This window comes from Delphinapterus leucas, chromosome 9 (assembly GCF_059928025.1).
Source record: "Delphinapterus leucas isolate spDelLeu-1000000601 "Yukka" chromosome 9, BTC_Dleu_Yukka2, whole genome shotgun sequence".
NCBI lineage: Eukaryota > Metazoa > Chordata > Mammalia > Artiodactyla > Monodontidae > Delphinapterus > Delphinapterus leucas.
This window is the reverse complement of record NC_143137.1, coordinates 16,069,408-16,213,586: the sequence shown is the minus strand read 5'-3', so window position 1 is coordinate 16,213,586 and position 144,179 is coordinate 16,069,408. Positions and strand designations below refer to the sequence as shown.

The 144,179-nt window shown below is 39.1% G+C and overlaps 1 protein-coding gene across 2 annotated transcripts; it reads right to left on the bottom strand.

Moving 5' to 3' along the window:
- Window positions 1-48,134: 48,134 nt before the first annotated feature.
- PTN (pleiotrophin) lies at window positions 48,135-141,795 on the bottom strand. Of its 2 annotated transcripts, none has more exons than XM_089917352.1 (5): window positions 140,895-141,795; window positions 69,635-69,750; window positions 68,574-68,747; window positions 66,003-66,164; window positions 48,135-49,316 (listed from the first exon to the last, which is right to left on the bottom strand). In XM_089917352.1, the coding sequence occupies exons 2-5, from the start codon at window positions 69,747-69,749 to the stop codon at window positions 49,264-49,266; spliced, it is 504 nt and encodes a 167-aa protein (XP_089773478.1). In that variant the 5' UTR covers window position 69,750; window positions 140,895-141,795; the 3' UTR covers window positions 48,135-49,263. The 2 variants fall into 2 exon arrangements, with proteins under 2 accessions (XP_089773478.1, XP_089773477.1); XM_089917351.1 differs by having other exon boundaries at window positions 48,136-49,319; window positions 140,895-141,790.
- Between the last annotated feature and the right edge of the window lie 2,384 nt (window positions 141,796-144,179).

Genomic DNA, 144,179 nt, shown 5'->3' with positions numbered 1-144,179 from the left:
TATAAAGCACAGTGAGGCATTGCTGAGCATGGTGAAAATCAGCCCTGGCTGATGGAAGGAGCCGAGAGCGGACTCAGAACAGGCTCAGCAGATCTCCACTTGGTTCAGAACACCCTCCATCATCCCTGTCCCACTGGCCTTTTTGCTGGTCCTTATACACAACAAGCTCAATGGATTTTGAATATGTTGTTACCCCTGCCTGAAATGCGTTCTCACCAAATTGTTCACCATGAGTACACACATGGGCAAGAGGGTAGGTGGGCGAAAGCATGTTCTGGCTGTGTTGGCAAGTTCTTGTGCCCTTTTTGAACCATAATAGTGAACCATAATAACCATAAGCTTAACAAATGCTTAACGAATAAATATGAGAGCAGTAGATGGAAAAATCATTTATTCCTTTCTTAGAAGAGAAGGCCAGTCGTAGAGCCCTTGTTGACACAGCATATTGACAAAGGAGGCAGAGGAACAAAGAGAAACCTGCAGCTATGACATGTTCACAGGTTAATCCTAAGTAGGACTAATCTTCGTAGGCTTATACTGTGGTAAAACACAGGACGATAAATGAGAGTCAGGAAGCTCTGAGTTTGGTGATCTTGCTCAATAGATGGTAAATCAAAGCTAAATTATTGCACAGAATATCTGTTATATGAGTGGCTTCACCACAAGCCAGAAAGAATTCTTGTTAGCCTGGAGTAGGGCACCTATCTCTAAGATGGTCACGTCTCCCTGTTTTCTACCACTAAACTTCTATATCAATCCCTCATAAAGAACAATCTCCATTTAGAGGTGAGTAAAAATAAAAAATGGATTAACTTGTGCCCATCAGACTCAGGTTAAAAGGAAAGACTGAAATATGACCTCCCTCCCCAACAAAAACGAAGTGTATTACTAGGCATCAGAAAAGTACTGACCAAAAGTTTTTCACAAATTAAAATAATTTGCTTAAGATATGAAATTAAAGAAAAAAATTAAGAACTAAAGAAATCGTCACTGGAAAACAATAGCTCAAGTAAAACAGGCCAGCTCTCAAATCAGAGATGAAAAAAAGGAGATAAAAATGTAGCTTTCAAAACTCCAGGAAAAAAAAATCTCCATCAATAAGGGTATACAGAAATATATTTTAGAATTTTAGAAAATTGGGGAAGGGGTATAGGAAACACAAAAAGAAGTCCAGAAGATATATAGCTATAGATATGGAAAAAATAAATAATACTGGAATAAAATTAAATTACTTTTGAATATAATAAATTATTTTTGAATAAATTCAAAACTGTCTCATCTTACAGGGGGAAAATGTATAACCTTTAGATTTATCTTCGTTTCTGGAGAAAATCATTTACATCTAATTAGTTTCCTACAAATTAACATCCAACTTTAAAGAGTTGTAAGATGTCTGCTGCTAATCAACGGTGAATCAAAGAAAGGCTTATGTCTCTCCAGTCAGTAGATTCTTAGGCAGGTTTACCCACACAGCATGACAATGAAGGTCACGCTGTCATCCTTCTGCCTTGCATCTATTTGGGATAATCTTTCTTAGCAACTCTTCCTTGTGATAAAAAGTAGTCGCCAAATAGTATTTAATTTACATAAATGGTATTAGAATATGAATCTGTGAATTCATTTATTTTTCTCTTTCAATATTATCTCTTTTTTGTATTAGAGAGAGAGAGTGAGTGAGATTTTGTTGTTTTCTTTACTAATGCGTGGTATTCCATTAGTGTGCTTTCACAAGGTGCAGAGCTATATTCAGGGAACAGGAAAGAGTTTGATGTGACTGGAAAATAAGGTCCACAGAGAGAAATCTAGAAGATAAGGCTGGTAAGGTCAACTAAGGGCAATTTGTAAAGATCACATGTGTTATGTAATGGCATTTTATTGGTGTTGTAGCTGATGGTAATGATGTAATACTAAGTTACTGTCCTTAGAAATTCAACCATTTATTCATTAGTTATCCCATTCACCAAATACTTTTAAAGGGTGATATATGAAAAAACAACAGCAATGTAATAGGCACAAAACAAAATGTGTCATGTAAGGAGACAGGTTTTATTTTCCATTCATCAAAGTGAAAAATATTACAAATGTGATTCATTCCTTAGGTATATACTTCCTTCACCTTTTTACCTATAAATGCCCCTTCTCAATCTTAGGACCTACTATAGATGCTACATCTTTTGAGTTCTCTCTGATTATCCCAAGCTGGGTTAGGCATACAACTACAGTCTTTGGTAGATACTTCCATTACCGGAGTATTGTATTATTACCATGCGTTATTATCACTAGTCTATTTATTTTGTTCCCCATTGAATTTTGTATTGCATCTATTATATTGACTATTTTTGGTAGACACATACCCTATATAAATGTTGGGTCAACTGAAAAATCAGTGAACAAATAGATGAATTCTCTAGGACAGTAACAACTGTTACTAGTGTAACGACACTAGTGTAACAACAACAACAAGAAAAAAAAGCCATTATCATTTTTATACCCTTTTGATTATACAAAGGACAGGAAGCCCTGGAAACTAATCTTAAGGAAAATAAATGACATGAAGATATTTATTGGAATGCTATGTTGTAATAGCAAAAATTTGAAAAACAAATCAATACCAAATATTGGCAGATAACCATGTGAATAATGGTATATCAACTGGTTGATACATTATTCATTAAAATTATACTACAAACAGTTGCTACAATACATAACAGTATGGAAAATACTTAAAACATAATTATAAATTCAAAAGCCCAAAAAGTTTATATTCTCAAGAATTTTAATTACATAAATATCTACAAATGTAACAGTCAAATCAGGTGCTGATAAGATGAAAGATATTTAACTCTATTTTTCTATTTACGTTATATAATACTTTGAATATATATGCTTAAGAATTTCATTGAAATAATCCACAATTATCTGAAGAATAGAAGGTGCTAAAGAAAAATTTGAAGTGCAAATTATTGGAAATAAATCATGTTTTAACTGGACATTGTCTATTGGCATCATTAATAGAAATAAAAATGATTATTAATCATATTTCAAGTAAAGTGCAATTTATATTATCTTAGAATTATAGCAAACTAAGATATTTAGGCTACTGGTTAATTAAACATCAGGTTTATCACTTCTATTCATCTTACCCCAAATTTGGAACTGAGGAAGCTAAGCTTCCCCCTTCTCTCAAATTAAGGGATTTTCAAAAGATGAACATATGAGAAATCAAGTATATTGCTGCTTTATTCTGTGCTGTTACCTCCTTGGAAATATTCTGATACCTTTTCTTATCAGGATAAGAAATTTTTTTCCATATTCAAATTCTAAGTCATGTTTGTGATTCCTTCTGTGTGAAAAATAAAGCCAATAAATGCTTAATTAAAATATTTACACATCAGAAAAACACCTCTGGAGTTTTGTTTATTTGTGACATCATACCATTTATCTCTCTATCTTTTGTCCTTGTGTTGAGCAGGCAGAACTCAGAGTCCAGGGAGAGTCTGCAGGACAGAGTAGCAGAGAAAAGAGAGGTGCAAGGAGAGAGATCTCTGAAGACCTACAGAGAGCCTCCCTTGAGTATTCAACTGAATACTGATCAGCACATCATGCCAGGGAACTAACTGAGACCAGAGAAAGAATCACTCATCACCACTTCAAAGGATAAGAGGTAAGACTATTTATTGCTCATACAGGGCAGGGAACAGTGCTTGTTTCCCTGGAGATTCTGATGATTGTATAGAATATACAGAGGCTCTTTTCTCATTAATGAGGATTTAATTAGACTGAGCAGTGCTCTGGTCTCACCTAACAAATCTTAAAAGCTGCAATCAATAGGATCAAACTATCTTCAAGTAATTTAACTGCATTCCAGAACAAAACTAAATGCTATCTATAGAAACACAAAAATAACAAGCATCCAATAAGGTAAAATTCACAGTGTTTTAATTCAATCAAAAATTACTAGGCATGCAAACAAACAAGGAAATAAGACCCATAACAAGTATATAAATCAGTTAATTAAAACCTGCCCAGAACTGAAACAGATGTTAGAATTAGCAGACAAGTACATTATAACAGTTATTATCACTACAACAAACTAGAGTTAACAGACTACTAGAGATGAAAATGCAGTGTGTTCAAAAAACTTAAGGAGAGGCATAGAAGGTGGCAACAAGACCCAAATCAAACTACTAGAAATGAAAACTACAATATATGAGGTGAAAATACACTGGGTAAAATCAAAAGAAGGTTAGACCTTGTAAAACAAAATATTAATGAACTTGAAGGCATAGCAATAGAAGCTATCCAAGGAAAACAAAAACATAAAAGAGAATGAGGGAGGGGCTTCCCTGGTGGCGCAGTGGTTGAGAGTCTGCCTGCTGGTGCAGGGGATACGGGTTCATGCCCCAGTCCGGGAAGATCCCACATGCCGCGGAGCGGCTGGGCCTGTGAGCCATGGCCACTGAGCCTGCATGTCCGGAGCCTGTGCTCCGCAACGGGAGAGGCCACAAAAGTGAAAGGCCCGCGTACCGCAAAAGAAAAAAAAATTAATTAAAAAAAAATATATATATATATAAAATAAATGAGAGAGGTGACATCACTGAAGGAAGATTCTATAGATATTAAAATGATGATAATGAAATACTATTTCTTTAAAACTTAAAGACAATAAATTCAACCAATTAGATGAATGGACAAATTCTTTGAAAGACACAATATATCAATACTCACTCATAAATAAATAATATGAATATATGATGTCTATTAAGGAACTTAAATTTGTAGTTAAAAACATTCTCACAAGGAAAGTCCAGTCCTAGATGGCTTCACTAGGGAGTCAACCAATCATTTCAGGAGTAAATAATGCTCATTCTATACAAAGTCTTCCAGAAAATTGAAATGGACAGAATGTCCCCTGTCTTAGTCTGCTCAGGCTGCCATAACAAAGTACCATGGACTGAATGGCTTAAACTACAGAAATTTGTCTCTCACAGTTCTGGAGGCTGGAAAGTCCAAGATCAAGGTGCTAGCAAGGTAGGTTTCAGTCTGAGTCCTCTTCTCTTGGCTTGTAGGTGGTCACCATCTCATTGTGTGCTCACATAACCTCTTCTTTGTGCATACTTGAGGAAAGGGAAGGGAAGAGAGAGGGAGGGAGAGAGAGGGGGAGAGAGAGAGAGAGAGAGGGAGGGAGAGAGAGGAAGAGAGAGGGAGAGAGAGAGAGAGAAGGCTCAACATCTCTGGAGTCTCTTCTTATAATGGCACTAATCTTATCATGAGGGCCCCACTCTAATGACCTCATCTAGCCTGAATTACCTCCTAAAATACCCACCTTCAAATACAATCACATTGAAGATTAGGCTTCAACATACAAATTTGGGAGGGACACATTCAGTCCATATTACCTCCCAACTCATTCTACAAAACCAATATTACCTTGGTACCAAAACTAGACAAAGATATTTTTAAGTAAAGATAAATACCCCTCATGAATATAAATGCAAAAATATAGTAAATTTTAATAGTAAAAACGTAGTAAAAGAATTGAATCTAACAATGTATAAAAAAAGACAATGCATCATGATCAAGTGGAGTTTACCACAGGAGTGCAAGATTGGTTTATCATTGAAAGGATCAATCAATGTGACACAACATACTAACAAACCAAAAAAAGAAGAAAATATCTGACAATTGCAGTCCAATACAGAAATGTATTTGACTAAATTCAACTTCCATTTCTGATTAAAAAAAAAAAAAACTCTTAGTAAACCAGGATTAGAAGGAAACTTCTGCAACCTGATAAAAGGCATCTATGAAAAACTGACAACAAATTTTTATGTATTATGATTTTGGTTCTGACTACAGGTCAGTGTTCCATTACTAAAATTCATCCAACTGTTCACTTAAAATGGGTAGCTTCTATTTTATATAAATGATATGTCAGTGAGGCTGGGGAGAAGTCAAGGAATAAAATCGCTCACGCAGAATATTCCTTTACGTTGAATGTTTCTAATTATTATCTGGTCAACACATATATTTCCATTGAAAGGGAATTCACAACCACAAGCAAAACACAAAAACCTATTTCACTTTAAAACAATACAAATCATGCTATTCCTTTCATCAAAACAAATAGGTGTCCCTGCAGCTTCTTCCTAAGAATTTTCATCCTATTTTCTTCAGTGACATTGTCCTGTCAACAGTTCATCATATTTTGTTGTGTTAAGACCTTTCACAATGTTATAAATTTTTGTGCATCAACAGTATCATAATAACCCATTTACACACATACTACAAACATTTGCTCCTAATTATTTTATTTCTTCCATTAGATGAACAAATGCCCCATGTTACTTCAAAATGCCTATGTCCTGGAGAGTTTTATACACTTTATTTACACTGCCTCAACAAAATGATTAGCAAAGAATGGCCATCATCAAAAAATCTACAAACAATAAATGCTGGAGAGGGTGTGGAGAAAAGGGAACTCTCTTGCACTGTTGGTGGGAATGTAAATTGATACAGCCACTATGGAGAACAGTATGGAGGTTCATTAAAAAACTAAAAATAGAACTACCATATGACCTAGCAATCCCACTACTGGGCATATACCCTGAGAAAACCATAATTCAAAATAAGTCGTGTACTACAATGTTCATTGCAGCAATATTTACAAAAGCCAGAACACGGAGGCAAACTAAGTGTCCATCATCAGATAAATGGATAAAGAAGATGTGGCACATATATACAATGGAATATCACTCAGCCATAAATAGAAACGAAATTGAGTTATTTACAGTGAGGTGGATGGACCTATAGAGTCTGTCATACAGAGTGAAGTAAGTCAGAAAGAAGAAAACAAATACTGTATGCTAACACATAAATATGGAATCTAAAAAAAATGGTTCTGAGGAACCTAGGGGCAGGACAGGAATAAAGACGCAGACATAGAGAATGGACTTGAGGACACGGGGAGGGGGAAGGGTAAGCTGAGATGAAGTGAGAGAGTGGCATGGACATATATACACTACCAGATGTAAAATAGATAGCTAGTGGCAAGCAGCCGCATAGCACAGGGAGATCAGCTTGGTGCTTTGTGACCACCGAGAGGGATGGGGTAGGGAGGGTGGGAGGGAGATTCAAGAGGGAGGGGATATGGGGATGTATGTATTCATATAGCTGATTCACTTTGTTGTACAGCAGCAACTAACACAACAATGTAAAGCAATTATACTCCAATAAAGATGTTAAATAAATTATATATATATATAAAAAAATGTCTTAGCACTATTACATGATAGTGTTCCCAGGCAGAACCTGAAGTCTTGTTGGAACTAAAACTGGCAGAAGCTATTGCTATCTTTATCCAGTTACAGGTGAGACAACAGAGAGATGTCAATGCAAGGAGTTAACAGAAGGACTAGCTGGTCTTGTTGATGCAACACAGATGAAAAGAGTCATTTTGTTATAAAGCAGAAACTAACACACCATTGTAAAGCAATTATACTCCAATAAAGATGTTAAAAAAAAAAAAGAAAGAAAAGAGTCAAGGGTAGTCACAGGGTACAAAAGTAAATAATCAATACATAAAAACAAGGAAATTAGGGCAAGTGATATAAAGACCAGGGAAAGCACTAACCTGAGAATGGAGGAATGTTAATAAGACCAAACAAAGAATCAGAAAGTGGTGTCTACAAAAGTAGAAGAATTGAGGACTAAGAAGTCAACAAGTCACTGGAATCTTCAGAATCATATACAAAAATAAAGAGGATACAGGGAAACAGGGATTAAGCTTGAGAAAGTGTGCCTGGATAGACACGTTATTTGCAGATAATTCCTCCTAATTTTCGAACTGTAATCCATGCCTCAACTCAGATAGGTCCTGCTGACCTAGGAAGCCTTTGGATCAGAAAACAAGTGACAGGTTTATAGAATGAGAGGAGGAGAGTCAGGACAAACAACGTAATGAAAATAATCCTTCTAGCTGAATTCTCAAGCCACTCATGTCCAAACCAGGTATCTTTCCTACTTTCAATTTTTGCTTCTGTCCTGTGTTGTAACTTTTCTTGGTACCACCGTGTAAAACCCTGTTATTGGTTCTCACCTGCTCATCCCCTGATTCAGTTCCGTGGATGGTAGACTAAAGTTGTACCTGTTTTAAGGATGTGGCTAGAATCTGGCTGAATCTCGCCTTCTTCCTCAGCCCAGTCCCGACCTCATAGTGGCAGCAGACATTGTACATTGACAAGATGTATCGTTTGGAAGACCTTTCTTAGACTTACAGAGTGCTTGGTAGAGGTATGTCCTGGTTGTTAATATTAATGTAAATACAGGCATTAATACTGTACCAGAATCCAAATGAACACATTTTAGGCAACAGGGCTAAGAGCCCTGATCAAACTGGGCATAGAAGAGGCCAGAATTAAATGATGCCTCTAACCATGATTCACTTGAATAAGGTGCAACTGCGTAAAATAGAAGAATATAACTTAGGACAGAAAGAGAAATTCTGATTTGGGAACTTGTATAGAGTTCAAAAAAGCTGAGAAAACTCAGAGAATCACTGAGTTCTTTATTCCCCCACCCCCCACCTTACTCTATGATGTAACCAAAACTTACCTTAAAATGCCATCATTCATTGTTCTTATTAATATGTCTTCTATTTTGTTATTTTTATGAATCTGTTCACACTTAAACCTATTACAGGACCACTGGTTATTAGTGGTAATTTAAAGGGACATTTCCTCGCAGGTATGTTCTTAATTGAGGTCACTGTCAGCAGCTCAAGTTCAGTGGCCCTGACCACTAGGGAGCATTCTGTTGGTCTTTGCATGGGATTGTGCCTATTAGGTCCGTTTCTTGAGCTGTAGATCACCCACCAACTGCAGCCACTGTATCTAAGTAATGTGCTTCCTCGTTAGATAAAATATATTATTTCTTGGTCTCCCCACACCCAAAACATACTCCGTTTTCATAAAGGCTCTGTAAGACAATGTTTGGAGAATACAGAAGGCATGGATGAGGTATGATACTGAGGCTGTAATAAATATACGAAGTGATTTATGGAGAGTCAGTCACCAGGCACTCTGCCTCCTCTCTGAGGAATTTTTTGTAGTTTTACTCATAAAAATGAAAAATACATGCAGTGGATAGTGAACTGGAAAATGTATTTAAAGGAATAATTTGTTTTATATCAAAGGGCAAAAAAAAAAAACAGCCAGGAGGCCACTATACTGTTCCTGCCTTTTAATTCCAAAATGGAATGAGACTATCAGACAGTAAATCTGTTTTAAAGTGATTTTTTTCTTAAGGGAGAAGCTAGGAGAGACACAGAGAGAGGGATATTTTAACCTTAGGAGAGTAAAGGAAAATACTTGCAGTAATCTAAAATTGTTACTCTATTTTTGTCTAAAATAAATGCATTGCTGGACAATCTCACTGAGTAATGCTCTGTTCTGGAGCCGTATTGCTGTCGTAAAGCCCAAAGCTGCTGCCTTCCTTCCCCTATTCCATTTCTAGAAGTTGTGCTGTTACAATGCCGCAGAGCTCACAGATGGTACCAGGCAGTATGGTGGGGGTTATTCAAGTCTCACTCCTGCCTCGTACACCCCTGAGAGTGACTGTAGAATGGAGGCCATGATTAGAGGGTGGAATCCAGCGACCATTATCCCTGCTTATGTTATTAATTAGGAGCCCTCTGCACATAAGCAAGATGTGCAGAGGAGCCTGTTATTAATATAACAAAGAGATCTTTTCAGTATCTGCAATTCACACACACATTAGTTCTGAGGCATTCCCAGAAACTGGCAGTTCCAGTAAAATCAAGTTGTTTAGAACACATGGTCAGATTTTTCTCATTTCCCCTCCTCTGGGCAAGGCATGCTGAAATGAGTTATTGAGGGAGAATTTAGGAATCGTGATACTATTAATTCATACATGTGTAGCGTTCTTCACAGTTTACAAAACACATACATACACGTTACCGCATTAATCTTCACAACCATATGAGACAGATTACTAACATTATTGCCATTTTTTACAAATAAGAGAAATGAAGTCTCTCAAGCATAAGAAACTTACCAAGACCCCACGGCTTTTAAACAGTGGAGCTGGAGTTACAGTATGTATTTTTTTAATTGCAAGTTCAGGGGGACCATCTATACCAAATTAAAAGTAACCAACTAGCCCCCAAACTGGATAATACCCATCTATTATTAGGCATAGCCCTATCTGATCACAAAGTGATCTTTGCTGAACACTAGACGTCCATTCTAGGCATAGAAGCAAGGGACATTCTGAGCATTTGATGTCTTTTAGAGCAGCGCCCCTCAGATCGTGGTTCCCATACTGCTGCTTGTCTGCTGTTTGTAACTGGTGCGCAGTGTGGTAAACACCGAAGCTAAGAGCAAAGCATTTGGAACATTTCATGGCAATTTGGCCGAGTCATTTTATGGCCGTTGAATAATAAAAAAATGGAGGGCTGTATTTTGTATGTCCTTTTAAAAAAGTTTTATTTTCCTATTAATTTATTTTTATTGTATTTCACAAAAGGATCATGCCACAACAGAATGGGAGGAATAGTGATCCCTCTCCCAATTTTGCACAGGAAGTACTGCTGTGTCCTGCCAGATAGCATGCCTGGGTTCCAGTTCATCAGGGCGTCCTAGGGAGGCTCTGTTCTACTCTACTGAAACACTTAACATGGGTTCTCCCTGAGGGCCCCTTTCTCGTTGTTTTCTGAAGATCTGCATTTGCAATAAGCATGTCCTTCAGGGTCTTTAATGCCCACTTCTGAAGAGTGGTTGTGTCAGTTCTGCTGCATAACGAATTACCACAAATTTAGTGACTGAATGCCACCCGTTTATTATCTCCCGGATTCTGTAGATCAGAAGGCTGAGCATGACAGGACCTCACAAGGCTGGCACCACGGTGCTGGCAGGGCTGCAGGCTCATCTGAGGTGCTCTTCCAAGCTTATTCAGGTTGTTGGCAGAACCCAATTTCTTGCAGGACTGAAGGCTCTGTTCCTTGCTGGCTGTCAGCAGCGCTCATTCTAGAGGCTGCTCTCAGGTTTCAGCCACGTGGCCCTCCTCCAAGGCAGCTTGCAACATGTTTACTTGCCTTCTTCCAAAACAGTAGGAGAGGGATTCCAACATTTGACCCTCTTTTTACCTTTTCACCTGATTCAATCAGGCCCATCCAGGATAATCTCCTTTCTGGTTAACTCAAAGTCGACTGATTCGTGACCCAATCACGGGAGTGATATCCTGTCATGGTCCCTGCTCCCAACCATACTAAAGGGGAGAGAATTATACAGGGTATGTACACCAGGGGTGAAAATTTGGGGGACATCTGCCAACCACAATGGTCAACATGTGATTAAAAAAGCACACCAAGAAAATATATTGCTTCGTGAACTTGTCTTAACTACTCTCTTTGAAGAGTTTACCTAAAAATATTAATTAAAACGTGTAACTTTCCATTCATGTTGAATTACACTAATTCCATGCCTGCGTGTGCCCTCCGTTTCACAACAGGAGGAATCATCTGTCCCAAGAGGCATTTTGATCTTCAAATACCAAAATAACAGAGGTCACTAATGCCTTCATGCAGCAAATCCAGACTCCTCAATGTTTTCTACTGTGGCACTGCCAGATTGCTGGAATTATACTCATTATAGCCAGTAGTTATCAGATTATGGGACTATAAGTGGAATAGAGCACGTAATCTTAGGATGAGGTCAGGAAAATCAGGCTCTGAAACTAACAAAACCGACACGCAGTACAACCGTGCGTGACAGCATCTGTAATTCATCCTGCAGTGGGTTTTTTGAGAGAGTTTACTTCTGGGACTAAGGCACCAAAAATCAAAAACACACAAAATAAAAATAACATAAAATAATCTGCAGTCGTGGAAATCACAATAGTTCTATTTGGACACTGATAAAAATTGCTGAAATCATTGAAAACTAGCAATTTTCCTTGTGCCTATAGTACTACCTAAAGATAGTGAAGCTCTAAATTATTACCTTAAAAAATCAATACCTTTGGTAGTTTCATCCCCAGTAGAAAGGAGTATCACCAGAGCGTTAATAAGTATTCTCTTAATACCATTTAATGCCATTCAGTGGCAATAGGCACTAATAGTTTATGATACTTTTGAAAGGAATATTTTATTATTTCATGGACATACTTTTATTTACTGTAACCTTAAGGTCTCAAAACAACCTTCTCATTATGGTTTGTTTTGACAAGTTGATTGTCCTAATTGAAAATGAAAAGTTTTTTTTTCTAATAATTAGAACTCTTTTGTGCAAGTAACAGAAATTACTAGCTAAAATAAGCAAAAAAGTGGGGGCAGTTATTAAGAGGGTGGCAAAAGAGAATTCTTAAAAAGGTATATACACATGGCTCTTACATAGAGGTAGAATAAACACATGTCAAAAATTTTGTTTAAGTCATTAATTAATGAGGGAAACAATAGATGTTACATCTTGTTCAAAAGAGAACTCAAAGAACCACACATTTATAGTCATGTAAGGAGTGCTGAGACAAATACAAATGTGTGGATGTTACTCTTAGAAGAATAAATTGAATTTTTGAGCTGAGCAACAAAACCTGAACTTCTCTGGACTCTACCAAAGTATAACCAATACATGAGACCCATCCAGAAAGAAGCAAGTGAATTATTTAGCATTAACATTAATGTAGACCGTCACATAATCAAATCAGCCATATCAATGGGCTGCAGCTAAGGATAGAATTACAAAACTAAACTCTCTTTCTCAGTCCAGCTTTGCCAGTCCAGTGATCTTCTATAGATTAAGGCTTGGATTTATCTGCTTATTGTTTGGCATGAAAATTAGACTTACAACTTCTTTAAACTTTCTAAGTTATCCTATTGTAGGCACAAACCAATGCATCTTTTTACTCAACCTTCCCTTCCCTAAAGACTGCCTTCCTGGTCCAGATTTGCTAACAGAAGGGGACACTGCAGGAACATCTTGACAACTGAGACATCGTTAGTCTAATTACTTCTATCACACTCCTGCTTCACCTTCGCCCTCCCCCATTTCTTGGAGAAGCATCTGCTAAATGTCAGTAGTTAAGATGTGTCAGACAGAATCCAGAACTGCATAGCTTAGTTTGTTGGGAGGCAGCCAGAGAGGAGAAGAGGAAGAAAAATATTTCTTTTAAATTCTCTTTTTCAGATGCCATCAGATTATTTTACAAAGAGAGAAGAGTCCAACAAAAATGGAAAGAGAGGTTATTTGTGTACCTATATGAATATGTGTGAGCATATTGTGTGTGTGTGTGTGTGTGTGTGTGTGTGTGTGTGTATGAAACAGAGAGAGAGAGATTTTCCAATCAGCCAAGGGTACGGGTATACACATATCCGGGAAAAAGCATGACATCGTTGGCAAGATTTATATGCCTGTTAATGAGTTAATGTTTTAATGGTTTTTTAAATAGGGTGGAGAATGGAACACACATAAAACTCAGCATACCACTTGTCTCCATCCCTGATGGATCAGACATTAAAATTTAGCTACTGAACTAGATGCCAGTTATCTATATGTCTATTTGGGGATGATATCTGTTACTAGCTGGTGATGATCAAAATTACATATACTATCTATTCAATGCAAAACTGGTATAAAAGCCAAAATTTCTCTCATCTACAATGAACGTTTCCCACAGTCTCTTTACGTGTGTAATAGGGCTATCACCAACAGTAAAGCAGGAATTCTTTCCTCAGTTTCTCATAGGAATGGCTACTTCACTGAAGCAATCAACATTTTAGTATCTGTGGAGAAATCATTTAGGGAAGAAAGGTCTGTTTGTTCAAATGCCACCACTTTGTAAATACTGATGTCATCTTCAGTCCCTAGTATGCATGTTCCTAGTATGCATGTTAAGTCCCATAGAATAGTGGTTCTCAACTTGGGGTGTCCAGAGGACAAGCCCATTTTTAAAACCCCACAGCTGATTCTCATCTGTACCAGGCTTCAGGAACCACTTTAGAGACTTTTGCTCCCTTTGAGCTGCCGTACATGTAATATCAGTACTCATGCTGGCAAGTGGAACATATGCACACTACAGGATGGGTACATACTAAGGGGAGAAAATAGTTTTTGAAAAAACAAGTAATAATTAAATACAAATTATTTAATAACTTCATCAGTGGATAAAAACAAAAGTGAGGAAAAGAATAAAAACAAGTAACTGCACATTAATTCCCTGTACCTAAACTTATCATTAATTTTGACCACTACTGACCCCTATTTCTCCTCACCAGACTGAACACACAGCACTCTGTAATCTCAGCGAGGGCATGGACTTTGTCATACTCTGCTGTAATTTTCATGGTTTAGAACAATCTCAAGCATAGAGTATTGACTTAATAAGTATTTGTTGAATGAAAGAATTGTGTTCTCAAAGTCAAATCATCTGGGGAGGCAACTGCTCTGACTTAGACACAATCCTTGGGTTTTTACATCTTGGAGATTTTTTTCCCCCCCACGTAAAAGCTTCACTACTCTAATCAATGATTATATCACAAATACCTTCCAAACCTTGCCTTCCTCACTCCCAGTAATCAGGGCCATATGTGAGCTATTCTATTCCATAATGTCCGTTCCTCTGCCTCTCACATCCAAATCCCTCTGTGCTCCCTAATGCAAGAAACTTTCCATCAAACTTATTTTCTGCTCCAAGATCTGAATTCTGTTTTCCGGGGCCCATAACAAAGATTAAAAAAGTGGTTAAATGTACTTTGTTTCCACTACCCTCCCCCAGGCATTCTTCTTTAAAATATTTTTTTCCCAATAGAAAGAGGTTCCTTTTGGGTATGAAATCCCTCGCTTCCCTCTTCCAGCTGTAGGAGACATTAACAAAATCGAGCTTCCGCTTACTTCTCTGGTTCCTATAATTTACCATTTGGCTCAGGCTTGTGGTTGAAATGGCTCTGAATTATTCAAGGGAACAGTGTGTTTTCCTTTCTCTGAATGGTTTACAACATTTAATAAAACAACTTAGTCACTCACTTAAAGCTATTTATTGGACACCTACTATGCTCCAGGCACTGGGGATATAAGTTGGATAAGGCACAGACAGTCTCTGGATGCTTTCTAGAGAAAGAGGCATACAAGTAAATCAATGTGAAAACTACTCTGGTGGAAATATAGATTTAGTCCATAGCAGCATAGAAGAGGGATCTCAAAATGTGACAAGACTCTAAAGAAAGACTGCTTAGAGGAAGGAGGATTTGAATTGAGGTTTTGAAGACATGAAAGAGCTACATGATAAATATGTGTGTGTTGGAGGATGTAAGAAGCTCAACGTAAATAGAATGACAGTATTAGGTATGAAAGTGTGAAATGTAGGAAGACTTTCTTGGGAAACTATAGTCTGGTACAGCTGGAAAATACATGAAAGTGTGAAAGGGGGTTGGATAAGTAAAAGCAGTAGAATGAGATGAAGAATATATGGCAGTTAAACAGAAATAGATAAACTGATCAGTAGTGAGTCCAGAAATCAGCTTAAATATAATTTAGTATATGACAAAATTACTATTTCAAATCTGGAAAAAAAATTGATTATTCAATAGCGGCTTGGGCAACTGGCTAGTCATTTTGGCAAAAAAATCAAATTATAGTTCTAGCTCACTTCTAGTAGCAAATGAAATTCCAGGTAACTCAAAATGCAAAAATCAAACCATAAAGTCTTTTGATTATTTTACTAGAGACTGCGAATAATCCTTTCTAGGACATGATACCAAAAGTAAGAAAATTGTTGAACATTTTGCTGAGTTTTAAAAGAAGAACAAGAAATTTTGCATGTCATAAAACAGCTTAAGAAGTTTAAGGTACAACTGATAAAATGGAAATATGTATCTGCAACATATTTTAATAGTAATGATATGGGTAGCTACTGTTATTTTATTAAGTGCCGAACCATCTTTCAGCATTTATATACATCGTTTAATATTCGCAACAACTCTGTACTCTTATTTTACAAATAAAGGAATCGTGAAGCAGAGTGATCTTGCTATGAGTCTCAGAGCTAGTAATTCTAGGAACTGGAGTTCACACTAAGCTTGCATTGATTCCAAAGTCTGTGCGCTTAACAACTATAATACTGATTTGTAAGAGGTTAACTACCTATTTATACAAAATTCATACAGATCAATGAGGACCAAAAAAAAAGAATGTACCAAAGAAAAATGGGTAAAATATAAGAACAAAGGAAACTTCTCTCTCCTTCTCTCCCGCCCTGACGTCTTTATCACTCATATGTTGTCATATATATATACAAATTGGCACTAAATAGTAAAAAAAAAAAAAAATCTAAAACTAAAATTGAAAAAGTTGGAAAAAAGGTATTACTTTTTACCCATCAGACTGACAAAGATTAAGAAGACTAACTGTATCTGTTTTGAAGAAAATGTGAAGGGAATATGCTCACTGTTTATTTTTAGTGAAAGTGTAAATATGTATAAACTTCTGGAGAGTATTTTGGAGACACTTATCAAAGTTTTAGTTGTACATATACTTTGACTCAGCAGCCACATCCAGGAATATTTCGTAAATTGATGACTCGATAAGCATGAAAATATACAAGATAATATACAATGAGTTCATCACAGTGTTATTTATACTATTACAAAGACTGGAAACAATTGAATGTCCACTCTTACGAGATTGACTAAATATAGCCTGGCCATATATTCTGTTTTCTTTTAACCAGTGCACTTCTCTATTGCCATTGAAAATGATATTAGCATCTGACATTTAATGTCATATGTAACATAGTAATGAGTATAAAAGGCAATATAAAAAACAGGTTATGAAATACAACTACTTTACTTACTTAAATACGTATTTGTATGCATAATCATCTATCTACCTATATCTAATTATCTATCTACAAATACAATAAATTAACAACTTGTTGTTGCATAAAACTCCTAGAAGAAAACACAGGAAGTACACTCTTTGATACGGATCATAGCAATATCTTTCTAGATATGTCTACTCAGGCAAAGGAAACAAAAGCAAAAATAATCAAATTGGATTACATCAAACTAAAAAGCTTATGCACAGCAAAGGAAGCCATCAATAAAATGAAAAGACAACGTACAGAATGGGAGAAGATGTTTGCGAATGATATAGTTGATAAAGGGTTAATATCAAAAATTCATAAAGAACTCATGAAATTCAACAACAAAAATACAAACTGATATAAAAGCCAGCAGAGGAGTTGAATAGGCATTTTTCCAAAGAAGACGTACAAATGGTCAATGGGCACATGAAAAGATGTTCAGCATCACTAATTATTAGGGAAGTGCAAATCAAAACCAAATTAGACATCACCTCACACCTGTTAAAATGGCTACTATTAAAAAGACAAAAAATAACAAGTACTGGAAAGGACATGGAGAAAAGGGAACCCTCTCACACTTTTGGTGAGAATGTAAATTGGTGCCTCCACTATGGAAAAGAGTATGGAGATTCCTCAGAAATTTAAGAATAGAGCTACCATATGATCCAGCTATCTCATTTCTGGGTGTTTATCCAACGACTACAAAAAACACTATTTCAAAAACACATGCACCCCTTATGTTTATCGCAGCATTATTTACAGTAGCCAAGATATGGAAACCACCTAAGTCTCCATCAAGGAATGAATGTATATATACATATATATCTCAATGGAATAAAACTCAGTCGTAAAAAGATGGAATCTAGCCATTTGCAACAACATGGATAGACCTTGAAGATATTATGCTAAGTGAAATAAGTCAGACAGAAAGAGACACACACTATGATTTCACTCATATGTGGAATATAAAAAACTAATAAATAAACAAGCGAACAAAGCCAAAGCAAATGAACAAACCAAACTAAAACAAACAGTAGATACAGAGAACAGAGTAGTGGCTACTAGAGGCTGAGTGTTGAGAGGGAGGGAAAAATAGGTAAAGGGGACCAACTATACGGTGGTGGATTAAAACTAAATTTTTTGGTAATAAGCACACTGTAGAGCATACAGAAGCAGAAATATAATTTGTACACATGAAATTTATATAATATTACAAATCAAAGTTACCTGAATTAAATAAATAAATAAATAAATAAATCTGATGAACGTTAAAAATTTTTAAAAATCATGCCCAATTAGAGCATAAAAGAAAAATAACTGGTTGTTTGGACTTCAGACACATTTTATTTTTTTTTAATATTTTTATAGTTTGAACTTTTATAATAAACGTATTATAATTTAAAAATGAAGCTGTTTTTGTTTGAGAAGAAAAGGTCATGAACATGTAGATATCTGGTAAATAAAATCATATACAAGAAAATAATATTAACCAAGTTGCTTTGTGCTCATTAGATATTAAGGTAAACTTTGCAGGTTAAAATATATTCAGTATTAATATCAAAAATCTATATTCTATAAAAATATACAAAGGCTTATAAAATTCAATAAATGTTAGTCTTATTACTAAAATTTAATAAAGAGATATACGATAGATAGATAGATAGATAGGTAGATAATGGTTCAAGAGCCAAAGTTACCAAGAATTTCATCAAGAAACAATTTGGTCATTTTATTGGTGTTTTATTTAATCTTTGGCCAGTTCATAGGCCAGTCTTAGGCCAATTACTAAGTACCAACTGCTACTAGATCAACTAAAGTTGCTTTGAAGTATCACTGACTTCTGCCATTTTGCTACAAATAGTTGAGAATGGCGGCAACCTTAATGGAAAGGTATAGTGAAACAACAAAAAGTTGTTTCAGATTTGTCTGAACTGCCATGTCCCTTTGTCCTGAACTTAATGTCAGTGCTTTGAAAATGGTGACAAGAAGGAATTTCTTTAATGGAGAGAAACAAAGATGAGGTTGAATTTCCTTTTAGTGTGGAATGCCTAAATGCTACTTTTTCTGTTTTTCCCTCTCTCTGCATACTAGATTTTTTTTCACTTATTTTATAGAAAGTAGATGATAGCAAGTGTAAACATGGAGTAATATGCAGAAACAAAGCCAAAATCAAGAATCTGGGTTTGCCTCTCTTTTATGACAATTGTTTTTATTTTAATTTGCTTGCCTGTCAAGTTTTACTTGGAAAAAGCATTATTCCTCAGGGAAACTTGTAAAAATCACCAGTTCTTCTGCAGAATCAGAAACATTTTGGTGCTTTTATAAAACAACTGTCTTTAATTCATAAGTGTCAGTTTGAAAATTTGATATTCAATTCTATTAATTAAAATTAAAAGAAACAACACCCTTAGGTACTTTGATGGTAAATAGGATATACTATTCCTGTAAGGAATGTATTCATTTTTAAATTTAAATCAAGAAAAGTCATAGTTTGAAATAGTCTAAAGTTCTCATGTTAATGCATAAGTATATATTAAAATTACCTTAAAAACTAATAGAAATAAATAAATAGAGGCATTCATCTTATAGGAATAAATGTATATTTAGATTATTTGATATCTTTCTAGCAGCCTAGTTGTGATACTAAATGGTATTTTGCAATCTATTTCCCCCCTTTTTTTTTTTTTGCGGTATGCAGGCCTCTCACTGTTGTGACCTCTCCCGTTGCAGAGCACAGGCTCTGGATGCGCAGGCTCAGCGGACATGGCTCACGGGCCCAGCCGCTCCGCGGCATGTGGGATCTTCCTGGACCGGAGCACGAGCCCATGTCCCCTGCATCGGCAGGAGGACTCTCAACCACTGCGCCACCAGGGAAGCCCCTATTTCCCCCTTTGATGCAAGTATGTAATGTTCTGATCTTTCACTTAAACTGAAATCAAAAACCTTAGTGAGGCAGTCATATGCCATTTTTTATAACCATACTCACTCTAAAATTTTATGATTCTATTGCAAAACAATTCTATTGCTACATATGGTCCTTTGCTCAGTGCAAAGGGGAAAGTATGCTTGCACAGTAATGTTTACCCTCTACCCCGGTGAGTGCAAATCTCATAATATGGTAGACATACAAATATTTGTCTATGATGTTTCTGGCTGCAAGATAAATGAGCAGCTATCATGGGTGTGGCATGATTTACTTAACCAGAAGCATCAAAAGCTGAGAAGCAGAAGACTGACATCAGCTTCCGCAATGGAAAAGCATAATCATTAAACCAATATTTGTCAGCTTGTTAATTTTTAATATGTTGTGGTTTCCTTTCCCTTTCTAAAGAAATATTCATTTTTATGCCTAATTGGTAATTATCTTAGTTAATTCAGGATGTTATTACAAAAATAGAATAGACTGGGTGGCTTAAATAACATTCATTTCTGACGGTTCTGAAGGTGGAAAGTCCAAGACTGAGGCACCAATAGATTCTGCTCTTGGTGAGGGCCCTCTTTGCTGTGTGCTCCAATGGTGGAAGGGACAAGACAGCTCTCTGGGGTCTCTCTTATAAGGGCACTAATCCCATTCAGGAGGGCTCCACCCTCTTTACCTAATCACCTCCCAAACGGCCCACTCCAAATACTACCACAATGGAGGTTAGGATGTCAACATGTGAAATCTGGGGAAACACAAACACCCAGCCATTACAATATTAAAAATTTATTATTGGAAAAGGAAAGTTTTAATTGATTCTTAAGATTGCAAAAGTTCCAGGTCCCATAAAACCTGGATCCTTCCCTGTGAACAGTGATTGACTTCATTTCCACTAATATGTCTATGAGATCACAAGAACGTATACAAGTCCACAGCACAATAAAACTGAAACGGAAAATTTTTCCTACTGTTTTTGTAGTTAATGAAAAATATAATTTGTGACAAACTGCCACTAAATTACTAGAGAGAATACAAAACTTCCTGACTAAACTCTGCCACCTTGTTTATCCCTGTGAAAGTTAATCAGAAATTTCCTTATTACATGAGGGCTTGGCTTTTATGCTGCTGGAATGCTGTTCCCACCTTATCCCACCAAGATCTATCCTTCAGCTAGTGGACACAATTTCTGGAAAACAATTAAGCAGGATGTCAAGGGACGGTGGACAAAATATTTTCAATGACCATCAAGAATGTAAGGAGCAGCCTTGGCATTGGAATGTTCCAGAGATAGCATACTTTGTACTTGATCAGTTTGGGGCAGGGACACTAAACCTAGAGGGTACAGAGAAAAAACAAAACAAAACAACAACAACAAAAACACAGAAAAAGAGCATAAGCTAGTTCAAAGACAAAACAAGGTACAATGTATTAGAGATGGGTGGGATAATAAATAATTACATGGAAACTAAAAATACAACCTAAGAGAAGAATATCAATCTTCTTTGGCAGCAATAATGAGCAGAACTGGCACTGTAGAAAATTGAATCGGTGATATACCAGACAAACTTGAGAAGTTTTCCATAAGGCAGAAAGAAAGGATAAGATAAAAAAAACAATGAAAACTACAATAGATAATAAGAAGAAATAATGAAGATACAAACTAAGAGTAACAGTTGTTCCTGAATGAGCAACAGAATAATTAGATCTAAAACAATAACAGGAGGACCTTCAAGATGGCGGAGGAGTAAGACATGGAGATCACCTTCCTCCCCACGAATACATCAAAAATAAAACTACATGTGCAACAACTCCTACAGAACACCTACTGAACACTGGCAGAAGACCTCAGACTTCTCAAAAGGCAAGAAACTGCCCACATGACTGGCTGTGTGGCTGACAGGGTCTTGGTGCTCCGGCCGGGTGTCAGGCATGAGCCTCTGAGGTGGGACAACCGAGTTCAGGACATTGGACCATCAGAGACCTATTGGCCCAACGTAATATCAATCGGCGAGAGCTCTCCCAGAGATCTCCGTCTCAACGCTAAGACCCTGCTCCACTCAACGATGAGCAAGCTCCAGTGCTGGACACACTATGGCAAACAACTAGCAAGACAGGAACACAACCCCACCCATTAGCAGAGAGGCTGCCTAAAATCATACTAAGTTCACAGACACCCCAGAACACACCACTGGATGTGGTCCTGCCCACCAGAAAAACAAGATCCAGCCTCATCCACCAGAACACAGGCACCAGTCCCCTCCACCAGGAAGCCTACACAACCCACTGAACCAACCTTACACGCTGGGGGCAGAAACCAAAAACAACAGGAACTACGAACCTGCACCCTGTGAAAAGGAGACCCCAAATACAGTAAGTTAAGCAAAATTAGAAGACAGAGAAATATGCAGCAGATGAAAGAGCAAGGTAAAAACCCACCAGACCAAAAAAATGAAGAGGAAATAGGCAGTCTACCTGAAAAAGAATTCAGAGTAAAGATAGTAAAGGTGATCAAAAATCTTGGAAATAGAATGGAGAAACTACAAGAAACATTTAACAAGGACTTAGAAGAACTAAAGAGCAAACAAACAATAATGAACAGCACAATAAATGAAATTAAAAATTCTTTAGAAGGAATCAATAGCAGAATAACTGAGGCAGAAGAATGGATAAGTGACCTGGAAGATAAAATAGTGGAAATAACTACCTCACAGCAGAATAAAGAAAAAAGAATGAAAGGAATTGAGGACAGTCTCAGAGACCTCTGGGACATTAAAGGCACCAAGATTCGAATTGTAGGGGTCCCAGAAGAAGAAGAGAAAAAAAAGGGACTGAGAAAATATTTGAAGAGACTATAGTTGAAAACTTCCCTAATATGGGAAAGGAAATAGTCAGTCAAGTCCAGGAAGCGCAGAGAGTCCCATACAGGATAAACCCAAGGAGAACCACGCCAAGACACATATTAATCAAACTATCAAAAATTAAATACAAAGAAAAAATATTAAGAGAAGCAAGGGAAAAACAACAAATAACATACAAGGGAATCCCCATGAGGTTAACAGCTAATGTTTCAGCAGAAACTCTGCAAGCCAGAAGGGAGTGGCAGGACATATTTAAAGTGATGAAAGGGAAAATCGTACAACAAAGATTACCGAGCAAGGATCTCATTCAGATTCGATGGAGAAATTAAAACCTTTACAGACAAGCAAAAGCAAAGAGAATTCAGCATCACCAAACCAGCTTTACAACAAATGCTAAAGGAGTTTCTCTAGGCAGGAAAAACAAGAGAAGGAAAAGACCTACAATAACAAACCCAAAACAGTTAAGAAAATGGTAATAGGAACATACATATCAATAATTACCTGAAATGTGAATGGGTTAAATGCTCCAACCAAAGGACACCGGCTCGCTGAATGGATACAAAAACAAGACCCATATATATGCTGTCTACAAGAGACCCCCTTCAGACCTAGGGACACATACAGACTGAAAGTGAGGGGATGGAAAATGATATTCCATGCAAATGGAAATCAAAAGAAAGCTGGAGCAGCAATTCTCATATCAGACAAAATAGACTTTAAAATAAAGACTATTAGAAGAGACAAAGAAGGACACTAAATAACGCTCAAGGGATCAATCCAAAATGAAGGTAAAACAATTGTAAATATTTATGCACCCTACATAAGAGCACCTCAATACTTAAGGCAAATGCTAACATCCACAAAAGGGAAAATCGACAGTAACACCATAATAGTAGGGGACTTTAACACCCCACTTTCACCAATGGACAGATCAACCAAAATGAAAAGAAATAAGGAAACACAAGCTTTAAGTGACACATTAAACAAGATGGATTTAACTGCTATTTATAGGACATTCCATCCGAAAACAACAGAATACATTTTCTTCTCAAGTGCTCATGGAACATTCTCCAGGATAGATTATATCTTGGGTCACAAATCAAGCCTTGGTAAATTTAAGAAAATTGAAATCATATCAAGTATCCTTTCTAACCACAGTGCTATGAGACTAGATATCAATTACAGGGAAAAAAAACTGTAAAAAATACAAACACTTGGAGGCTAAACTATATGCTACTACATAATGAAGAGATCACTCGAGAAATCAAAAATCCAAAAATACCTAGAAACAAATGACAATGAAAACACGATTACCCAAAACCTTTGGGATTCAGCAAAAAGCAGGTCTAAGAGGGACGTTTATAGCAATACAATCCTATCTCAAGAAACAAGAAAAATCTCAAATAAACAACCTAACCTTACACCTAAAGCAATTACAGAAAGAAGAACAAAAAAACCCCCAAAATTAGCAGAAGGAAAGAAATCATAAAGATCAGATCCGAAATAAATGAAAAAGAAATGAAGGAAACAATAGCAAAGAACAATAAAACTAAAAGCTGGTTCTTTGAGAAGATAAACAAAATTGATAAACCATTAGCCAGACTCATCAAGAAAAAAAGGGAGAAGACTCAAATCAACAGAAATAGAAATGAAAAAGGAGAAGTAACAACTGACACTGCAGAAATACAAAGGATCATGAGAGATTACTACAAACTGTATGCCAATAAAATGGAAAACGTGGAAGAAATGGACAAATTCTTAGGAAAGCACAGCCTTCCGAGACTGAACCAAGAAGAAAGAGAAAATATAAACAGACCAATCACAAGCACTGAAATTGAAACTGTGATAAAAAAATCTTCCAACAAACAAAAGTTCAGGACCAGATGGTTTCACTGTTGAATTCTATCAAACATTTAGAGAAGAGCTAACACCTATCCTTCTCAAACTCTTCCAAAATATAGCAGAGGGAGGCACACTCTCAAACTCACTCTACGAGGCCAACATCACCCTGATACCAAGACCAGACAAAGATGTCACAAAAAAAGAAAACTACAGGCCAATGTCACTGATGAACATAGATACAAAAATCTTCAACAAAATACTAGCAAACAGAATCCAACAGCACATTAAAAGGATCATACACCATGATCAAGTGGGGTTTATTCCAGGAATGCAAGGATTCTACAATATACGCAATTCAATCAATGTGATACACCATATCAACAAATTGAAGGATCAAAACCATATGATCATCTCAATAGATGCAGAAAAAGCTTTTGACAAAATTCAACACCCATTTATGATAAAAGCCCTCCAGAAAGTAGGCATAGAGGGAACTTACCTCAACATAATAAGGGCCATATACGACAAACCCACAGCCAACATCGTTCTCAATGGTGAAAAACTGAGACCATTTCCACTAAGATCAAGAACAAGGCAAGGCTGCTCCCTCTCACCACTATTATTCAGCATAGTTTTGGAAGTTTTAGCCAGCAATCAGAGAATAAAAGGAAATAAAAGGAATCCAAATCAGAAAAGAAGTAAAACTGTCACTGTTTGCAGATGACATGATACTATACATAGAGAATCCTGAAGATGCTACCAGAAAACTATAAGACACTGATGAAAGAAATTAAAGATGATACAAATAGATGGAGAGATATACCACGTTTTTGGATTAGAATAATCAACGTGAAAATGACTATACTACCCAAAGCAATCTACAGATTCAATGCAATCCCTATCAAACTACCAATGGCTTTTTTCACAGAACTAGAACAAAAGATTTCACAATTTGTATGGAAACACAAAAGACCCTGAATAGCCAAAGTCATCTTGAGAAAGAAGAACGGATCTGGAGAAATCAGGCTCCCTGACTTCAGACTATACTACAAAGCTACAGTAATCAAGACAGTATGGTACTGGCACAAAAACAGAAAGATAGATCAATGGAACAGGATAGAAAGCCCAGATATAAACCCACGCATATGTGGTCACCTTATCTTTGATAAAGTAGACAAGAGTATACAATGGAGAAGAGACAGCGTCTTCAATAAGTGGAGCTGGAAAACTGGACAGGTACATATAAAAGAATGAAATTAGAACACTCCCTAACACCATACACATAAATAAACTCAAAATGGATTAAAGACCTAAATGTAAGGCCAGGCACCGTAAAACTCTTAGAGGAAAACATAGGCAGAACACTCTATGACATAAATCACAGCAAGATGCTTTTTGACCCACATCCTATAGAAATGGAAATAAAAACAAAAACAAGTGGGACCTAATGAAACTTAAAAGCTTTTGCACAGCAAAGGTAACCATAAACAAGATGAAAAGACAACCCTCAGAATGGGACAAAGTATTTGCAAACGAATCAACAGACAAAGGATTAATCTCCAAAATGTATAAACAGCTCATGTAGCTCAATATTAAAAAAGCAAACAACCCAATCCAAAAATGGGCAGAAGACCTAAATAGACATTTCACCAATGAAGTTATACAGATTTCCAACAAACACATGAAAGGATGCTCAACATCCCTGATCATTAGAGAAATGCAAATCAAAACTACAATGAGGTATCACCTCACACTGGTCAGAATGGCCATCATCAAGAAATCTACAAACAGTAAATGCTGAAGAGAGTGTGGGGAAAAGGGAACCCTCTTGCACTGTTGGTGGGAATGTAAATTGATACAGCCACTATGGAGAACAGTATGGAAGTTCCTTAAAAATCTAAAAACAGAATTACCCTATAACCCAGCAATCCCACTACTGGGCATATACCCTGAGAAAACCAAAATTCAAAAAGAGTCATGTACTACAACGTTCATTGCAGCACTATTTACAATAGCCAGGACATGGAAGCGAACTAAGTGTCCATCAACAGATGAATGGATAAAGAAGATGTGGCACATCTATACAATGGAATATTACTCAGCCATAAAAAGAAACGAAATTGAGTTATTTGTAGTGAGGTGGATGGACCTAGAGTCTGTCATACAGAGTGAAATAAGTCAGAAAGAGAAAAACAAATACCATATGCTAACACATATATATGGAATCTAAAAAAAAAAAAAAGGTCTGAAGAACCTAGGGGCAAAGCAGGAATAAAGACACAGAGGTAGAGAATGGACTTGAGGACACGGGGAGGGGGAAGGGTAAGCTGGGACGAAGTGAGAGAGTGGCATGGGCATATATGCACTACCAAATGTAAAATAGCTAGCTAGTGGGAAGCAGCCGCAGAGCACAGGGAGATCAGCTTCGTACCTTATGACCACCTAGAGGGGTGGAATAGGGAGGGTGAGAGGGAGATGCAAGAGGGAGGGGATATGGGGATGTATGTATTCATATAGCTGATTCACTTTCTTATACAGCAGCAACTAACACAAGAATGTAAAGCAATTATACTCCAATAAAGTTGTAAAAAAATACATCATAGAAGTTACATAATTAGCATATAAGGACTTTAAAACAGTTATAAATTTATCTAAAAACTGAAAATATGAACTTTAAGAGATTAAAAAAGAAAGTAATGAAAAACATAATGAACATGTCCTTAGCTGAAAATCAAACAATTAGAAAAACATGAGCGTGAAGATAGAATTGGATCCATCACGTGCCAGAGAATTCAATGAAAATAAATCCACACTGAAATCCACGCAAATTTTTCCTTGCTATTACAAGGGCCAAAAAGAAATATCTATAGGTATTCAGGATTAAAACAACAACAACAACTAAAACCAAAATGTTAAAAATAGAAAAGCTGGCTATGTTCAAAATATCAAAAATCTGCCTGTACTTAGACTACCTTCTGCAAGAATGAGGTCAAAAACCAGGAAACAAACTCAGTAGCTGTTTGAAGATGGTAAAATTGTGTATCTAGAAAACCCAGGTAATTTAACAGAAAATCTATTAGGAAAGAAAACCAAAACAAAACAGAATTCAGGAAGTGAAAGGGCTACAGGATGGCCACCCCAGGTTTATGCTGGTTTTATCCTGGTTAATGTGCCTATAGAATTACTGAAAATTGGCCGTAGTTTTTGTTTTAGCCATGGTTTGAATTATCCAATATCTCTCCTCACTATTCATTTCCTTTAGTCATATTATATACTGAAAATTAAAGTACAGTCTCATTTAAGAGTTCCTGGTATGTTGACAAAGACTGATCATGCACTTTTCCTCCAAAAAAAAAGCCTCAGTAAATTTCAAAAAGCAGGAATTATCATATAAGCTTTGATAAGTAGATAAAATGAGAAATTATAGCAAGATTTGAACAAAAACAAAACACTTAGAAATTAAATTTCTGCTGAGTAACTCCTGCAAAACTTCAAGGATTCAAACATGACATGCCTGAGGAGAAAAATGTCCTAAAATGTCTCAAGAGAACTGTTTCTCTCTGGCCAGCCCACCAACCTCAGCACATCCTCTCTTTTCAGGGATCAGATGCCTCTGGCTAGGATGCCTTCCTTATCTTTCTGCCAGGCCTGTGATTGACTATACATCTTCATTACCTAATCAATTTGTGCACTGAATGTGGAATGGATTCAGTAGTCAGAGGAGGAAGTGGAAAAACAAGGCTACAATGATTTGGGATGTGATATGACTTAGGTAAAAGCTGTGTTTTAAGTCCACAGTGATCCCATTTGGCTCTCCAACCGGTTGTGCTTCTCTTCCTTCAAATTTGATGCAGGGGGCTTCCCTGGTGGCGCAGTGGTTGAGAGTCTGCCAGCCGATTCAGGGGACACCGGTTCGTGCCCCAGTCTGGGAAGATCCCACATGCCGCGGAGCGGCTGCGCCCGTGAGCCATGGCCGCTGAGCCTGCAAGTCCGGAGCCTGTGCTCCGCAATGGGAGAGGCCACAACAGTGAGAGGCCCGCGTACCAAAAAAAAAAAAAAAAAAAATTTGATGCAGGATGCTCGAACCCTAGAAACAGATACTTTTCCTCTATCCTTTTCAAAATAGGATGACTTTGTGCAGCCCACTTTACTGAAAGCCAAGGTAGGTGGCAGTCTGAGGGAAAGGATAGGGCCGGATGTCCATACAGCATGGGAATAAAGTCAGAAAACTGTGATGTTGTGTTTTTCCAAAGAACCAAAGCAATGGTAGGACACTCTGGTCCAGTCAAAATGCAGGCTATTTTAATAACTGGAAGAAATGGTTGTCAGTAGAAATGATTGGGACCTCAGTCACAGGTCTGTAATGATTATTCCCCACTCCTCAGCGAATGGTGAGATTTGGTCTATTTAGAAAAACAAACAACAATAAAAAAAACCCGTAAAGTCTGCGAGAGGAGGAAAACAAGATGGGAAGAAGCATACTGTGTTGTCTCCTCTACTTCCCTAGAAAGATGAGATGAAAAAACTTCCAGAGAGGAGTCCAGGAAGGTTTAGGGCAGAAAGAAATGTATAGAAAGCCAGAACAGGATTTTGGAGAAGAGAATTTGTTGCAGCTCAGTAAAAAATTTTAAGTTATTCTGGTGTTTTCATTCTAAAGGGTGGCATTTCAAATAAGAACAAAGATGGGCAATGGGACTAAAGAAATCTTACCCATACCATGTTCTTGGATTGGAAGAATCAACGTGAAAATGGAGAGACAGGTGAATATGTTGATCTTAGGTTCCCCCCCTTTGTTGTACTTTACTTCCCCACGCTTGCCCCTTAACCCCATTGTAATGTGATTGTTTGAGCTCGTGTGTCTGTTTCCATTAGACTCAGAGACTCAGAGGCAGGCTACCTGCCTGTCTGTTGGTTGTGTAGTGCCTGACAATAATAACTGCTTGTTGAAAGAGTAAATGGCATGGTTATATAGATGAGAATTAGTGGTCATACATATAGTCAAACCTCCAACTGACAGCAGGCATCCCCTGAGAGCTGGTAATTTGGAATTTTTGGAAGAGCTTCAAGAACAAAGAGCTCATTGCTTGTAAAGGCAATTTGGGTAATTTAAATTATTGGGTAATGTAATTGGTCATTTAATGAACAAATTTAGATTATTAGAATATATTAAATCAAAATTCTCTTTCTTCTGTGGATTTCACCTTACAAAGCTAGGTGGAATATGTCTTCTTCTGTGTATCCCTCCTTTAAAATCTAACTTTTACAGCATCTATTCTTTTTCATTACTATCATAAACAATTTAAATATACAGAGACTCAAATAAACTAGATAACTTATCCAAAGTCAGAATGCCAGGGTTAATGGCTACTATGGGACTTGAACTCAGTTTTCTTTGACTCCACAATCTGTGAGCTTAACCACTCTGCCGTACTGAAAATAACTACAGTTCTTTAAAATGAACCTTTTTAAGTGGCTTCTGCAGCACTTATCATCTCAAAATCATTTCCATATACCATTTACTTTGCCTGTATCTCTCTCAAAATGCAGCACAAAAGTAAGCACAATGTGTCAGATATTATCTGACTAGGACAGAGTGTGGTAAGACTATTACCAAATTTGATTTGGGCCCGACAGTTCCATTTCAGTAAAATAAATTTGTATGAGTCTTACCAAATCTATATTTATTTTTTAGTAAACAAAACTTCTAGACCTTTTTTTTTTTTTTTTTTTTGCGGTACGCGGGCCTCTCACCGCCGCGGCCTCTCCCGCCTCGGAGCACAGGCTCCGGACGCGCAGGCTCAGCGGCCATGGCTCACTGGACCAGCCGCTCCGCGGCATGTGGGATCTTCCCGGACCGGGGCACGAACCCGCGCCCCCTGCATCGGCGGGCGGACCCTCAACCACTGCGCCGCCAGGGAAGCCCTTCTAGACCATTTTTATACAAATTATAACAAAGAAAGGTCTTCCCTATCCAGTTGTAAAATTTACTGTTTTAACTAAAATACAAGATCATTTATCTTTGTTAAATTTCATCGTTTTGGATTAGACCTGCCATAATCATTTTAAAACTTGATTCTGACATCTATCATATTAGCCAGCCTCCAAACATGATGGCATCTGCACATTTGGTAACCATATTTTCTAAGCATTTACTCATATCATTGCCAAAACATTAAAAGGACAAGATAAGGGTTTATCAATATTCCATTAGAAATGCCCCTAAATAGAGAAAAAGCTAAAGGTCTCTGGAGAAATTGCTCAGTGGTTTGCAGGACAATAATCCAGATATATTTCACTGTATTATTAACCAGGATATAAGAGTAGCTTTGTTTAAATGCCATGTAAAGGCCATTATACCCTACAGGTCAACCCTACCAAAACAGACTAATTTGTTCTGACATACACTTAGTGAATCCATATTGGCTCCTGGTAATCACATAATCTTTTCTACCGGCTCAGAAAGCATAAGGTTAATAGTATGTCCTGGAATTTTCCAGGGAGCAAATATCTATATGCTCGGGAGTTCTTTCTGAGGAAAGAAAACATGTATCTTTCAGTGGAAGGTAATGGTGCAAACACAAGATGATATTATTTGCAGTACCAAGTTTTTGTATATAACACAATTGCCTCCCATTTTCTTCAACACACATTCTGGTCATTTCATTAACTTCACAATTACATGAACCTACATCTTATGTATTTGAATATTTTGAAACTCTCTTATATATATACAACATTACAGTGTTTTGAAACTAGAAGATAGACTATGTATAGAATCATATTATAAATAGGCTAAGTTCCTTAATATTGTCAAAGCAATTTGCCAATTGGAAGAAAACGTCTTGTCATTTCAGTCTTCCTGATGAGTGACTATACTGGCTTGAATACTCTTCAAAAAGAATTACTCATCATCTCACAGCCCTTATTTTATTTAAAATCTATATCTCCTCTTATAGAAGATATAAGAACTTGACCCAGTATTATACTTCAAACTTTGCCATGTGCACCATGGTTTCAGCCAGTATAGGTTTGTCTAAGGCTCCATTTTATGTTTCATGATTTCATTGATTCTTATCACATACCTAGTTACCTAGCCTGTCTTTTATTTCTTTTGAAATAGTAACTGGTCTTCACCGAACCTTCTCTGGATCTTCTCCAGGTTTCTCGGACATTTCTTAGGTACGTTGAGCAGGTGGGATGTATTGATGTCTTGGTCATTTGAATCTCCCCACTGCAATGGGGACGTGAATATCACTGCAGTTCCGTCAGGTTCCACATGATGGTGGCCTTGTCTCCGCAAACCGGACTTCAGGTCTCTCTATGTGCTAGAAGTTTATTGGCCTCAGTTTCAAGCTCCCTAGATAAAGGAGCTGTCAACTTGCCACGCCCCTGTCAAAAGGCCGAGGTTTTCAGATTGGGCTCCACACCTGTGGGCAGGGATTGCGAGCTGTATGACACTTGCAGGAGAGCAGCTGGAATAGCTGAACACTTTCAAATGCTTCTTATGGACACTACTGTGCTTCGGTTTTGATTTTCATTTTTCGTTGGAATATTTTTCTAGCATAAAATTCAAATTTGAGGATGGAGGATGAAGATGCATAATAAAAACTTAAATAATGCTACCGTCAGAATTGAGATCTGCAGAAAATATCACACACACAAGATTTCAAAGATTTAATATGAAAAAAGATAACAAAAATTATTTATACTTATTTTATATGAAAATGATCATAATTGGGGGTATAGAGTTAAATAGAGTATATTAATAAAATTAATTTCACTTGTTACTTGTTACTTTTTTAAATGTGACTACTAGAAAATTTTAAATTACCCATTATTTGCATTTGTGGCCGCATTGTATTTATATTGGACTGAGCTTGTCTAGAAGGAGGTGGGTGATGTTTACTAAGCACTGAGGGTTCTTATATTCCTCAGGAAATCTCTGACTTCAGCACAGTTGTCAGATTGACCCCAGAATCTGAATTTTCAGGAAGTGTTGGAGACCTCCATATGGCTATCGCATAGAGCAGTTCCAAAGAAGAGCTTCTGGGTCAGAATTGATTATCAGAATTATGTGGTAACAATTTTCTAATTGATTTTTGATCCCTTCTACAGATATATTGATTCAATACATATGGATTGATTGTTTTACTCTCCTCTATTCATTTTCTTTCTTTTTCCCTTCTCTCCAATTCCTTTACCTATAAGGAAGGCGTGACCTCCATATAGGAGAATACTGTACTGTCTGAAAAAACAGATGTGAAAGAGACGTGACGATTGGAGAGCTGCAGAGAGAGCGTGGGTTGAACAGGAGTGGACTGAGGGTTCCCACTGTCAGTGACACTCCAGAGTAGTTCTGGTATTTCAAATTAGGGCATATTCAATTGTATAATCAGAACATGGGCATAACTGGAAAAGCAGCCAGTTGACCCTAAAGTCTGAGGTTGATTTACAACTATCAAAATTATACAGAATTTCTGCTCACTATTCTGTTATCCTGAAAGTGATTATAAAATTGCATACATTAGACCTACTTTAGATTGGAGAGCCGTCAGCCCTTCCCTCCATTACTTAGATACAACTTTCCTACATTTTGAAGCAAACAGAGCTTTGCTTGAGCTACATATGCTTTCTTAGGAGGAAGCTAAAGTCTCTAAGAAAGTAAAATGCATTAATTTGCAACAGCCTGAAGAATTGAGTTGGGTAGTTGGTGTACATTTGACGATTTACTGGTTTCACAGCAACTTTTTGACTGGATTCTGTTATAGTCTCCCAGTGAGGTGATTTGTTTTTTCTTGCTTTGTTTTGTTTTTAGCTTTAGCCGCCTACTAACTTTAACTGACAACCCTTGGGTGGCATCTGACAGTGCAATATAAGTCTTTGATTTTTTTTGGTGGGCTGCTTTGAGTCTGCCTGATATATATATGACCTAAGTGTCAGCCAGAGATTTGAGCAGAGATTTCCACAAAGCTTGGGATTCCCTCTCTCTGGTTCTCTCCTCTCTAAAACTCCTCCCTCATTATCCATTGTCTGTGGTTTCTCTGCTCACTAGATGAAAATGAATGTAGGTTTCCTAGCAGAGATTTTGCCATTCTGCAAGGTGAAAACTGTGACCTGCCCTAAGGCTGAAAACCATAATAAATGGGAAGCTTACCCTCTGCCTTTGCCTTCTTTCAAGAGTTGGCTCCCCTCCCAAATCTCTGTGCTTACACTCCCTGTCAAGTGCTTTCAAATAATTATATTTTATGCTTTGACAAGGCCTTATAGTTGTTGCCTGATGAAGGACTGGTGCCATACAAGCTTATTCAGCCATCATGGAAGTGGATTTTCTCCCCTTTGTCATTTCTTATTTTGTAAATTTGTGCTTTCTCCATTTTTAACTTTGATTACTTGCTAGTGATTTGTCTATGTTCTTTTCTGCCTTCCAGGATTTTGATTTATTAATTTGATTTAAAGTTTTTCTGTTCTCTACTCACTTTTTATCTTCAATTTTTCCTTCTTTGTGCTTTCTTTTGGTTTATTTTATTGTTATTTTCTACTTTCTTATATCAATGATTTAAATCATATATATTTTTCCATGCTTTTTATTTATGTATTTATTTATTATAATTATACAAACAATAACATTAATGTAGTCTAACTGTGAAATCTCAGTCAATTCATTTTCATAACAAAAGAGAGTTTTTGCTCTCCTTTTCCCTCATGGGTACGTGTCCTTGATTTTTTAAATTAATTTATAAACTTTATTAGAAACAAGTAAACAAACAATGACTGATACACTGTTCCTTTTATGGGACCAATCAATTTAATCAAGTAACATCATTTGTTAGTCCTGGAAGAGTTTGAAAATGGCAGTAAATAATTTATTTTTAATTTTTTACTTTTATTGCTATAATTTTCAATGCTATGCATTTTGCTTTGAGTATTGCTTTAAAAGTACTCCGTATATTCTGATATGTTCATTATCTGATTTTCATTACCATTATTTTTCAAAAAAATTTAATTAGTAACATCTTTATCCTTTTATTCAAGGATTGTTTAATAAAAAATTCTTGAATTTCTAGATTGTACTTGGTCACAGGAGAAATGGGTGCAAATTTAGAAGGTAGAAAAGAAGAAGCAGCCATTCTTATGCTCTGATGGTGGATATAGAACTTGAGGTGATGTGGCACCCATGTGTGTAGTCACTCGTCTGCTAACTCAGTTGTTGGCATGGGACAGCATCTAACCCAGCCCCTCCAACTCCCATCAGATCTTCTCGTTTTGTTTCTCAAGTCCTGGCCTAGGTACATACGCAACTTCATTATAAAAGATACCAGCTTCCCTGCAGGCCTTCAGCATCATCCAGGTAGGTCAGAAACAGACTCTGGTTCCAGTTTGTCTTTCTGGATTCTGTTTTATTTCCACAAGTTACAGCTTTCTCTGCTCTCTGGCCTCATACACAATCCAGCTTCAATGGCAAGAGTTTGCATAGATTTGTCCACAGACCCCACAATTGGGAAGGGCCTAATATTTATAATAAATCTCTTGTTCTATGTCACTTATAAGAGTGGCTTCTCTGATAAAAACCTGACTTCAGAAATTGGTGATGGAAGTGGTTCTAGAGGAACAGAATCTTAAGGAGGGGTTCTCTGAATTGATTCTGTGTTATGTGTACTTGTTACTATGTTGTTGTTGATATTCTGCTCAGAGAGACATTGATAGTCCACGATAGCACAATAGTTCCTTAAATTATCACCTGTAGACATGTACCAAAGTGCCTGCCTAAAAAGAGGCACAAATTTGGTAGGTCAAGCAGTTGCTACCATAGAACATGTTAGAAAAAGATAACTATAATGAGGTGGGTGGTTAGTTGGTTGTTTTCTAGTTGGAGAATTTGGGGAAAGAAGATGTCCGGTCCAAGATTCTAGTTAGAACCAGAGTAATTTTATTATTTACCCTTTAAAAAATTGGAACGGGGACATATGGGCAGATTCTGATAAAGCTGGGGACCTTTTTCTATTTTCTGCCAAGTATCCTTGACTCATAAAAGCAGCTCTTTATGTCCTGTCAGGGGAGTTAGTCTCCTCTTGCCTGAAGACTATGTAATGGGCTTCTCTGATATAATTTCGGAATAATTTCATAATTTTATAAGTTTAGGGAACTACTGATTCTCCTTAGGAACTGCCCTCACCACTTCTCATTGTTTCTAGTCCTATAAACATACTCAAGTGATAAGAGTCCCCAGAGTGTAAAGTACAAAGTATAACATTTGAGGAGGTGTAATACGCACACAAAGAATTGCAAAAATTGGCCAACTTATATCAATAGAAGTCTTGGAGACCTGCATAGGAATGCATCCTAAGGTATCTGGTGAGGAGTGTAAGGAATGGGCCTAGACATTGCTACTGGTGAATTCAGACACAAGTCTGTACTTAAAATATTGGCAAAGGTGGCTGGAGGGGCCCTAACAGTTTGCTTGCTTGGTTGACTAAAACCTGGACCCAAAAGTGATCTGCATAAAATGAAGATGAGATACTTGCTAGACCTTCCAACAAAGGTATCCAAAGGTTTAGGAAGACTGGAATGCTAGAGTGGCATAAGACTTGCTCACGCACTCCCTAAATACATCCCCTAGAAAGCCCAGAGGATACTTACTTCACAAGGGGTGTGCAAAATACATTAGTGAAAGGAACTCTGACGTCTTATGGCGGCTATTCTCCTAGGCCAATTTTGGTGGTGGGAACTGCTGCTATCAAATTGGCTTGCCCGATTTTAATGATGATGATGGAATTCCCGGGTGTCATGGGCCACGTGGTGGCACAAAATTACCAAAGACAAGAAATGTATGAATACTGAAATGAGAGGCAGAGCCCAAATCTGTAATAGGAATGGTCTCACCGGCAGAAATCTTTGGTATTAGCTAGACTGTGGATTGTGGTTTCCCTAGAACTGATAGAAACAGACAGCCTTCTCAAATTTTACTTAGTTTGTTTAATTAGAAAGCTCTAGGTTTGTGAAACAGAGGACTGACTGAGATCACTGTGATTACCAAATGGAACAGAGGGTTTAACTGAACCAGGACCATGGAACAGAGGGTTTCGTAGCTGGCTACCTCAGGTTAGAAGTATCTCTCCTAGAAATGGTTTCACAGAGTCCAGAACAACCTGCCATTGAAATTAAAAAGAAATTGCAGCAGAGAGATATCAGTGATCTAGCAAAACCCCACCCTGGTGGAATAGCTCTTTAATCAGTGGATAAATCATGTCCCCAGATTATGATCTGGGGCTGCATGCTGACCCTGTGAGCTCAGTAATCTCTTGGGTACTATAGACCTTTTGGAGGTCCTGCTGATGTGATCGTGAGCAACATAAACAGAATAGTGAGCAACATGGAAGATATTAGGTTAAATAGAAGAGACTGTATATAGTCAGACTATATATGACTTCACATTCATTGTGGAGTGGCAGAGTTCCATGACCTGCTGCTTCTGAGGTTTTCAAAACTGCTAGTAAAGGAACATTTTCCAGCTGTAGTCTTGGTGAGGTCCAAATCTACTGAGATTTCCCTATGTCCTGATAAATCTTTGGGTTTTTTTTTCCTATCTAATTAAAGCTATTAGTAGAATAATTCATTATTTCTATAACTTCTTTCATATAACTACATGAGTATTGATTTCAAACTCATCAGAGATGTCCTTGAGATTTTTCTCAGTATTGAGTATGTATGAAGGACCTGATGTCTGATCAGGATTGCTCTGTGATGCTTTGAGGTAATACAAAAGCTATCAAATATGTACTTACCACTAGGCAGAGATTAATCTACAGCAGCGGTTACAGACTGCATGTTTGTGTCCCCCTAAAATGTATGTTGGAAGCCTAACCTCCAATGGAATTAGGGGGTAATTAGGCCTTTGGGAGGTAATTAGGTTCAGATGAGCTCATGAGCGTGGAGCCCCCATGATGATGGGATCAGTGTCCTGATAAGAAGAGACTCTAGTCTCTCTCTCTCTCTCTTTCTCCCTCCCTGCCATGTGAGGATATAGCAAGAAGATGGCCATCTGCAAACCAGGAAAAGTACCCTCACCAGACACTAAATCCCCTGGCACCTTGATCTTTGATCCCAGCCTGCAGAACTGTAAGAAATAAGTGTTGTCTAAGCCACTCAGTCTTTGTCATAGCAGCCCAAGCTGACTAATACAGCACCACGGGTCCTGCTTTGTTCTTTGAGGCCAAATGCAGGGTGTGTGGGGGAAGGGCGCAGTGTATGCACACGCACATTCATTGGGCAACATGTGTGAGTTTATTTTAAAAAAACCAATAACTTAAATAAATACATTTAAGACAGGACAGTTGAGTTCCTGGATAGGAAAACTATGTGAAAGATTTTGCTGGAAAACCCAGAGGGCAAACTCACTTTATTGTGGATTCTATCCAATTAATCAAGATAGTGATAGACCACACCTCTCATATATTTTCCACATTGCCAGAATATTTTATACCTTAATAATACTGTGCTTAGTGCATATTGGAGTATCATTAAAAATCAGCTCATCATGTAACAGGATGACAGAAAGAAAATAAATCTCCCTTTGCTGCATGTTATTCATCTCTGTCCCATTAAATTTCTCTTCTCAAATTGGCTTTTTAGCTAGCCAGAACATGGCCAGACACTTTGATAATGACACAGTCTACACACACATTTTCTATGAGCCTTTATGCAGCTTATATAAATTCTGTAAGAAGTGTCGTTCCAGTCTCGAAGATTTTTCTTGATATATAAGAACTCTCCTCTCTCTGTATCATCTTGAAGTCTCTCTTTTCTCCACTCTCATAAAATGTGAGAAGAGACTTCTTTCAGAAGGTTATTAAGTTTGTTTTGCAGTCCACTGGTTGGGAACCTGATTTCCTGGTAATTTAATTTTGATGTGTTTCCTAACTTGGGTTTAATTCTATTCATCCCAACAGATACCAGAGTCAAGAAGTACATATTACTATTGTAATATTGTATTTTATTACTAAGAAGTATAATTATTTTAAATAACTTAATATAGAACACTTTCTACTCTGGCAATTTTAATGACTTATATCAGCAGTAGAAATTTCAAAAACAGTTACATGAAACGGAAGTATCACTTGGAAAAGGCAGGCTGCACACTAGAAATTATCCCACAGGGCAGCATTACATTGAGTAGTTCATGGCTCAAGGACTGACCCCAACTGACTCAAAGATTGAATTATCAGAATACTAACATTGGACACACATGGCAGAGGAGACTCCCATTAACCATGTTAGAGAGCTGAAATATAAATCATAATCTCCATGTATTAATTTATAGTGATGAAAATACCTCTATCTTAGGCTGCAATACTCATTTTGACATGGCGTTGATTTTCTTCCTACGTGTAGACATAAAGGGTGCACAGATATTTGCTCAGCGAGATCAGTTCTGTCAAGGCAGTAGTTTTGGATATGATAGGGTGTCTTGGCTTAAGTTTCTCCCTCTTCTGAGCATGCTCATAATGGCACTGCAACATGGGCTACTGCAACGCCCCTTTCCCTATGCTGACCATCCTTTCTTACCTCTCCCCACCACCTCCAGACTCCTAATTCTGACTGACACATCCTTTTGTGATAACTCTGTGACGTCAATCTTGCACCACTCAATTCCTTGATCTAATAGCCATAGTTTTTAAGTTTTCTTTGCATGTGACCTAGTAAACATTGATTTCTTAGATTCACTTTCAGAAGGTAATCCATTTGTTTTTAAAATATATTTTCAAGCTCTTGGAAACTTCCTCTAGGTAGACTCCAACTACTGATAATCAGCAAAAATAATTTTGCATAATTGATTAGAACTTGAAATATGGTAAATGAAAAACAATTCTGAAAAGAGAAACATAATTAGGAATTATAAAGCAGAGTTCATAGCAGAACTCTGAAGAGTCCATTGAAGAAGCTGAGTTTAAGGCACATGTTAGAAAAAACATCTTTATGACTCTTGGAAATAATGTGACTTCCTTTTAAGAACTACACATTTATTACCAACACTAAACAAAAGACAGAGTATAAAAAGTGAGACACCCATATAATAAACAATTTTCCCATCCTAGTATTAATTTATAATGAGAAAAATAGTGGCATCTCAGGCTGGAATAATCACTTTGACATGGAATGAACTTACTGTCTATTTTTTCAGCCTAAACTAACCTTATCACATAGAAATCTAATCTGGACAGAGATGTAACATACCTTTTTCATCGCACTTAAAAACTGTTGGTTGAATTAAAGAATTGAGTTCAAGAATAATGAGTAAACAGGAAGCTAGGTAAGAATTGGGGGAGGAGACTGTGGTGACGCTGTGCAAGGAGAGCTAGCATTGCAAGCGGGGGAAATAAGGGGAACAAAGAGAAAAGAAAAGAGGTGTGTTTGGGGCTTGACAGGAAGGGCAGCCTAGTGTTTAGGAGGACAGGCAGTTCCCAGTCGGATAAAATAGCGAATGGGGCCACTAAGGATCACAATACAACACTCTTTACTTGCCTGTGACCATGATTTCCATTGGAATAATGTTCTTTTTTTTTTTTCTTAATTTATTTATTTTTTGGTTGTGTCGGGTCTTCATTGCTGTGCGCGGGCTTTCTCTAGTTGCGGCGAGCAGGGGCTACTCTTCGTTGCGGTGTGCGGGCTTCTCATTGTGGTGGCTTCTCTTGTTGCGGAGCATGGGCTCTAGGTGCTCGGGCTTCAGTAGTTGTGGCACGCGGGCTCACCAGTGCCTGAAGTAAATGTGGGGGTTCAGGACTTAAATAGGAAAACAAATCATGTTTATTTTCACTCGTCTCTAACCAAACTAAAATTTAACATTTTCTTCCATTGCAAATATGGGCAACAAACCACAGGAGTATAAGCAGGATTTCTGACTTTGTCATGAATAGGAATCACAGTCTCATATTACAGTTGTCACAGATAGCTACAAATATCATGTATATTACCACTGTCTTCAGTAGTTATTAGACTAAACTCTAGATCTTCTTATTTAATGGCTAGTGAAACACAAATATTTCTGCATCAAAAATTTTTGTTAGTATAGTGACAACTGCATTTCAATATAATTGGAATGATTTATAATCCAATATAATTTATATTATGCATTTAAAAACACTATTCTGTGAAGGGATCCATAGGCTTCTTCAGACTGCCAAAGGAGCTCATGGAACAAAAAACATTAAGAACCCCTACATTAGAATTAGTATTTTGGTTTTAGCGTTCCTCACCCCTTTCTCTATCAAATCAGTTCTCCAGCAGTCTCCAGGTAAACAATTCCATCTATTAGCTCTCTCTAGAATTCTTATGTAATTGATATCTAGGACAGTCCCTATTAGTGTATGTGTGGGTAAGATAAAGAATTTTTACATCACCCTTTCATATTGTTTTCTTTACTCTCTCTTTTGTCCATTTCTCTTCCATTTAAATGAATTCCCTATTTCAGCATATACCTGGAGATGAAGGGGATAACTTCAAGCAGGTGGGGAGATTCAGAAGGGCTTAAATATAAAAGCAGAGCTCCCCACACATGAATGGGAGCTTCTGAAAGGAAGGAAAGGAAAAGAAGGTGATGGGGTAGGAGACAAAGTTGCAGCTGGTAGGAGGAAAGACCAACCCAGCAGACAGAATCCAGCACTCGGCGTCCAGAAGACAGAGATGTAGGCCACAGGTTGGCAAGAGGCTAGCATCAGAGAAGTCCAGGAAAAAGTGAAATGTTTGCTGAAATGTTGCCCGGGGAACATGGCAACAAGTACTCTAAGATCAATCAAAATATGAATATATACCCTGGCCTGGAAATTTGACTTGCATCAGATGAGTCTGTCAGGATGTGGGAGAGGTTCAGAAAAGGACTATACCTGGGATGGTGGTGGTGTGGTTAGGGCAGGGGATTGAGAGAGGAAAACAGAGCCCAGTCTTATAAGGGTAAGAATACTGGGTTGACTACAAGGAATTTAATTAAGGACATGGTAGAAAAGGGTAATAAAGTGGAAGTTTCTTACACCTGGACACAAGTTAAGCACAGGAAAGCAAGATTGGCTTGATGACGGATTTCTTATTATTGAATCAGATCAACTTAAATAACTAAGGAGAGGAGGGTTCACCAAGCCTATATTGGGACTAAGTCTGCCAGTCAAGGTGACCCGATTTATGCTAATAGAAATGGAGGGCTTTGAAGGCAGAGAACCAGGAAGTTTATGACAACTGGTCAGCTCTCTAAATCGGCTTTACTCTCTGAGATATCTACTCTGTGTGGCATTAGGCTCCCAAAGCATGAAGCGGAATGTGTTATTAAGTCAGATCTCCTTGGATCACAAAGAAAATAATAAGGCAACAGTGATAGAAGAGAAAAAGAAACAATCCAGAGAAAAAATGACTGGGTCACCAGAGGCAAAATGTATGACAGATGCAAATGGCGTTCATCATTTCTCAGCTGGAAAATTCCAACAGCTTCCTCAATTGTCTCGCCATCTTAAGTGCTTCACTACTCAAATGTATCTTATAAACCACTTCCAGGCGACACACTAAAATTTGTCAAGTGTAGACACCGTTTCTCACTTCAGTCTTCTACTAAAAAATACCAACAACACTTTGTCACCTAACAAGACCCTTTCCTTTGCATTCAAATTTCTGTGCAATATGGTTCCAACCCATGTCAGTGCTTATTTCCTAGTATTTTTAGTATTCAACATCATTAAAATAAATGATTAAAATACTTATTATTTGAATGCTTCATTTTTAGTATTTCCTTTTTATTTCTGACAAGTGTGCCCTTCTTTGAAGACTTTCTCTACCTCATTTCCATGTGATTCTGGTGGGCTACCAGTCAGACGACAATGGACTTCTGACAAGAGGAGTGCCACATGGCCCAAGTTAGGCCACCCAGAGTTTCCTTCCCAGGAGGCGTGTCCCGAGAATGCAAGGGCAGAGAGGGACCAAAAATGATTGGAACTGAGGCCTGTGAGTAACTGTTGGGTATTTGTGTCTTTATCTTAATGTTCCTCTGATCCTCTATCCTTCCCTAAATTCTTCCACTCAGTTCTTTGAGCTACTCAATATCCTTTCAGGAAATTCCCTTGCACACACACACACACACACACACACACATGCACGCTTCAGTTTAAGAATAGTAGTTTCTATTGCTTGTAACCAAAGACCACTAAATGATGCAGAAATGAGCACAAAAGCATAGGGGAGATTGTTAGGTGTGGAATAGGGCACAGTGCTCCCCCCCACCCCCGCCACTGCCCGGCCCAGAGATGATTGGTGTATGTGGAATTAATTATCAAGCTAAAATGTCATAAAAAGCAATGGGGCTGACATTAAAATTCTAAGATGGGAAATTAAAAGTTCATGGCATATAGTGGAGAGCTAGGAAATAAGGTCATTCACTGGGCTGCCTGGAACACTGTGGGTGAAACTTCTGGGAACTGTTGGCTTTTGCAATAGACCTGGGTAAATGAAACTGAGGGAATTGTGAGCCCACATGTTAAAATTTTCACTTTGAGGCATGGACTAAAATCCAGAGTCTTCTTGTCACCATGCCCCAAGCATCTCTTTTTACTAGTTGTCATGGGACTGAGCTTGATGAAAACCGAACTCAGAGTTGGATCATCCAGCTTGTTACGTTGGATCAGGGCAATTGAGAACGTTGCCACGTATCCTGCATAAATCTTGAGGGAAAAAATGGGATATGAGCTGTTCACCGGTTATATTAGTAAACCTTTGATCCTGAAGAAACCTGAGCCACCAAAGGGCTTGCCAACATTCCCGGTCTGCCCACCCCACCCCACCCCCGCCCCGCCCCACCCAGTGATTGAGGAAGTGGTGTCTCCCACCAGAGAAATAAAATGATTCCTCTGGCGCCAAAGCTCCTTGGTGCTGACCTCGTGTCCCCTTACCCTCCTGATCTCTTACTCCTTTATCCTTTGCTTACTTCATTCACAGCCTCCCTGCTCTGCCTCGGATGTGCAGGGAGCTCCGATCTCAGGGCTTTGCACTCACTGCCCTTGCTTCTGTCTCTGCCTGTAGCTCCCTCCTCCCGATGACAATAAGCCGCCTGACGTCTCCCTCACCTCCTTCAGACTTTTGCTGGCTTGAATGTCACCTTCTCCTGGAGGCTTCCTCTGACCACTGTATTCGAAATTGCAGCACTTGCCCAATATTCTATTGCCCTTTGGTATTTTATTTTTCTCTCTTGCACTTACCCCACATCTACTATATATTTTGCTACTTTGTGTGCTTTGTCCCCAGACACGGCCCCCAGTGAACCCTGCCTCTTGGGATTCACTCCCTCGGGTAGTTCCCCCCCGCTAGAATCTGGGGCGGCTCTGTGACTCATCTGAACCAAGAGAATGTGGCAGAAACGATGCTAAGCCAGTTCCAGGCTTAAGCCTTAACAGGGAGTGACAGCTTCCAACTTTGTACTTTGGAGAGCTCTGTGTTGCCTTGTGAAAGGCTGGTTATTCTGCTGGGCAGACTCTGTAGAAAGAGACAATGCTGTGTGGAAGGAGTGAGTCCTTGGACTACACGGAGAAACTGAGAGGCTCAGCCCTCCAGTGTCCCACTTGAGTCCGGTTCTCCAGCTATTTCCACTAAGAAGTCAGACATGTGAGAGAGCCATGGTGGACGTCCCAGCCCTTCAAGCTAACATCCCACGGAACAAAAGCACCGTCCAGATGAGTCCAGTCAGCCCACCAGGAGAGTCAGGAGATGATAAAATCATTGTGGTTTTAAGGCACTGGGTGGTTTGTTATGCGATCTGTAACCAAAACATTATTCATTGTGTTCATTGTCTGTGTCCCCAGCGAGAGTGTAAATTCCGTGAAAACATGGGTTGGGGGACGGGGCCCATTTTGTTCTTTGCTGCATCCCTGGCACCTATAACTGTGCTGAGCTCTTTATAAACATTTCGAATGCAAGGAAGCATAAATTAGTTAATGAATTTAAACTAGACAGAGCCTATGGGATGAAATAGATAATCACAATTTGGAAGGGAAAATGTATTCAAAGAGATTTTTAGGAATTAATCTCTATTAATCAATATAATTGTCATAGAATTAACATTTGTTCAGACAGACTTTAGAGATGCACTTCCTAGGAGAATGGAATCCCACTTTGGATATGGTCAAATTTTTTGATAAGGATGCATTCGCTAGAAAGTCTGAATTCAATTTTCCAGCACTGGTTAAGTTGCCTAACTTAATTAATACAAACCTAAACCAGACGCTGCCAATAGAAAACTACATTAGATGGCCAAATATTGTTTAGCTTAACACAGAGGGAGGGAATTCAGAGATTCCAGAAATTCTTGATCAGAGCAGTTATACACAACTTGCCCACTTTCCTCCTGACCACATCCCAGAATAGATCACTAATAACTCTCCCTTCCTCCTTGCCAAGAGATAGCAGGTTGGCATATCTCTAAATAAATTGGTAAAAAGTTTAATTATTAGCTATGACTACCTTAAAAGCATACAAGTTTGGACTTAGGAGTCTAAAACGTATATCATTTATTACAAACATGTCAATCTGTTGGTCATTTATAATCACTGAGGTATTCATGTAATTCTCCAAGAATCTCAGAAACTGAGATACTTGAAGATTTCTTTCTCCTATATTTGATGGATCTGACAATCAAAAGACAGAGGGAAAAATGATTCTCTGTGATTAGTGTATTTTATGTAACATTTGTATCTCCACTAAGAGCAAGTTGAGTATATGGACTCAGTCACTATATCTGTATACACTGTAAGGCATCCCTCCATTCCCAGGAGTTTAGGGATATGATGTCAGGATTTTCCATGTTGTCATTCTCTAATGTAAATTATATGGCTTCCATGCACATTTCCAAAGAACGAAAGAAAATATGTGGCAATAACCTAGATATATAAACTCCTCAGCCAACCCCATGAATAACTTAATGTAGTAGTTGTAATGGATATATACATAAATATATCAAAACATGTTCTGCTGGTTAAGGTTTTGTCCTTTAAAAAAATTACATTACAGAAATTAGACATTGAAAGCTAATTGTTCTTTATTTCTCTTTTTAAATTCAAAAAAGAAACACATGTCAGTTTGCATTCCTTTGTGTTGAAATATTCTTGAATTACATGATTTTACTTGTGACCCAAACGGGGCTGAACATTTACTTTACTTGTGGTGTCTTATTTGGAAAATTGAAAGATTGCGAAGACGAGAAACAATGCGGGAGGGAGTAGATTTCTAAGATCATGGTATGTTTTTCTCTGATTAAAATGTTCCATATCTTTTATTTCTAGGGGAATTAGAGTCCACATAAGTTTGAGGTAGGTATTACTTGTTGAATGCTCAGAATAACATTATGCACCTTACCCCTTGTGTAAATATATTCCAAGACTCTATATCTTCTTTGAAAAGTAGTTTGAGAATGCACCTATTTGACAAACCTGGAGCAGTTACTGTCTGCTGCTTAAATTTCCAGATACAAGGGAAAAAGTGTCCTCTGGAAGCCCAGATTGAATAGGGGAATACAGGAGAAAAACATGGTAAAATAGGGAAAAACATGAAGAGAATTTTTGTAACTCAGAAATAAACTTGTAGACAGTGAAGAGCCTGTTTTACTCCAAAGGAGAATCTAAAATTTGAATTTACATGAGAGGGGTTGGGACATTATTCTCTGAGCTCTCGCTTTCTGATTGATTCCACTTTTAAAAGCTTAAGGGTTTCAACTAATTAAATTAAAAGCAAGCCAGAAAACAAAAAAGAGAGAGAGATTGAATGCTTTGATATTCCACATCCAAGGATGCTGATCTGCCTTATTATTTTGGGGAGAAGATTAATGTGAAGAAAGCCCTTTGCTTCACTCTATTAGAAAATCCCATGACTAAAGGTTGATAAAATTTGAATTTTTATGTTTGGGAACTATTTTAAAATAATTCAGTTTGTGAAAGACAGTATTTTATATTGCCTCATCCAGTGAATCCTAAGGCATATTTACCTTTGTTTTTCATTTAAAGAAGCTGTGCAACAAGACTTTCAGAAATATGGAACTAAGTATTACATATTATGGAAGGAAGTATGTATCTCTTATTCCTAAAGAAATATCTGTTTTCTCAATGGGTAAAGGACTGTAACTTTTCTTTCCTCAAATAAGGCTTCTTATGGTCAAGGACCCACAAATGAAATTATTTAGTTGTTTTTTGTTTTTTTTTTTTATACTCACACAGTTTAGTAGAATTTGATAACTATTCAGAGCATTCATTAAATTCTATTTGGAGTTCTGCTCCTACAAAGTTAACAAGACATTATGATGTCACTTTAGGAATATAGTGTGATAGGATTCATACAATCAGGATAAATTAGAAAGTCTACTCGAGTCCAAGTGTGGAGGCTGCAGTCACTGAATTGAATAAGGACATGTCTGGTAACTGAAGGATTGTTCTTGATGATTGGAAGGAAACCTTGTCTTCAGTCTAAGGTCGTTTAAGGAAACACAGCTGATTTGTTTCCATTTCCTTTTCCTTCCTCCAGGCTTAAAGAACACGAGGGTAAATAAGTTCATAAAACTCAGATCGACTGGGCGGAGAGAGTTGGTGGAACATTCTATGAAATACTGAAGATGGTCTTTTTTTCCCTATTTGTGAGAGTCAGTGATTTTTGGAGTCTATCCTTTGTATTTATGTTTTCAAGACTTCAGTGAGATTTAGCAAGATGTTTAAAGCTGGGGCTGGGGTAGAATAATTCTTGAGAATTTAAGTTTAATTTCATACCCTATGCAGTGAAGATTAGCATTCCAAGCCTTGCTTTCACAGAGAATCAGGGAGTTATTATGTGACGTGTTAGGGATCATCCTCCACACAGCAGAGAACCCCTGGCTTCCTGCCATGTCCTGAAAAAAGGGGGAATGCCATGGTTATTTACAGGACCATTTTTTCCTTTGGGAGGTTTTGTTCTAGTTCACCTCAGCTCATTACTGATTCATGGGCTGCTGTTTTGGCTGAATGATGATGGAGGAGCAATATTAGGGGAGAGGCTAACAAAATATGCTGTAGGCTTTCCCACCATCCCTATCCTTATAGGGTCTTTGCTGTCAAAAAAATCCCAGTCAAGATAATGCCTTCCTTTCACCTCCTCCATCCATCCCCATGAGTACTTTTCTCCTATTAAGGTTCACTTGTAAAAGAACTGCATTTGCACTTTACAAGGTACTCTGCTTTTATTAAGCACCAGTCTATAAACTGTTCCATGTATGTGCCCAGAAGCCCATCCCTTTTTCTGCTCCCCACTGGCAGTTGGCTTTGACTTAGTGGGGAGATATGGACCCTTCCAACATGCCTAGCTCAAGCATGGAGTCTTTGACCAGATGGCAAAAATACTACAGCTTTGAAGACACTTTGGCTGCATCATTAGACCAGTTTGTAATTATTTTATGGTTAGCTCAAGGTATTGAAACCATCATTTCTGAAAGTGGACTTACAGTTATCTTGGTAGATAAGTGTTTGTTCATTGAGTCTTATCGCTTTAAAATTAGAGGTGACTTTTTCAAGAGAAATACTTTGAGGCTAATCCCAGCTGACTTCTGAGAGGTTATTTCTCTGAATAATGGAAACATAGACTTATAATATTTACTTAAAAACTGTGTTCAGAGCTCAGCAGATAAGGGAGTTAGTTGTACAGACAGTCTGTGGCACTTATATAGTAGATAATAGAGTAAGAATTATTGGCTTATAGAAACCAAGTACAGGCTACCATTTTGCCTGGTGTTACTGATTTGGACTATGCAAGCCCAAACTTATTCAATAGAAGAAGAGCATTTTTCTGTTCTTCCAAACACTAGACTACTTTGGAACTTTTGTTTCATTCAGTAGCACCAGTCTAACCTACTATATACTGATAGAAAGTTAGAATGTATATATAGTTACAGAGCTACATCTACAGCTACATCTATATAACATTTGTGCCCAAGAGTGATTTAATTAGCTTGTATGATCAATTCTCACTGCTAACAGTTCAGACGGGTGAGTGTAGGTGACAAAGGGAGAAGGGTTACAATATCAAATTATTGCACACAAAAGCATCTTTTTTTCAGCATCACCTTGATTTATTTTCCTAGTCTTTTTTTTTTCTCAGATGGAAAAATAATTTCATCAAGAAAACAAATATTTCTGCCAAAGCAAAATAATTTCATGTTTTAATGCTTTTCTTTTTAAACAAGTCAACATTGAACTAGGACATGCTCTGACCCCGCTCCCCTCATTTTGCTGACTAAAATTTTTTTAAAATCCATTGGCAGAAAAAAAGATATTTTCCTCAAATAGGATGATCATATTTTATTGCTGCTTTGTTTAATTTTTCTCAATTGGGAAAAAAAAGTCTAGGTGAAAAAATTACCTAACAAGAGAAGTAGTTTACATGGTCATAACATTTAAATTGCTGCCAAAAGAAAAAAAAATGTAAAAAAAGATTTTAAATGTAAAATATCACATAACTTCAAAAAACTTACCTCAGTTTTCTATCACTTATCATGTACTATAAGTCAACTTTCTAGATAGGATTATAGTCCTTTATTATAAGCCCCTAGTTGTACTATGGTATACATTTTAAAAAAAGCTACTACAAAATTTTTCTTTTCCTTTTGTTTCTGCCTATTGTGTACTTAAGCTATAGATAATTTTTGAATAAAAAGCCTACGGTAGATATAAATGCAATAGTTAACTGATCCTGTTTGCTGATGTCCTTTTCATGGTCCACGGAAGGTGGCGTCTTTTAGTCCAGCATCTTCTCCTGTTTCTTGCCTTCCTTTTTCTTCTTCTTAGATTCTGCTGTGATTAAAAAGAAAAGAAAGAGAAGAAAAAGCATTGCATTAGTAAGCTATGAGGGAGGGAGCCACTTGTCTTATAAATGGCCAGGAATGAAATGATTAGATACATAGAAGAAGTACGTGTGTGTGTGTGTGTGTGTGTGTGTGTGTCTGCTTTTGTGCTTTTGCCAGGAGAATGCCTATGAGCATAGGCAGGAGTAATACAGCTTACCTCCCTGTGTGAACACATATAAATGCCTGTTATCTTACTGGTTGCCCCCATTTGATAAACAACATACTGTCTGGGGTTCCTACTTAGAAAATACAAACACAGCCAGCATCTCTGAGAGAATAAGCCAGGTCACTGCTCAATGGAGAGCTACAAATGATTTCTTAGCCCCTCACTTCCCACATTCCCTTTCCATGGAGAGTTGATAAGCATTCTTTACTGACAAACATTTTCAAAGTGCTTCCACTCCTGATTTGCCCTCTGTTTATACATTTAGCCAGCTATTCATATACAAAGGACCACCTTTGAACCTACCAAACATGGAGCTTTGACTTTACAGAGGCTTCTAGCCTTGGATGAAGCAAGTGGAATGTACCAACCTGGACTAAACCAGGTGAGTAAAACTATGAGGATTTAAATCAAAAGACTTTATCCTTTTCCATTCAGTCATCTGCCATCTCCCTTTTCCTAAGCACAGGAGAATGCAATATAGAATAGGACATGTCAGCTTTGGCTCCAAAGATAAGAATGGTCAGCATCACCAGGCTAGCGAGTAAAAGGATATTGCTAAATGTTGCTAAAATACTTCCTCCGTTTGGTCCACAATAGTGGCAGAAATGTATGGATTTGGGGCTGGAACCAGACTGCTGGAGTTTAAATTCTGGCTCCATCACTAGTTACTATAAGACTCTGAGAAAGTTAATTTGTGTATCTGTGTCTCAGGTTCCTCACTTGTGAACGGGCATATGAATAGTACCACTTCGTAGGGTTCATATCCAAATTCAATGAGTTGTATAAAATCCACTGAGAACAGAACATGGCACAATGACATGTGCAAATAAAGGTAAGCAGTCATCATTAGTGTGATAATAAGAACACTATGTAATATATGTAATATATAGTTTAAATTAGGAACATATTGACAGTTGATAAAGTATATTATACTAAAAGTTCTATTGTATTCGTTTTCATGCCACTGCATATACTTTGAAACATGACCGAGTAGTATTCCTTTATGACATGCCCACCCTTATTTTTTGTAACCTTTCTTCTTTTGCTGCTCAGTTGGCGTGTTCCCACTTTCTGTTATTATGAATAATGGTGCAATGTGTGTTTTTACAGACAAATCATTGTATGTTAAAATTCTGCCTTAGTATAAATTATTAGAAGAGGATCTACTTGATCAAAGGACAGAATGTTTTTAAAGCTCTAGGTATATACTGGCATATTTCTTTCTTGAAAGGAAGTACCAATTTAAATTTTTATCAGTAACCTATATGAGTCTATCACAGCAAACTCGTTCTCAAAAGGCAAATAATCAAACAGGATGCATCATCTCTTCTCCATCTATTCACAGGCCCTTTTAGAAATAGTATTGCCATGTGGATGGTACAAGTAAACATCCACTCCCATATCCAATATTAGGGAAATATGGAAGAAATAAGGTTGTGAGTGAGCATTGAAAGACATCAGTTTAAAGATTTTTTGAACACCTTGAGAGGAAATGTTATTCTATGAAGCAGAAGAGTTGAAAATTCTGGGATAAGCTAATCTCATTTTCTGAGCAAAATGTCTTGGTTTGATTTCTTTCTTTCACATGACCTATGGGGTAGACAGAAAACCTAAAGGGAAAATTAAGAGATGAAAAGATTTGAGAGGCGCTTGAATTTTAACTGAGTCAACCTCTCTTTGCCACTGATTGAAATAAAATGGCTTTGGGTCATTAAATCGATGGGAGGAACTATTGATTAGACTAGGAAAAAGAGATCTGTACCTTCTAAGAGGTAGAATTCCTATATGAGGAAGCTATGAACACGCAGAAACGGACACTGAAGATTCAGAGGTCAAGATTAGCAGCAGACAGGGACAGCGGGAGGCGCGCCGTGGAAAGCCCTAGAGCTGACCTGTGGAGACTCATCCAATAAATCATGAAAACTGAGTGAAGGAAAGGGATCAGATTACTGACAAACAGTAACATCGCAATGTAAGTCCAAAATCTGGATACCACCAACACCCTTTTAATGCTTCATGAACCTATTTAAAGGAACTCACCTGTATTTAAGAATTAGCTGCCTAGTCACCTGGAAATATCTAATTCCTTGCACCATGCCAGCTGTGTCTCAGAACTGATAACAAGTCTTGCTGAATTGTAAATGTACAGCTCAGTGATCCACCAGGGATCCAGGTACTAGTTGGCTTGGCTTCCCGGGGCATGGCACCATTCATTAAACTTCCCAATATTAAGTGGCACGATACAGGAAGAAATTTCTATATATTTAAAAATCAAAAGCATAATCTGTTAGATTTTTGTTCTTAAGATATTATTCTCAGATATGGTTCAGTCCAACATCTGTGTCATGATTTGTTGTTTCCTCTTCGATTTCTTATTTTGTAATGTCACTCGCTTCATTTCCTCTTTTAGGGACTCGATGCATTTACTTCTAGGATTATGTATGGAATACATACCTACCTCTATACATACATATCCACCTGCATGCGGCTGCTACTCAGTGCTGCCCACGTGCTGACAGCTGTTCCTTCCCTCACTGCCCACCTTCCTTTTTGCTCATCAATTCTACTTCATAACAATACCTACAACTCCCTCCCAATTATCTGCCCTTCTACACATGTTTGCTTTCTGACATCAAGTAGATGTGCATAAAAAATAGTACACATCTGTGTCTAGACACAAACAAAATATGTCTGGACCCTCTGAGGAACCTCTGTTCTGCCCCCATTTACTTGGAGAGGTGACTCGGCACTTAACTGCACAGCCTCCAAATAGCAAGTTCAGCCATGAGAGCAGCAGTGAGTTAATGTGGACCTAACGGAAGATTTCATGGAGGTGAGGAAATTATTTCGTCAACCACCCAAAGCAAGCTTAGTAAAAGTCCCTAAGCATGTCAGTTATTTTCCAAAGCAACGCTCGTTGGATCAGTAGATGAAGCCCTTCTCCCTTCACCCAGAGACTCCTCTTTTCAGCCTCTTTCCCTCTTGTCTCTCCGTTTCCTTTTCTTTGAAGGAAAACGTTGAGATAACTATTGGCTTCTCCAACCCATCTAGGAAGGAATCATCTCTAGGATGTGCTTCCTTTATACAGTAGACATGAGTGTGATGGGGTTACTCCCTGATCTGACCTATGTGCATGTGTGTACCAGGTAGAGAGTCACCAAGTCAAACCCCTTTTTTTAGCTCAGCACATTCACATTGTCCTTAGGTATCAGCTACACCTATTCATGTGTTTGAAAATGTAAAAACAACTGAAAATTTTTGTGGATTTTTCCTCTGAATTCACAAGAGAGAAGATCAGTGAAGAAAGGAATCAGAGTTGCTTCATCTGTACGTCCTTTAATCCAGGGCTTTCTCACTTGTAGGTAGTTACAGAAGGGAAACAAAAAGCTCTGTGCGTGTGTGTGTATGTACGCGCACACGCATGTGTGTGTGTGTGTGTTTGCATTCACTTTCAGCTGCTAAATTTTGTCTTTTTCAGCTTTGGCCAAAAAAAAAGGTTTTTAAGTGCTAAATAACATTGAAGAGAGGCAAATATAGCTAAAGCAAGTGAAACTCTTCAAACAATGTGTGATTTTACATAGGTAGCTTTGAGAATGTAGGTTATGATTATGCCCGTATATTTGCGGGTACAATAGCATGCAAATCTGATACCTGTGTTAGAGACTCGGGTTATGTATGTGCTGTCATGCTTGGTGATACTGCTGGCCCTAACTCCGTCCCACGCCTCCCAGCTACTTTGCAGAACTCTAGAAGCTAGAATAGAGTGATATAATTAAATCCACGTGTCTCTCTCTCTCCCTCTCCCTCTCCCTCTCTCCCTCTCTCTCTCTCTCTCTCTCTCTCACACACACACACACACACACACACAGCCTTAGGTGGGGGAATGAATGTGTAGGTTTCTTCTGTTCAGCAAAGCATCTGCCCCTTCTTCAGCCCTAGGCCACTCTCAACACCTTACACTTGTTGACAGTGACTTCCCCCCACACAGATTAACTGCCTTCTTCTACATCAAAAGCAGAAAAGAAGACCACTTATTTCTAATATGATATTTAAATGTTTAAAAGCTTGCTTCTGCAATAATGAAGGCATAGGTAGAAAATTTACCTTATTATACAAATATTAAAATTTATATTGTAGCCCAAGTCAGAAATGAAATGTATCATTATAAACAATAAGTAATTCCCACTTAGCACATCGTTATTTTTCTATTACCATATCTGATGTTTAATATTATATGACTGGTGTTACTGGAAACTCAAATTATGATTTATGAAAAAGGGGAAAAGCTTGAACTCTAGAATATTTAAAAGCTCGGTAAGTACAGCTCAATAAATCATTTTTTATTCACTCTCAAATGAAATTTTTTGGTATGTGTATATATATATATATATATATAAAAGAGTTGTTTTATATATATAATATATATATTTTATATATATATAATATATTTATATATATAGTATTTATATATATTATATATATATGAATCAGTCATTATGGGCTGAATTATGTCCCCCTCAAAAATTCATGTTAAATTCCTAACCCCGATACCTCAGAGTGTGAACATATTTGGAGACAAGGGTCTTTACAGAGGTAATTCAGTTAAAATGAGGTCATTGGAGTGGGCCCTAAGGAAATTTGGACACAGATATGCACAGAGGGAAAACGATGGAAGGCACAGGGAGAGGACAGCCATCTATGAACCAAGAAAAGAGGCCTGGAATAGACCCTTCCCTCATGGCGTTCAGATGGAACCCACCCTCCTGAAACCTTGATCTCAGACTTCTAGCCTCCAGAATTGTGAAAAGATTAATTTCTGTTGTTTACGGTACTTTGTTACAGCAGTGCTAGCAAGCTAATACAGCAGTGAACTAGACTTCACACTAGTTTTCATTTTTGTATATCCTTCGGATCACCCTCATTAGCTGTAGAGATGCAAAATATACGTGTTTATTCTTATGTTTTAAAAAAATCTGTTCCCCACATTTTAAATAACATCATTTGAATATGTGACTTTGGCACTGCACACTCTAGGACTTTAAGCTCATTAATGGTTTCACAATGCTCTCTGCATTAATCCACTCACCCGTCTCCACCCTTGGCCTCCAGGTTTCCAGCAGGTGAGCTACGTTTCCCATTACTTGATTCCTTCCACCCCCATCCACCCAACGCCCTGTCTACAGCAGCAGCAAAGGTTAGATCTGAGGAGATTCCTGTCGACTTCTCTACATTTTTTTAGACAGCAGCCTTCACAGCAGCTTAATTTATTACTCTTGTGCATCTGGGCAAAGACCTGAAAATAAAGTTGTCCTGTTTTCTGTAGAATGAAAATAATTCCTGCAATTATTTTTGCCTTGCAAAAGCGAGTGCTGTGAATGCGTGAACCTGCGGCAGAGAGCTCTGGGCCTTGCCCCCTGTGTGACCCAGAAGGAGGACACCAGAAAAATGTTTACCTGCTTCCTGCCCTCTGGATTTCTGATGAGCTCTCTACAGATACTGTTCTTTCCTCCTGAAAAAGTCTTCTTTTCTCTTCCCTGTCTGTGCGCTGAGCAACAGCCAGCCCGCTTTGATTTCCCTGTAGGTTCCTGAAGGCTTTGCATCAGGACCGAGCTGGCTGGAGTTGCGGATAGCGTGCAGAGTATCTCTGCCAGCAGCACTTGTCACCAGGACGCCGGTGCCGTGGATCCTGGGAAAGCACCAGCATCTCTACGAATCTCACAGTGGAGAGAAGGTAGCCCTGAATCCAGCCCTGGGTCGAGCCTTGGAGGCCACTGAGTGTAACAGGGTGCATTGCACTGCTGTGTCTTCCTCTGGAGGAACTCAACCCCTTTAGAGGACCCCAGCTTGAGAACTGCAGCACTAAAAGTTATCATTTGCTCCCATCCAATCATTACACAAAGACAAGCTTGAGTCAAAAATTATCTGACATGACTCAATCGTAAATGACACCAAACACGCTTATACCGATGTTTTAGAATTATCGTTAAAACAGAAACCAAAACTATTCATTTATTTTACAATACCCAAAGAGATCCCACAGGAAGCACTCAGTTTAGGAAGAACTGGTATAATAGAAAAGAACTCTGGACACAGTCCTGACTTCAAGTTCAAGCCTGACCCCTCACTGGCTAGTGACCTTGTGCAAGTTGCAACCTTAGTGTCCTCCTTTGTAAAATGCGAACCAAACTCCTTGGGGCTTTGGTGGGGACCAAGTGAGACAATGCATGCTAAGGGCTTAGTATAGTGCCTGTCACGTTGTAAATACTCAATAAATAGCAACTACTTTTGTGATGCTCAAGAAATGCTGATGATAATAGCTAAAACCTAAAACACAAAGCAAAAGTTAGAAAGGAGGAATGCAGAAGCTTCAGGGGGAAATAAAAAGAAGGTCTCTCAACCCAGTATCTAATTAGTGCAAACACTGTTCTGTTACAGCCTTCCTTGATGCTAATTATTACATAGCTGTTTTGTGTGTGCACAGCTAATGAGCCTCTGAGCACGGAATTTACCAAGGGAGATGGAAGCAGACACACAGCATGAAGTAAACTCTACAAACATTTATAGTTCCTGGTCCTCACGTCTGTCCCAGCCATTAGAAACAAAATTTTTTTAATAAGGATGGGAGTAAAACACCCAGGTGACTCTTCTTCCAGGTGAGTGCCCTGTGCTTTAACTGTGATTTCTCTATACATTTTTTGGCAGCCAATGAATGAATGATGTGCTCTAGCGAGCCAGACCAGGACAGTTTAGTTGGACACATCATTCATTCATCAAGTCGGTACTATATGTTGAGCTCCTCTCAGGGACTAGGGACATGAGATGTGGTAACTTGCAAAGGGGAATGGGTTGTGGCTCCTGACCTCAAGAGGTTCAGGGTAGGGCAAGGCAGACATGCACTCACGGCAGAGGCAGGGATGAAAGTCTTATCAGAGGAGCCAGCCCTCGGAGAAAAGGCAGCGACTCAAGGCTCGGGAAGGGAAGTCTGTCAAGTTCTCATATTGATCTCTTTTCTAATCCTTGAACAAAACAAGCTCTTTTTGGCCTCAGGACTTTGAACTTCCCCTTGTTTCATTTAGAACATTAGTATGGGTAGCTGCTCTATGTCTTCAAGTCCAAGTTCAAAAGTTACCCCTCAAAGGAGCTTTCCCCAGTTTCTCTATCTAACTTAGCCCCCAGCCCCCTTCCCTTTTGGTCACTCGGACAGTTGGCTCTTTAGATTTTAAGACCACTTACTCTAATATGTAGTTCTAATTTTAATTACTAGTTATTTATTTTGGTCACTGTTATCTACCCACCACCACCACTAGAGCATAGCAGTAAGAGGGAAGGAAACTTGTTTAATATCAGTAGCACCTAACATACAACCTTTACCACTGTAGGCTCTTAATAGATTTTATAGATAAATGAATAAATTGGAAACGATGCCAAGGGACAGCATGCTGCTCTCCTTCATAGCCTTTGTACCCTGAGCAGTACACTGGGACGTATCCCCCTGTTTTTCCTGTTGCACTATAGGTCCATACAGGTCACTGATTTATCCCTGGTGCTAACTCTAGCCTATAGAACCCACTCCGTAAATACTTGCTCAATGAACGAGCTGGGTTTTACAGAATGAAATGTATGAAGTATAGAAGAAGGAGAACAAGTTCCAGGTTTCTACAACCATAGGTGCAGAGAAATGGACATATAAGAGTTCATGGCCCGTTCGGCCATCTCTGGGAGTTTGATGTGGCTGAGGCAGAGTATACAGGCAATGCCAGGAACAAGGATCTGGCAGGAGCCAAACTGGATGATCACGTCCTGCTAACGAGCCAGGATCTGATTCTGTTGCTGGTGGAAGTGAGGATAAAAGAGGGATTTTAGGAAGAATAAGTGGGTCTGAAATTCATTACCTTTCTTAGATAAGAAACTGAGATGCCCATGTTGAATGGATACAGGGGTAGGAGCTGTACGTAATGCAGGAGATCTAGAGTCAGGCTGCCTTGTATTTAAGTCCTGGCTCCTCTGCCTATTAGCTGTATCACCTTACGCTAGGCATCTCACTTCTCTAAGCCATAGTTTCCTTATACATAAAATTGGGGATGATCATAGTAACTATTTCACAGAGTTTTTGTGAATATTCAATGACACAATGTATGAGCAATGTACCCAGCTATAATCAAAACCTACTAGGCTCTCATGAAATATTAACTATAATTGCTATCATTGTAATCACCATAATTCTTTTGCCTGAAAAGGTGCTGAGGGAAACGCGCACCTCAAGAAATCCATTTGGAAGGAAGGAAACAGTCTGAAAAACACTGCACATTTATCAGGCATTTTTACATAAATTACTTCATCTTTACAATAGTGCTATGAGATATTCATTGAAGACTTTAGTTTACAGAAGACAAAACAGATATTCTAATAAGAAAGTTGCAGAATTAGATTTTCTCACTTCAAGAACAGTATCATGGATGGGAAATAAAATAGACATTCAAAGATTTCCACAAGCAGAATAAAAAAGAAATGAAAACCTTGAGGCCAAACTGAATAAGAGTGTTTCCCTCTGATCAAAAAGAACAAAATCCCCATAAGATGCCCCAGGCTGCCTCTTTCTGGTCAAATACAAGGGCAGCAGCCATCAACCCCATCAGGGGTCTTAGAGGTGAGGGAGCACATTCCAGGCTGGCCTACAGTGGGATTCTGTGCATTCACCTCTCTCAACACAGTTAAAAGTCTCTCAGCCTAGCAAAGCTCATCCACAGAGGGCTGCATGCTCATTCCCAAGGGATGTCAGAGCCCAGAAAATAGAAAGAAATGTTGGGGAGCATCTTTTATCTTTAAAAGAACTAACAAAAGAATCTACTTAGCGGGAGAGAATTGAGAATGCTGGGAATATCACTTTACTGACCCCCTTTCCCATTTAATGATCAGTTGCTAAATGCTGTGTCCTGCACACAGCTGAATCTCACACTTAAATGGTTGCTGTCCTTTTGATCTTTAAAGATGAATTGCCAAACCTGAGAGGGCTAGGAAATCATCCAAAAAGAGAGAGCAGCAACGTGGCAAAACTTTTAGAAATAGCTGGGAAGAACTAAAAGGAATTAGGGTTATCGAGAGCAGGGAAGTTTAACAAGGACTTGGTACCAGCAGAGCATGAATTGGTGGACAGGACAGCAAGAGGGATTAACACTGTTGCCTGGACCACTTGTGCACAGACGTCCATCCATGTGCTTCTCCCTCTGCCCACCCCAGAAACCATTTGTGAATACCCTTCTGTCAGGCAAACTTGGAAGCAGATATATGCCAAGATGGCCTGTCAGTATCAAAAGGAGTTTCACAATACTTCACAATATTTATGTATCTTGTTTATAAAGCAACTAATAATTTCCAGGTCAATCATAACTCAAGATTCTAGAACGATCCAAGATGGTCATTAGGCTATATCATTTGTGGCACCTATAGGAAAATCTCAGTTCACCTAGGTGCCTTCCACACAAGCCCCCACCTTGGCCTCATCTTTGACTCTGCACTCTGGTGATAGCTACCAGCAGCCTGCTCCCCTGGGCTGTACCTGCTCCCACAGACAGCACTGCCTGGAGAACCACAGCTTCCCCACAGAAGGGCCCATCCTGAGTCCCATTCAGCTCGGCCATCTTCTAATTCTACAGTGAGTCCATCCTCCAGGGGGACCACTGAGAAACACTTGTGTCTTGGAGAACAGTTATTTGCCCTCCGAAGGGTTCTCTGCTCTGATCTTTGATATAGCACTGTCAGCCCAGACTGGCCACAGCTCAATTATTCCTGTGCATTATTTTCAAACTGAAAAGACTGAAATGACTCAACAAAGAATGACTGGTGGTTCCAAGAAGGAAAGACCTGACTCTCTCTACAGTTGAGTACTCAACTGGTCCAATATGATTACTCTGGGCAGCTTTCTCTCCAAGAAATGTCATCAATGCCTCTTCTAGACCGACAGGAGAGAAGGGTAGGTCTGATGATATACACCAACACATACTCCCTGAAGGATCACTTACTAAAGAGCAATTCAAATCCCTTTCAGCTTCTCTTCTCATATTTACAGGCAGAGTTTGGAAAGTTATAGACATTTCCCAGACGCTCTTACAACAGAATTTTATGTGACCTACTTTCTACCATGCAGGCACTCTTAAATGAGTCTTAGAGGGAGAAGTGAACAAGTAGAAAATAAGGCCAAATTTGGGGATATTGGACATTTTGGCAAGAAAGGAGGTGGATGTATCTGGTTTTAGGGGTACAGGGAAGGTGAAGTTTCCAGTGTCCAATTCTTAGTATTATATGTGCTGAGCAGTGGGTAATTTCAGCAAGAGGGTCTCTGCTATATCAGTCACGTATGGTGTGATTAGACATTTCTCTTGAATCTCTTGCCTTCTCTGCAATGTTGATGTATCCAGGTCAAATCCTCTGGCCCTTGCAGAGATTGTGTGAGCTTGCTGCGGCTAAAAACTCTGACAGATAACGGAATTTTCTCAATGAAAAATTTTAATTAATGCTCTCAATCTCTTTTCCTAAGAAATTAAAATCTCAAGAGCCCACACAATTGCTCACCAATGTCTCCCTGCCGGATTCTGGCAGCAATTAAGCAAATTCCAGTTGTAACCTTTCAGTCAATCAATGACCTTCCCCAGAGCAATCTGTCCCCGTCCCCAGGAAAGCTACATTCCAATTTTGCATCTTTCAATTCTTATGTCTACCTTAGAACATCAATAGTCTCCCTTCTTCTGTGTATATAATATAGAAGTGAATGACTAAAACCTCTCTTCAGGTTAAGTGGGATTCCAACACAAGAGAACCTTTAGATAAGGATTTCCAACCTGATATCTGGTATCACTGAAAGTGTGGACCAAGGCTAGAGAATAGAGTTTGTACAATATTGACACAGCCATAGGAAGGACCGCTTCTCTACCTCAAAAGGTAATGCTGTTAGAATGGAGTGTAATGAATTTTAAGACAATTTTTAACCAAAGCAAGTGGGATATTTAGTAATTTAGTAATTTCCCAAAGTTTAGATGGCAATTCTAGATATTAAGCGCCTCCTCTCCCCAAGCACGTCTTTTTTTTCCCCCAGTACTTTATTTTATTTTATTTTATTTTAATTGGAGTATAATTGTTTTACAATGTTGTGTTAGTTTCTGCTATACAATGAAATGAATCAGCTATATGTATACATATCTCCCCTCCCTCTTGGACCTCCCTCTTGGACCTCCCTCCCATTCCCCCCACCACCATCCCGTCCATATAGGTCATCACAGAGAACTGAGCTGAGCTCCCTGTGCTATACTGCAGGTTCCCACTAGCTATCTATTTTACACATGTAGTGTATTTATGTCAAAACTAATCTCCCAATTCATCCCACCCTCCCCCTCTCCCACTGTGTCCATGCGTCCGTTCTCTCCTCTCCCCAAGCAAGTCTTTTAATCTTTTAGCCTTTTTAATAATCAAGTCACAGCGATTATCCCACAAGGGGGATGTTTTCCCATCTTTCCTCAATTTCATGCTGGGTTGTCACAGCCTTCCCAACATCTTTATATTCCATTCTAAAATTTAAAGAGCATGTTTTTCACACTGAAAATCATGCAGTTTGCATATTGATCCACTACCATTTCCCAAAACAAGAGGCCAGTAACCGAACAAAAGAGTTTTATAAAACAAAAAAAAAACAGACAAAAAAATCCCAGAACCTGATGATGTGTTTCACGAGGAGGATAATGATGTGTGGCGAAAAAAAGGTACATGCTAGCTATAAGGTCGGTGACTGGGTTTAAAAAGGCAGAATAATGATGTCAAAAGAGCACAAAGCCTGGAACTGATTCTGCTACTCAACAAGAGGGGGACTTGGATGAATCACTGATTTTTTTTTGTCCTCATTTGTTACATGAGGGTCCCATCAATCACAGGCAAGGTCCCTAGAAGCTCTACCATGTAATGAGTCTAGGAATTGAGATTTATCTAATACTACCAGAGTTTCATGAGTTTGTAAAACCTAGTGGCAGCACGGTGCAATTGAAAAGGCAGTGGGTCTTCTGAGTCAGTCTGACTTTGAATTTGAATCCTGGTTTCAACACTTACAAGCTGTGAAACCTCGGGCAAGTTGCTTAACCTCTCTGAGCCTGTATTTTCTTATATATAAAGTAGGATAAATAAAATGCACTACATAGTGTTGCTTTGAAGCTTAAATTAAGCTTCAAGTTAAATTAAATGATGAGGTAAAAAGGAACAAAATTGGGTCATTTGTAGAGACGTGGATGGACCTCGAGACTGGCCTTCAGAGTGAAGTAAGTCAGAAAGAGAAAAACAAATATTGTATATTAACGCATATATGTGGAATCTAGAAAAATGGTACAGATGAACCGATTTGCAAGAAAGAAATAGAGACACAGATGTAGAGAACAAACGTATGGACACAAAGGGGTGAAGGGGGGGTGGGATGAATTGGGAGATTGGGATTGACATATATGCACTAAGGCGTATAAAACAGATCCCTAATGAGAACCCGCTGTATAGCACAGAGAACTCCACTTCGCTGTACAGTAGAAACTAACACAACATTGTAAAACAACTATATCCCAATAAAAAAAATAATAAAATTAAATGATGAGGAGTGCCTATGACAGTGCCCGAGTCAAAATTAGCGGGTCCCCTACCTTCCTCTGTCTTTTTCATGTCCTCAGCTAAAATAGGAGAGAGCAATGATGACTTAGTCTTTCCTGAATAAAGGAAGAAGCTAATTTATTACTATATAACTTTGAGAAAAATTTGCTTAAATGACTTCTTTACTCCAGCTTCCACCAGTCTTTGGTGGATCTAGTGTACAAAACCTTTTTCTCCTCTTTTAGCATTTATCTATTTTACAAATATTTATCCAGCACTTAACTATGTGCTACTCCATGTTCTAAGCAAAAGGGATACAGTGGAGAACAAAATAGATCAGGTCCCCATCCTCCTGAAACTTATGTTCTGGGAGATGTCTTTCATAACAATTTTAGAAATAATGTCCTAGAAACTGTCTTCTTCCATTTGGGCATCATCCTGCACATCAGTATTGGGCTTTACAAACCTCACCTTCTCCTATTTCAAAGGAAAATAAACTCATGGAGGTTACCTTATACTCATAAGAGATTAAGTGAGAAATCTGCAGGGTATAAAAGAGAACATGAATTTAGAGTCAACCAAATGTGGACTCTGTCATTTATTAGAGACGTAACCCTGGGCAAATATTGAATAAATTAACCAGGGTTCCTCAGTTTCCTTCATACCACTATTTACTTGCAAGGATATATGGAATTTTTATGAGATAATATATGTAAAACACTTAAAGCAAGGCGTGAGATTAGAAACAGAACAATACTAATCATAATAGAGATTCCATCTTATTACTTGTTTTTCCATTGATCAGAAATAAAGGAGCTATCTTAAGTGCAGAAGTTCACACAGGGAAAGCTGTAATATCCATTCATGATTATTTGAGAAAAATGGTATAAATATATATGAAACCCACACATGCCACCTGTTACATTTTACTTAAACCAGGAAACGTATGTCATGGAAAGTGTGAGTGAATCCCATTAAGAAAATCTTCTATCTGACATGTCTCCCTAGCTCAACTTGTAGGATAAGATTATTCTTTGTGCAGAGTTCCTGGTGCCAAAACAGGATTCATAGAACCCTCCACTGTTGAGAGGGAAAAGATTAGTCTTAACAAAGGTATGTTATGCACAAAAAGAAGATTACATTTTAATGACCTACGAAATGCATAACTGGTAATGTTGTGAAATACAGACCTCAGGGTAATTCCATTTTCAATTGATTATCTACCTTAATTTTTGACATAAAAAATTACAGAATGTCTACACACTTGAAATATTTTTACCACTATTTTTCAAGCCTGAATCAGACTTTTAACCTTCATTACATATCACTAAATGGGAAATGTAAAACGGTGAACTATTCACCAGTCCAATTAAAAAGGAGCCTCACTTAATGTATTTATCAAATATCCTGAGGAGTCTTTTTTAATCACGTTCCCATTTTGTCCGATATATTCCAAACTTTTCAACATTCTCCATATTCACCCAGCCCCACCATCATCCACCACCTACTTAATCATGATCCCATTTTTTTCCTCCCCATCCATTAAGCTGCAGTTTCTCTCACCACAGGAGAGAACAAGGATGGCATGTGTGCTTGTGTGTGTGTGTGTGTGTGTGTGTGTCTATGAATTTCACACTAGAGCAGTAAGTCTCAATTTTAGTTGATACTGAAATCTCCTAAAGAACATTTTAGTTTTCAAAATGACTGATGCTGATTTAGTTGGTCTGGGTTATACTTGGGTACTGGGACTTTTATAAATTCCCATAGAAAATTGTGTGTGCAGCCCAGGTTGAGAAGCACTGGACTGGAACATAGAGACGTCTTCAATCCCTTTTCTTTTCCCACTCTATATTTATGCTGAAGATGTTGGTTCTCTGCCTAGGTTAAAAATCAGTTACTTTGAAAACTGTATCTGTTAGTTCTTCCACTTTGGGGACTATCTCACTGAATAGATAAGGCCACTGATTTCCATTAGATCTGTGTAGTTGTCTCCAGATGAGTGACATTTGTACAGTTGGCACACGAACTCAGTGCCCTGACCCTAGCCCCACGTCATGCCTTCCAGATATGCACTACAGTCAGCAGAGGCTTCCCTGCTCTGGAAAGAGCAGCCTGAATCCTAGACATTCACCTGCAGGTCCACCCTGCTTCTAGCCATCCTGAAGTGGGAGGTAACCATTTCTATGGACCACCTCATCAGAGGCTAAAAGAGTGAGGCCTGTGAAAGGGGTCCTTCCTGACCATCAGTGGCAAGTCAGCCAATCCTCCCCAGTTTCTGGGGATATTCTTATATTCATTTATTATAGATTTCATTTTTCTGAGTTTCTCCTTATAATTAATCTAGCCCGTATGAATTTTCAGGTCCATTTTAGAATCAAAAATGAGCAAAGGCCAAGGAGATATTTTAATGCAGAGTTCACTGAGGCCCACTGTATTCATTTGCTAGGGCTGCCATACACCGAACCAAAGAGTACGTGGCTTAAATAATAGAAATTGATTTTCTCACAGTTCTGGAGGCCAGAAGTCCAAAATCGAGATGTCAGCAGGGCTGATTTCTTCTGAGGCCTTGCTCACTGGCTTGTAGATGGCTGTCTTCTCCCTGTGTCTTCACATGGTCTTCCTTGTGTGTCCGTCTGTGTCCTAATCTCCTCTTCTTATATGCCAGTCATATTGGAATAGGCCCACCCATATGACTTCATTTAACTCTGATCTCCTCTTTAAAGGCTCTCTCTCCACATACAGTCACATTCTGAGGTGCTGTGGGTTAGGACTTCAATATTTGAATTTTGGGGGAAATAACTCAGCCCATACGACAATGAAATAAAAGAGTTTAACACCTCTTTGTCTTCCCTCCGCTGGGATTCTATTTGTATGAAACCATGGCCGTGATATTTGGTTTGGTTTACTTTCTCCAGCATGAGAGCAGAGTCTGACTTTCTGGGAATGGATAGAAAGATAGCTCTACGTAATTCTGAAATTCCATGATAAATGTAGTTGGTAAGCTAATCTAACTAAACAAATATAAAGGCTCTGAAAAAAATATTAGAAATACAGAACCTATCAAGTTATGTGGTAGAAAAAGGAAAAATATAAAATAATTTAACTGATTTCATGAAAACTATATATGTTGATAATCTAGGAGAGACTTGATTTTTAATTTTCAGCCTCTTGATCTTTCTAAGTTTGTCCATACTTGTCAGGATGTAGTCCTGATTTAGGGCTTGAAATATATAGTCACCATGCAGCTGTCTTAATTGGCCTGTTTTGCTAAGTTGTTTATTTGTGCGAGGAGACTGTTCCTACCCCCCCATCTGCGCGGAGGACTTCAATTTGAATTCATCAGTTGCCTGCTGAAAAGTACTTGTACGATGCTCAATATATGAGCCTTTCTCAGTCCCTTTCTAAAGGTAATTCACCCAAGATTTCCTTCTGGAAAATTTGAGTTTGCACATCTGAAGATCCTGCCTGAGTCCGTCAATCCACTCAGATTAAAATTATGGTTCAGGGGCTTCCCTGGTGGCGCAGTGGTTGAGAGTCTGCCTGCCAATGCAGGGGACACAGGTTCGAGCCCTGGTCTGGGAGGATCCCACATGCCGCGGAGCAACTAGGCCCGTGAGCCACAAGTACTGAGCCTGCGCGTCTGGAGCCTGTGCTCCGCAACAAGAGAGGCCACGATAGTGAGGCCCGCGCACCGCGATGAAGAGTGGCCCCTGCTTGCCACAACTAGAGAAAGCCCTCGCACAGAAACGAAGACCCAACACAGCAAAAATAAATTAATTAACTAATAAAGTCCTACCCCCAACATCTTCTTTTAAAAAAAAAAAAAATTATGGTTCAAAGGCAGGAACCTACCTTGAGGTTTGGGCTTAGTCAGTTTGCCACAGGGCTTGGAGATGGTGACTGTCTTCTGACAGTCAGCGTTGTGGAGGGCTCGCTTCAGGCTTCCAGTTCTGGTCTTCAAGGCCGTGTTCAGGTCACATTCTCCCCAGGCCTGGAACTGGTATTTGCACTCCGCTAGAGGCAGGGTAGGACCAAACAGAAATCTGTGAGTTCCTCTTGAAGTGCCATGAAAATAGACACTTTTGTTAACTTTTTGTAGTGAGGTAATTGTAGGTTCACATGCAAGAAATAATACAGAGAGATCCCATATACCCTGCACCCAGTTTCCCTCAGTGGTGATATCCTGCATAGCTATAGTCCAATAGCGCCACCAGGAAATTGATGTGGACACAGTCCATAGATGTTATTTAGGTTTCCCCAGTTTCACCTGCACTCATTGGTGTATATGTACGTGTGCACATTTAATCCTCTGTGACTTTATCACATGTGTAGGTAAGAGTGAGTGCCCCCACCGTTAGTATTCAAACAACTTCTAACACAAGGGTCCCTCGGGTTATCCTTTTACAGTCAGAACTTAGTTTCCTTCTTCCTTTCCTACCTCCTTAACCCTTGGCAATTACTAATCTGTTCTCCACCTCTGTAATTGTGTCATATATATATATATATATGTGTAATTGTGTCATATATATATAAACGGAATCATACAGTATGTAATCTTTTGAGACTGGCTTGTTTTGCTCAGCAAAATTTCCTGAAGGTCCATCCAAGTTGTATTAATCAATAGTCTGTTCCTTTGTTGAGGAATCCTCCATGGTATGGATGTACCCCAGTTTGTTTAACCATTCACCAGCTGAAAGATTATCTGGGTCATTCCCAACTTTTGGTAGCCGCTAAAGCTGCTGTATACATTCATGTGTAGGTTTTTATAAGAACATAAATTTCCACTTCTCTAGGATAAGTGCCTAAGAGTGAAACCGCTGCATTGTATGGCAAACGCAAGTTCAGTTTTGTGAAAAACTGCCAAACTCTTTGCCAGTGTGGCTCTACTATTCTGTCTTCCCATCGCCAATGTACGAGTGATCTAGTTTCTCTGCATCCTCGCTAGCAATTGATGTTATTTCTAATTTTAGCCGTTCTGATAGGTGTGTAGTATATAGTGTTGTCTCTTGGTTTTCATTTGTATTTTCCTAATGGAGAAAAGATGGTGAACATCTTTTCAGGCGTTTATTTGCCACCTATATATCCTCTTCAGTAAAATGTTTGTTCATGTCTTTTGCCCACTTTCTAATTGGATTGTTAGTTTTGAGAGCTCTTTATATATTCGAGGTATAAGACCTTTAAGACACACTTTTTAGGACATTTTGCATGTAGTTCTTTATGAAATACATATTTTCATTTGTATTTTCCTAATGGAGAAAAGATGGTGAACATCTTTTCAGGTGTTTATTTGCCACCTATATATCCTCTTCAGTAAAATGTTTGTTCATGTCTTTTGCCCACTTTCTAATTGGATTGTTAGTTTTGAGAGCTCTTTATATATTCGAGGTATAAGACCTTTAAGACACACTTTTTAGGACATTTTGCATGTAGTTCTTTAGGGTACCCATATAGAATTTAAGATCAAATGTACCTGAATTTCACCATGCCTTTATAGAATTTACCTCCATTCATAAAAAGTTATAACCCCAAAGGTTGTAGAGAATGAAAAAGATATAGTGCGTATATTCATTATCCTTCTCCATTGATCAATAGGCCAAAGCACATTTCTGTAAACCAGTGAGAATATTTGGGGCATTGTGTCCCACTATGGCTGAGAAAGACAAAGAATCTAGAATGTGAAAAAACAGGCAATTTGGGTGTTCAGTGGTGGGTTTAAAGTTGGAAGTGTGAAAGATTCCTTCTCAAATAAGGAGGTGAGGTCAGCATGAAACTGGCAATAGTCAGTGAGAGAAAATCTGTGAAAAGTGGCTCATAGTAGCCCTGCTGGATCTGGTAAGTAAATCTATGAAACAGTGTGGAGAGTGGGGAGGGAAAAAAAAGAGAGAGAGGGCCTGGAAGTAACAGAAAGAGACCTGGAGGAGGAGGAGAATAAGTAAGAAAAGAGGAAGGGAAGATCAAAGGAATCTAGAAATAGAAGAAGGAAAGAGAACACTGCTAGGAGGGATCAAGGGCATATTTTCTGTCCATTTTGGTAAGACAGTGGCCTCAGTCAGGGACTATTCTGACACGCCCACCGAAAGGAAACATGCAGCAATATCTGGAGATATTTTCAGTTGGTGCAGTTGGTGAGGTGGGGAGCACCACAAGAAACTAGTGGGTAGAAGTCAGAGATGCAGTTAATTATCCTACAATGCACAGGACAGCCCTCCCTCCAGGACAAAAAACTGTCTGGCCCCAAATTCTGGTAGAATTGAAAATGAGGGACCTGGGGTTAGGCAAGATGCTTGGTTATTTTGCATCTGATAAAATAAACTTGTTAAAATAATAAATAGAGTCAACCTCAAAAAGATGCCTGATGGAAGAATGACAGAATTATCTCAGGGTGGACAACTAAATCAATAGGACAGAAGGGGTGGGATTTACCTCCAAATTGCTTTTTCCAGTTGCAGGGGATCTTACATCTCTGGGTCTTCATGGTTTGTTTACACTCAGCTCCGGTCCGGGTGCCCTCCCGGGTGCCCAGCCCACAGTCCCCACTGGTGGGCACACACACACTCCACTGCCATTCTCCACAGTCGGACTTCTTCACTTTCTTTTCTGAAAGGGCGGAAGGAAAAACAATCAACGTCCAGAAAACTCTTTAACTGCTAGATATAACCAAGTTAATTCCTGAGCTCCATAATTGCATGGTTGTGCTTTTAACCTCTATCTTCAGTGTCCAGTAAAGAGTAGGAACTCGATAGGTGTTAGCTGAATGGTTGAATCAACCAATGACCAAGAGAATGGAGAAAGAAACCTAAGGAGCTAGAACTAATATTCATTTAACTCTTACTATGTGCCAGGGACTGTGCTAAGTGATTTACTGACATCTTTTAGAAGTAAACATTTCTGAAAAAGAGAAGATGATCAAAGTCAGTTAAACCTAAAAAATGAGAAAATATTCTTTGAGAAGTAACAGTTGTCAGATTAGCCATTTCAATGCATGTCAATGTTCCTTTCTCTGTCTTATAGATGGAATAGCATAAATTAAATGTGGTGGACCACAGATGTAATAGACTCTCAGCTCCACAGCCTCCTTATGACATTGCGAGTGACACAGAAAAGGTGCTTTATCCTCTCTAAGGTTCAGTTTCCTCCTTTGTAAATAGGAGGAAAAAACTTGCTTGCAGGACTCTTTTTGAGGAAGAGTGTCAACATAAGTAAAACACTTGATTGCTGGTCAATTTTCTGTATGTTGTAGCTGTTAATATGATCATTATTATTTCAGTCAATAGTTAATGATCACCGCCTATACTTCAGGACTTAAGAGTGTGGGGTGGAATCAGAGGGGATGTCACTTAGGTTCCTTTAAATACTTGGAAGGAAGGAAGGGGGGAAGAAAGAAAAGGAGGGAGGGAGGGAAGGAGGAAAGACAAAAATCAGGTAGTTGGATTAGATGGCTGTGAATCAGTGAAGAGTTTTGTGTTCATAACCGTATTGCTTACCTGGTTTCTCTTTCTTTCCTGCTTCAGCAGTATCCACAGCTGCTAAAATGAAGATAAATGCCAGGAGGGCAGCTGCAAATTTCCGACGCTGCTGCAGGTACTGTTGAGTCTGCATTCTAGGAACAAACAGAGAGACAGAAGAAGGTGGTGTCAACCGAAGTAACTATAGTCATCCTTATAACTCCCGACAATTCGCAAAAAACAGCCATGGTGTTGTAGCCCACGTGGATACTCTGAATGGACACAATGAATGGATTACCTGTGCAAGTATATGTTTGCTGTTACCTTCAGAGGCATCAGTAATGACCAACATCTCAGATTTTTTTTTTATCGTTTCTATCATCATGATTATCTTATCATCATAGTTCTATTATTCATTGGTCCACTGAAGAGTAAAGCCCAAAACAGAAGAAGAGCTAGCACACCTTTGATCTATAGCAAAAACACTTCTAAACTCACATGTGCTGAAAATCCACTAAATTCTAGGATGGAATGAAGAGCTTACACTTACTCATCATTTGAAATTCTCCACATTTGATATGAATAAAAATCCCAGGATAACATTATGAAGACTCCCTTAGAACTTAAAGTCATTTGCGACAGCCTAGTGGCAGTATGATTGCCTTGCTAAGCAAACTTGGGAAGTCTCAGTTCAAGCCCCAGGACAGCCCACTTCTTGAAGCTACACCATCTCACTGGCCGCAGCAACTCACCTGGCAGTCATTTATCTCTATCTGGTATGTTCATGGTGTTTTATACTTCATATAAAAATGACAGTAATAACATATGGTCATTAACTCTGAGAATTTTTCTTCCAGAAGTATAGATTGTATAGCTTGTTTAGATAATTTTACATTCTCATGAATGTAAACAATAAAACGTCACACATATAAGGGATTGAGATCACCCTATTATGCAATTTGCTTTTCCTCATTCAAACACATCTATGAAATGATGTCCTTGTCCGTGAATTTTTCCCCCTTTCTGTGACATTGGAAATGCTATCCCTTATTAGTGTTTTTTTAATTGATGACTCTAGATTCCATTGTATGGATGAAGCATGTTTCATCTATCAGTTAAAGTTAGTATGTTGGTCGTTTGGTCCTTTCAATGAATCTTACATCCTACACAGCTACTCAGCATCTCCATTACTTTCTAAAATCTAAAATTAGGTGTTTTGTTCTTCCTCTTAACGCTAAATTTTTATAACTATACTTCACTGATGGTCAGACAGAAGAGTTCCTACTGATGCTGAGACTTTTCCTATGACTCTCATTGGACATGAACTATATGAGAAGCCAATCTGGATGTACTGGTTGGCAAGCCTTCTCAGAGTTGAGTACCCTGGTGCATCTACACTACTATACATATATCACTTAGCCATGCGTCATTTACAATTATTAGGTGTAATGTGAACCAAGGTGAAGGTCTTCTGTTGTTTTCTCCAAAGGCTGTCCAAGAACATACTGTCAGTGACTAACCACTTTGGTGGCAGAAACTTTTCATCTGAACTTTCTTAAAGGGTAAGTTAACTTTTAAATTCAGAACTTTAAAATTTTAATGTATTTCTTTCCAAGTTGGAATACACCTTTATGTTTCACAATTACCTTTGAATACCTGAAATATTTAGATTGTGAATTAGATGAGAATTCAGAAATTTCCATCATGAAAGCACAGCTCTTGAGAGAACTTTCTGACCAAGCAATGGAGAGATGCTTGCAGAGCCTTGTAAAGAAATGTCACTGAGGAAACATGGCCACTTGGCAGAAACAGAAAGAACTCTTCCATAAATAACACACACACACAGAGTTATTAATAGAAAGGTGCTATTGCTGGCTATTTTAACCTCAGCATTTCTAGTTTGACATTGCTAAGTTCTTACTTTTATAATTATTTCCAAAAAGCTTTCTCTCAATCAAGTTAAATTCACTTAATTTCAAGAAAAAAAAAATCCCACACGGGCCAGAATTTCCTGACCAAAAATTTCTTTTGAGTCATAGAATGGTCTATTAAACAAGTGATCTTAACTATAGCGGGAGCAGAGAGGAAGGAAGGAGAGAGGAATTGGGATGAGAGTGGGTAGAACGGAGTGCACTCTAGTCTATGTTATCTCTCCTATTGATTCAGAAAAATTTGGCATCTTAATTAGTGGGCAAGCGGTTAATTTCAGCTTTTAGATGTTCTAAAGAAAAATGCATGCAATTCCATGTGTACAGGGAAAACGTGTAAAGTGTGTGATCAGCAATAGGTGTGAGTTGGAGAATCTTCTCAACCTCTTTTCCCTTCCCTCCTGTTTTGCCTACCATTCTGTTTAAGCCTCTATTTTGATAGCTTAAGATTTTTTTGGGTAGAGCAAATGAAAAAATGGTTATTTAAAAGAAGAGAGTAAGGGAGTTTAGAAAAGAGATGACTCAAATTATCCAAAAGCCCAAGTAGCATGCTGGTGCCTTGGTACCGCGGTAAAAACTTGGGTAATTAAACATGTGTAGATAACAGTTTCCCTTGCTTGTAGTATTCGCATAGTTGATTGTTTATTTGTCCTTAGCATCAAACAAAGGCAAAAGCATCTGTATATGGTTTAACCCTGCCTGCTATCCAACAGTTGCTAGATGAGCATGGAGGCAAGAACATTGACCTTAAGGAAGTGGTCAGGATCATGACTTATTTTTCACACGGAGGGAAATAAAACGGTGGCAGAATAAGCCTTGCTAAGTCAGCTCAGTTCTTTTGAATAATTTACTTATTTTCACCCCCTCCTACTGCCATCTTGTGTTGTGCTTGCTCTGACAGATTTAATTTCATAGGGTTTAACGGTTAAGTTGAAGACTACCCTAGATGTCTGTTGTCTGGAAATTATTGTTGAGTTATCTCAATCACTAATAAGTATGAAGTTCAGAGTTTCCCCTGAGTTGGTTTGTGAAACCAACTCAGGGGAAAAGTGTTAATTTATTAAGTCTTGGTCACTTCTATGGAGAAATCGCTGATGAAAAGGAAAAGAGAGCTCTTCTTTCCTTTAGCATTTTAATAGGATCTAGAATTTTTAAAGATGATTAACATCTCGTGTAAACACAAAACAAGAATGCTGGAATCTGTCTCTTAGTGATCTGTTTGGAATGACTAATATAGGATTTGAGGCAGAAGCTTTGGCTTAAACTTCAGCTCCACCATATAATTTTTGGAATGTTCTTGGGCAAATCACAACCATTTGAACCGCTGTTTTGACATCTACAAAGTGGGTTTGATTATAACAACTTGAGAGGTTTATTGTGAAAATGCAAGATGTAGACACAGAGCTAACCCAGAATATCAAGAAATATATTATTAGTTGTTGAATAAAGTTAATTCACCCCTACACTCGTATTACTTACTAAAAGGAAGTACTTCTTCATGACACTTTAAGCCGTGTAATATCTAAAATCAAAAGATAAAAAATTTAAAAAACAAAAAAGGAGACAGAGATATGATTTAATGCCAACTAAAGATTTGTTCAGCTTTCTAAGGATACAAATTTGTTCAGCCTTTTGACTTCTTAAAAAGTTAAAATAAACTCAGGGACCTTCATGCCCAGTATTTCTTTGGAGTTCGCTGAAGTAAAGAGACTCCATGTTGAGAATTAGGGAAACTGTTGATGTAATTTAACGTGTATGAAATGAAAAAAAAATCTAACTTTGCAACTGCATTTTATGCCTCTTGTGTGGTGAAACTATTCTACTGTCCTCTTTATTTCAAGTACCTAGGATAGGGACCCAGCACTTAGTTGCCACTCAGTAAAATTTTTGCCAGCAAAAATTATCGCCAAAACATGGTATCAAACAGAGGAATTAATATTCATGCTAAAATGATGTCTCAGCCCTTTGTCTATACCATGGGATATAAAATTCACTGAAGAAATTGGGCTGAAAACAACCAGAATCTAAAGCAGTTTCATACATACAGGAATGGTCAGTGAATGATTTGCAGTGCTTCTTCATCACATATTACACATCATCAGACTTTTCTAGATATTTTGTGATCTACCTGCCTAAATTTCTGTGAAAAAGTATTTTTTTTCCTTTTTGTAGGTCACTTTTCTTTATTTTCACCAACTCTTCTTCAAGTCATAATCCTCATATTGATTTATTTCCAAATGGTTTGGTCATTGCCTTAGATTCCTAAAGTCTCATATAAATAGCCATTATGTTTACAATGGAATCTTTTGCTAAATCAGACCTTCACTTTGACCTTGTTAAGCTTATTTAAACACCAAGCCTTGAAAAGAATGTGTCCCAAGCACGTGTGGGCATGATGACCTCAGGTACACTCTACTCACACCCCAGAAATGAGTCCAACAGTGTTCCATCTTTGATTTTAACTAAGTGCATTATCAATTAGATGGATAAAGAAGGACATTCACTTAATTTTGTACAACTCAATAAAAACAGGCAGCTTTAAGGCTGAAATATTTTCATGGCATGGTGGCACCTGCTGGAAAAATGTGATATTTTAAGACATCTTCTTTAGACATCTATTCACTGATTTTTAGAGCACCTACTAAGGGCCAGGTGTATGCTGGGCATGGGAACATGATAAAAGAATATGATTCAGCCCTCCCCCTAAAGGAGTTCTGTCTAACTGGGAGAAAAGGGAGAGAAATGATTCACTATGGTAAACATCATTAAAAGTTTATACACGTAGTGCTAGCTCAGTACATAGGCTCAAGTGATAATTTTGCTTAGCAAGGTTGAGTGAGGTAGAGGGCTGGGTATATTTTATCTTTTTTTTTTTTTAATAGTTGAAGTCTTCTAAATAAAGAAAAGAGGGAAGGAAGAGAAATTCAGGCAGAAAGGACCAAATAAGTGAATATGTGGAGATGATGTTTATAATACATTCAGTGACAGAATGTGATTAGAATAGAGTGTACAGTAGTAAGTAACAGTGGGTGGACCTCAAAAGGAGAAAGATAAAATGAGTGAATCCTGGGAGCTCTGAGGGAGGAAGATAGACAGAGTTATTAACTGGTCTGGAGAAGTGAAACAAGGGAAGGTCAGGGAGGGAGGAAAAGGCTGCATGTTGTATAAACGTGACTAAAACCCTAAATTACCACCAGAGGGGCAGCCACCATACTCAACAGTCCATCCAGATATCTTTAATATAGTACATTTGTTACCCTTTTGGCTTTGTTTTTATTTTTGTTTATCAGTTTTGTGGCTGTTCTATGTACTTTGGTTCATTTTGGGGTGTTTATTACCAAAGTATTATGATTGGAGTCAAGAATAAGCTCCAAGACTCAAAAACTTCACACTCAAAAAATAAAAGTTCATACACACACACATTTAAAAATCCCTTCTGATATTCATTAGAAAAATAAAGTTGGGCTAAAGCAGTGATTTTTAGAGCACCAGTGTTTCCAGGAAGAAGTCAAAGGCTGCTGCCAGGCGTTAAAGGATCCTGAAAATGTGTGTTGAAAGCCACCCTTCTGTGCCCATAGCTCCCACCCTTATCTCAGCTTCAGCTGGAGCAGCTCCTCTTTAACTACTTTCCTTAGTGGCTTCCTTGTAAGTTGTCATTTGTCAAGAAAGAAAAATGTATTTAAAAGTCACTGGTCTGGCCAATATCAAGATCTACCCAGTAGGGGATATGATGGTACAAAACAGTATTTTTTCAAAAGGTAGAAATAGGAAAATGTCTCAAGTAGGTGATGTAAATATGGAATGTATTTGAGTATGCAAAATGCCTTGCTTGTGGTAGCAAAAATAGGAATTTTACAAGTGTGTATTCTAACTATTCCATACCTCACATTAAAGTTGGACATGATTATGTCCTCTTATCAAAGATCAAACACAGTATAACAAGTATGATTACAAATATGAGGAAAATATCTCAGAAAATCATAAGGCATTAAAAACAAAAATTTTAATACTGTGGGAAGAGAAGAGCCTTTGGAGTCAGCCAGATTTCTTCCATATAAGCTTCGTCACTTATTATATCTGTGATGTGGACAAAGCTGTCACTCCCTTTTACTCTCAGTATCCTCCTGTAAGAAAATTTAGTTTTATCATGCAGGCTCGTTGTTTGTTTAAAGATCACAATGAGAGGAGACCTTCAAGATGGCGGAGGAGTAAGACGCGGAGATCACCTTCCTCCCCACAAATACATCAGAAATACATCTACATGTGGAACAGCTCCTACAGAACACCTCGTGAATGCTGGCAGAAGACCTCAGACTTCCCAAAAGGCAAGAAACTCCCCCATGTACCTGGGTTGGGCAAAAGTAAAAAGAAAAAACAGAGACAAAAGAATAGGGACGGGGCCTGCACCTCTAGGAGGGAACATGAAGGAGGAAAAGCTTCCACACACTGGGTAGCCCCTTCACTGGCAGAGACGGGTGGGGAGGAAGCTTCGGAGCCACAGAGGGGAGCGCAGCAACAGGGGTGCAGAGGGCAAAGCGGAGAGATTCCCGCACAGAGGACCGCTGCCGACCGGCACTCACCAGCCCGAGAGGCTTGTCTGCTCACCCGCCGGAGCGGGCGGGGCTGGGAGTTGAGGCTCAGGCTTTGGAGGTCGGATCCCAGGGAGAGGACTGGGGTTGGCGGCGTGAACACAGCCTGAAGGGGTTAGTGCTCCACGGCTAGCCGGGAGGGAGTCTGGGAAAAAACCTGGAGCTGCCGAAGAGGCGAGAGGGTTTTTTTCCCCTCTTTGTTTCCTGGTGCGCGAGGAGAGGGGATTCAGAGCGCCGCTTAAAGGAGCTCTAGAGACGGGCGCGAGCCGCGGCTATCAGCGCGGACCCCAGAGACGGGCATGAGACGCAAAGGCTGCTGCTGCCGCCACCAAGAAGCCTGTGTGCGAGCACAGGTCACTCTCCACACCCCCCTTCCGGGGAGTCTGTGCAGCCCGCCACTGCCAGGGTCCCGCGATCCCGGGACAACTCCCCCGGGAGAACGCACGGCGCGCCTCAGGCTGGTGCAACGTCACGCCGGCCTCTGCCGCCGCAGGCTCACCCCGCACTCCGTACCCCTCCCTCCCTGTGGCCTGAGTGAGCCCGAGTCCCCGAATCAGCTGCTCCTTGAACCCCGCCCTGTCTGAGCGAAGAACAGAGCCCTCCGGCGACCTACACGCAGAGGCAGGGCCAAATCCAAAGCTGAAACCTAGGAGCTGTGCGAACAAAGAAGAGAAAGGGAAATCTCTCCCAGCAGCCTCAGGAGTAGAGGATTAAAGCTCCACACTCAACGTGATGTACCTGCATCTGTGGAATACCTGAATAGACAACGAATCATCCTGAATTAAGGAAGTGGACTTTGGGAGCAACGATATATATTTTTTTTTCCTTTTTCTCTTTTTGTGAGTGTGTATCTGTATGCTTCTGTGTGTGATTTTGTCTGTATAGCTTTGCTTTCTCCATTTGGCCTAGGGTTCTTTCTTTCCCTTTTTTTAGTATAGTTTTTAGCACTTGTTATCATTGGTGGATTTACTTTTTGATTTGCTTGCTCTCTTCTTTCTTTATTTTTTCTTTATTACTTTTTAATTTTTAATAATTACTTTTTATTCTAATAACTTTATTTTACTTATTTTCTTTTTTTCTTTCTTTCTTTCTTTCTTTTTTTCTCCCTTTTCTTCTGAACCGTGTGTCTGACAGGGTCTTGGTGCTCCGGCTGGGTGTAAGGCCTGTGCCTCTGAGGTGGGAGAGGCGAGTTCAGCACATTGATCCACCAGAGACCTCCCACCTCCACGTAATATCAAACAGCAAAACCTCTTCCACAGATCTCCATCTCAATGCTAAGACCCAGCTCCACTCAACGACCAGCAAGCTCCAGTGCTGGACACCCCATGCCAAACAACTAGCAAGACAGGAGCACAACCCCACCCATTAGCAGAGAGGCTGCCTAAAATCATACTAAGTTCACAGACACCCCAAAACACACACCCGAACACGGTCCTCCCCACCAGAAAGACAAGATCCAACGTCATCCACCAGAACACAGGCACTACTCCCCTCCACCAGGAAGCCTACAAAACCCACTGAACCAACCTTACACGCTGGGGGCAGACACCAAAAATAAATGGGAACTACGAACGTGCACACTGCAAAAAAGAGACCACAAACACAGTAAGTTAAGCAAAATGAGAAGGCAGAGAAATACACAGCAGATGAAGGAACAAGGTAAAAACCCACCAGAACAAACAAATGAAGAGGAAATAGGCAGCCTACCTGAAAAAGAATTCAGAGTAATGATAGTAAAGATGATCCAAAATCTTGGAAATAGAATGCAGAAAATTCAAGAAACATTTAACAAGGACGTAGAAGAACTACAGAGCAAACAAACAATGATGAACAACACAATAAATGAAATTAAAAATTCTCTAGAAAGAATCAATAGCAGAATAACTGAGGCAGAAGAATGGATAACTGACCTAGAAGATTAAATAGTGGAAATAACTACTGCAGAGCAGAATAAAGAAAAAAGAATGAAAAGAATTGAAGACAGTCTCAGAGACCTCTGGAGCAACATTAAACGCACCAACATTCGAATTATAGGGGTCCCAGAAGAAGAAGAGAAAAAGAAAGGGACTGAGAAAATATTTGAAGAGATTATAGTTGAAATTTTCCCTAATATGGGAAAGGAAATAGTGAATCAAGTCCAGGAAGCACAGAGAGTCCCATACAGGATAAATCCAAGGAGAAACATGTCAAGACACATATTAATCAAATGATCAAAAAATAAATACAAAGAAAAGATATTAAAAGCAGCAAGGGAAAAACAACCAATAATATACAAGGGAATACCCATAAGGTTAACAGCTGATCTTTCAGCAGAAACTCTGTAAGCCAGAAGGGAGTGGCAGGACATACTTAAAGTGTTGAAAGGGAAAAACCTACAACCAAGATTACTCTACCCAGCAAGGATCTCATTCAGATTCCAAAGAAGAATTAAAACTTTTGCAGACAAGCAAAAGTTAAGAGGATTCAGCACCACCAAACAAGCTTTACAACAAATACTAAAAGAACTTGTCTGGCAGGAAACACAAGAGAAGGAAAAGACCTACAGTAACAAACCCAAACAATTAAGAAAATGGTAATATGAACATACATATCGATAATTACCTTAAATGTAAATGGATTAAATGCTCCAACCAAAAGACATAGACTGGCTGAATGGATACAAAAACAAGACTCATATATATGCTGTCTACAAGAGATCCACTTCAGACCTAGGGACACATACAGACTGAAAGTGAGGGGATGGAAAAAGATATTCCATGTAAAAGGAATTCAAAAGAAAGCTGAAGTAACAATTCTCATATCAGACAAAATAGACTTTAAAATAAAGACTATTACAAGAGACAAAGAAGGACACTACGTAATGATCAAGGGATCAATCCAAGAAGATGATAGAACAACTGTAAATATTTATGCACCCAATATAGGAGCACCTCAATACACAAGGCAAATGCTAACAGCCATAAAAGGGGAAATCAACAGTAACACAATCATAGTAGGGGATGTTAACACCCCACTTTCACCAATGGACAGATCATTCAAAATGAAAATAAATAAGGAAACACAAGATTTCAATGATACATTAAACAAGATAGACTTCACTGATATCTATAGGACATTCCATTCAAAAACAACAGAATACACTTTCTTCTCAAGTGCTCATAGAACATTCTCCAGGATAGATCGTATCTTGGGTCACAAATCAAGCCTTGGTAAATATAAGAAAATTGTAATGATATCAAGTATCATTTATGACCCCAACGCTATGAGACTAGATATCAATTACAGGAAAAAATCTGTAAAAAATACAAACACAGGCTTCCCTGGTGGCGCAGTGGTTGAGAGTCCACCTGCCGATGCAGGGCACATGGGTTCGTGTCCCGGTCTGGGAAGATCCCACATGCCGTGGAGCGGCTAGGCCCGTGAGCCATGGCCGCTGAGCCTGCGCATCCGGAGCCTGTGCTCCGCAATGGGAGAGACCACAACAGTGAGAGGCCCGCGTACCGTAAAAAAAAATAAAAAAAAAAACAAAACAATACACTACTTAATAACCAAGAGATCACTGTAGATATCAAAGAGGAAATAAAAAAATACCTAGAAACAAGTGACAAGGAAAACACGATGACCCAAAACCTATGGGATGCATCAAAAGGAGTTCTAAGAGGGAAGTTTTTAGCAATACAATCCTACCTCAAGAAACAAGAAACATCTAAAATAAACAACCTAACCTTACACCTAAAGCAATTACAGAAGGAAGAATAAAAAGACCCCAAAGTTAGCAGAAGGAAAGAAATCATAAAGATCAGATCAGAATTCATTAGAAAAAAGTGAAGAAAACAATAGCAAAGATCAATAAAGCTAAAAGCTGGTTCTTTGAGAAGATAAACAAATTGACAAACCATTAGCTAGATTCATCAAGAAAAAAAGGGAGAAGACTCAAATCAATAGAATTAGAAATGAAAAAGGAGAAGTAACAACTGACACTGCAGAAATACAAAGGATCATGAGAGATTACTACAAGCAACTATATGCCACTAAAATGGACAACCTGGAAAAAATGCACAAATTCTTAGAAAAGCACAAGCTTCCAAGACTAAACCAGGAAGAAATAGGAAATATAAAGAGACCAACCACAAGCATTAACATTGAAACTGTGACTAAAAATCTTTCAACAAACAAAAGCCCAGGGCCAGATGGATTCACAGGTAAATATCTATCTTAGAGAAGAGAAAACACCCCTCCTTCTCAAACTCTTCCAAAATATATCAGAGGGAGGAACACTCCCAAACTCATTCTACGAAGCCACCATCACCCTGATACCAAAACCAGACAAAGATGCTACAAAAAATGAAAACTACAGGCCAATATCACTGATGAACATAGATGCAAAAATCCTCAACAAAATACTAGCAAACAGAATCCAGCAGCACATTAAAAGGATCATACACAGTGATCAAGTGGGGTTTATCCCAGGAATGCAAGGATTCTACAATATATGTAAATCAATCAATGTGATACACCATATCAACAAATTGAAGGATCAAAACCATATGATCATCTCAATAGATGCAGAAAAAGCTTTTGACAAAATTCAACACCCATTTATGATAAAAACCCTCCAGAAAGTAGGCATAGAGGGAACTTACCTCAACATAATGAAGGCTATATATGATAAACCCACAGCCAACATTGTTCTCAATGGTGAAAAACTGAAACCATTTTCACCAACATCAGGAACAAGACAAGGTTGCCCACTCTCACCACTCTTATTCAACATAGTTTTGGAAGTTTTAGCCACAGCAATCAGAGAAGAAAAAGAAATAAAAGGAATCCAAATCAGAAAAGAAGAAGTAATGCTGTTACTGTTTGCAGATCACATGATACTATATGTAGAGAATCCTAAAGACGCTACCAGAAAACTACTAGAGCTAATCAATGAATTTTGTAAAGTAGCAGGATACAAAATTAATGCACAGAAATCTCTGGCATTCCTGTACACTAATGATGAAAATCTGAAAGTGAAATCAAGAAAACACTCCCATTTACCATTGCAACAAAAAGAATAAAGTATCTAGGAATAAACCTACCTAAGGAGACTAAAGACCTGTATGCAGAAAAATATGACACTGATGAAAGAAATTAAAGATAACACAAACAGATGGAGAGATATACCATGTTCTTGGATTGGAAGAATCAATATTGTGAAAATGACTCGACTACCCCAAGCAATCTACAGATTCAGTGCAATCCCTATCAAACTACCAATGGCATTTTTCACAGAGCTAGAACAAAAAATTTCACAATTTGTATGGAAACACAAAAGACCCCGAATAGCCAAAGCAATCTTTAGAAAGAAAAACAGAGCTGGAGTAATCAGACTCCCTGACTTCCGACTATACTCCAAAGCTACAATAATCAAGACAGTATGGTACTGGCACAAAAACAGAGATATAGATCAATGGAACAGGATAGAAAGCCCACAGATAAACCCATGCACATATGGTCACCTTATTTTTGATAAAGGAGGCAAGAATTTTACTGTTTTAAGGATTTTTTACATAAAGTGGTGTAATGTTCATTTTGAATAGGAAGTTATATGTCAAAGATACATATGTCAATTCCTAGAGCAACCATTAAAAGAAATAATTCAGAGTTACAACTGAAAAGAGTAGAAAAATTAAAGTAGGAAACTTAAAATAAGGTTTGATTAACCTAAAATAATCAGAAAGGAGAGACAAAGGAACAAGGAACAAATGGGATAAAAAGAGATAGCAAGAAAGTATGTGTAAACCTACGCATATGAATGATTGCATTAAATACAAATAGACGAAATGTATTAATCAAAAAACACAGATTGTCAAACTAAAGAAACAAGCAATACTGAACTGCATGCTATCTACAAAAGACACACTTTAAATATATATATATATATATATATTTAAGTTAAAAGTTAAAGGATGGGAAAAGTTATTCCACAAAACCAGTCATCATAAAAAAGCTAGTGTGGCTATAGTAGTAATAGTCAGTGTAGACTTCAAGTCAGGAAGAATTAACAAAATAGAGACATTTCATAATTAGAAAAAGTATCTATTAATCTAGAAGGCATAATACCAAATGGGTTTATATATAATAAAATTTCAAAAGACATGAATTACTCACTGACAGAACTGAAAAAAGAAACAGGCTAATCCAGAATTATAATCTAAGGTTTTAACCACTCTAATTGGTGTAAGTAGAAAAAAATTCAGTATGAATGAACTTGACTTGATACCAAAACCTAACAAGGACATTACAAGAAACTATAGACCAACACTCCTTGTGAACATAAACATAAATATCTTTTAAAAATATTAGTAAATCAAATCCAGTAAATATTATAAAAAGCTAATAAATCATAACTAGTGATGTTTATTCCAGGATGCAAGGCTGTTTTAACAGCTGAATGCCAATGTATTTCATTGCATTAGCAGAATTACCAGAATAATGGAGAAAAATCATGGGATTATTTCAACAGATGCCATAAAAAACCTGAATCAAATCCAACACTATTTCCTGATAAAATAATGATGCACTAAAATTAGAAAATTGCTGTAATAGTTTTGTTCTTCTTCTTCTTTTTAACGGGCATAAAAATGTTACCTAAGTATGTTCAGAGTCTTTAAGGAAAGCTTCCAGAGGAGACTAATTTTGAGTTTAATCTCAAATAACAGATTAGTTTAGAGAAAGAGGAACATGCAGGCAAAGGCCTGCAGGTTTGAGTAACTGTGATATATTCCAGGAATCAATGATTAGTTAAAAATTGCTCAAGCATCAGTGAGAAAAGTTGAGAAATAGAAAAGAAACTAAGAGACGGAAGAGACTAATCTTGATGTTTCTTGCTTTTCATATATAAGGGTCACGTGAGAAATGCAACGATGTTTTACTTTAGGAAATACGGAGCTATGAAGAATTTTGAGAGAAGGAGGACCATGACCAGCTGTGAATCTGAGAGAGCACTCAGCAATCGGTAAGCAGAGTGAATGGAGGATGTGCGCCTAGACTCAGGGAGGCTTAGACAAGGGCAGTTGACATAATCCAGGTGAAACACTGAGAAGACTTACACTGTGACACTGGAAAGGGGATAGAGCGAAGACCAAAAAAAGTTATTTAAGGGATAAAATTTATTGGACTTACCACATTAATTGAATGTACTATGGAAGGAGAAACCTAGGACATCTCCCAGATTCTAATCTTCAATCTGGAGGTAAGTGCCAACATAGACAATATGGTTTTAAACAGATTCATAAGTAAAACACACTCAGATCTATCCTAAGGACAGTATTCTCAGCAACCGACATATTAAATCTCAGAATATGTATAATAGATATTTATATATAATATAGTTAATATAGTATCTATTAATATATTAATTCTCAGACATGATTGTTTAGGTTCTTTCACTAGCTTGACTTTTCAGATCAGTAAAAAAAAAAAAAAGCTTAAAGATGTTAAATGACTAAGGTTAAGTAAGGAAAGGTAGCAAAGATCTGTTTGGACACACTGAGTTTGAGGTACCAATAGGATATCTGAGTTGAAAGAGATAGTAGTTATCAATCTATGAGACCACAGAGTAAGAAGACACAGAGTAAGAACTGAAGATGTACACAAGACGTGAGAATTCTAATTCTTACATAAGTGAATCGAGGGTAGCAACAGAGCAGTAAGAGGCAAGCAAAGGAGGTTGAATCATGGAAACCAAGCAAACAGGAAGTTTCGAGAAGTAAGAAATGATGAACAGGGTCAAATTCTAGAGATAGGTGCCTATGGGAATTAGCAACAAGGAATCACTGGTAACACTGAGGTATATTTTAGCAAAATTGTGAAGTTAAAAAAAAGCACATAGCTGCTTCTGAAACAATCATTAAGTTAACATTAGTTTAGAGACTGTTTCTTGGCCAGTGGGTATCTGTGTGACTCGGCCGAGTTATTATGTTAGAAGAGCCTAATAAATATTCAATGTGACATAATGAAAGGCCCCGAGAACTGCCGCAGTGTAATGGAAAAGACTCTGTCCAAGGGTCAAGGGACCAAGTGTCTGCTCAGGGAACTGCTATGACTCAAAAAGACGGCAAAGACAATGACTTGTGTCAGAAATAGAATCCCATGGGACTCTTTCAGGTAATTTGGATTAAAGAAAGGAATCTTTTACTCATAAAAGCATAAGACAGGGCTTCCCTGGTGGCGCAGTGGTTGAGAGTCCGCCTGCCGATGCAGGGGACACGGGTTCGTGCCCCCGTCTGAGAAGATCCCACATGCCACGGAGCAGCTGGGCCCGTGAGCCATGGCCGCTGAGCCTGCGCATCCGGAGCCTGTGCTCCGCAAGGGCCACAGCAGTGAGAGGCCCGCGTACCGCAAAAAAAAAAGCATGAGAGAAATAAGACACCATCTCACTGCTCTTGGTTGGGAGTCAAAGTGCGCTAGGCACTGGATACTTTGTGTTTTTATAAAGCTCTAAGCCACTCTTCTGAACCCCTTGCTCCACAAAGCCCTCCTGTAAGGACAGCAGCATCAGCATCACCTGGGAGCTTGTTAGAAATGCAGACTGTCAAGTCCCACCCCAGACCTTCTGAACTAGAATACTCATTCTAACAAGGTCAAGATCCCCAGGTGATATTGAAAATTTGAAAACACTTCTTCTAAACCATAATTTCTTTAGGAATAAAAGATTTAAATATTTGCTTACTATTTGATTACTTATTTAAATTATTTATGGTCCAATTTCTTCCAATAATTTTAAGGTACCTTTTAAAATATATACATTCTAGAAAGATGAAATAATAAAAGTAAAGAAAAAGGCAAAGGGAAAATAAGAGTAGGGAAAGATAATAGCCATCATGGATTAAAGGCTTTGCTCTGTGCTAAAAGCTTCATCTTTTATCCTCTCAACAACATTAGAAAAGAGTCAATATTATTTCAGTTTTACAGGTGAGTAAAACATAAGTTAAAGAATCTAGGTAACTTGCCCAAGATCACAAAGTGTTAGAAGCAGAGTTTGTAAGTCAACTATATTTCAATTAAAAAAAAAATAGAATTTGAACCTAGACTAGTTAAAACCAAATTATGTCTGTGCTCTTAACCACAAAGTTGAATAGAGAGGTTAAAATACAAAATGCCCATGATGTACTCTTTTATACTTACTAATAATTTACCAACATTTGGTTTTATACTTTCTAGAAGTATAAAGTATACTTTATATTCTCTGGAGAGAGAATACAAGAACCACATCCGTATTTAATTCTCTGCCCATCACAGTGCTATTTGTGCAGTAGAGGAGAGCCATCAGTACTTTTTTGAGGAGATATACATCCCTGTAAAAATGTGAATTATGTAAAATCTCTAGATTACATTTTCTCACTTTGCAGGAATTCTTTTTTTTGTTTTTTTTTCGGTACGTGGGCCTCTCACTGTTGTGACCTCTCCCGTTGCGGACCACAAGCTCCGGACGCGCAGGCTCAGCGGCCATGGCTCACGGGCCCAGCCGCTCCGCGGCATGTGGGATCTTCCCGGACTGGGGCACGAACCCGTGTCCCCTGCATTGGCAGGCGGACTCTCAACCACTGTGCCACCAGGGAAGCCCTGCGGGAATTCTTGAATATACTTAGTGACAGTCTAAAAATGAATCACTTGAGGGCAAATAATTTCTAAAAGCAAAATTACAAATAATTTTACCCCCAAAAATATGTGTGTATGGAAATAGATAGATATAGGTACATAACTCCTGCAAAGATATTAAAAATCCTTGTCCTTAGTATAGGTACCAAAGTGGATAGAGCTGCCTGACTTCAGAGCTCCTAGTTTTCTCCTCTGTCTGTAGTTTAGGGCCTATGCTAGGTTAGGATGGAACAGGAAAGATCAAAGAGCCTAAATGTTACCCTCTCTACACACCCACCGCGAACCCATGAGTGATTTAAAATCCCTTCCTACACAGTTCCCACACTGCTAGGAAGTGTCCAGATGGGTACTAAGACACCTGAAGGTAAAGATGTGATGTATGTTTTGTTGGTTTAGCTTGCAAAGTCTGGGTTATTAATGCCTGGTTCCATACTAGGAACAAAGCGCTAGAATAATGAAACAATTGCCCAGGAAGCCATTTGGATTGAAGTTAGCCTCTGCTTCAGGAACGGAAGAGCTGAAACTTGCCAGCTTTGATTTGCACGCCTTTCAGCTACTATTTCCAGCCAATTCAGTTCATACAACTCCAGCTTTCATTTAGAGCTGAGCTCATTGACTAAAAAAAATAAAGAAGAATGGAAAAAAAAAAAAAACAAGAAAAGAAATCAAGGAAAGGCTTAATTGATTATGCAGAGTGTTGTTTTGGGAAAGAGGAAAATCTTGTTAGAAGCCTAGCAAACTCACTTCATTAGGGACCTAGTGACATCTTCCAAAACCAGAACATTACATCAGGTTAGTTTAAAACATCAAGTGACCTTGTAGTTTGGTAGAGATACCTCACCCCCATTCATTCTGTCTGCCTCATTCTTTGCATTCTTCATCATATTTTATCAACGGTGAAAAGTCTGCTACTAAAAAACATGCTGAAAGTGATGTAACATTGGAAACTAGAAACATTAAAATCAGGCGTTGTGATTCTGCTCACTCGCCTTGTCCTCTAAAAGCCCACTTTCTGTTTCTGCTTACATGGTTATTTTCACCTCGTTTCCACATCCTCTTCTCTCATACACATAGTTCCTTCCATTCATTCTTCTTTCATCTAATGATTCACTGAATGCACTGTTGGTAAAGGAATGTGGACTTGAGTATCACATCTCACGATGGTTCGTGAGAATCAATTGCTTCTTGTTCCTTCAGAGATCCTGTGAAGTCCTTCTGCATGGTTTCCATGTCAAAAAAGAAGGTGGTTGATTTTTTTTTCCTTTTTTTGGAAGCATCAAATGCCCCACTTACTGAACTCCATCCTTTCTAGAAATAATTAGCCTGAGGGCTAAAACTACCATTGAAATTTATAAAAGAGTGACAAAGAGATCAAAATGGTTCCTTCATGCCAAATAAAACGTATTTAGTTGTGTGAGAAGGTGGCTAATAATAGTAATCTTAGGGCCATAGAGTATCTGGGTTTCAGGAAATTTTGACACAGTCTGAAAACATACCTCTTGAGTAAGACAGTGAAGTTCCAGTCAGGCAATAACTCTGTGAGGTGGGTGCACTGTGATATAACTACCCATTCCACCAGAAAGTGCTTATATTGAAAGGGAGAAAAAAATCTAAAATCAGTAATTTAATCTTCCATCTCAAAAATCTAGGAAAAATTCAAATCCATATTAAATACAGGTAGGGACTTCCCTGGTGGCACAGTGGTTAAGAATCCGCCTGCCAATGCAGGGGACATGGGTTTGATCCCTGGTCCAGGATGATCCCACATGCCGCGGAGCAACTAGGCCCGTGCACGGCACTGCTGAGCCTGCGCTCTAGAAACCGTGAGCCACAACTACTGAAGCCCACGTGCCACAACTATTGAAGCCCGCGCACCTAGAGCCCGTGGTCTGCAACAAGAGAAGCCACCGCAATGAGAAGCCCATGCACCGCAATGAAGAGTAGCCACCGCTTGCCGCAACTAGAGAAAGCCCGCGCACAGCAACGAAGACCCAACTCAGCCAAAGATAAAATAAGTAAATAAATAAATTTAAAAATTAAATACAGGTAGGAAATAATCAGGATCAGAATAGAAACTGACAAATAGAAAAGAGAAAAATAATAGAGGAAGTCAACGAGATGTCCACAAGAAATTCACAGAAGATTCTCTCTTTAACTCTGTAAAAATCTGTGCAAATACTTGGAATGAAACCATGAACAGGATTGTAGTTAATGTGCAGACCACTTGAAACTGGGGGAACTATCAAATTACACTGATGATAAATTGAAGATTAATTCTATTCTTAATGGACTACAATGATGACTTGAAATAAATGAATTAAAAATTAATAATGATAACTGGAAAGTCCTGCATTTGAATGTATTTAAATCAATAACTTAAGCAAACGGCAATAACTTGCTTCACAGTGCTTCACAGGATACAGTGAAGTGTTTATTGGACCACAAGCTTAATATATACAAATGGTAAATATGGGTGGAAAAACGAAGCTAATGAGCAATCAGTACATTCTATTTTTAAGAAGCTCAAACAGAAAATTCTTCTTTATATGAGCTGGAATTTCTCCACCGTAAATTTCATTTAATTTTTCTCAGAGGTAAATGAGGTGAATTCCTGGCAACTCTTACATAGACAATAGGATACAAAATTAACTCTGATTATATGTCTAACATGACGATGACAGCAGGGAACAACACTCAAATAGGTTAGAGATTATTACCTTGCAGCTGCAAATTTTAACTAGATTTAAAGTAGTTGCTAACCTAGATCATATTATTTCTTTTAAACCATAAAATAATATCTTGTTCTACTAGCAAATAAATCCAGAAATTTTATATATCTATAAAACTGTGTTCTATACATCTTTCAATCTCCATACTTAGTAACTACCTAGGTACTCAGCAAATATTTACTGAATGAATAAATGAATAATGTTTAAAAGACTGACCAGCCCAACCCAATGAAACAGTATCACATGGTTGATACCCTTAGGATATTGATCATTATCTTTTGAATTTCATATATAATTCTACAGGTCTGGCTGTTTGGTTTTCAGGTCCATAGTAAATTAGAAGGAAGAAAATAAATGCTATCACCAAGTACATCAGTATCAGCATAAAGATAAAGGAAAATATGGCAAAATTATCTTTAAAAATTCCTATGTACATATGAGTCATTTAGGATAGAGTCAAATAGCCCCCAACAACTCAGTTTTCCCTGATTGGAGCACCCAGATGTCACAGTATTGATATCTGCAAGACAGCTAATATCATCAATGTACACCGATGTTTCTTATATGTGATCAACAACATAGAAAAGTATGCACAGTAGTTTTACAAGGCTACATCTACAAAGCTAATGAGCTGAAAGAATTAGTACATAAAGGCATAAACTCTCAGCTCTCTAAAAAACACTCCAAACTCCACTATTCATAGTTAGTTGCTTCCTATGGGAGGCTGACAGCCTCAGTCTCATCACAGTTTTAGAAAACCCCCATAGCAACTTAAGTTACTAGCTTCCAGCGATTCTTATTCTCACCTCAATTGTCATAACACATCAGAGCTGTAGAATGAGGACATTAGCTCCAATTTATGGACATGTAAACCAAATGAACACAAAAGAAAGTGAATCAGGAGAAACTGAGACCAGTCTACTCCTTAAAGGTAAAGATGTTGTTTTCCACTCAATCATTCACTTAGACTGAATAAATTGATGGTGTGAATGTGTACAACACACCAGGCACCGGGTCAAGTGATGCAAATGTAGAGATAAGGCAACTCTCTTCAGAAAACAGACACAAACAAATTTGGAGGAGTATTTTCAGAATGAGTTAAAAATTGAAAGGTCTGATATGTTTAAAATACTATATATATGGTATTAAATTTTTTCCTTTAAAGCACTTTTCTTTTTAAATCACTAATTAGACTAAATAACTATTAACTACTTTTCAACCCCAGAATGGTATGATTCTACCTTGTTCAGTTCCGCAAAACCACTGTGGGATAAACAATGGCAGGCACCGTTAATCTGCAGTTGATAGACTATGAAATTGAAGACTGAATAGATTGCATAACTTACCTCAAACCACACAGCTAGTTAGTAGTGAAGCCAGATAAGAAGTTAACTTGATTTGAATCCTAATTAATTATTCGATTTACTATATAATATGTCTCTCCCATGTTTTATGACAGGAAATCATCAGCTATCCCATCTCATAGCTTGAAATCTCATTCTAGTCGTATGTTTACAAAGGAGCATACTGAATAAACAAGATTTGCTCCCCGTATGGTATAATAGCTGCTGTTCTGCTAGTAAAGTTTTTCTCTCTCCTCTCTTGACATTCCACAGTCACAATTTGTGAATGAATTCACTGTTAATCTCTACTTGCAGTGCTTCTTTTAAATAACTGCTGTTTCCAGAGCACTTATATAAAGGAATTTATGAATTACCAAATGTAAAGCTTGTCAGCTATTTTGGGGTCGACATGGAGTTTCCTTCTGCTTAGGATGTGATCTAAGTACAAACAAATTGTACCTTTTTTCAGAGAATTTTAGAAAGAGGAGTGACCTTAAATTGATCCTTCAGCTCCTAATCCATCAACTAGAATTTATCTAGTGTTGTTATGTACAAGACTCTGTGGACATAAATAAATAAGTAAGTAAGTAACATGTGACCCTTATCCATAAAGAAAGTAAACTAAAACTTGAAGGTTTTCATGAAAATGTAAATGTAGCTCCTTTGCTCAATATGACAAAGTGTCCCACGGAATTAAAAGCCTTATGCTGTATGTGCTTCTCAAAATGCTTACAATGTGGTCCATTCTGAAGCCAGGGAGACCTATTTACTAGATGATTTCTTTTCTTTAATACAGTTTTCCAAATTATAAAAGGTGCATATGATAATTATTATCAACTGTGGACTCTCCCCACAGAAGACCAACCAGAAAAAACTATTAACTAAGCAAAGCTAATTTTAAACCTACTACAGTAAGGAGGATATAACCTTGACCACATCTCACTATCTCAGAAGGAGTAGCTTCGGGAGGATATTTATAGATTTGGGGGATCTGGTCTCAAGTAGTTGAAGTCGAATCTTTCAAGGCAAGGATTGACTAGGACTGAGTAAAGTTCATAATATAAAGGTTTAGTGAAGCAAAGGTCATAAAGTGAATCTTGATAAGTGAACTCTTGTTTAATATGCAAACTCTTTAACCAGGTAAGAAATCTATTGCTCTAATGGGAGAAAAATTTGCCCAGAAAAGTAAACTATGTATTTGGATATACTGGCTTTCAGGAATTTTATGAAGCATCAAAGTTATGACTTGGTTTTATAGCCCTATCTTCCTGGCGAAATATTTCCCAGAAATACGGGAGTAAATCAGAAGCTCTGCCTGGCTTCATTCTCAGTGTTGCTCCTCACTTCCCAGTTCACTTATATGTGAAGTATGATTTGTGATTATTTTTTATACTTTAGAGGATATTTGACCACATTCTAGGGGCCTCCAATGAAAATCAGTATATTTAATTTGGTGTGGTGACCTAAAAATCAGGAATAAATATTTGCATAGATGGAGAGAAACATTTATTTGAGGAAAACAAAATTTTCATTTGCAGTTTGGAAAATTTAAACCTATCATCTCTCAAGAAAACTAAAAATGCATATAAATTTATTTATTTATTTTTGGCTGCGTTTGGGTCTTCGTTGCTGCACGTGGGCTCTCTCTAGTTTTAATGAGCGGGGGCTACTCTTCGTTGCGGTGCGTGGGTTTCTCATTGCAGTGGCTTCTCTTGTTGCGGAGCCTGGGCTCTAGGCGCATGGGCTTCAGTAGTTGTGGCACGTGGGCTCAGTAGTTGTGGCTCGCAGGCTCTAGAGCGCAGGTTCAGTTGTTGTGGCGCACGGGCTTAGTTGCTCCACGGCACGTGGGATCTTCCCAGACCAGGGCTTGAACCTGTGTCCCCTGCATTGGCAGGCGGATTCTTAACCACTGTGCCACCAGGGAAGCCCCAAAATGCATACAATATATTCATTAATACTGACATTATTACAGGATATCATTTTCAGTAACAGCACAAAAACAGCAGAATCAGCCCTTCTGCTGAATGGTGGATTTAATTTAAAAGAAAAGAAAATAATATAAATCTGCACTTTCTTTTGCTTTCCTCCTCACTGAAACAAGTTGAGATGACTATTTATTTTGCACTTAAATGCAGGTGCTGTACTAAAGCTTTGTATACACATATTCTTATTTAATAGTCACAACGATCTTGCAAAACAGGTAGTATCATCACCATTTTACAGGTAGAAAAAGCAGAATCAAAGAGGTTAAGCATCTTGCCCAATTCATATAGGTCCTGGTAGAAACATGAACTTTGTATATCAGATTTCTAAGCCTGTTCTCGTAGGACTAGTAAGAGTAGGTTAACATGACTGTCATTGTGAAATTAGAACCTCAGTAATGAAATGGGATCTCCTAGGTTTCTATCAATAGAACTCGGATCTACTAATGACTTCCACACCGGAGGGTCTGTTCTTACAGAAAGAACAGTCCTCTGAATCATTGGAAAAGAAGAACCTCGGCTTTCGGGGGTATGGCAAGCAGAATTCTAAGATGTCCCCAAGATTCCCGGTCCCTTCTGTAACATACCTTCTCCTAATTACTCAAGCAAACACTAAGCGTTGCTGTAAAGGGATTTCATAGATGCAGTTAGATCCCAAATCAATGACCTCAACATAGGGAGATTATCTGAGTGGGCCTGACCTAATCACCTGAGGCCACTAAATTAGGGTCATGCAATCAGAGACAGGGGACATGTGAGAGGGATTTGGCACAAGGAACATTCTCCTGCTGGCTTTGAGATGGACGGGTCATGTGGCAAGGAGAGTGGATGGCCTCTAGGAAGCCAGTGGCCTCCAGCTGAGAGCCGGCAAGGAAACAGGACCTAGAGTCCTACAACTACAAGGAACTGAAAATGACTAATAACCTGATTGAGCATGGAAGCAAATTCTTCCTCAAATCCTCCAGAAAGAAACACAGCCCAGCCAACCCTTGATTTCAGTCTCAAGACCCTGAGCAGAGAACCCAACCACCATGCCCAAACTTCTAACCTACAGAACTGTGAGCCAGTAAATAGGTGTTTTAGTTTACAGTACTTTGTTACATGGCAATAGAAAACAAAAACAAGGGGCTAAACACTTTCATAAAACAAGTGCTAACCTTCGATTAGGACTTCAATGGATATTTCAGTTAGCTTGAAAATGAGCTTATCTATTAATAGTCTAATCAATTTTCTACGAACTCATAAGTAAATTGCAGGACCTTCAAATTCCTCTGGTCCACTAATCATGTGGACTTATAAATAATAATAATAATAGTAATAACAAGTAAATACTGCTTTAGAGTTCAATGTACTTCCACATTCATTATATCATTTGAGCTTAACCCAGTGGAGTATACAAGGGGTAATTATTAGTATCCTTTCTTACAGTACAAGAACTGAATATGTAGAAAAGGTAAGTTACCAACTGAAGATTAATCACAAAAATTTGGGGGTGCAAAGGGGTGGCCAAAAGGTGACAAAGTCTTCTGATTTCTCTCAAAACCACTTCTTTTCTCTGGGCTGACTTAAAATATTTTGGCAAAACAACAGAGTTATGTCCCCCTCTCCAACTCTCTTCCTATTTCAAGAAATAAAAGAATAATTTATATTTGAAATAATTGCTTTGCTTCCCACATCAAATTTTCCTACTCTTCACACAATGTGAGCCTTTAAAACATTTATTTTTATGTTTTTAAAAACACTTTAAAAACATGCAAACTGATTTTGTAAAAGCTTGAACTAAGCTGCAAAATAACATGCATGATAACGGAAAGTTGTCGGTACTCAATATGGATTCACTAACTGCATCTATAAAATGGAATTCTACATAGCCATTCAAATGTGATCTATCGCTGTGCACATGAAAAGTTGTAATATATATTTATTTACCTGAGAAGTGGCTGATTCCATTTATACAATCCCATTTAATAAAAAAATATATACATATACACACACATATAATATACCAAATTTTTCACTGAGGTCCTGTGGAATGTAAGACATTTTAATTTGCTTTTAATGCTTTCTAAATTTTCTGCAGTCCTTATAAATACTGTATATTATAGTGTATTTTTGCCATCCAAAAAATACACTAAAGTCATTTTCATTTTACAAAATAATTTGATCCACACTCTCAGCCTAGTCATATCAAAGCAACATAGTTACTATTAAATATCCAGAGTCTATATGAAGGTTGAGAATTAAATATGGAGCGAGGCTCTCATCTTTAAGAGATTACGCCTCGTTCCCATTAGTGTAGCTGGGCACGCACCTCTACTTCACAGGCTCAGCATCTACAGCTTCATGACCAATGCCTACAAATCCCTGACTGTTCCTGACCACCAGTTTGGGCTTAAGTCACAAGTGCCAATTAACGCTTCCAATAGCATCCTAAACCTGGCCAGGTACTCTGAGCAAAGAAACAGGCCCTGACTCTTCTTCAAGGCTCCAACTAAAGTAAGTTGAAGGGAATTTTCTTCCTTCACTTTCTCTTTCATGGGCTGTGAAAATGTCAGACTCTTTAAATGGAGCTTCCAATCAGAGTTGCTGAAACCTATAAATTTCCAGACAAAGGCAGTGGATAAAAATGACTGTGAGTTCTTTTGACAAACTTGAAAAGTAGGTGTAACTCGGCCAGGTTTCAACCGCCCACTCTTATTGGGATTACGTCCTTTCCTTCCTCCTCTAGAGACCTAATGTCATTCACTCCCTGTGTCCCTTTGTGTCTAAGGAATAAAACTAGGATTCTAATAAAGCATGAGGACCCTTGGATCTTTGGCTGGCTCTGAACCAAAGAAAAGGCACATGAATTTTGTAGTTTTCCACTGCCACCACTGGAAAATATTCCATGTAGGGTCAAGTGGGTAACTTTTGGCAGGGTCATCTTCAAAAAGGGAAAAATAAATAATCAAAATGTGGAGTAAAACAATATTTTGACAATTAAAAAGAAAAAGCTGTATCCTTAGTCCTAACAGCCTAGCAAAATTGTTTTAATTTTTAATTACCTTTAATACTTTCCTCACCTTCATATTTATTTTTACATAGTCACTTATGATACTCACAATTTTGGTTGTTATTCTCAAAATTCAACAAGTCATAAGGCTTTTTTTAGTAGTTCTTTGTTATGTCTTAATTTCTATTTTTAATGGCTGCATAATTCCTACCAAGTAGATGTGCCACAGTTTGTTTTTTCCCTTTTTGCCAATTCCCCAAAATGAAGATTCATACCTAAATGTTAGGCAAAAATATGCAAGCAGCAAAGCCCCATCCTGCAGCCCACTTGCCTCAGACTAGCTCTTCCACATGTCACCCTCCCGGGAACTTTCCTTTTCTGGAGCTATTCCTGCTTCTATAAATGGGTTAACATAAACTGGGTCTCGTGAGGAGCTCAACAACAGAGTTTGTTTAGGCCGTTTTTGCTTCACACCTAAGTCAAAAGATAAGAGAGAAAAAGAAGAATCCATAAATAGAGGGCGAGGAACCAGCTCCTACTTTCTGACTCATGGGACTAGAAATAAGTAATTGAAACTGGTTTGTGCTGATATGGGCCAGGCATTTTTTCATCTCCCAAGCCGTATAACTACTCACTGGGGAGAAAGCAAAACGCCAGCAGCCCTAAATACCTTTACAAGCCATGCATCATACAATCGATAAAGTTTATGGGCCAGCATACTAGAAATGCTGGTAACTAAGGGTGGAATTAGTTGTGTGGGGTGCTGAGGGAAGATAGAAATATGTTATCTTGGGAAGTGGAGCTTTGCATGATTCTACAATGCGCAGCACCATGAAGGCGGCAACTGATGTCCTGACCTTACTTTTTCTACTGAATGATTTATTATGGAAATAGAGATCATGTTAAGAAAGGGAGGGCTTCCCTGGTGGCGCAGTGGTTGAGAGTCCGCCTGCCGATGCAGGGGACACGGGTTCGTGCCCCGGTCCGGGAAGATCTCACATGCCGCGGAGCGGCTGGGCCTGCGCGTCCGGAGCCTGTGCTCCGCAACGGGAGAGGCCCGTCGTGTACCGCAAAAAAAAAAAAAAAAAAAAGAAAAAAAGAAAAGGGAAAACAGTGAATCTTAAATGTTGTTTTTATTAGATGTGATAACGGTATTGTGGGTATAATTTTTAAAGAGCTTTAATCTTGGCATTTCAGATGAAATAATAAAATGTCTAGGATGAGCTTTAAAATACTTAAGGAAAAGAGAAGTTTTGGCATACCACCCAAGGAAAAAGAGTTCACAGAGCATCGCAAGTATATCTCAAGTCTGTTCTTATGTATGTACTCAGTTTTGTTGCTTTCTGTTTCCTTTTATTTTATTTCCTAGAAAGAAATAATACTCACATTTGGTCCAGTTTCGGGTATGTAAAGTCTTCCACATTTTAGGATTTAGCTGCAAACTGATTTTTTTTTTTTTTTTTGTAGTTGTTGTTGTTACTTTTTTATAGCTTAGCCAAAGGGAGTTTCTTCCTTCCAGCCATAGTTGGAGTGCTGACCATGGCTGCTTAAGTCCTAAAGTGGGCTGCATTTAACAATGCTTCTCTCCCTGCAGCTGAACGCAAGCCCCCAGCAGGGCACAATGGGTGTGCATTTTACTACTCACTCTCCCCCTGGGACGGGCACTCCTGTGCAGGGCACAATTTTGCATTATGTTGAATTACGTGCAACAGTCTTGGTCCTGAACATTTATGTTCTTTTTTTAAAAAATTTTAATCTCTGGCTGCTTTGCTTGGCAGTCAAGTATCTAGTCAGAAGCCAAATGAGGATCACTTGCTCCCCACCAGGACATCTCTTGCCCCACCAAGAGCGTTTGGCTGGTTGGTAAGTTTCCCTGCCATCTGCCCCAGTCGCCAGAAAACAGGCCAAGCTGCAGTTACTGAAAAGCCCATTATCTATTGTGTTGTTAACTTCTCCTCAGTGTTTCTAGTTATGTGTCCTTGTGGTATTTGTACATCTTGGGTAGGGTGAGGAGGCAAATAAAAATGTATCCCATTTCCAGTCGCCAAATTGCTTGGATTGCTCATGAAGGTAATAGTAATTGTTTTGGTCAAGTAGGTGTAGGATTAGATGTGAATGTCATATATCTTGGCTATTGTTTCCTCTATTATAAGGCAATTCATAATTCTAAATTGGAGCTCATGCTTCCAGAGAGTTTGGCAAACAAAAAACAGAAATAAATTAACTTTCTGTAGGTCATACATCTGGTGATTGATGTTGGTGACTGAGTCAGTGGTATATCCCAATGATCTATACCTATCCTGTCTAATACAATAGCCACTAGCCATGCACGGCTACCGAGCACACAAAATGTGAATGGTCTGAATTGAGATGTGCAATAAATGTATAATATACATCAGACTTTGAAGACTTAGTATGAACAAAAAGGAATGTAAAAATATCTCAAATATAGTTTTCTCATTCATTCTATCAGTAATTCATTTATTCAAGAGTTGGGCAAGTGGACTAGTCATTAAAAATAGAGCAATGAATAAGACAAGCTCAGTCCTGGCCCTCATGGAGCTTAAAGTCTAGTAGATGTTATTTAAAATTGTCTTCCTTTATTGGTTGGCCTTTTGCATGAATGCTCTGACTGTACGTCTGATATTCTCAAAACACACACGACTGTAGCCCTGCTGCAGTGTCAAGGACAGGGATATGTGCTAGGGGAACATCTCAACTGCCAACTGGCAAAGGTGCCATTTCTTAATGCTCTAGAGCCTCACTGTTCAATAAAATAGCCACTCATCCCAGATGAATGTTTGAAATGTGACTAGTCTGAATTACAAGGGGCTGTTAAGTGTAAACTACACACTGAATTTCAAAACCGTATGAAAAAATGAATAAAAACTATCTCATTCATATTTTATATCAAGTATATGGTAAAATGGTAATATTTTGTGTATAGGTTTAATAAAATGTATTATTAAAATTAATTTCACCTGTTTCTCTTAACTTTTTAATGTGGTTACAAGAAATATTAAGATTACATATTGGCTCTCATATTATTTGTATTGGCCAGCACTTCTCTGTACTGCTGTTTTCCATTCCACCAGTGCAAATAGCCACACCAGATGCCCTGCAGAAACCTGTGGAACAGCTGATGGAGGAACTTGAACCAAACTAGGGCACTAATAAGCTGCCTCAGCTTCTCTCTCTTTTCTTTTCTGTTTGAGGATCACTTGTACCTTGCGTGATTAGTGGACACAATTCAAATGTCTAGGCAGCGTGATGCAATGGAAAGGCAGTAGCTGTTAATCAGAAAACCTTATTTCTGCTGGTCTCAGAGTTCTTATTCACTTAATGAAAAATCAAGAGCAAATCATGAGATCTTGCAGAATCTCCATCTCTTTAGGTATAAATTTTAAAACAATGTGTTCTCAACAAATACTTAGAAAAGCACAACCTTCTGAGACTGAAACAGGAAGAAATAAAAAATATAAAGAGACCAATCACAAGCACTGAAATTGAGACTGTGATTAAAAATCTTTCAACAAACAAAAGCCCAGGACCAGATGGCTTCACAGGCGAATTCTATCAAATATTTACAGAAGAGCTAACACCTACCCTTCTCAAACTCTTCCAAAATACAGCAGAGGGAGGAACATTCCCAAACTCATTCTACGAGGCCACAATCACCCTGATACCAAAACCAGACAAAGAGGTCACAAAGAAGAAAACTACAGGCCAGTATCACTGATGAACATACATACAAAAATCCTCAACAAAATACTAGCAAACAGAATCCAGCAGCACATAAAAGGATCATACACCATGATCAAGTGGGGTTTATTCCAGGAATGCAAGGATTCTTCAATATAGGCGAATCATGATACACCATATGAACAAATTGAAGGATCAAAACCATATGATCATCTCAATAGATGCAGAAAAAGCTTTTGACAAGATTCAACACCCATTTATGATAAAAACCCTGCAGAAAGTAGGCATAGAGGGAACTTACCTCAACATAATAAAGGCCATGTATGACAAACCCACAGCCAACATCGTTCTCAATGATGAAAAACTGAAACCATTTCCTTTAAGATCAGGAAATAGACAAGGTTGCCCACTCTCACCACTATTACTCAATATAGTTTTGGAAGTTTTAGCCACAGCAATCAGAGAAGAAAAGGAAGCCAAATCAGAAAGAACTAAAGCTGTCACTGTTTGCAGATGAATGATACTATACATAGAGAATCCTAAAGATACTACCAGAACACTACTAGAGCTAATGAGTGAATTTGGTAAAGTAGCAAGATACAAAAGTAATGCACAGAAATCTCTTGCATTCCTATACACTGATGATGAAAAATCTGAAAGAGAAATTAAGGAAACACCCCCATTTACCATTGCAACAAAAAGAATAAAATACCTAGGAATAAACCTACCTAAGGAGACAAAAGACCTGTATGCAGAAAACTATAAGACACTGATGAAAGAAATTAAAGATGATACAGATGGAGAGATATACCATATTCTTGGATTGTAAGAATCAACATTGTGAAAATGACTATACTACCCAAAGCAATCTACAGATTCAGTGCAATCCGTATCAAACTATCAATGACATTTTTCACAGAACTAGAGCAAAAAATTTCACAATTTGTATAGAAACAAAAAAGACCCCGAATAGCCAAAGCAATCTTGAGAAAGAAAAGCAGAGCTGGAGGAATCAGGCTCCCAGACTTCAGACTATACTACAAAGCTATAGTAATCAAAACAATATGGTACAGGCACAAAAACAGAAATATAGATCAATAGAACAGGATAGAAAGCCCAGAGATAAACCCACGCACATATGGTCACCTTATTTTGATAAAGGAGGCAAGCGTATACAATGGAGAAAAGACAGCTTCTTCAATAAGTGGTGCTGGGAAAACTGGACAGCTACATGTAAAAGAATGAAATTAGAACACTGCCTAACACCATACACATAAATAAACTCAAAATGGATTAAAGACCTAAATGTAAGGCCAGACACTATCAAACTCTTAGAGGAAAACATAGGCAGAACACTCTATGACATAAATCACAGCAAGATCTTTTTTGACCCACCTCCTAGAGAAATGGAAATAAAAACAAAAATAAACAAATGGGACCTAATGAAACTTAAAAGCTTTTGCACAGCAAAGGAAACCAGAAACAAGATGAAAAGACAACCCTCGGAATGGGAGAAAATATTTGCAAATGAAGCAACTGACAAAGGATTAATCTCCAAAATTTACAAGCAGCTCATGCAGCTCAATATCAAAAAAACAAACAATCCAATCCAAAAATGGACAGAAGACCTAAATAGACATTTCTCCAAAGAAGATATACAGATTGCCAACAAACACATGAAAGGATTCTCAACATCACTAATCATTAGAGAAATGCAAATCAAAACTACAATGAGGTATGACCTCACACAGGTCAGAATGGCCATCATCAAAAAATCTACAAACAATAAATGCTGGTGAGGGTGTGGAGAAAAGGGAACCCTTTTGCACTGTTGGTGGGAATGTAAATTGATACAGCCACTATGGAGAACAGTATGGAAGTTCCTTAAAAAACTAAAAATAGAACTACCATACGACCCAGCAATCCCACTACTGGGCATATGCCCTGAGAAAAACCATAATTCAAAAAGAGTCATGTACCACAATGTTCATTGCAGCTCTATTTACAATAGCCAGGATCTGGAAGCAACCTAAGTGTCCATCAACAGATGAATGGATAAAGAAGATGTGGCACATATATACAATGGAATATTACTCAGCCATAAAAAGAAACATTATTTGTAGTGTTATTTGTAGTGTGGTGGATTGACCTAAAGTCTGTCATGCAGAGTGAAGTAAGTCAGAAAGAGAAAAAGAAATACTGTATGCTAACACATATATATGGAATGTAAAAAATAATAATAATAATGGTTATGAAGAACCTTGGGGCAGGACAGGATAAAGACGCAGATGTAGAGAATGGACTTGAGGACACGGGGAGGGGTAGGGTAAACTGGGACAAAGTGAGAGAGTGGCATGGATATATATACACTACCAAACGTAAAGTAGATAGCTAGCGGGAAACAGCCACATAGCACAGGGAGATCAGCTTGGTGCTTTGTGACCACCTAGAGGGGTGGGATAGGGAAGGTGGGAGGGACATGCGAGAGGGATGAGATATGGGGATGTATATGTATAGCTGATTCACTTTGTTATAAAGCAGAAACTGACACACGACTATAAAGCAATTATACTCCAATAAAGATGTTAAAAAAAAATCTGTTTTCTCTAGTTCAGATAGAATTGTACTAAGTGAGATAAATATATGCATACAAAGCCACCTGATAAACTGTAAGCCATTTTGTCATTATCATCATTTATAATAATGGTCATAATAAAATTCTTCCATAAGCAATCAAGAAAACTTTTGAGATGTAGAAGATTAAAATACCCTAATTCTGGGGATATTCCAAAACCAGCCAAAATTCAAATAGAAATATTAAAACACAAATGTTTAAATAGTAAAATTGGCAAAGGAAGATGTGAGTTACAGGAGTAGGGACTCCTAGTGGAGGCACGTATTATAGAAGGGTAGGGGCAATTTGGTTTTGGAGCTCACATCTCAATTGCCTGATGCCAAGATATCACTTTGATATTACTTGTTTTTCCAATGAACATTTTCTTATACATGCTACTGATTCAAAACAGCAACAGCAAACTCACCCTATGTATATCGTAGCCAATCATTTGAGTATTTCTGCAGTAGCAAAAGGTGAGCGGTAGGTTTCTGATTTCACACGCCTAAGTTGAAGCTTGTTGAAACAGAGGGCACTTTGTACAACTTCTGGCTTAGCAACGCCAGGCACCACACCACTTAGCCCATAATTGTGCACCAATGAGACACAGAGACACGATTATTTTTCTAGGTATGTGAGCTGGTCCCAACATTCCTGGTCTCCATCAGACCCTGAAAATCAAGGCAGATCCGATGGTCTCAGAAGTCCTAGTTTGGTTGTGCTTGCTGTAGTCTGGGAAGCTTGTCACAGTGTGGATATGGAGCTCTTTCATGCTTACTTGACTGCACAAACAATTCAAAAAGCATCCCAGGTCAGAGCGAATTTTAACCAGTAAATGCATCTTCCAGTGTGCATGACAAAGAGGCTGACATCATGGGGAAATGTATAGAACTGAAGGAAATGAACTTTGCCCAAAGAAGCTTCCTTAAGACAGGGCTAGATAATAGTGTCGAATAATATTTTTTTAATAAGGCATTGTGGTAAAATAATACATGATCTTTTTTTCCCAAAGAACCTGTACCACCACTTTCCTCTAGAGCAGCTAGTCAGGTGAGCATGGTTAAGTTTGGCTTAAGTTTGACTTTGTGGTATGAAGGGGTGTGGGACTTCACCCACATGGAGGTGGAAAAGCTACAGAGGATGTTTAAGATACAGTGAGTAAACCCGCCTGAATGGAATGGAGGTTTCATGTAGTGGCACAGAGAGGGGCCTCACAGAAAGCAGATGGCACACTCACCGTGCGTTCACTGAGGAGACTGCAACGACTGCGTTATTTACAATGATGTGAGAGGAGTTAAGTGAAACCAAGGGGAGGTGTTGAAACCTCCTGAGGTAAGCAACAAGAAGGTGCCACCCCCTTTCCATCTGAGGTGGAAAGTGGAAGGAATCATTGTCAGAACCTCAAGAAAGCTCAAACTGTAGGAGACCACAGCCAAAGAGGACCAACCTCTGCAAACTCAGGATACAGCCGAGACCCCTTTTTTCCTCCTCCCTGACCTCCTGACTGTGCCTGCACTGAGCAAAGCCAACCAAAAGCCAGACGGCAACGGAATCTGCTCATGTTTCCTAGAAAGTTCAGCCTGCTGGTATTTGGAGCAGAATAGAAAGTACTGGAGAGGGGAATTGAAGGGACGAATAGAACATATCCCAAAGAGCTGATAAGTTAGATCAAAAGGATACTGGGTGACTAGAAGTTTTCCTATGGTGGGCTGGGATGGGGAGGTGTCTATGTTTCCTCTCCATCCCGCTTATCCTGTCACAAGTTTGCTCTGAATCTATTTCCCATTGTCCACATGACAGGTAGCTTACACTGCAGGCCGCAAAGAACTGTTACAAGCAGCTATTCTACAGATGTTCAACATGAGATGCCTAAATCAAGGATTAAGGAGCAAGAATGAACAAGAAATAGGCCCATGGGCAACGTGAAAGGTACAAAAAAATAATTCTTAGGTATAAAAACATTATTGTTTCTAATATTGAGTTTTTGAAAATCCTGAGATTTGTGTTAATCCAAATTTTGATTAAATTTTTATTGAGCTAATACCAAACTCTGTATTCATTAGCTGAGTAAATATGCTTTAGATTTTCTTTGTCCTGACTTAGCCAGATACTGATCTGAGCTTCCAGAAGCTCTGAGTCTGAGTAGTCACGAGACAGAGGAAAGTGTCCTAGTCATTTAATATGGTAGATTCTTTCATGTGAATTTCTTTTTCAAATTTTCTGCTCCTTCTGTAGGTTTTAACATAAAAATGTTGCTAATTAAAGAGCTATCAACCTCTTATTATAGTTCATGTTAATAAATACATGGCCTAATAAATACATGGCCACTGGGTGGCTGGCCACTGAGACACAGTGAGACCCAGTCAAGATTCTTGGGGGCTCAGCATACCGTGTTGAGAACAGCTTGTTTTCATAGAATCCCTGCTTTATTCCTGGCCGTGTTGCCCATAATTATTGTAAATCAGGACCATTTCCTGCCTTCCTGCCCAAAATAGCAGGAAGCATCCAACCCTTTCAACCCACTTTGCTCATGGGCACCACCTCTCTGCAGGGGTTAGGGTTCACTGCCAGGAATTTCAAAAGACCTAACTCTGTTTTGGTTTCTTATCCAGAACTTAGCTTGTGAGCAAAGAAATGAAGCAAGATCTGTAATACATCCAGGGATTTAGAGACATGGCTCAGTTTCAGGCCTGGTTAAGAGCCGCGAGCCACTGGCAATATAGAGCTCTTGCTCTTTTCTAGATTCATTGTGGGATCAGTTCCAGGGGAGACTTGGTGAGCCTGTGACTAATGGGGAACAATTGGAGAACTCTAGAGGGTGTCTTATGAAGTACTAAGAGCAAAGAGAATGTTCACTGCCCCTTGGCATTTAATACAAAATTGCACTGAGCCTTCCTATATGCCTCCTCTATGGGTCCATGCTACTTGATGGGGGCATTCACAGCCAGAATACTATTCATGGACAGTATGTCTAGCCTCACGTCCAACCTTTGATAGCCCCTGGGGGTCACTTTATTCAGGCATCCCAGTGCCTAGAATGGACTACTTCTACCTGTAATAGTTAACACTAACTGTTATTTATTGTTATTGTTGTTGTTGTTTTTCTTTTTTTTTTGGTTCTGGGCGCAATACTAAATGCTTTGTATGCTCTTATCTCAATTACTCTTCACTATAAGCCCACTAGCCATCACTGTTAACCCCACTGTACAAATGAGAATACTGAGTTTTAAAAAGATCAAGTCATAAGGAAAAGAGCTAGGGTGCTAACTAGGAGGTGCTATACCAGCCAGTGCAAAGTGCATCTTGGCCTGCACCTTGGAGAGGCCTCTGAGGGACACAGAATAGCACCATGCATGGCAAAAAGAAGCACACCGACCAGACCACCAAATATGGTGGGCAGTCATCTCCAAAGAGGAGGCAGACATTAATATAACTAAAAATCATGCTCTGGTATTAAAGACACACTCCCATCAAATGTACAACCTTTGACCTTGGACAGGGAATCTGCCCTGACTCCTCATCCCTGTTTCTGCCCTTGTGAGAGGATAGATATCAAGAAACACAGCCCTTCTAATTCTAACTTCTCCACTTGAGAATCAGCCTTAAAGAACTGAACTTCTGACTCTTTTGCCAGAGACCCTGTCCTGACCCTAAAATCATAGGGGACCCCAAGTAAAAGGTACTCTTTACTTAAAAGGCAGAGAAGCCCCAAATTCTACCAAAGGAGCCGAAGCCTCAAAAATCCCCTTCATGGGGGTTAATCCTTTCATGGAGCACCCATGCCCTTTTACCCTAAACCTTGTAGTGGAGGCAAAGTGCGGACCAAAGGCCTTAAGTGAGATGACTATCCCCCTCCGAGGTAGCAATGTCACCTCTTCTCTCTTTAAAATTTGAATCTTCTTTCTTTCTTGATAGATGATAGATAGATAGATAGAACATTAGTATTGCATTAAAATGCACTATTTAAACACTTTTATATCTTTTATGCCATTTGACTTAGAACTTTGTGACCATCAGGGTGGCCATAAGACCTAAGGCAGAGGTGGTTGATCCCAGAAGGATAATTTGAGAAACATAAAAATGCATCAGCTATTTTAAATGTGCTCAACAATTTTTCCCTTATGTCTTCATGCATTTATTTTCATTAATATTTATTAAGCATTTTGTAAGTATTGGCTATGGTGCTAGAGAACAGAGACTGAGAGCAAAACACAGCATGGTACCTGCCCTCAAGGAGACCACAACCTGATAGAAGAAACTGACAAATAAGCCAGCAATGATAGAGAGAATATCAGAGCATTATGGAAACAGACAAGCAAGGATCTCACTCTTCTTGGGAGCTGGGGTAAGTTAGGGAAGGTGTTTCAGAGACAGTAAAGCCTGGTGGACCCTGGAAGAGATGAGCAGGCATCAGCATTAGATGCTCTGGTGGCAGAGACAAGGAGACACTAGGGCCTGGGAGGCCTGCTCACCACAGTGGGTCTCCTGACTGATAAAGAAGGACTATGGGGCTTTGGAGAAGGGTGCTGCAGTAAGAGCATGAAGGCTGATCTTCTCTGTGTCTCAGATTATCTTCATGGGGCTTTCATTTTTTCCTGAATTCATCAGTTCAACCCCAAGGGATCATAACTCCAATTCCTAAGCACTACTTTGCCTAAAGGTTCCATTTCCAAAATCCTACTCTGAATATAGTACAAAGTTTGTCTAACGTATTCCTGCCATGTTGTTAGGGATTAGCCCTTTTATAATTTAATCCTTCCACCTGTACCTTAAACTGAATTCTCACTTGTTCCCCATTTTTAATGTTGTGGAAATAGGCTCTTCAAGGATGTTTTGGATATTTGCAAAGGAGACAGGCTGAGGTTCTGGAGAGAAAAAATGTAAAAGATCTTGTACTGTATATGCTAAAAACGTGGCTTCTGCAATCAACACCCTTATATAACTAGAGTTTCCTAAACAATACCCTAAAGATTTGCAAAATGCGTCAGAGAGAGAAATGAACCACGGCAGGTTGGGAAATAGAGTTGAATGTGAAAGTAAAGCACTCCTGCAGTTAAAGACTGACATGGTAAAGAAAGCAGGAGGGGGAGAGCCCTAAGTTATAGTGAGGAACCCATGGGTGGTATAAAAAACACAGAAGACGGGGGATGCGGCAGGCTGTTTACAGGACCTTCACTATAAATGTCCACAAATCCACCAGGAGAGAGAGCAGTAAGGGTTGTCACAGTACTGGAGGTGAACCAGCTCACATAACAATTGGACTGGATGCTTAAAAAGAGGGAGGAAGAGTGAGCCTCTTGGTCAATTCAGATAAGTAATAAATAGAAGGGTCCCAAGTTTCTCTGAAGGAGGCCAAGAATGGTTGAGGCTTATGTATATAAAGTCAACAGAAATGTATAACATGCCTACTCAGTGCAGAACACCATGTGTAACAGAAGTTTAAATTTTGGATTCTCATGGAAAAGTATCAATGAGCTCCCTGACAGGTGCAGAATAAGCAGAATTCTGGGAACTCAGATTGAAACAAGCAAACATGAAAACTATTTTCTTTTTCTTTGAGCGCTACATGTTTTTTACTTTATATTGTAATTTTAAAATATATCTTAACATTTGAAGATCAAGACCTAGCAAAGTAGAGGTAACCCAGAATGCTTTACTCTTGGTCATCAAAAATCCAGGATACGAATCACAACGTTAATATATGTCCCTTAAAAGTTCTAGTAATTTCTTGTTTTTGTTATTTCTTGGGTTTTCAAATAACACATCTTAAAGGCATTCTTTTTAGAAGTAAATATTATAAAAATTATTTTTGTGTAAAATAAAAATTATACAGAGATTTAAGAGAAGTCAATACAGGGACTTCCCTGGTGGTCTGGCGGTTAAGACTCCGCGCTTCCACTGCAGGGGCCTCGGGTTCCATCCCTGATCAGGGAACTAAGATCCCACATGCTGTGCAGTGCAGCCAAAAAATTAAAAAACTCAAAAAAAAATTTTTTAAGAGAAGTCAATATAATAAAGAAAGTAAAGCCTAAAAGGTCCCTACATTTATTCAGTAATTTATGATTTACTTAGAATATTGTGCAGATTTTCTTATTTGATCCCAACCATTTTGTGAAGCAAGCGGGGCAATCTGTATTATCCCCATACTCCAGAGGTGAAACCAAGTCCTCAGAGAAGCTAAATGCCATGAAGAAGTTTGACACAGCTAGTAAGAAACAAAGCAGAGGCCACATACCATGTCTGCTGGCCCTTAGTTACCGAACGGCCCAACTGTTGTTGGTATTGTAACACAATGTTTAACTAATGGTGAAAAGAAGAATTTGGTTGCCTTTTTTTTTTATTAATTTATTAATTTATTTGTTTATTTATTTATTTTTGGCTGTGTTGGGTCTTCGTTTCTGTGCGAGAGCTTTCTCCAGTTGCGGCAAGCGGGGGCCACTCTTCATCGCGGTGTGCGGGCCTCTCACTGTCGCGGCCTCTCTTGTTGCGGAGCACAGGCTCCAGACGCGCAGGCTCAGTAGTTGTGGCTCACGGGCTTAGTTGCTCCGCGGCATATGGGATCTTCCCGGACCAGGGCATGAACCCGTGTCCCCTGCATTGGCAGGCAGATTCTCAACCACTGCACCACCAGGGAAGCCCCGAATTAGGTTGCTTTTAAAATGAAAATAGACAGTTCTGGCCATCAGGTGAAATTCAGTGGAAAAAGAATTCAGAATAGACTAGATAAAGCAAAGAAGAATGGAAATCAAAAATGGAAAAGGAAGTTGAATTTACCAGCAACAATGCCAAATATCACAAGAAGTTTTATGGACCATCAGCGCACTCTCCCTCAAATCACTTCTGGGTGTGAGCTCCAGGTTAACATTTTTGATAAGGAATTTCACAAGGTATTCAATATTGTGGTTGCTGTCCTTGACATGAAATTTTGTTAGGCAGAATGTAATAGTGGACTCCACCTTACACTTACTTGGTGCTTTTATAATTTTAAGCCATTTCCACTTGAATTATCTCATTTTATTTTCTTGATAGGTAGTTGGAGTACATAGCATGTGCTATTTAATGGTAGGGCACAGATGCATAAATATCTCAAAATAACTCAAAAAGTATATCAGTTCTGCTCTGCTCTCCCCACTCTCAATGTAAACTGTACGCGATTTAGTTCCTTCATGAAACAATAGCTATTACTTATATGGCTTCAGAGAGAAAGCACTTGATGTTCATGTTTATTCATTGTATAGTATTTATTGTAATCATATCAATAAGGCACTGTTTCTATGGGCCAGCTGCATGAGACGTGGAAATAGCTTTGTTTCGTAACACTCTCTTTGTATTTTTTTGTTGTTTTTATAATGGAATTTTGTTGTATGTGGCTCTGAATTCTACTAAGTGCTTCAGATTGAAGAGTTTATTTGCACAACTTATTCCTTCTTTACTTTCCCTGCACTATGATAGTAGTTTATGAAACACGTCGCACACCAGAATCATCAGTTATGAAGCCCAGGAAGAATTTTAAAGTTTCCCAAGTGATTCTGATGAGTTGCCGGACTTTAGAATGACTGTGGTATGGGCATCCTTTTACTTTATCGTAGACTCAGGTTGAATGGTTATATTTTGAGGATTCCATCTGATTATTATTGTATTATTAGAATGAAAGCCTTTCCCCAGACAAAAGTAAAGCCTAATCGCGTGAAAACTTCTCTTAGGCTGACTCCCAATTTGTGTTAGGATCATTTGATATAAACCAAGTAATAGCCTAGCATGTAAAAAGTACTTAAGATGACAAAAAATTCTTAAATTCCTCTTGTTTAACATCCATTCTTTCCATACACAATTACTGAATACCGCTGAGGTTAGTACTATGTGCATAAAGATGAAATGAATAGAATGGAGACCCAGCCCTTAAAAATTCAGTGGGAAAATTACAGTTTCATCCTGTTGTTAATCCATTCCACATAACAATTATATTTGGGGATGTTAAAACAGCACACAGGAGTGACAAACCAAGCAAATATCACTCACTGATCTACATCTACAGAATTTCTTGCAGTTTACCCAGGAGGCAGTCACTAAGAAACTAAAACAGATAAACTTAAGGGCATATGTAATGCCCAATAGGGCCAACAAAGGGCCTGCTGAATGCAAAGTCTTGCAAAGTCTCTAGGAAGTAAGAATAAATTTAACATGTAGCATTACCCCTCTCCCACCAAAAAAGCTTTGATGTTGCACAATAGTTTGCCACCTAGTTAAATAGTTCTAAATAAAGCTGTCTACAAGGTAGGAAGGCTGTAATCTGTATACAGGCTGCACAACATATTCCAGGTCCACCCCTTGAGAATGATACAAAGCATAATGGCCCTTGCATGGAGTCACGAAACACGATCTCAAAAAACACTGCAAATCATGTTAACTGACCCCAGGGTTTGCATTCCTCCCCTTCTCTCTGATCTTTCCCCCCTTTTTCTCCTCTCTCCCTTTGCTTTGAGCCTTCTGACAGTCAAGTACTTGCATAGTTACTTTGGGCGACAATATGTTATCCGCAGCGGAAATCAGAAGCTTTAATTCAAAAGGTGGCCACTCTTGACCTCCGACCCTGGTGCCTCCTACCCTGCTGCTCCCCTCCATTTTCTGTCTCCATGGAACTGAGTAGTCAAGTGGAAAAATGGGAGCAGGCAGAGCCTATAGCTATTCATAGACCACCCCCACTCCCCTTCGCTGCCCCCCCAAAAAGAGAGAGAAAGATGAATGAAAGTCATTCATCAATAAGCAGGAGATGAAGAAGAAAGCCCTACTGGCTGAAAAGCAAGCTAAGAAGCAGAGAGGGCAAAAGAAGAGGACTGCCAGGAAAGAAAAGGGGAGGAGTAAGGAGCTGGCCTGGAGGGCAAGTTGTGAGTTCACGAAAATAAAAACCCAGGGGCTGAAAAGCAGCACTGCACATTTCCCAAATCGAGTTAGCTGTAAGGGGCCAACTGCTTGAAAAATGAATGCCTAGGGCCTTCCCTGGTGGCGCAGTGGTTAAGAATCCACCTGCCAATGCAGGGGACACGGGCTCGAGCCCTGGTCCAGGAAGATCCCATATGCCGCGGAGCAACTAAGCCCGTGAGCCACAACTACGCTCTAGAGCCCGCGAGCCACAACTACTGAGCCCACGTGCCACAACTACTGAAGCCTGTGCGTCTAGAGCCCGTGCTCTGCAACAAGAGAAGCCACCACAGTGAGAAGCCCGCACACCGCAACGAAGAGCAGCCCCCGCTTGCCACAACTAGAGAAAGCCTGCGCACAGCAACAAAGACCCAACGCAGCCAAAAATAAATAAATAAATTTATTTTTTTAAAAAAATGAACACCTTTTACTTGTGTCACACCTTCTTAAAATATGAATGCAGCTAAAGGAGAACCAGAGGGAGAAGGCCTGAGCCTCTGGGATTGTTCTTTTTTTAAACATCTTGATGGCACCGTTGGGAGCCGGGAGATTCAGCAGCTGGGACACCTGCTCACAGAGTTGAGAACTGAGACCCTAAAATCTACACTCATCCAGAGGAAATGTTTTTATGAGTCAGAAAGCAAGTGACAGCAGATATATTATTTGTCACACACAGTCAATCTTTATTTCAACTATCTTGGCTGAGCAATCTGACGTCCCCAAGATCAAACTGCAACCTAAGAAAGTGGCCCAACTCCGACTGGCCGATGGCCTCACAGTCAACCAATGTGGTAACAGCACAGAGGCCAGAAAACAAAGAGTATTTCCTCTCAATCTAAGAATGTTAGGTGTGAAGAAAAAACAGCATTAAATTCAGATCAAAACTAGATAGAGTTCAGTGATTCTGCAGCATTCACCATGTTTCCTCCTCCCTCACAAGATGTAAACATTTAATAATTTATTAATCATCTATCTGAACACCTGTTTGGTTTTTTCCATGAGTGCCATCTCTGAGATTAGCACTCCAAAGTAAAAAGTTTTCTTTTTATGTGAATCCAAGGCAACGCCACATGAATCCAGGTAAAAAAAAGTTAGGGCAAGAAAATGTTTCTGCCACCTTGTGATCCATTTCTTTCCCACCAATGGGACATCACCTGCACCCCTGTAGCTTGATAAGAATTGTATTTGCAGGAAGCAAAGTCCCCTACTTGCTGACATATTCCAGCTACTTTCAAATAGAAATCTAAAACCATTTTCCCAGAAAATTTGGCATTAGTCCTAAATAACTGTTGCATGTTCCCTAGTTTTCCCATCTGTCAATGATACTTTTCTGACCATCTACATTTTCTAGCGCTTAGGTTTTGAGCATAAGAATACACTTGAAGGAGGTGATGTATTGTGATTGGGGAAAAATAAAGATGAGGCCGATAGTAACACTGGCAAATTCACACGAGCTCAAATCATCGAGTGGAAATCTCGTGAACTTCAAACATACATACTTCCCACTGTCAAGGGCAAGGCCCTTGAACATCTCACACAAAATAAGACTAGAGATGAGTGTGGAAGAATCTCTCATAGAAGAAACAATCAGAGGCTCTATTGTCAGTGTTCTAAGCAAGACAGAGACTAACCTGCTGCTAATACTCTTGGGAAGACCCCCCTCCCTGCATGGCTCCCTTACCTCCTCCTTTACAATTCCACAGCTTCTCATGAAAAGCCCTGAAATGGGGACTAGAATGCAGAGGCAGAGTGGATTCAGCTCCTTTTGGGCCTCTGCCAGATTCTCATTAGGTCCTGGACATGTGAGCCAATGCTGATTTCCATGGCTGATCTACCCTAAATCTGCCCTTCCTGAAACACTAGCCTTTGTCCTTCCAGTCACCGTCTCTAAATGGGGATTTGGGTGAGAGCAGTACCAAGGGGACCATCATTATACACTCATTATTATGAAATTGACGGCTTCTAAGTCTTTCTGGCTGAAAGCTCTGATGGGGTGAGATCAAAATGGATTGTAGAATCATTGCTTTCCCTGGTAATTCGGGTTACAAATGAGTACTAGAATGGGAGGGAGGGTAAAGAGGAGGATAAAGGAAGAGTGTTTTTCCTCAAATTCACCTCACTTCATGCTGGAGTGAGAGGCCATCCATACTCACGAAAGGCTAATTATATAAATCAGATGCCCTGGCTGAGTTTCCAACCCCCTGGGAGCAGGGAGAGCTAGGAATAAATGAGGTCTTCTGCAAAATGAAAGAAACCCTTTGAAAAAATGCCAAAACCAATGGTTATACAGCTTAACTCACAATTTTTTTATAGAAACAGAAAAATCTGGACCAAGGATAACAAAAATAGCTGAGTTTTCATCTTCCAGCAGATTTTGAAATGTACTCTGAATTTATTTACCTCCTTGCTAGTATGTACTTTACTTTGCATCGCTAAATGTGACAACTCCTGAGATGTTCAGATATCTAAATTCATCCTCAAAATAATAGCTTACTTTTGTTTTCGGAAGGTCACATTTGTGTGAGGATGCCATGATAAAAAGCCATTGTTCAAGTAACAGAGCTAAATAAGGTGGGGAAAATCATAGCAGTAAGAAACAGGGATGTAGACGTTTAGTTCTGGCTTTACCACTTGCGAACATGCAATCTTGGACAATCACTTCACTTTTCAAGGCTTCAGACTCCTCATATGAAAATAACTGGATTGACGTACACTAGCACCATTTGGTCTATGATGTCGCACATGCCACAAGTAGTCAATACTCAGAGGAACAGCTAAAATTCACCAGCTATCAATGGTGGACATGTCAGTTACTTTGAACATAAGAGTTAAAGTTTGGGCTTTGGTGGATGTTGACATTTCCCTATGGTTAGTCTTAGCTTCCATGTAAGTTCATTCCTTTTCCTGTCCCAACTCACTGATACTGCATCCTGCTGGATCCACTGAAGTACAGCATCTGAGAGCTATTTAATTCCTGACAATGTAAATTCCTTTTTAGGGCAGGACAGGAAAGGTACCAGGATTCCCAAACCTGGTACCTGGAAATTACTCAATATATGTCTGTTAGAATAAATCATTACAGAAATGTATGAATGGAAAGGCCACTTAAATATTTTAAAGAATGCTTCTAACTGGATGGAGAGCTGACTTGCTCATTCTGATTTTTCTTTTCAAACAATCCACTTTTTATAATTTTTATTTCTGACCAGGCCAATGCATTAAAATTCACTCTTGCCTGATTAAGAGCTCAGACTAAACATACAGGCGTAAATTGTCAAAGTCATAGTTATCCAGAGATGAAACAGATTACTGAGGCCATCTGGTCTTTTCATTGTTTATCATTGTAACCTTTATCCCCTGAGTCCCGCATGGCTTTGGAGGCCCCAAAATTGATTACTATTCAAAAGTCATAAATTTTGTTCTCTTTTCCTGTCATCTGCTATATGCGTTCTCTCTTGAGGGTTGCATTATGGGTTTGTCTAGCAACTCAAATGAAGAAGGGATATAGGGAAACTGGATTTACCAGTAGGAAAAAAAATCAGCACAGGACTAATTCTTCTATTTCACGTCATTACTTCATAGAAATATATGCATTCTTATGTACAGTCATACATCCTACCAGTGGTGATCAGATTCTCAAATCAATTGACCAAAAGCTATTGAAGCCACTAGGAGGATTAACCATCTGCCTTATTTCCTTTTCATGGTAGGTTGTGCGAAACTGCCGTTGAGTTTGGGGTTCAGAGCTCGGTGAGGCAAATTTTTGTTGAAGATATCACAAAAGGGACTTCACTGGGGTGATCTGGTCATGATCACAGTTTATATCTTAAGATAAAGAGAAGATTAAAATCTTTGCAGAAAACAGAATGACCAAGGATAAGATGCTCCTGACCCAAACACCATCTCGCCATCTCTCTCTAGGACATTCCCCAAGTTCCATGGAACTGAGACACTATTCTAGGAACTATAGAGATTAGGGAAGAAAAAGGTTTGAATCAATTGGCTAACTCTAAATTTACTGGCTTTCCCTGAATTGTCTGAGATTGATATTTTGCTACCTAACAGGCTCAAGTGGAAATTGTTACCTCTAAACCTGAGAGGATGACTTTTTCTGTTAATTCAAATGGCCCAGTGAAGTTGGGACTGAAAGATAAAGAGGATGGGATCTAAAACAGACATTGAAATGGATCTGAAAGCAAAGAGGGTAAGTTGGGTACCATTTCTCTGTGAACTGGGTGGTTGGGATGCCCGAGGAAATGGGTTTATGTCATCCATTAGCCATGTCATACAAAGGTAGATAGACCTGATTTTAAGATACAGGTGGCAATTCTGAAGCTCTAAGAAATCTATTAAAACTATCAGACATTGCCAACATGGGAGAAGTGTGATGTTTTCCAGTTTGAAGGACAGGATATTAATTATTGTCTATTTTGGTGCCAGTAGTTTTCAAAGTCAATTTTAACATTATACAGTTTTAATCATTCTACAGTGAAAAATGAATATAGATTAGGGTGTGCAGCAATGAGGCAGACAAATAAATCCATCCATTTCTCTTTGAGGAGTCTCTGCAGTGTACATTTCTTAGGACAGTTTTACTTGCTTTTCTACCAATGAAAGAGTGAAGGGTAAATGGGACAGGAAACCAGACAGTTCGATGCCTACTAAAGTGAGAAGTGGAAGATGCTTGAAGATAAACTTTGTCTGGCTTGACATCTTGTCTGGGTGGTTTGTTCTGCCCGTTCGCTTTCTTTGCCTGATGCTTCGCTGCGATCTCTACAGTTTCTGAGACATACTCTTTATCTCACCTTTCAAATTCAGTTTAAATACCTACCTTTTGAAAGATTGTTGCTATTTATTTTTTTAACTACTTCCCCATCCCTCCCTCATATTTAATGAAAAGTAGAAGCTGTTAACACAGGGGAGATTTTTAAAATCTGGTCCAAGGGCAGACAAAAACGTAAGGTAAAAAGAGAGCTAGAAAATTCTATTTATTTTTTAATAAAAATTTTTAAATATTGAACTTTAGAGTCATACTCTAACTTACTGTAAAACAAATGTGTAAAAATAAATTATGGAGTAAAGGAATTAGTTGATATTAAAACTAATTCACTTACTTTTTACCTACCTCACAAGATTGTTCTGAGAATCAAATGAAAAATCAAAGATTGAGCATAATAAAAACGCTGAAATAATTTTATACTATGGTACATGCTATTTATACTATGATATTGTTACAAAATGCTTCTAGGTATTTTACCACAGGTATTTTAGTAACACTCTCTCTTTTCCTCCCTTTTGGTTACCCATCATCCCTCACTCATCCTGCTGAAGCCAGTAATCCCCCTGGTCCCCCTCACTCCCCACTTAGGTCTCCAGTGCACATCACGTGTTGTCTGGTTCCACACCCACCCCAACCCTCTTCCAAGAAGCAGAAAATGAAAAGCGAAAAGCAGAAAGAGTAACAGAACCAAACAATTTTTTTGAAGAAAATTATATTTCCCAGTCCATCTTAGAGCTGTTTTGCAAGTGGTTTAGGGAATTGCCAGTCCAATGCACTCATAAGAGACTTTGGGAATTAAGTCATGAGGGGACAAAGGTAAAGGGTTTGCTATCTGGCTTGTGGGTGAGGATTATGGCAGGACAACTTGATTCTGGAGACAGTAGCTCTGTTATTTGCCTAGTGGTTTAGCCAGAAATCCTGATTCCGTTCCTTCTTGTTTGTGACAGAAATGGTGTGATTCCTGAGTCGCAGCTTCCTGAATCTTAGTTTTTTGATTATGGCAAAGGCAGCAACTCCTATAGTGACCCAGCTCTGCAGTGTGTTTTTAAGAGTCATTCCCAGGAGTTCAACCTAGAATCTATTTCTTCAGCTCTCTCAAAAATTGTGGGAACTATCTCTACCCCTTAATCAATCTCTCACTTCTTAAACTACCCAGATGGGATTTTGTTGTTTGCAACTAAAAAAAAATTGTTTTAAAACTGACCTAAACGCACTCTTTCCCTTGTCAAATTCTGCTCTCAGCCAACCCTTCCATAACTGTCAAAGGGTGAAATAAACTCTCACTAAGATTTTTCATTTCAATTCACACGCCAGAACCATTCTGAAAATTTACAAGCAAGTATAAATCTTGCCTCTATCTCCAAAAAGATTGAAATCTAGCGTACCTCAGATATCCTATTTGTTTGGATTAAGAAGCTTCATTTAATCCACTTAGGAACCCAACAAGAACTCATATCCTCTTGGAACATAACCTCTTCTTAGCATTGGATGCTCATCATGCACGGTCTTACTGGACTGGCATAGATGTAGGTTTATTATTCAGCCTCTTTAATTTAGCTGCTGAGAAATCACATTAGGAAGGCAGAAGAAAATATCTATTTTGGAGTCATTTAAGCAGAGCATTAAGCTATACAACAGAGCCAAAATTTTTAGAAGGCTATATGATACCCTAAAGATAGAATCCCAAGACAGGCCCACTCTCTAGAATAGGGTCTACTCTGAGTACTCTGTTAATTAAAGCAGGTTCAACATTATCATGACTTTTTATTCTCTTCTATATTTATTGACCTACTTTGTTCCATGCTTTAGGGCATATAGCAGAGATGAGAGTCACCACTGAGGAATCTACTGTGAACAGAAGACACACATGTATAGAGATATTAGTGGCACAATGCAAAGCTGGCATTGTAGAAGTAAGTAAAAAGCGCTATAAGAATACAGACTCAGTCTCAGGAGATTTGATAGGCTTAGAAGTCAAGGAAAATTATATATACTGCACAGTATACATTATACCTATTTTTATGTTCTCTTAGGTCCAAACCCATCCTTCTATATGCTGCTTTGGGATACTTCATGATTCCTTAGTGTTTTATTTGCAGTTACATAGCTAATAACTTTATATATAGTTAACCAATATTTATATTCATTCTCTCTGTTAAAATAATCAGTGTGGTTTTTCTCATGGCTGGTCCTGATTGATACAGAAATCGACAGGTATGAAACAGGGAATCAGAGCCTCATAGATGGTATTTAGGAATTGGTTTGGTTGTGCCCTTAGGTTTGAACACAGGGATGGGCTCCATGCCAATGGAAAATAGGATGCTAATAATTATGCCGTGCAAAGGCATCACAATCAGATGAACCCCTGTGGTTGACTGTGATAAAGTGCCTACTGAAGAAAGTGCCTTGAGAGCCCAGATGGCTGACGTTCTTGACCACTGTGGCAGCCATGATAACTGTGAGGACTGTGGTGTGGGCTGGCTTCTTCTGAGTACTCTGCAGTGATTAGAGAAAGAAGTGGCAAGCTCAAGTCTAAATTCTTATCAATCACAAATCACAAAAGAGAAGTTATGTGGCACCCCTTAAAGAATCTCTTATCTCTTGTAACCTCTGGGCTGACATCTCTGAAAATCAAACACAACATTTAATGGTGTGTGTTACAGAATTACAAACTATGTTGAAGTCACAACTTCACCAGGTATCTAATGTTCAAGTCAGGACACTGGGAAGTAGAGTTCCTGATATTTGAAAAGGAGAGATCTAGCTGGACTCAGACAAAACCCAGACACATACACCCCTGAGTTACTCTGAATTTCCCTCTAATACTCATTACTGACAGCCTAACCTGGAGCCAACTAGCAAAACAGAAATGTGTCTGCAGGGTCGCGACTCCAGCACCACAGGGTAGACTGTAGAAGGGTAGGTTTGGAGCTGAGAGACAAGAGTCTGGCACAAATGTGCAGCTCAACTGTATAGTGTGAGAGGTAGCATGACGTACCAGAAAGACCCAGTTATGCCGTTCTGTGATCTTAAGTAAGTCTCTGCCTTTGTTTCTGCATTTGCATATTGAAAAGAAAATATTGGACTAGATTGGTAGTTTAGTTCCACTTTTGTTTTGAGTAGCAAAAACCTCTTATCAAATAAAACCATGTATAAAACTCTAATATATAAAACATATAAAAATAAGCTGCTCTGATTATATTTTGTACCCAACTGGGGGACCTCCCCTTGCCTATTGTATCCACTCTGAGGTACCTCTTCAGGGCCCTAAGGCTCTACTGAACACAGTCAGTAAACCTCTCAATAGGATAATCTCTCAAGATCCTTCTTATTCTAAAGGTACCTGATTCTGAGATTCTTCATGTCTAACGTACCTCGTTCTTAAACTGCAGTCTCTGACCAGCAGCATCGTATCACTGGAGACTTGGCAGAAATTAAAATTGTCAAGGCGCTGAACTCAGACTGCCTGGGTTCACATCTCAGTCTCCCCGCTCACTCACCGTGCACCCTGGGAGCAAGGAGCTTACCCTCTGCTTTCATTTCCACCCCTGGAATTTCCATCCGGAGGGCCCTTCGTAGGAAGGAGGGAACTCACATAACATAAGAAAATCCCTTGGCAGGACAAGCAAGTCACGTTCCTGAGAAATTCAGAGTGAGGCACTTTCCATAACTACATATGTCAAGTGACCGCATGGAAGAAAACTTTATAACGACAGGCCAAGGTCACCTCACGTTAATAAGAGAGGCCTCACGTCTTTCAAACAGGAGGGAGCTGATTTCCAAAATGACCAATGGCAGATACCAAAGGGTCACGAGGGCCCAAAAGAGAGTGGAAAGCACTTTGCTGTAGAAACTGGCTGGCAATTCAAGAACAATAAGCCGGGGGACTAAAGCCCTCTGGGGGGGCGTGGGGTCTCAGAGTGGCTTCCCAAAGGATCACCGTTCCTACAAATCAGCCAGCTGCCAGATTTGGTAAGCATCGTAAATCTCTAAGAACACGGCTGCACTCGTGAGGTAACCCAGGTGTGTGGCCATGGAGGATGCTGGAATATGCAAGGCCAGCACTGCCTGTGTGCCAAATGGGTCACAGCCGCCCCTCTGGGCACAAGTTTCCCAGGCCCCTTAGTGGAACTGCTCCCAATTAACTGCTTTGTCTGTCTCCAAGCCCGCCTCTCTGTGGGACATGGGGTTCCTCTCAGGTTGGTGGTCTCTCTCTCTCTGTCTCCCTCTCTCTCTCTCTTATTTCCACACATGCATGGCAATCTTAATCAGACATCACATCAGTCCCCTAGAGCTTTTCTGAGACTATGTTAGCGAATCCATCACTTAGGATGTCAGGCTCGATGAAAAGAAGCCCTGGGTGAGTGGGGAGAGAGCAGGCTCCGGGTGCTCTCCTCCTCGTACCAGCCTTCGGATCTCAAGTGCTTTCGCCATCCTGGCCTCTGGCATCCTCAGCTCAGGGATCAGAATGTGATTTTTAGATTTCTTCCCGTGTGGTCATGGAGAATATCATATATGTTTGAATATCAAGAATTTTATAAACGTCGAAGTACCTCCAGCATCATACTTTCTTCTTTAAACTTTCTAACAGAGCAGTGGGTGTGAAAATGTGGGTAAAGAGTACGAGAGGAATCCCAGAGGTCCCCAGTGTGGCAATCCCGGTGGCCCAAAACTCCTGACCACATATGCAGGAGTCTCAACTTTGGGAAATCCTGTAGGCCTTGAAACTTCACTGACTTCCTTTCCATCCACCAGAAACTTCAAACTGTTCCTGTCCCACAGCAACAAACGCAGTAACAGATAACCATGTGTGTCTTTTCTTTCTGTCTCTGGATTTTATAGGGCCTTACTGAGAAAATACCTTAATTAAATACAGTACAATAATTATATGTAGAACACTCAATATGTAAGCAGTGATGGCTTGCAGGGTACTGTGCTATATTTAAAAAGATAGGCAGAGTCCCTTCCTGTCTTTGCAGAAAAAAGATGCATCAACACACACTGAGTGGCATAGGACCTGCGAATAAGGGCTGACATGAATAAGTACCCTAGTAGCTCAAGGAGTGGATGTTGAGCTTGGCCAGAAGGTTTAAAGAAGATTTCCTGGGTAAAATGGACTTGAGCCTTTCTTCACAAGAAGCAGTCTAGTGCAGAGAGCCCACTGGAGATGAAGGTTTGAAATGGACCAAGAATTTCAGCACCTCACATTTCCCATGCTGGCCCTGCTAGTAATTCCAGCAATTCCAGAGGCTTTAAAGCATAGAAATGAGTTCTTTTTTTTTTTTTTTAACATCTTTATTGGAGTATAATTGCTTTACAATGATGTGTTAGTTTCTGTTGTATAACAAAGTGAATCAGCTATACATATACATATATCCCCATATCCCCTCCCTTTTGCGTCTCCCTTCCACCCTCCCTATCCCACCCGTCTACGTGGTCACAAAGCACCGAGCTGATCTCCCTGTGCTATGTGGCTGCTTCCCACTAGATATCTATTTGACATTTGGTTCCTTTATACAGCATTTTACCACATGTGGCTCCACATTAAATATTAACTTTTATATATTTTACATATATTTTTATGTTTTTTGTTATAAAAATATATTTTATACTTATATTTTATGTTACATATATTTTATGTTACATGTATTTTAATATAACATATATTTTGTTACATATATTTTATATTTTGGGCTCATCATACATAATTTTTAGACAACAAATGGTAAGCGCTAAGTTTCATTTAACCTTGTGTTCCATTTCAGAGACCTGACTCACAGATGTGTGTGCTCTGATTGAATGAACACGTGAGTGAGCAGCGTCCACAGACATCTCTGAGTGGAGTGCTTCCTCTCCTTTATCTTTCAGGGCGTTCATTTCATTCACTGTGAGTTTATAAATGGCATGGATTTTGGGAGTCAGACAACCAGAGTTCAAATCCAGCCTCTGCTAATCACTTGGCTGATGACTTTCAGAAATCTACTTAACCTTCCAAAGACCTCGGTTTCCTTATTTGCAAAATGGGATAATAGCCCTTCAAGTGAAATAAGGTATTTGAAAGCAGTAAGCATAGCCCTCAATACATAGAATTAACTTCCCCGGCCGTCAGCACCCAAGTTTCTTTGTTCTCTGGCATTTTAGTGACTAGTGTCATTGTCTTTCCCTTTTACCTTACTAAAGGGAGAAGCTTCTAATCCCCCTATCTATCTACCCACCTATCTATTTCTCTATATATCTGTCCTCCCCACTAATATCTAAGCTATGTGAGTTCTGGAGTAACACACACACTAGCTTTCGGATCTCGCCTACTAACCCAAAGACCTTGTGCTTTACTTAACAGCTCTCAGCCTCAGTGTTCTCATCTGTAAAATGGGGTTCATTCGTTTCCATTCTTTATAGAATTATTGTAAGGATTAATTGAAGTCATTTACATAAAGGATTTATCAGAGACCCTGGCTCAAAAAATGTTAGCTATTGCAAAGGTTAGCTTTTTCTCTCTTCCATTTCCTCTCAGGAAGCTTAAGTCTCTAGAGGGCATGACCTGAATACCCATAACCTGAGAGTTCTTTTTTGAGTATTTCCTTAAAACTTGACATTGAAGCAAAGCACTCCCAGGGACTGAAAGCACACATCTCTGTCATTTCACTGAGACAGCCACTCTCCTCACAGAGCTCATAGTTCCTTTTTTGGCTGTTCGGCTTCCTCTATAATCACCGAAAACTCAGGATTTCTCCCCTGTAGGGTTTTGTTTTCCATTTTATCAGAATCTGACTGAGATCTCAGGCTGTTTCTGGGCATCCACAAAGGGTATTCAAACCTGCCCAGAAGAGGAGAGGGACAAACTGCCAAGATCTCAGGACTCGGAGGCTGGGCGCAAGGCCTGGGTTATCTTGCTGATGTGGGCAACGCCTGCTGCGTGGTCTCCAGCCTCTCACAGCTTTGCTAGGACTCACTGACTCTATATTTTTCTACACTGAGGTTAGGGTTTAAGTGACATCAAAGGGTCAGAGGGAATGTTAAGATGGCCTAGGTCACTGTTTCAATCCATACTCAATACTACTGCCCTCTTTGATACCCTGCCCCCCCGGATACATAGACCACTAATTAGGAATCCGCATGGACGAGTTCCCATGACATTCTAAAAGGCAGAAAACAAATCCCTCCCTTTTTCTAGCTCTGAAATTCCCTTGCACATATATATACGTATGCTTGATATGTGCTTGGAAGATACAAACACATGCATTCATTTCTAAATGACAACCCCTGAGCATCCTCAATTTTATTTTTATTATTGTTATTAATTATTATTATTTTATGCCACGGGTGAATAAAATAGTCTTATTATTTCTTTTCCTATTCACCTTTCATCGTAATTCACCCACACACTCACACACAGCCCTTCCCCATGCTCACATTCACTCCTCACTCACCTGATAGAAAAAATAAAAGCCACACATGGGGTCTAAAATCCCTTTTTAAAGCAGAACATTTTAGTGTCCAACTTAAAATGCAAACTGTATTTTCTAACTATTCCATTCTGCTGTTTTCCTCTTAGAGTTTAATACCTGGCCCTTGTGTTAATAAATATATATTTTTTATAAGATTATGAACACTTTTACTCCATATACTTAAAGCCATGGCTGGGAGAGATTTTAAAAAAAGGGAAAAAAACTTCTGGGCAGTGTTTAGGTAGGAGAAAGAGAGCTAAAACAGGAATCAGGAGTACTGTAGAAAAAAAATATGACACTGGACACTGAATAGAGAAAAGTAAGTAAACTTTTATAACATCGTGGGGTTTTCCCCAAGTTTGCATCATTTGTTTTCTCTTGATTTTCTGACATTAGCTTGTCAATTGAATTTCATTCCTAACAGCAGTAGCCTTACACAAACCAGCACTCTGGCCTCTCGGGCCCTGCAGCTCATTGTCAACCTACCCCACGGGAGACCTTGTTATTCCTCTTTAGAGGTCTGAGTGTGATGGTTATTCATCTCGCAGAGCAAGCTGGGATTGGGGGGACCCTCTGTGTTAGAACTTCTGGCTTGATTTTCTGTAGACTCAAAGTCAGCTCTGAGGTGAACTGTATGCGCTGTGGCTCTGTAATGAGCATTCAACAATGTGCTTTGTGTCCACAGGTGTCCCATTCAGAGCATCCAAGCTAATGGACAGTTAAGGAAATGACGCAACAGCTGGCAGGCCTCCCCTGCTGTTGCCAATATTGTTTTCATGCTCTAGGCGGTGCTGAATTACAACACACGCGCAGCAAAACTAGCACAGAAGCCCCACGTCCACCACTCTCTGCTCCTCCAAACTCTAAGGTGAATACCACTTATCAGACTGGCTTCGGGCAGCCTCCTACCTGCATCAAAGGAGTGTTTGCTTTGCAAGAAGATAATCCTTTAAACCAAATATGGCTTGAAGTTGTTTGGCTTTAAAATAGTTTTTAAACTATTCTCTCTCTCTCTCTCTCTCTCTCTCCATATATATATATATACACACACACATATATATACACATATACATGTATATATGCACATATATATTTTATTCCTATTTGTATATTATGAATATATGAATAAGAATGAAATGAATATACATATATATTCACAGTTTCATATTTCACCACCTAAAAAGAGAACCCAATGTCTTTGTTTATGCCCATGTGCTAACTACAAACTTCATATGGCAATGTTTCTCTTGTCATTAATAGTGCTTATCACTGATGCCAAGTTCTTACATGATAGATGATAAAAAATGTTTTACATGTGGATTTATAATTTCTCTATAGCAATATTATTTTTGCTAGATATTTACTAAAGCTTGAGAAACTTTTTTAATGAACATTAGCATATGGTTCCCTCTCCTTGTCTAAACCCTATTTAATATTCATTTCTCAGTTGAGATATAGCCACAGACTTTGGAATTCAAACATATGATCCCAGATTTAAATACATGTAATCAGTAAACATAAAATATTGTTTAATGCTTAAGTCTTGAGTTAAGGTTCTATTCATAAATTTATTATTAGAGTTTTTATTTGTTTTTTTTAAACAGACCATACGTGACTAAGTAAAACAGTATGTTTAACATTAATAACTGTTTAATTTCCATAAATATATTGTACTTCAAGTTACAGAATAAGAAGTTTAGACTTAGTTATTGAAATTGTATGAGATAACATTTTAACAGTTGTTTTTATCCCTGCACGGGAACAGAAAAGAATTTGGTGGAAACTCAGTAGGCCTTTCCTGATACTCTCCTCCCTAAACCATCCCTCCTTCCCTTGACAAACACAATCATTCTCCATCTAACTACCCTGTTTTATTTTCCTCATAACTTACCACTAACTGAAATTGTGTCTACTTATTTCGGTCTTCATTCATCAAGAATAAAAGCATGTACCCTCTACATTTTCACCCTTGTGTTGCCGTATAGTATAGTATGTGGGCATCCTATAAATATTTGATGAGTGGGGCTGCTTCCCTGGTGGTGCAATGGTTGGGAGTCCGCCTGCCGATGCAGGGGGCGCGGGTTCGTGCCCCGGTCTGGGAGGATCCCGCGTGCCGCGGAGCAGCTGGGCCGGTGAGCCGTGGCTGCTGGGCCTGCGCGTCCCGAGCCTGCGCTCCGCGGCTGGAGAGGCCACGGCAGTGAGAAGCCCGCGTTAAAAAAAAAAAAAAAAAATTTGATGAGTGAATAAATGGGTAGATGTTTTCATCTATACTCTATTTTTAAAAATACAAAATATATAATCTCATATAGTTATTTCTCAGAAGTAATATATAGACAGATATATACAGGCAGTCACTGCTTTACACAGAAGTGTGAGACAATAAAAATGGTCACGTAAAGTGAAACCATGGAAAGCAACCTTAATAATCATTGGGAATAGTTATGATTGTTCCTTGAGCTTCAAAAATCTTTTGCCAAATCATTAAAAAAATCTTACTATCAGAGGTAAATGTATAGGGAAATAAAGAAATATAGCAAAGTTCATACTTATTTAGTATATGGTAACTTACAACATTAGAAATGTTAAGATTTAAAGTGTTTCATTTTTTTGGTAAAATACTGATCAAGACTACTTTGAACAGCTTGCTTTCTTTTTCTCACTGTGTAAATTACAGTACAGAGTGAGCATCTTTTCTATGCCTTGGCCAATTGTCATATGCCTTTCTAGGTCTGGATTGGCCTCCGACGTTTTATTCTTCATGCTTTCAACATCTTAAAATATACTTGAGAATTAAGTGAGCTTCTTGCCAGCATCAGTCCCTTTGGGACATCTTCATCCTCTTTGTTTTGTCTCCCTTTCTCATTTATACAGACAAGCGTGGCTCCACTAAGTGTCTTAGGCTGCATAATGCAGAGCCTCTCAATTGGCAGCAGTGTCAACGTTCCCACCTACAGGTATTTCTTCACTAACTCCATTTATGTTTCATTTGAATTTCACTTCCAGTGTTAAATCACCTCTCATTTCTTGCCTGCACATTCATTTCTGTTGGCCAATTTCTTCTTTAAATTGTCTGTTTTTGAAAAATGTCATTGGGTTTATACTGGGAGACAAGGAGGCAACAGTACTCCATGCTTCACTGTCTGTGCATAAAATGAATAACAGATGCAGAGGGACCAGTGATGGGCAAAGGATGAAGGAAGTGATGTGACTGGTCACTGATCAGAAAGCAAATCTATTATGGAGTGATTTGTGGACTGAGGAGCTAGCAGTTTAATTTGTACTTTATGCAATTATTTATAGTTAATATACTCAAATTTGAACCATGCTGCTGGGGAAGAGGTGCTAATTAACTAAACTGTAGTAACAAAAATTCATGCACATTGGAACCATGCAAAACAAAAACTGCCTGCAATTGAAAGTACCATTTCTCTCTCAAACTTTCACATGACTTCTATCTCTATGTATGAGAGAAGCTACTTTAGAAATGTGCAAAATCGGGTTTTTACCCTCAGAAGTCATGTATTAAAAACAGAGGGATCATACATTCCTTATTGCCTTTCCCTGAGAATAGAGAGCTGTAGATTTTTGGTTAGTGCATAGGTCAAAGAAAACAAGATGTTGTCACTGTGCTGCTACATATTTGCATGTATTAGCCAGGATCAGAAATGCATGAATCAGTGGTTTTCAAACTTCATCATGTGTTAGAATCACCTAGATGGATTATTAAAACACAGATTGCTGACCCCGCCCTCCGAGTTTCTGATTTAATAGGTTTGGAGTGGTACCTGGGAATCTGCCTTTCTAATGAGTTCCCAGGTGAAAGTGATGCTGCAGATCAGGAACCACATTTTAAGAACCACTGACTTAAGCACATTCGGAATCATGAAGAGAAAGAAAAGAATCGGGAGACTAAAATCTGGCAAGAGCACAGAAGCTAAATCAAAGTGCTTTGGGTATCTTAGAGATCTTTTATTTTAGGCTTCTAGTTTTACAATTAAGGAAGTGGAAGCCTGCAAAATTCAGATTATTTAATTCAAATACAAAATTAACCAGACTTAGAGTCTGGTCTAAAACCTAGAATCTATAACCAATACTTTCTGGAAGATAGCTAGCACCATAAGAGACCCTATTCTCAATAGCTATAAGGTGAAACTATGACACACACACACACACACACACACACACACACACACACACGAGTTTCTCAAACTTTGCTGCATATGAAATGGCCTGGTTAAAAATAAATATTCTGATTAATTAAGGTTCTGATTTCAGAGGTGGAGGATGCAACCCCATGAGATCCAAATGCATGTGAACTGTTCTTTAAGAAACTGCTTTAGAATTGTGTAAGCCAATGTTTTAAAGCACAGAATCTATACAAAGGAGAGAACAGAATGCCAACTTTTTTTTGAATTATTTTTACAAAATACTTTTACAGACTATGAAAACTCCCCAAACTATCCTATGAGATGGATGAGGCACCTTCTTGGAGAAACCTTGGTCAAGCCTCCTCCATTCTAGAAGCTTCCTTTTCCTCATCTGTATAGGGGTAAAATTATTAAAACTGATCTCAGGGCTTCCCTGGTGGCACAGTGGTTGAGAGTCCACCTGCCGATACAGGGGACACGGGTTCGTGCCCCGGTCCGGGAGGATCCCACATGCTGTGCGCGGAGTGGCTGGGCCCGTGAGCCATGGCCGCTGAGCCTGCGTGTCCGGAGCCTGTGCTCCGCAACGGGAGAGGCCACAGCAGTGAGGGGCCCGCGTACCGCAAACAAACTAACAAACAAACAAACAAAAAAACTGATCTCATACAATTGTTCTGAGGATTAAATGAGATAAAATATATGAAGGCAATTTGTGAAGGGAAAAATATTACATGGGTTTTAGTTGTTAGCTTCATTATAGAGAAGCCTAAACAGGATATGATTTTTTTTTAATATCAAGTGGAGAATCTGCAGAAAAAAAGATTCTTAATTGTATTACAATAGGCTCATCCTGGCAGAAGCTTACTTATTGGTCAAAGGAACCAGAAGAGGTAAAACCTCTGTAAAATCACAGGACTTCACCTTCACAGGCCCCAAATTACGTGGAACAGGACTTGGAGACTAAATCCTAATCTGGAACAATAAAAAATATAATATATCCTAGGCTCCATGGTTTTCTTAGAAAACATCTTGTCTAATCTCTGTCCCCAAGACATTTCCTGCCTCTTCTGACTCTCCAATGAACTGGGGATTGGAAACCAGACAATTTTGACTTCCCGAGCTTTCTTTTCTTTTAGCGAAGCTAAAAGAATAATTTTTAAGGAAGGAAAATGAAAATGATCCATTTACCTCGACTCTGCCCTCACTATGAAGGAGGATCCTGGAACTGGAGAAAGAAAATACCAGAAAGGGAGAAAGAGTCTGCCTTCCCACAGACTGTTGGACATAAAGACACTTTCTCCCTTTGAGGGCCCATCACTTGTTTTTCTCCACATATTTTAATCAATATTCGTTGAGCCATAACAATCTGGCTTCCACAGTCACTCTGGTGCTGAGTTTCATGAGTAACTACTTTTTCCACTGGCTGCAGAGGTAATGAGTCTGTACCTGCTGGCAGAAGATCATTCCTTTGAGCAAAGCAAAATCAGCAGTTTCAAGGAAAGTGTGGGCATCTCAGTGTGGTGATCAGCCCACATCTAAAATGTAAACAAAGTACAGAAAGCAACTCACAGGCCAACTGATCTCTTTTGGAGGGTGTGGCTTCAAACCATTCCATGTGCATGTGAAATGCCTAGACCTCATTACAGAGTTTTCCTGAAAGCTGATGCATCCAAGGAAACATTAAAATAAGGACCAAAGTCATAACATATATTTCCCAGAAAATAAAACTGTTAACACGGCCTCGCCTCATTCTAGCAAAAGTATGTCGCAAGATCTCTTGAGGAGGAAGGTATAGTACTGAGCTCGGGGATTTGAGTTAGATGGGAGCCTGGTCACCACCGTCCACCACATGCCTGAGGCTCCTTCTCATGAAAAGGTCTCCTAGACCTTGAGGGTGCCCATGAAGGTCAGAGACCTGTGAAGCCTGAGTCCGGCTCACACTCTGTTCTGAGGATAATCCAGTCTCTCCACAATTCCTTCTAGCCCAGAACACTTCCCTCTTCCCCCCATATCAGCTCTTTCTCTAGACTTCTTCCATCAGTGGCACTGGAATTCTTTCAAATTGGTCAACATCTCATTTTTCACTACCCTATCATGCCCCTACCTTCCATCCTAACATCTAGACTTCCATCCTAATGTCAGATAGCTTTTCTTTTCCTTCATAGTGTCTCCAGAAAGAATTCCTCCTAAGTACCTACTTATGTCAAGGCATCAGAAATCCATCCATCCATTCATTTATTCATTTATTCATTCTTTCAGACATTTGGTATCATGCAAAGCATTGGGCTAGTTAAGTAAGGGAGAGACAGTCATTTAAAATAACCACTGTATGGTAAGAATGAAGTCAGGATTCACACTCTTGTCTCTACCGAGAACTCCCACTTTCTCCCTTATCTTTTTCAGTCTTTAAACACAAGTCAGGAGACACTTCCTCTTGGAAGCCTGCCCTGAATCCACCCCCAGCTGAATTAGGTGTCTCTCTTATGGGCTTTCAAAAGTGCCTATCTAGATCATTGCACTGATATTGCATCCATTTTCTGTTGATGTGCCTGGCCCCCAACTAGACTGTGAGCTTTAAAGACAGAGACTGTGTTGTATTCATCTCTGCATTCCTAGTACTTAACATAGAGCCCAGTAGACTGTGCTCATTGCATATTTTTGAATGAATGAATGAATGGATAAAAACTATGAAAGAAAAATCATAGAAAGTTGTGAAACAGAATAAGGAATAAGTATTCATTTTTAACTAGAGGAATGAAGACAATTTTCATGGAGGAGATGGTATTGAAGCAAAGCACTGAAGCGTGAACAGGATTTCCAGAATTTGGAAAGATCAAGGGCTTGGGGGGAGGGGTGGTACACAGAGGATTACTTTTTAAAACCTAATGGATTCTCTCCACCTCTAATCTGTTACTTCTCTGAAAATAATCTTTCTTATACTCTAGCAAAGTTTTTTGTTTTCCTTCCTTGCTTGTGGAGAACCTTCAGTGATGCCTTACTATCTATCAGGATAGAATCCAAGCAGGTCAGCTTGCCCTTCAAGGGTCTTGCTATCGTTACCCAAAACTTTTTTCTAATCCTAACTTTCACTCCTTGGCCACCCACTGACTGCACAAATCAGGCCCTTCTGCTCTCTGTCCCCCAGTATCTTGCTTTTTATCATCTCTTTGGCGTTCCTCTTTCTCCATCCCTCACCTACAACGCCTTCCCCGTGCCTTCTTGCCATAGACAATACCACTCTGTCTTTGAAAACCCTACCCCCTTCATGCAGCCTCCCTTTTCCACTTCAGATTGGAATACCTTCTTCTTCTAGACAATGTGATAACAACTCGTTTACCATTTAATCATCGTATGGTTTTCTAACTATAAGCCTGCTTTGTCCCCCTTATGAGGACCGAAATAAGGTACCTACAAGCTAGGATAATGGATGGTGGCTTTTTGTAACATGCACAGTGTTCCAGACAAATATTCTATTGATGAAAAATTCTTGATAACTTATGCACTACTCTAAGGATGTATGAGGAGTCTTTCCTTCAGGCAGACATCTTATTATTCAGCTACCAGCAGATGGGGGTGCTTACCCTAGATATCATATTTAATTTAATGAGAAGAAATAAATTATCTATTATCAGTGTGTCTACGTTATGAAATCACTAACTTTGCCTATGTTATGATATAAAAACTTGCTACTTTCCTCCTTCATTGATAGAATTATAGTTATTTTTACCTCTTCCGTGCAGCCAAAGTAATGGCATTTTTTTTAAACTGTGTGACTAGCCCTTTAAGATAGGTGCATCTTTTTCACTGTTTTTACCCTTGCCCTCGTCATCGTGGGGCTCCTTCATGCTTTTCAGCCTTCCAGGCTTTGCCCCTCGTCAAACCACATCAATACCAGTCTCAAACCTTAATCGTAAGCAGCATCTACTGGGATAAAGGCTCAATACTTCACGTAAAGGAGCAACTTCATCACACACAACAGGCTGCAGGGCATGGAGAATCCATCACCTAACCTTTCCCAGCCTCTGTCCATCTGTGCCCCACTGTTGGATATCCAGGCTTGACAGTGAATGCTTTCCAATGGGAAACTGTAGCAGGATTTTTTTTCCCATCCTTTGGTCCCTATTGTATGTTCAGCTGCACTGAAGCTAGCTGCTAATCAAAGCCAGAGACTCTCATACACAAACAAACAAGGCATTGTGGTCTCCCCTGGGGCTGGAACACAGCAATCCAACAAACAATTTGGTCAGGTGATAGCAGCCTGGAGGAACAGACAGAGCATTGCCCAGACATCCTCCTGTCTTCACTCCCCCCCTCCCCTTCCTCAGCACGAGCCAGTCGAACCACCAGGCCAGGAGAACTGATGCTTGAGAAAGCAGTGGAGAATAAAACAATATGCAATAATATGCAGTCAGAAAGGTCTGGTCTGACAACAGGATTCTTTGTCCAAGAGAGTGTATTCTCTAGATCATAGTGAGGTAGGAATAAAATACATAGCATGAGAGCATATTCCTGGATGCAGGAAAGAGGAAGAAGGAAGGGATTGGACCAAAATATCTTCAGATGCTCACTGGGCCCTTGTCATAGGACAGTGGGGTGGCGGTGGAAGAGTGTGATTTAGGAGCTTTTTTTTTTTTTTTTTTTGCGGTACGCGGGCCTCTCACTGCTGTGGCCTCTCCCGTTGCAGAGCACAGGCTCCGGACACGCAGCCTCAGCGGCCATGGCTCATGGGCCCAGCCACTCCGCACGCAGTATGTGGGATCCTCCCGGACCGGGGCACGAACCCGTGTCCCCTGCATCGGCAGGCGGACTCTCAACCTCTGCGCCACCAGGGAAGCCCTGATTTAGGAGCTTTGTGGTTAGATATATTTGGTCTACAATCTCAGTTCTACGTCTTACTACCTCGTGACCTTGGACGAGTTACTTAACCATTCAGAGACTCGGTTGCCATTGTTAGTAATGTTGGGGAATTGTGCTCAGAAAGGAAAAAGGAGGGGAATGCTAAGACAAGAAAGCAAGGTCTTCAGCTTCCAGAAGTAGCTAGTGATAGAGGATGACGGCTCCTCCCTGGCCCTGGCAGTTCCTAGGAACACAGCCTCAGAGGCACTGGTAGCTTCTGAACTTTGACATACTGCCATGTGTCCCCAGAGCACATCAAGGCAAACTAGGGATGCCCATGGCCAGCATGAAGCCTGGATACAAGATGTCTTCATACGACAGCAGGAGCTGGGACTCTGGGTGCCTGCACATTGATAATGGAAACATCCCTGGGTATGAAAGAGCAGAAAAGCTAGAGATGCCAAAGAAAATGATTGCTCACATCACAGTTTTTGGTTAGGGCAGCCAGTTAATGTTAAATCTTGCCAGGGTTGGTGGAGATTGCAGGAGAGAGGGGAAATTGAGTAGGAACTAGGTTAAAGGTTATCTTAATTCTATGAAATGATAAACATGAACTGAGTACCTGCTATGTGCCATTTGTTATTTGGGTAGTGGTAACGAGAAAGAACTAGAAACAACTGTCTAGCAGTACAGTATAGAACAGAGAGGTTCAGTGGGAAGATGCAGGACCACTGAAACTCAGAATTAATATAGTGACTTTCTTTAAATACAAAGGGTAGACAATCCAAAATGATTTAATAATTGAAGCATCTTCATATGGAGACCTACAAATGGAAATAAAATCAGTTAGATGCTATCTTGAGGAATCTATTATAAGATCTGCAGATTTACTTCAGGAAACACCAGTCAATATTTCCATGTCTTATCCTTTCTAGGAGGTACCTTAAATGTCCCTCAGTTGCACATGGTGCTCCTCATTGGGTATGTCCACATCCTCATTTCAGTAGAAGTCAAGTTTATCAGATAAGCCACGGTCCCGTAGCTTCTCCATTTCCAGCTTCTGGGAGAGAATTTTTTTACTTGCTCCTTAAAGCCTTACTAACTATCCTATACTCAACTGCCACATTTCTCACCTCTTCCAGCTCAGAGGCTCCCGGCCTCCCCACAGGAACTCCAGTCTCGCTGCAGCGTTAGGAGTCACAGTAGATACAAATATTTGAACATTCTCAAGGGACAACGTGTGATTTTGCTTAAATTCCACCAAGAATAGAGATAAGCAATCCCATGTCACGTTAGACGAGTAGTGAAATCTATTCCCTTTTGAGGAAGGCAGCCCCTAATACTTACGCTGATCTTCCTCACCAAAGAAACATTAAAATCACCTTAAGAAGAGTGGTCACACCTTCCTCTATTCTATACTTATTTTCAATAGTTGCTCAGGTTCCAATAGATGATGATAAATCTGGCTATACCTTGGTATGGACTTGGAAGTTAGACAAGGAGAGGGGTCAATCTGAGATGGGAAGGAGGCAAGGAAATAATATTTGTTCTTCAAAATTAAACAATTTTTAACAGGAATGCCCAAGTCTAAACGTTTTTCTGATTTCAACAGCTATTTAATGTTACACATTAGAGGCAGCAAACGGAAGTCAGGGTAGAAACCTAACCCAGCAAACTAACTAGTGTGTGTGTAGCTAAGCCCTGGGCCTGGAGGGATCCTGTTGTGCCCATGAAAGGGAGCCTCTGGGTCTTTTCCTTGGTCTCCTTTCATGATCCCCCTGCAAGAGTGGGGGAAATATGAATAGAAACAATGGGGTGCAGAGTGTACACTTTATGGATTAGTTGACTCCAGTGACCAGGTTGTCTAAGTCATGGCCCTGCATCCAAGATTGCTCAAGTCCTATTTGAGGCAGCAACTCTTCACTAGAACAACTGATTGATTCTGTTTTGCCTCTGAGAGGAACATGGAGGGGACAGGCTGGTTCCTGTCCTGGAATGACTTCTTGGCATTTTTATACTAAGAGGCATGTAGAGCTTAGGAGATTTAGAAAGCAAACAAGACAAATCCACTGGAGAGAAACCTCCTAACGAACCCCACCAGAGCCAGATGGGCCAAAAGGGCCCAAAGAGAGTTGCCGAGCAGTTCATCCAGAGTGGAGGAGACCTCAGCGCTATCTAGTAGAGTTTTCTGTGAGGTCTGAAGCTCCTCTCCCCAAGTTCATGCTTGGCTTCTGTCTATCAGATTTTTGGATGTTCTCCCTAAGGTCTCAGTTCAAGTCCACTTCTATTTCTTTTGTGTTCTTGGTTCTGCTGCCTTTGAAGTTAACTGCTCTCATTTTAACCTCTTGCAAGAGAACATCACTGGATGAGATGTTGGAAACCCACAGTTAGCTTGCTTTTAGGAAATGTGGATCTAGTTAGAGAAAAGTTGGTAGAAATCCACCTCTACCAACTTATTCCTGCTAAATTGCTTTTGATCTGTTTCTCCAAACCAAATTCATTTATGACAGCCTTGAAGGACATCTTCAAATCCCCAGATATCATATATCAGAGGGCAAACTCTGTGATCCCTAACCATCAGACTCAAACCACTGTTTTAAAAGGCTAGAAATCATTTCAGGCTCAAGTTGGTGGGAATCCCAATACTGGCATAGACAATAAAAGCCTTCCACCCCTCCTCTACAAACAAGAGTGCGGTTGACAAACCCAAATTTGATCTGACTCACTTTAAACTAGAGCCAATCTGTACTCTATTCATTCCAAATAATAATAGAGCAAATAAATAATTCACCCAAGGATGCCAAGCCCTGGAGTGACGTGCATCAAAGAGGTTTGCTGCCCCTGCAGGTTTACCCACGTGCAGTGCATTAGGCCCTCTCTTCTTAGCCCAGAGCAGCTCAGAAGTTCCGCAGGCTCCTGGGACCTGCTAAGGGGGTGAGATTGGACCTGGGTGGGATCAGGCAGCTGTGGCTTCCCTGGGGAGACTTTTACCCCTGGATATGTATCTGGAAGGGTCCTCAAGGTTAAGAATGGAAGATAATGTTTACTCAGCTTGACCTTTAATTTGTACACACTAAGGTCCACAAGATTATCTGTTCCGTCTAAACAGCACATCCTTTGCTGGGAGAAAGATTATTTGTTTGCTTCATGGGATTATGTTTGTTTGTTTGCATTTTTCTATTTCCAACTTTTTAATGAGAGTCCATCAGATTAATTTACTAAGCTTTCTTTATGATTCAAATTTACCCATGTCAAGCTAAATAAATTGAATTTCCATCTTAATTGGCCCACTTAGTAGAAACAAACGCACATGTTAATGTGCGGAAAGCTATAAACATATAGCATACATCAATTACTATGTTGATCTAAAAAGCAGGACACACAATTATTTGTGCAACTATTTTCAAAGGTTAAATCAGAAAAACTATGAAAGTGTATCAGAGTTAACAGTGGTGTCCATTTTGAGCAGGATTATAAGTCATTTTATTCCTTCTTCATAATTTAAAAAAATTTAATATCTTGTAGCATGGACATTTTTATAGAATGAGAAAAAATAATATGTTTCTCCAGGTATATATTTGTGTTTTCCTAATAACAAACATAATAATGAAAAAACCCTTATTGTTTTTCACATCATTAAAATTAATCAAACTTTTCACAAGTTTGAAATGAACTGAGCTGTATGTAAGATTCTGTGTTTTGCCAGAGTCATTGAATTTAACAGTTAACTATATATTGTAATCAAGAAAAGAGGTTGAGAAGAAAGGCTTTACATTATTGTTTCAAAACTTAAGTACCTCCACCAGTTAAAATAACATAATAAACTCCCTGCTTTCTTTCCTATAGCAGCTTCAGGCTTCGTCATTTGATGACCTTGGACCATATCTAAAGAAATATCCTGTACCCAGAAGGCAACATTCTTTTATAGAAAATATTTTTTGAAGAACTAAATTGGCCCTTGCATAAGATTCTCCAAAGCTGCAGGATATTTTTTTAAGCCAAAGATCCAACTTCTGACTTAACATGGACACCCCATCTGGCCAACTGGAAGATGCCCAGTGGAAGCCTTTGGATGTTCTAATGCTCAGAAATGAAGGCCACTATGTGTTACAGCTTCAGCAATGATTCTCTGCTATGGGGAGCAATAATCCCATGGGCAGGTTTAGAACAGGCCATATTATTAGCAAATAAGGAAGGCCATTATGAAAACATTATTTTAAAGTTTTACATGGTCTCCATTTGTTTTATCCTGAGTGGAGACTTTCTCTGTTCCCTAAGATTGTTACTGAGATATGTTCCGTATTGATTGAATCTGGACTCTGAGGCAAGAGTCCTTGGCTCCTTCCTTAGGCAGCCCAGCATCTCCCAGGAAGCCACACAGATGGATGATCCCTGCTCTACTTCCCTTATGGTGTGGAAAGGCACATCCAAGGGAAAAACAGATGTTCAAACCTTAAATAAGAGAATACTCTAGCATTCAGAAAGCGTATTAAGTTACATCTTTCTCATCGTAAGAATGAAGTTTCCTAAACACTATTACTATCACTTACACCCTCGCAGGGGAAGGCTCCAGAAGAAGCACTGGTGAGAGGCCTGAGATCACACCTGACAAAGGGCCTTGTATTCTTAAGGGGCTCAGTCAAGTCCATAGCAATTCGGATGGTGGCTGCAAATTTCTTTTATAGATAATCCAACATTGTAAATATGACTCGCACGTGAAGATACAGGAGTGATCAGCTTTTGCAAGCACATAGTAGGAAGTGTTATCGTCAATGACCTTCGTTGTGTGTTTTAAGCTATGCATGTCATGATTAGAGAGTTCTGATTTCTTGCCTGCTCTCCCAATTTATGGAACTAAACACTAGAGACTGGTCACTCAAAGTGAGGTCCCCAGGCCAGCAGCTGCTATCGCCAGGGAGCTTGTTAGAAAGGCAGACCCTGAGAGTCCACCAGAGACCTACTGAATCAGAATCGCATTTTAGCAAGATCTCTAGGTGACTGACAAGCACATTGAAGTGTGAGAAGCACAGCTATAGTATAAACAAAGTGCTGCTAATCAACTGTAAAAACCTATTCTCACTAAATTGTGAGAATAACCGATTGAAATTTTTGGTATGCATCCTTTACAACTCTTAGGAAGCCCTATAACATAATATTTAGTAAAACAATTCATAACCATTTTAGTTTAACCTTTTTTAGAATTGTCTACTCACTTTTTTTTTTCACTCTGACTCCGACTTCCTTTTCTTCACACCTGTCACACATCTTTCCTCCTACCCGCTTCATCTGGTCAAACTTACCTTTCAGCATCTTAGGCAATCTCTAGGGGTCCTGAGAAAATGATAATGACAAGCAGCAGAACTGGGGAAAGAGACAGGCAGGACTGGCCCCACTGATTTCATTAACAGTAGCTTATGTTTCGTGTAGCAGTTTACAGTTTATAAACGGTGCATTGTTACGATTTACCTTTACCACCAGCCCGTGAGGTAGGCAAAGCATCTATCGTACCATCACCCTCAACACCACCATCATCAACATCATCACCGGCTTACAGATGAAAACCCTGAGGTTCCAGGAGATACAGGGACATACTCAGCATCCGGCAGGACTGCGATGAGATAAATGCAGGCTCCTGAATCCAAACCTGAACTCTTTCCTCTGAGCTGACGGCTCCATGATGGCAGCAGGGCCACGGCACATGGCTATGGGTGTCACCAACATCAGCAATGAGATGGCTGCACCTTGGCTTGGGAGTGCCCTGTAGGCGAAATGCTTTCCTAGACACTGTAGGAAAGGCCAAGGTTAACAGTCTGATTCGGGGACCTTACATGTCAAATTCCCTGGGGCCTGGGGCATGATCACATGTTCCGTGTGTTTCTTTTCAGAAGGGCATTGAGAGAGAACAGTCTGAGACTAGAGAGGGCAGAAGCATTTCAAGAAGAAGAAAGTCTCACCTAGGTTTCTGTTTGTTTGTTTTCTCATGCCAGCTGGACATGAGAAATAAAGCAGTGGGGGAGGGAAAGCAAGGGTGGACTTTCACGGGGGGCGGGTGGGCAGGGCTGCATCCCCTAACCAGCATTTCCATTGTCCTCATCAAATACTCCGTAGCAGTCAGACTCTGGGTTCTGTCCTTCACACTCATTTTCTAGATTAATATTCATGTCAATCCTTCCTAGGTATTAGTGCTGTCATCTTAGGGATAAGGAAATTGAAGCAAGAAAGACCACGATATTTGCTAATGGTCGCACAGCTAGTAAGAAGCGTAGTTGTGGTTTACCTTGATTTCTTTAAACTTAGAGCTCAAATATTGGAGCATTACAGCTAATGTTTCTAATACATCACCTGCATCCAGGTGCCCTGTCACATGTCCATCTTCCTTGACTCCACCTCTCAAATCAGAATCTCTGGGGATGGGCTCCAGGCATCTGGATACTAAGACATGAGTTATTCTGATAACACCGAAGAAAGGAAACCGCTACGCTGGGTGATTTGGCCGCTTACTCTACATACACTGAAGTTTAGGTTTGACATGAGAGGCAACTGAGAAAGAAAATTAATTAGTCAGAGGAAGATATGGCATTATATTATAGAGGAGAAAAAAATATCCAAACTAGGAATTTTAAGATCTTTTAAGATCGTCAAGATTCTTGTATTAAATAATGGGGTCATCTTAACCTCTTTGAATTTGTATCCTTATCAATTAAAAAAAAGAAGTGCATGGAAAAATCGCCCAGTGGATGGAAAATTGAATGGGCCATAAACATCAAGAATGGAGAACTTTCCAAAGTGAGGCTGTGGCCCAAATTCCACTCAAGCCAATTGACTCTGGAAGGAAAAAAGCTGGCCCAGCTTGTAAAGAGAAGCGCCATATCTGAATATTATTTTACCCCAGGGCAATGACATGGTTTTGTGTCAAAAGGAAACAAAAGTTCTCTGATTATTCATTAGAACTGCAGCCAAAAGAGACAACATTCATCACCCTTAGAGAAGCTCCACTCAGCATCCAAACAAGGGCTGTTGGGAGGCCTGACTCACCTGATGCTTAAAGATGAGCATCTCTTTAAACTGGACTGACCTGCACTCAGGTGTAAACTGATCCCTGATCACCCTGGGTGGTCTCAGTTTGGGCATTACCTTTAGGAGAGAAGTCAAGGACAGCCATCCTATTCACTATGTCACAATATTAAAAAGTGTAAGTGTTGGGAGAACTGGAATTTATAATCTGAATTCTAACTACCGGCCCTCAATCCACCATTAACTAATACACCATTTCGAACAAGCCACCCAAACTCAGTCTCCCGAGAAGATTTTGAATAGTAATAAAATACCACATGGCAAATAAGAATATGATCAGAATTCACATGAGAATGTCATTTAAATAAGAAAGCAAGAGTATCTTCAAAAGGAAAAAAATATTTAAACCCCAAATACTTAATTTCTAGGATTGATTTTATTGATAAAAGTGATTAAATTATTTGGGGACCTTATTTCTCTCAAGTTATTTCCAATGATCAGGTTCTGTGAAAATTCAAACCAGGCCACTAGCTTTTCTAGAGTAAAAACATCAAAAAGGTTCATTAAAAAATGTGGGTTCTGCCACATATTGCTATATGTGAAGACTGAATAGATACATGGAAATTTTCAATAAATCAGTAAATTTATTACACCCAATACCATGAAAAGAGGTCCAGGAAACCACAAAGTTATGTATTATAAACATAATATATTGTACTATAAATATTTTAAATATATGTTATCATCCTCATTCTATATAATACCCCATCGAAAAGTCAGAAAATAAAAAGTCACATATTAACTGTAGTTTCTTTTCTCTCACACTCTAGCTTTGAAAATACAATACCTTTGTACGGACAAGCAAACATCTGGAACACAGCACCTAATGCGTTAAGTATGGCTTCAGGTGGGTGTTCCTTATAGAGGCCTTACCCTAAATGATAAAAAAAAAAAAGTCCTAGAAGAGGCCTGGGAACAGGAGGAGAGGAAAGATCAACTTCTACAGATTTAAAATACGATTAGAGAATTAAAAGCACCAAACTTTCTTAAAGCACAAAATAATGGTATTAGAGGGTTTTTTCACAACATAATTTTTCAAAAGCTCATCCTCTAATTTAAATGAGAAAGTACAAATATTGCCACTCTAAAATAACTCATGTCCCAAAGGGAGGAAAAAAGAAAATACCACTCCAATGTTCTTAGAATTTAACTGGACTATAATTTTTTTTTAATGATTTGGTCTTTAGAATGCATAATTTACTTAAAAAGGAACATAATGAAATGGAAAATAGAAGCCTTATTTTCTACGCTGGGAGACACCTCTTTTGTTTCACTCCCATTACCTTTCAATATTTCAAATATCAGTTCATCCCCAGATGATCAAGGGGTTGAAAAGGGCTTTGCTGTTTCGTCAACTCCACATTTGCCTGAGATCATGAAATTGCTTCGTTATGTTATTAGTTCGAAAGCTCCTCTTGATAGTTCCTGGACCTCCTCCCAGGCCCTTCCCTCCAACACACACCCGTAGGTCACCTTTCTCAAGTTGTTAAAGCAAAATGCCTTAATAACCCTCCAGATGAAAACAAAAGACGCCAAAAGGCTGGAACTTTGATTTCTCTCGAATTGTTCATTCTCCCCAACCATCACCTCCCCCCACCACATGCCACTCCTACTTTTTCAATGTATCCCCCAGACTTACAGAGCAGCTGTTAACAGAGGTAGGGGTGAGTTAACAGGAGTGTAGATAAACTCTGTGTGTGTTCTGGTGTTCCTGCGTGTTCTGTTAAAGAAAAAGATGTGTGTGTGTGTTGAAGAGAGAGCAAGTTTTATGTTCTGTGTGTTAAGTAGAGAAGGGAAGGAGTTAAATACATTCCTCTCTTTTAAAATATTTTAACTTATTAGAAACATCAACTCAGAAACTAAGAATCTAGCAGATTGGTAATTAATATACCCTAGCTTTATGTGGGTGAAATAAAAAGTTCAAGTGTCTCTGTACAGGGCAGTTCTTAAAATTATTCAAATGAGAAATGGGATTCAAGGTGTGTCTTTTAAACTTTGGACGTAACCATTCCTAGAACCTTTCCTGGGCTGGCAGGCAGGACAAGGAGTGCCCGGATGCTCTGCGAGGGACCCGCAAGGTCAGCTGGCACTGGGAGGCACAAGCCCCCACTTGGTACCTAGAAATGCCAGCTAAGACGCATCAGCTGGCAAGCCCTGGGGCAATCCGGGAAGCAGGGGAAGGATGGGAAAATGAGCCCTGCTTGCTCAGGCTGCCTTTCTCTCTCTTCTCTACCCAGCCACAGACACACCTACTAACTCAGGTTTTACAAAGAGCAAAAAAGCCCCTGCGTGTTCTCCATTCCGCTGGAAGCAGGAACACAGTCCAAATGCGCACATAACATTACAAAAGCTTCTTTCCTTCCACCCATCTATGGGCACCCTGACCAGACGCCCCCAAAATATGCCTCTGGAGCAAATCAGTTTTGAAAGCAGCCGCACCAGCAAAGACACCAGCAGCCCCTCTCCCACTCCTACCACGATCATCCGCGGGCACCCAGAAAAGTGGCGGAGGATGAAGGGGAAGTCGATCGGAGAGCCCTCGGAGGAACCGCGCATTCCCTTCCACTTACTCGGAGTTGCAAACGTGCCGCGTGCGCTCAGGCTGCCTTTGTTGGTCGGGGCGAGGCTTTCTGCCCGGAGTCCAGGTACCCGAGTCACTGCTGCTCGCGGCCGCGCCTGTTCCCCGCCGCCGGCACGCACGGTGGCTCACTGGTCTCTTTCTTCCCCTCTCCCCACTTTGGCTTTTCCTGTGCTCTGCGGCTCCCTTGGCGGGATTTTCGGACTGGAAGGCGGGGAACCAGACGGATCCTGCCTCGGAGTGGAGCACGCCCTGCCGGGGAGGGGACGGAAGGGAAATGGAGAAAATGGGAGGGAGGAGAGGAGCTGGCAGGGAGAATACGAGGGCTGGGCGAGGGGGGGGCGGCGCGCCTTTCCCTCGAGAGCTGATTGGGAAACTTATTAAAAGCAGGGTTCACCAGGGGCAGTATCTCCCCACTCGCGCCAGCACGCGGATTTGAACCCAGAGGCCAGAGGATGAAACCCTGTTTCGTTTTTAGCAGAGACAGATGCAATATCTCTTTCCCAAACTTTGTGCATGATCTCTCTTTTAGGTGGGTGCGCACCCCAGTTTATCAAGTAGCGCATCTTAAATGGACGATTGATGGCATCTTAAAGTACAGTTTGGGCCCCCGGCGATTCTTTTTAAATGATATTCAGGGTGGAAAAGCAGTCTTCAAGACCAGGCTCTCATTTGTCCCCACGCCTATCGCCCTCGCCCCGCACAGCTTCAGTCACTTCAGCTGTCAGTCCCATCCCACCTGCGCGTCACCACATGTGCAAAGGACTTTTTTGCGCTTGTCACAGAGTGACAGATGTCTGAAAGTTCCCAATTAAATGCCGCTTTCCTTTAGGGGGCTCTTTCCTTTTCTGGCTTCCTTGGTGCATTTAGTGACCTATTTAGTGACATGCCTTTGACACCCAAGAATTTAGGGGGTTAACGAACGTAGCTCAAACTCCGAGGTTTGTAAAACTCAGAGGCTGGAATTCTGTGTCTTTCTGGAATTACATTTTTCTTCGAATGAGGAAAGAAGCTAAGATAATATTCCTAGGATTGTTTAAGTAACACATAGATGAGTATCTGTGATATAGATGAAAGTATTGCACAAAAATGATTAAGTATAAAACAAATTTGCCCAAACATTCTCAAAAAGGAAATTTTGAAGTTCTCCTCCGCTCATCCGTTTTTTCCTGCTCTTTGTCTTGCTGCTTTTACTTCCTTTCAGCTTATCATTTGATGGCGCCCACCCCAAAAGTGGTTGCAAAATATACTTCCATTTCCTGTAGTTCTGAGGTAACATCCTTTTAATTCAGTTTGATAAATATCTATTAAGTGCCTTATATAACTCTTTTTTTATTAATTTTTATTGGAGTTGCTTTACAATGTTGTGTTAGTTTCTGCTGCACAGCAAAGTGAATTATTTATTTATATATATATATATATAAAACCCCCCTCTTTTTTAGATTTCCTTCCCATTTAGGTCACCACAGAGCATTGAGCAGACTTCCCTGTGCTCTACAGTAGGTTCTCATTAGTTATCTATTTTATACATAGTAGTGTGTATATGTCAATCCCCATCTCCCAATTCATTCCACCCCCCTCCCTGCTTGGTTTCCATAAGTTTGTTCTCTACATCTGTGTCTCTATTTCTGCTTTGCAAATAAGTTCATCTGTACCATTTTTCTAGATTCCACATATAAGCGTTAGTATACCATATTTGTTTTCCTCTTCCTGACTTACTTCACTCTGTATGACAGTCTCTAGGTCTATCCACGTCTCTGCAAATGGCACTATTTCATAACTTTATTGCCGAGTAATATTCCATTGTATATATGTACCACATCTTCTTTATCCACTCCTCTGTTGATGGGCATTTAGGTTGCTTCCATGTCCTGGCTATTGTAAATAGTGCTGCAATGAACACTGGGGTGCATGTATCTTTTTGGATTATGGTTTTCTCTGGGCATTTGCCCAGGAGGGGGATTGCACGGTCATACAGTAGTTCTATTTTTAGTTTCTTGAGGAACCACCATACTGTTCTCCATAGAGGCTGCACCAATTTACATTCCCACCAACAGTGTAGGAGGGTTCCCTTTTCTCCACACCTTCTCCAGCATTTATTGTTTGTAGATTTTTTGATGATGGCCTAAGTGCCTTATATAACTCTTAAAATTTACATGTACTTTGAACTCAAGCTAAACCCCAAAATAAGAAGCATTGTTTTGTGGGAAGTACTTCTTAGAGACTTAGGGACTCTGACGGCTATGTAGACAAGTGTACCATGGAGGAGCTGGCTGGGGACGAAGAGCTGTTTCTACAAGCAGTGCTTTGAATCAGTCAATCAATCCATCCATTTTTTCAAAAGCAGAGGCATCAGAAATTCACTTACACACCTCTAGTCTGTCCCCATAACCAAACTCTCCATACACCTGCCACACACCATCCTCAAATGAAATAAATGACTAAGGAACTATCTTCCTTCTACACACAGACTTCCTGTTGCCTGTTTCCCTTTTGTGATCCCATTTACCCAATGAAATACAGCAATGTTTGTTTTAATCTGATTTTACCTGTATAAATTGTGGAGGAATGGACATTATTACTTTTTATTATTATTTTTCCCAGACCCTTTACTGAAAGAGACTTCTCCATATTCACTCTCCCTCCATAGGGGTGAAATTTCCAGGCTATTAAACAAGGAGTTATCCATTTTCTCTACCTTCTTAAACATTATCTTAACATCTACAAATGTAACATGTTGCTACCAGTTATTATGGTGTTTATCTATAGGGTTGATAAAGTAAGCATGAGATCCCCACGATTTCCACTCCATTACATGTTATATGAAAAATATAACCCTTTATTCAAATAGGAACATATGAAAATTATTTACATGAGTGGTTCTCAACCAGGAGCAATTTTGCCTTCAAGTGAACATTTGGCAATGACTGGAGACATTTTTGGTTGTCACAGCTTAGGGGAGGGGTTGTTACTGGTATGTAGTGAGTAGAGGCCAGGGATGCTGCTAAACATCCTACAATGCACAGGACAGCTCCCACAGCAAAGAATTATTTGGCCTGAAATGTTAATAGAGCTGACATTGAGAAACCCTGACAAACACTATTAACCATTGCATTTTTTTAATTAAAAAAATTTTATTTATTTTTACTTTTTTATTGTGGTAAAATATACAATGATTTTTAAGTGTACAGCTCTCTGGCATTATGTACACTCACATTGTTCTACGATCATCACCACCATGCTTCCCAGGCTCTTAATTAGAGATTATAATGACTGG

Bases quoted from the DNA above. Each gene is read 5' to 3' on its own strand.
- PTN (XM_089917351.1), bottom strand. From the start codon at position 69,749: ATGCAGACTCAACAGTACCTGCAGCAGCGTCGGAAATTTGCAGCTGCC. The intron at 66,165-68,573 runs GTAAATCCCACC...CCCTGCCTCTAG, and splicing joins CTGGAAAAAGCAATTTGGAG to CGGAGTGCAAATACCAGTTC. The intron at 49,320-66,002 runs GTAGGTTCCTGC...TTTTAATCACAG, and splicing joins GACTAAGCCCAAACCTCAAG to CAGAATCTAAGAAGAAGAAA.